Source organism: Chlorocebus sabaeus, unplaced genomic scaffold (assembly GCF_047675955.1).
Source record: "Chlorocebus sabaeus isolate Y175 unplaced genomic scaffold, mChlSab1.0.hap1 unalloc_scaffold_541, whole genome shotgun sequence".
Taxonomy (NCBI): Eukaryota; Metazoa; Chordata; class Mammalia; order Primates; family Cercopithecidae; genus Chlorocebus; species Chlorocebus sabaeus.
The window spans coordinates 1-140,104 of NW_027327861.1; the positions used below are offsets into that span (position 1 = coordinate 1).

At 53.8% G+C, this 140,104-nt stretch overlaps 1 protein-coding gene across 1 annotated transcript; it reads right to left on the minus strand.

The window, feature by feature from the left end:
* Positions 1-51,371: 51,371 nt before the first annotated feature.
* On the minus strand, positions 51,372-105,888 carry LOC140711303 (uncharacterized; the record flags this gene model as incomplete). The annotated part of the gene is made up of 7 exons (XM_073014263.1): positions 51,372-51,605; positions 63,248-63,445; positions 63,649-63,731; positions 64,164-64,253; positions 64,380-64,482; positions 104,958-105,435; positions 105,720-105,888. Coding segments are annotated over 7 exons (1,195 nt in total), but the record flags the coding sequence as incomplete, so codon positions are not given.
* Between the last annotated feature and the right edge of the window lie 34,216 nt (positions 105,889-140,104).

Below are 140,104 nucleotides of genomic sequence, written 5' to 3' on the forward strand. Positions count from 1 at the left end.
GAACAGCACTCAGAATTACTGGTAACTGTGGTCCATTTTCAGGCTGATGATAGAAGTCACTTGAACGGTCAGGGCTGCTGTGTGAGGTGGATGATGGGGTTTTTGAACCCTGACCCTCCTGACACGCCAGCTCTGGCCCTGGCCTTCTCTCCTCTCCACTGGGAGGAGAGAAGGTGCCAGCATCCACCTCACAGGCCATCGTGAGAACCCGGGACTAAGGGTTTGTGTTCCTCTTGCAGGTGGCGCCGCAGATGTGGGGGCCTGACGATATATACACACTGCAGGCTGCCAGTGTCGGGGTAATCCAGTTTTCGTCAAAAGGTGGGATTTGCTTTGCTACCCTGCGGACCAGGTGCAGTGCTGCTGTTGCAGCAGGTGTGTGGATCCTCTTGGGTGGTCCTCAGGTGGACAAGGAGTCACCGATTCCGATTCCCAGGGTTAGATGTGAGCGGGGACCATGGACCTCATGTGTTCAGAGGGGAGAAGTGAAAAAGCTTCCCTTGTAATTCCAGGACCGTCTATCCCAGGAATGCCAAGCCCCACTGGCTTTCACCCGACGCTGTCGTAGGTGACGCCGCATGGAAATGAGGACCCGTGTGCCGCATACCTGAGCCAGTACCCGTCTCCCTCCAGGGCCGTGGCCGAGCCCTCCTGATTTCGCTGGGTTGCCAGCCTGGGGATCTGTAAGCCCAGCGACGCCTGCGGTCTCGGCCCCCCCTCCCCGTGGGGACAGGAGAGGTGGCTTCCGGGGGCTGGTGATGAATGCCTGAATGAAGCCGACTTGTGACTGCAGTTCTGTCTAAGGGCCTCCCCGGGTGTTAGATGTCAGTAAATGACACGTGTGTGTGTGTGGATCTCATGTGATGAGAGAAACAGTGGGGGAAACCAAAGCTTGTGGAGTCTGCAGGTGCTGGACTTGGGGATGTGTGCACCTGTGTACTTGGTGAGGGGCGTGAGGTCTGGAATGAGTGTGCACGTGTGTCACGTTTGTGCGTGTGTGGTGAGTGTATTTAGCAGGTGTGTGTGGAGTGAGCGTGTTCATGCGTGTGTCGTGTATGTTGGAGGGTGTGTGGAGTGTGTACACGCATCACATTTGGTGAGTGTATTTGAGGGTGTGTATGGAGTGCATAGAGGCGTTTGCGTGTATAGTATCGGGTGAAGGGGTGGCATGTGTGGAGTAAGCATGCACACGTGTGTGCTGTGTGTGGGGTTTCTACCTGCTCCTCCCCTGAGCCTGCTCCTGGGCCCTGCTGTCCTGGCAGCTTTACAGTTGGGTGTGTCTTTGATTCCGGAAGATTCTGGAACCCGATTCTGAAGCTGTGATCGCAAACTTGCAGCCCTGGGGGACGCTGGCCCGTGGAGCCGGCACGAGGATCTCTGTGCTGGCCTCTCCCTGGGCTGGGCTCCTCTGTCCACAGCAGAGCGTGTCCGATGATTGAGCTGTGCGGGTCTGTGGCTCCCCAGCCTCGAGTCAGCCCTCGGTTCTGGTCCCGCCTCTGTTTTTCTTGCTGAGGGGCTCCGGGAAGTGGTGCCTGGGATGACGTTTTCACCCTGGGGTTGCTTCGCCTGCTGCCCAGGTGCTGGCTGCCTGAGCCCTGCTGCCGTCCTGGGTGGACGGGGCTGGCGCGGGGACATCCCTGAGCACCTGCGGGAAGGCAGGTTTAGGAAGTGCCAGAGGTGAGGGGCTTCCTCCCAGGCTTGATTTTCTGGAAAGTTCTGGGCCTCCTATTTTTCCCTAAGGGAAGTTAGAAACTGAGTTTCTCTTTAGGGGAACGTCTTTGCAGCGTCTGTTGTTAGAATGTTCTCCAGGTGTGGAATACCCGGGGCCGTGTGTGTTTGGGAACCTCCGTGTCCTGAGCGAATTCAGTAGGGGATGGAGAGAGGCCTCCCTCCTGTCAGCTTGGCCTCTGTTTCCAGCTTGTGAGTTGTGAGGGTTGGCGGCTGCTGGCATCCCAGGGAGAGTCAAACACTGGGTGGCGTGGGATGGGAACGTTCGCTCTGACAAGGTCAGTGGGAAAGCGTCTAAGCAAACGTCGCTGTTCTCCGGGCTCCTCGGGGTCGAGCTTGTTTGGTGGTGGTCAGGGAAAGCTACCCTTGTTCCTGTTCCTCACCATCTGAATGGTGTCCAGGGCTTGTTCCGCCGGAGAGGTGATGCGCGTAGAATGGGGGTCAGGTCGCAGGCTCCGAGGTTGTTTGGAATCTGTCAACGGACTTCCTAAACACACAGGTGCTTGGTAAAGAGATGTTCCTGATTGGCTAAAACATCTCAACAGGACGTGATAGCTGGTGGTGGTTTCAAGACTACCACAATTTTCCTGTTCCTTTTTCAATGCCTGTTGGATAGGGGAGGATTGGCATACTTTTCTTTTCCTGTCTGCGTACTTGACACTTTGTTTATTTGTGTGCTTATGTGGGTGTGCAGTTGACAGGATTTCGAAGCGGTCTCAGCCCTGGGGAGGCTTCAGGGCAGCCTCCGTCAGCGCTGAAGGGAGGCAGGGATTTGGGGGCTACCTCCTCCACAGGACGGACACCAAGGGCCAGAGGTCAGCAATCTCAGTGAGGTCACACAGACGGGCACACCCAGCACCCTGGCCCCTGTGCCTCTCCTTCACGTTTGTCTCTGCTCCAAGCTGCTCTCCTGGGTCATCACGGGCGATCTCTAGGCGCGTGCTTGGTTCTTGCAGAAGTGGTGTCTGGCTGTGGTCAGTGTGGGCTCTCAGGACTTCCATGTTTTTGGCTCCCATCAATATTGGGCAGTGTGGTGTATGTTTGTTTTGGAGTGGTAGATCCGGGTGGATTTTGGCTTTGCCAACTCATTTAATACCTGTTTCTCCTGTTTCTGTATCGGGTGTTCTCTGGTTAGAAGGGGGATGACGGTGTGGTGGAACGGCTTCTGGCTGTTGAGCCCCTGCTGAGAGCTGTTTGGCGTGCACAGCTCCGTTTCGGCACAATCTCATGAGCAGCCCTGGGCAGTGCAGAAAGCGAGGCCCAGGTGAGGCTGTCGGACACAGGAGGGCCCTGACCTGTGTGCTTTCAGCCTCTGAGCCGCCCCTCTCCTGACTGCTTACCAAGCTGTATCGATACTGAAATCTGAGCATTGAAAAGTCACCAGGGGAATGCCGTTTCCGGGGATCTTCCTGTGAACCTTCTGTTAAAGGTTGGATGTCGAATAATGAATTGCCTTTGAATGCAGGTACCAAACGGGCTCCCTGGGATAACTCATATCCATAGAAACGTTTTAAAATAATGTTCCCAACTAGCTATCCTTTACATGCTTTCTACTCAGAGGTGCTCTGCTCTCCTGTGCGCTTTAGTGATATGCCGTGTTTGCTTTGCATGCACTTGGGTTTTCAGAAGAAAACCGTGTTTGCAGGTACACTTGGAGCACGACATTCTTCTTCCTATTAGTGTAGATGCTCCATGAGAGGAGATAATGCTCATGCATTTCTGTGTGTTTTGTGGGGAATAAAAGTAGCCGCCGGCTCTAGCAAACCTAGAAGATGCCCAAAAGGTGATACACGTGAAAATATGCGGCCACTGCCATAAACCGCCTTGTATTATGTGTGGCAAAGTGCTGTGTGTGCGCTGTCTATGGAGAAAATGAGTCTTCCCTATTTTCCCAAGAGGTAACACTTGAATAGACTTCAGAAGTTGTCTTATCTGCAAACGGTACCCTCCTTCCATTGTTTTGAGACGTTGTCATAGGAACTCACACATGTCATTGTTTTCTCAGTTAGAACCTCCAGGGTTTGTCATAGTCCCTGTGTGTCATCACAGTGTCTGGTTCCACTTGATTTAAAGCAGGAAGAGGCCAGCCACGTGGCCTCGCTGGTGCTTCCCAAGCACAGGGTCTCATGAGGGCGTGAGCACTTGGTTGGGAGACGTGCTGTTCTTCCTGATAGAAACCCTGTGGTGCCGTTCGCTAGTCTCCTGCGGCGTTTCTTCCACCCTACATGCACCCAGTTTCTGTTGGTTTTTAGTTTATTTATATTTTCCGAGACAGGGTCTTGCTCTGTCACCCAGGCTGGCATGCGGTGGCGTGATCCCTGGCTCAGGCGATCCTCCCCCCTCAGTCACCCGAGCAGCTGGGACCTGGGGCGCGCACCAGCATGCCTGGCTAATTTTTCTTTTCTTTGTTGCAGGGATGGGGGGGTCTTGTTGTGTTGCCCAGGTGTGGCTCTGTTTTCTGGTGAGTGTACAGTGGGTTTTTATGGGGAACCTCTGTATTTGGGTCGGGGGTGTGGCATCCTGGTCAGGAAATGGCCCTCAGGCTTCCTTCCTGCCCAGCCAGGGTCACGAGTAGTGTCTCCACCTGGGCTGGTGTGTGTGTGCTGGCCAGTAGGGCTTAGTCCTGGACTGCAGACTGGTGCTGGTCCATGGTCTGTTAGGGACCGGGGTCATAGCCGGAGGTGAGTGGCGGGCGAAGTGAGCATGACCGCCTGAGCTCTGCCTCCTCTTGGATCAGCGGCAGCATTTAGATTCTCCTAGGCGCTGGGACCCTATTGTAAACGGCATGTGAAGGGATCTCGGAGGTGCTCCTTATGAGGATCCAATGCCTGACCTGAGGTGGAACAGTTGCATTTCAAAACCACCCCTCAGAAAAATTGTCTTCCGCGATACCCATCCCTGGTGCCGAGAAGGCTGGGGTCCTTAACCATCTGGAGGGATGTACCGTGTCAGACTCACTGTGGTCGACGGGCTGTAGGCCAGGTTTCGTGAGGTCACGTGTCGGCTTGTAGGACTTTCTCTGGCAGAGGTGCGAGTGACTTCTGTTCACTGTGAGAGGCTCATCTCAGGGGCTTCATGGCCTGGGGGATGGCAGCCTGTTTGAACTGATCGAGCAATCTCACGCTACCCTTATTTTCTGAAACACCCGTGAGTGACTTTTTCACACGTTCTTTGAAGCGGCGTCATGCCCGTGCTCCTTGGTAATGAGCGAATGCTTTTGTTGACCCCTCATCCCCTTTCCTTGGGGTGTGTTCCGGACTCGGTTCTCACGCGTTCTGCTTCTACGGGAATCTCTGAAGCTGCTGAGTGTAGAAAGCACTGAGGAGGCTGTGCTCCCACCCCCGTGAGCCTTCCAGGCATCGTCCTCTCCCCTCAGCGAGGCGACGTCCATGGCACACCGAGGAGGCTGTGCTCCTGTCCCCCGTAAGCCTTCCAGGCGTCCTCCTCTCCCCTCCAGGGGGACAGGAGGAACCTTTCAAACCCTTCTTAAACTTGTTTCCATGTCTTTGTTTTAACAGATTTCTTTGCATCTTCTCCCTTATCCAGAAGTGAGGGTGTGAACGCTGAGTTATTCCCAGGAGTCAAGAAACCACACACGGCCCAAAGTGACATTTGTTTCCCCGAAATGATTTGTGTGTGTTCACCTTAAAATGCAGCTCAGTAAAACAGGTGTGTGTTTTGAGGAATGACTTGAAATTACCCTGGTAAAGATGTGACAGTTCCATTTCATCCAGTCTGTGCAGGTGTCCACAACCCCCTTCAGTGGTTGCGTGTGAGTTTATGTGACTTGGGGTTTTTTATTTATTTATTCATTTTTTATTTTTTTTGAAGAAAGAAAATCTTGTTGCTGGGGACTTCAGAGGGTGTGCTGGGATTGTGTGGGGCGGACATCGGGGGCTTCAGTGTGTGGCCTCCTTGAAAAGACGTTCAAATTCAGGCTGAGCGTCCCTACTCCAAAATGCTCTGAAACCTGAAACATTCCGAGCTCTCCCTCATATGACACTCGCAGGAAATGCTCTTCGGGGCACTTTGGATTTCAGGCTGGGGATGCTCAACCAGAAAGCGAAATACTGCAAGAGCCTTCTTGCCCCAGGAGCTTGGATGAGGACATGTGGCCTGTGCCGGGCATCCGTGGCGTGCGAGGCAGCCTGGACTCGCTGGACTGGTTTTTGTAGGAGTCACAGAAGGGAAGGAGAGGGTCAAAGTGGCCACGCCTGGCTCCTGAGATAGGGCGGAGCAGAGGGAGGTGGGCGCGGAGGGCAGCAGCGGAGTCCCCAGCGTCCGGGGCTCCTGTCCCTGGTGGAGTTGAGAGCCTCCTCTAGTTGTGGCCTCTGCCCTGTCAGCAGCCACTGAGGCCTGGAGGGAGCTGGGGGCTGAGGGGGAGGAGGAAGGGACAGGCCTGCTTCTGGAGAGGGCTGGCGTCAACCTGTGCTAGCCTCGTGTGCTACTCCTGCGTCCGGGGTGCACGGCCGTGCCTCGTGCCTCGTGCCTCGTGCCTCGTGGCGCAGCGGTTCCCGGGGTGCGCAGCACTCTTGTCTTGCAGTAACGGCTTTGTCTCCAACCCTTGGAGGCAAGTTACCTTTTCCCCCTCCCCCCTCCCCCACCCCCCCCCAGTGAAAAGAGGTAGAGAATCTTACAGAAATGCATTTGCTGGAATGTCTCTTTTCCGATAAATCTGAAAGTATCTCCTAGTGAGTCTCGTGTGTAGAGTAAGGACAGTTCATGCATATCTTAAAGCAGGTACATCTAGCAACGCAGAGCATCCCGGTGCTAGGATGGAGTTTCCCACTAACTCTGGGAGTGGAATCTGTAGAGCCTCGGGTGCTTGCACCATGAGGTTAGCGAGGGTGCAGGTGCACCCACAGCCCTGCCTGTGCCGCGTCCCTTCTGCTATAGAGCGTCTGCCGGGGCCTGCGTGGGTCGCCTGAGCGTTGCTGTTCCCTTTTTCACATGAGCCTTTTTATCGAATACTAGGATAAACTTGACCTCACATACTTGGTGGGGAGAGAGAGAAGTATATCTGGGACCTCTTTAATTCTATGTTGGAAAATAGATTTGGGCAAAATATTTCTGCATATGCGTGCTTGGTGGGCGTGGGGTTCCCTGCCGCACCCTGGGGCACGTTCGCACGCACATTGTGATTTAATCTTGGGTCTATGGCAACAAAACTGTAGAAGTTGGCTATGACTGACTTTCTCAGATCTAGAAACAAACATACAATTGGAATCATCATCTATTGGACTTCTTTGTAAAACCTGATTTGAGCTATCATTTTTGCTTGGTATGTTAACAGTTTCAAACTCAAATGTCACAAGGAGGAATTGTTACCATTTTGTTTTCGTATCAACATATTGCTTCGCCAAGTCTCTTCTCACTAATAGTTATCCTTCCTCTGAATGCGGCGTAATTGTTATAGAATTAAGAAAAAGGTTGGTTGGGCACGCTGGCTTATGCCTGTAATGTAATCGCAGCACTTTGTGAGGCCAAGGAGTTCAAGAGCAGCCTGGACAACAGAGCAAGACACCCCATCTCTCTCACAACAGAAAAATTAGCTGAGTATGGTGGTGCGTGCCTGTGGTCCCTGCTACTCTGGAGTCCGAGGTGGGAAGAACACTTAAGGCTACGGTGAGCTGTGATTGCTCCACTGTACTCCAGTCTTGGTGACAGAGCCAAGACCCTGTCTCAGAAAGGAAAATGTAAAAAAAAGACAAGAAAAAGAAAAATCCAGAAATGTCGTTTTCTTCTTTAATCATCCCAAAAGAGAAATCGGTTTTTTCTAAGCGTGTTAAAGGGTAACTGATAAGATTCTTTCCTTGCATTGTTTCTCCTTTTCAAATATTTCCAGTATTCTGTCCACATCGTCTCTCATCATCTCCGTTACAAAGGTGTCTTCGAGGTTAGTGGTGTTTCTGTGTTGCACCTTGGAGAACAGCCGGCATGAAACCTCTTACCACCACCGTGCGCATTGTAGTCCCAATTAAAATCCTCTCCAGAGACGCCTGTGCTGCTTATGAAAGCAGAACTTTGGTTGTGCTAACATGTGCATTCAGCTCATGGTTTTAAGTTTATATCTGAGAGGATGCTGTAGAATTCATTAATCATATGGGATCAGTAATGATGGCAGGTAATTCTGGCTGATGTCTTTTAGAGGGTATTTTTCACTTCAAGTTACAACTTCCTTCGGGATAGTCATTTTGGGATTCATTGAAATGTGTGCTTTATTTCACAGCTCAGATTTTCGTTAGACATTTCATAGCATAGGATTTTGAAAGCAGATCTGGCAAAATCTTTCTAGCGAAATGTCTGACGTCAGAAGGAACAGCACTCAGAATTACTGGTAACTGTGGTCCATTTTCAGGCTGATGATAGAAGTCACTTGAACGGTCAGGGCTGCTGTGTGAGGTGGATGATGGGGTTTTTGAACCCTGACCCTCCTGACACGCCAGCTCTGGCCCTGGCCTTCTCTCCTCTCCACTGGGAGGAGAGAAGGTGCCAGCATCCACCTCACAGGCCATCGTGAGAACCCGGGACTAAGGGTTTGTGTTCCTCTTGCAGGTGGCGCCGCAGATGTGGGGGCCTGACGATATATACACACTGCAGGCTGCCAGTGTCGGGGTAATCCAGTTTTCGTCAAAAGGTGGGATTTGCTTTGCTACCCTGCGGACCAGGTGCAGTGCTGCTGTTGCAGCAGGTGTGTGGATCCTCTTGGGTGGTCCTCAGGTGGACAAGGAGTCACCGATTCCGATTCCCAGGGTTAGATGTGAGCGGGGACCATGGACCTCATGTGTTCAGAGGGGAGAAGTGAAAAAGCTTCCCTTGTAATTCCAGGACCGTCTATCCCAGGAATGCCAAGCCCCACTGGCTTTCACCCGACGCTGTCGTAGGTGACGCCGCATGGAAATGAGGACCCGTGTGCCGCATACCTGAGCCAGTACCCGTCTCCCTCCAGGGCCGTGGCCGAGCCCTCCTGATTTCGCTGGGTTGCCAGCCTGGGGATCTGTAAGCCCAGCGACGCCTGCGGTCTCGGCCCCCCCTCCCCGTGGGGACAGGAGAGGTGGCTTCCGGGGGCTGGTGATGAATGCCTGAATGAAGCCGACTTGTGACTGCAGTTCTGTCTAAGGGCCTCCCCGGGTGTTAGATGTCAGTAAATGACACGTGTGTGTGTGTGGATCTCATGTGATGAGAGAAACAGTGGGGGAAACCAAAGCTTGTGGAGTCTGCAGGTGCTGGACTTGGGGATGTGTGCACCTGTGTACTTGGTGAGGGGCGTGAGGTCTGGAATGAGTGTGCACGTGTGTCACGTTTGTGCGTGTGTGGTGAGTGTATTTAGCAGGTGTGTGTGGAGTGAGCGTGTTCATGCGTGTGTCGTGCATGTTGGAGGGTGTGTGGAGTGTGTACACGCATCACATTTGGTGAGTGTATTTGAGGGTGTGTATGGAGTGCATAGAGGCGTTTGCGTGTATAGTATCGGGTGAAGGGGTGGCATGTGTGGAGTAAGCATGCACACGTGTGTGCTGTGTGTGGGGTTTCTACCTGCTCCTCCCCTGAGCCTGCTCCTGGGCCCTGCTGTCCTGGCAGCTTTACAGTTGGGTGTGTCTTTGATTCCGGAAGATTCTGGAACCCGATTCTGAAGCTGTGATCGCAAACTTGCAGCCCTGGGGGACGCTGGCCCGTGGAGCCGGCACGAGGATCTCTGTGCTGGCCTCTCCCTGGGCTGGGCTCCTCTGTCCACAGCAGAGCGTGTCCGATGATTGAGCTGTGCGGGTCTGTGGCTCCCCAGCCTCGAGTCAGCCCTCGGTTCTGGTCCCGCCTCTGTTTTTCTTGCTGAGGGGCTCCGGGAAGTGGTGCCTGGGATGACGTTTTCACCCTGGGGTTGCTTCGCCTGCTGCCCAGGTGCTGGCTGCCTGAGCCCTGCTGCCGTCCTGGGTGGACGGGGCTGGCGCGGGGACATCCCTGAGCACCTGCGGGAAGGCAGGTTTAGGAAGTGCCAGAGGTGAGGGGCTTCCTCCCAGGCTTGATTTTCTGGAAAGTTCTGGGCCTCCTATTTTTCCCTAAGGGAAGTTAGAAACTGAGTTTCTCTTTAGGGGAACGTCTTTGCAGCGTCTGTTGTTAGAATGTTCTCCAGGTGTGGAATACCCGGGGCCGTGTGTGTTTGGGAACCTCCGTGTCCTGAGCGAATTCAGTAGGGGATGGAGAGAGGCCTCCCTCCTGTCAGCTTGGCCTCTGTTTCCAGCTTGTGAGTTGTGAGGGTTGGCGGCTGCTGGCATCCCAGGGAGAGTCAAACACTGGGTGGCGTGGGATGGGAACGTTCGCTCTGACAAGGTCAGTGGGAAAGCGTCTAAGCAAACGTCGCTGTTCTCCGGGCTCCTCGGGGTCGAGCTTGTTTGGTGGTGGTCAGGGAAAGCTACCCTTGTTCCTGTTCCTCACCATCTGAATGGTGTCCAGGGCTTGTTCCGCCGGAGAGGTGATGCGCGTAGAATGGGGGTCAGGTCGCAGGCTCCGAGGTTGTTTGGAATCTGTCAACGGACTTCCTAAACACACAGGTGCTTGGTAAAGAGATGTTCCTGATTGGCTAAAACATCTCAACAGGACGTGATAGCTGGTGGTGGTTTCAAGACTACCACAATTTTCCTGTTCCTTTTTCAATGCCTGTTGGATAGGGGAGGATTGGCATACTTTTCTTTTCCTGTCTGCGTACTTGACACTTTGTTTATTTGTGTGCTTATGTGGGTGTGCAGTTGACAGGATTTCGAAGCGGTCTCAGCCCTGGGGAGGCTTCAGGGCAGCCTCCGTCAGCGCTGAAGGGAGGCAGGGATTTGGGGGCTACCTCCTCCACAGGACGGACACCAAGGGCCAGAGGTCAGCAATCTCAGTGAGGTCACACAGACGGGCACACCCAGCACCCTGGCCCCTGTGCCTCTCCTTCACGTTTGTCTCTGCTCCAAGCTGCTCTCCTGGGTCATCACGGGCGATCTCTAGGCGCGTGCTTGGTTCTTGCAGAAGTGGTGTCTGGCTGTGGTCAGTGTGGGCTCTCAGGACTTCCATGTTTTTGGCTCCCATCAATATTGGGCAGTGTGGTGTATGTTTGTTTTGGAGTGGTAGATCCGGGTGGATTTTGGCTTTGCCAACTCATTTAATACCTGTTTCTCCTGTTTCTGTATCGGGTGTTCTCTGGTTAGAAGGGGGATGACGGTGTGGTGGAACGGCTTCTGGCTGTTGAGCCCCTGCTGAGAGCTGTTTGGCGTGCACAGCTCCGTTTCGGCACAATCTCATGAGCAGCCCTGGGCAGTGCAGAAAGCGAGGCCCAGGTGAGGCTGTCGGACACAGGAGGGCCCTGACCTGTGTGCTTTCAGCCTCTGAGCCGCCCCTCTCCTGACTGCTTACCAAGCTGTATCGATACTGAAATCTGAGCATTGAAAAGTCACCAGGGGAATGCCGTTTCCGGGGATCTTACTGTGAACCTTCTGTTAAAGGTTGGATGTCGAATAATGAATTGCCTTTGAATGCAGGTACCAAACGGGCTCCCTGGGATAACTCATATCCATAGAAACGTTTTAAAATAATGTTCCCAACTAGCTATCCTTTACATGCTTTCTACTCAGAGGTGCTCTGCTCTCCTGTGCGCTTTAGTGATATGCCGTGTTTGCTTTGCATGCACTTGGGTTTTCAGAAGAAAACCGTGTTTGCAGGTACACTTGGAGCACGACATTCTTCTTCCTATTAGTGTAGATGCTCCATGAGAGGAGATAATGCTCATGCATTTCTGTGTGTTTTGTGGGGAATAAAAGTAGCCGCCGGCTCTAGCAAACCTAGAAGATGCCCAAAAGGTGATACACGTGAAAATATGCGGCCACTGCCATAAACCGCCTTGTATTATGTGTGGCAAAGTGCTGTGTGTGCGCTGTCTATGGAGAAAATGAGTCTTCCCTATTTTCCCAAGAGGTAACACTTGAATAGACTTCAGAAGTTGTCTTATCTGCAAACGGTACCCTCCTTCCATTGTTTTGAGACGTTGTCATAGGAACTCACACATGTCATTGTTTTCTCAGTTAGAACCTCCAGGGTTTGTCATAGTCCCTGTGTGTCATCACAGCGTCTGGTTCCACTTGATTTAAAGCAGGAAGAGGCCAGCCACGTGGCCTCGCTGGTGCTTCCCAAGCACAGGGTCTCATGAGGGCGTGAGCACTTGGTTGGGAGACGTGCTGTTCTTCCTGATAGAAACCCTGTGGTGCCGTTCGCTAGTCTCCTGCGGCGTTTCTTCCACCCTACATGCACCCAGTTTCTGTTGGTTTTTAGTTTATTTATATTTTCCGAGACAGGGTCTTGCTCTGTCACCCAGGCTGGCATGCGGTGGCGTGATCCCTGGCTCAGGCGATCCTCCCCCCTCAGTCACCCGAGCAGCTGGGACCTGGGGCGCGCACCAGCATGCCTGGCTAATTTTTCTTTTCTTTGTTGCAGGGATGGGGGGGTCTTGTTGTGTTGCCCAGGTGTGGCTCTGTTTTCTGGTGAGTGTACAGTGGGTTTTTATGGGGAACCTCTGTATTTGGGTCGGGGGTGTGGCATCCTGGTCAGGAAATGGCCCTCAGGCTTCCTTCCTGCCCAGCCAGGGTCACGAGTAGTGTCTCCACCTGGGCTGGTGTGTGTGTGCTGGCCAGTAGGGCTTAGTCCTGGACTGCAGACTGGTGCTGGTCCATGGTCTGTTAGGGACCGGGGTCATAGCCGGAGGTGAGTGGCGGGCGAAGTGAGCATGACCGCCTGAGCTCTGCCTCCTCTTGGATCAGCGGCAGCATTTAGATTCTCCTAGGCGCTGGGACCCTATTGTAAACGGCATGTGAAGGGATCTCGGAGGTGCTCCTTATGAGGATCCAATGCCTGACCTGAGGTGGAACAGTTGCATTTCAAAACCACCCCTCAGAAAAATTGTCTTCCGCGATACCCATCCCTGGTGCCGAGAAGGCTGGGGTCCTTAACCATCTGGAGGGATGTACCGTGTCAGACTCACTGTGGTCGACGGGCTGTAGGCCAGGTTTCGTGAGGTCACGTGTCGGCTTGTAGGACTTTCTCTGGCAGAGGTGCGAGTGACTTCTGTTCACTGTGAGAGGCTCATCTCAGGGGCTTCATGGCCTGGGGGATGGCAGCCTGTTTGAACTGATCGAGCAATCTCACGCTACCCTTATTTTCTGAAACACCCGTGAGTGACTTTTTCACACGTTCTTTGAAGCGGCGTCATGCCCGTGCTCCTTGGTAATGAGCGAATGCTTTTGTTGACCCCTCATCCCCTTTCCTTGGGGTGTGTTCCGGACTCGGTTCTCACGCGTTCTGCTTCTACGGGAATCTCTGAAGCTGCTGAGTGTAGAAAGCACTGAGGAGGCTGTGCTCCCACCCCCGTGAGCCTTCCAGGCATCGTCCTCTCCCCTCAGCGAGGCGACGTCCATGGCACACCGAGGAGGCTGTGCTCCTGTCCCCCGTAAGCCTTCCAGGCGTCCTCCTCTCCCCTCCAGGGGGACAGGAGGAACCTTTCAAACCCTTCTTAAACTTGTTTCCATGTCTTTGTTTTAACAGATTTCTTTGCATCTTCTCCCTTATCCAGAAGTGAGGGTGTGAACGCTGAGTTATTCCCAGGAGTCAAGAAACCACACACGGCCCAAAGTGACATTTGTTTCCCCGAAATGATTTGTGTGTGTTCACCTTAAAATGCAGCTCAGTAAAACAGGTGTGTGTTTCGAGGAATGACTTGAAATTACCCTGGTAAAGATGTGACAGTTCCATTTCATCCAGTCTGTGCAGGTGTCCACAACCCCCTTCAGTGGTTGCGTGTGAGTTTATGTGACTTGGGGTTTTTTATTTATTTATTCATTTTTTATTTTTTTTGAAGAAAGAAAATCTTGTTGCTGGGGACTTCAGAGGGTGTGCTGGGATTGTGTGGGGCGGACATCGGGGGCTTCAGTGTGTGGCCTCCTTGAAAAGACGTTCAAATTCAGGCTGAGCGTCCCTACTCCAAAATGCTCTGAAACCTGAAACATTCCGAGCTCTCCCTCATATGACACTCGCAGGAAATGCTCTTCGGGGCACTTTGGATTTCAGGCTGGGGATGCTCAACCAGAAAGCGAAATACTGCAAGAGCCTTCTTGCCCCAGGAGCTTGGATGAGGACATGTGGCCTGTGCCGGGCATCCGTGGCGTGCGAGGCAGCCTGGACTCGCTGGACTGGTTTTTGTAGGAGTCACAGAAGGGAAGGAGAGGGTCAAAGTGGCCACGCCTGGCTCCTGAGATAGGGCGGAGCAGAGGGAGGTGGGCGCGGAGGGCAGCAGCGGAGTCCCCAGCGTCCGGGGCTCCTGTCCCTGGTGGAGTTGAGAGCCTCCTCTAGTTGTGGCCTCTGCCCTGTCAGCAGCCACTGAGGCCTGGAGGGAGCTGGGGGCTGAGGGGGAGGAGGAAGGGACAGGCCTGCTTCTGGAGAGGGCTGGCGTCAACCTGTGCTAGCCTCGTGTGCTACTCCTGCGTCCGGGGTGCACGGCCGTGCCTCGTGCCTCGTGCCTCGTGGCGCAGCGGTTCCCGGGGTGCGCAGCACTCTTGTCTTGCAGTAACGGCTTTGTCTCCAACCCTTGGAGGCAAGTTACCTTTTCCCCCTCCCCCCTCCCCCACCCCCCCCAGTGAAAAGAGGTAGAGAATCTTACAGAAATGCATTTGCTGGAATGTCTCTTTTCCGATAAATCTGAAAGTATCTCCTAGTGAGTCTCGTGTGTAGAGTAAGGACAGTTCATGCATATCTTAAAGCAGGTACATCTAGCAACGCAGAGCATCCCGGTGCTAGGATGGAGTTTCCCACTAACTCTGGGAATGGAATCTGTAGAGCCTCGGGTGCTTGCACCATGAGGTTAGCGAGGGTGCAGGTGCACCCACAGCCCTGCCTGTGCCGCGTCCCTTCTGCTATAGAGCGTCTGCCGGGGCCTGCGTGGGTCGCCTGAGCGTTGCTGTTCCCTTTTTCACATGAGCCTTTTTATCGAATACTAGGATAAACTTGACCTCACATACTTGGTGGGGAGAGAGAGAAGTATATCTGGGACCTCTTTAATTCTATGTTGGAAAATAGATTTGGGCAAAATATTTCTGCATATGCGTGCTTGGTGGGCGTGGGGTTCCCTGCCGCACCCTGGGGCACGTTCGCACGCACATTGTGATTTAATCTTGGGTCTATGGCAACAAAACTGTAGAAGTTGGCTATGACTGACTTTCTCAGATCTAGAAACAAACATACAATTGGAATCATCATCTATTGGACTTCTTTGTAAAACCTGATTTGAGCTATCATTTTTGCTTGGTATGTTAACAGTTTCAAACTCAAATGTCACAAGGAGGAATTGTTACCATTTTGTTTTCGTATCAACATATTGCTTCGCCAAGTCTCTTCTCACTAATAGTTATCCTTCCTCTGAATGCGGCGTAATTGTTATAGAATTAAGAAAAAGGTTGGTTGGGCACGCTGGCTTATGCCTGTAATGTAATCGCAGCACTTTGTGAGGCCAAGGAGTTCAAGAGCAGCCTGGACAACAGAGCAAGACACCCCATCTCTCTCACAACAGAAAAATTAGCTGAGTATGGTGGTGCGTGCCTGTGGTCCCTGCTACTCTGGAGTCCGAGGTGGGAAGAACACTTAAGGCTACGGTGAGCTGTGATTGCTCCACTGTACTCCAGTCTTGGTGACAGAGCCAAGACCCTGTCTCAGAAAGGAAAATGTAAAAAAAAGACAAGAAAAAGAAAAATCCAGAAATGTCGTTTTCTTCTTTAATCATCCCAAAAGAGAAATCGGTTTTTTCTAAGCGTGTTAAAGGGTAACTGATAAGATTCTTTCCTTGCATTGTTTCTCCTTTTCAAATATTTCCAGTATTCTGTCCACATCGTCTCTCATCATCTCCGTTACAAAGGTGTCTTCGAGGTTAGTGGTGTTTCTGTGTTGCACCTTGGAGAACAGCCGGCATGAAACCTCTTACCACCACCGTGCGCATTGTAGTCCCAATTAAAATCCTCTCCAGAGACGCCTGTGCTGCTTATGAAAGCAGAACTTTGGTTGTGCTAACATGTGCATTCAGCTCATGGTTTTAAGTTTATATCTGAGAGGATGCTGTAGAATTCATTAATCATATGGGATCAGTAATGATGGCAGGTAATTCTGGCTGATGTCTTTTAGAGGGTATTTTTCACTTCAAGTTACAACTTCCTTCGGGATAGTCATTTTGGGATTCATTGAAATGTGTGCTTTATTTCACAGCTCAGATTTTCGTTAGACATTTCATAGCATAGGATTTTGAAAGCAGATCTGGCAAAATCTTTCTAGCGAAATGTCTGACGTCAGAAGGAACAGCACTCAGAATTACTGGTAACTGTGGTCCATTTTCAGGCTGATGATAGAAGTCACTTGAACGGTCAGGGCTGCTGTGTGAGGTGGATGATGGGGTTTTTGAACCCTGACCCTCCTGACACGCCAGCTCTGGCCCTGGCCTTCTCTCCTCTCCACTGGGAGGAGAGAAGGTGCCAGCATCCACCTCACAGGCCATCGTGAGAACCCGGGACTAAGGGTTTGTGTTCCTCTTGCAGGTGGCGCCGCAGATGTGGGGGCCTGACGATATATACACACTGCAGGCTGCCAGTGTCGGGGTAATCCAGTTTTCGTCAAAAGGTGGGATTTGCTTTGCTACCCTGCGGACCAGGTGCAGTGCTGCTGTTGCAGCAGGTGTGTGGATCCTCTTGGGTGGTCCTCAGGTGGACAAGGAGTCACCGATTCCGATTCCCAGGGTTAGATGTGAGCGGGGACCATGGACCTCATGTGTTCAGAGGGGAGAAGTGAAAAAGCTTCCCTTGTAATTCCAGGACCGTCTATCCCAGGAATGCCAAGCCCCACTGGCTTTCACCCGACGCTGTCGTAGGTGACGCCGCATGGAAATGAGGACCCGTGTGCCGCATACCTGAGCCAGTACCCGTCTCCCTCCAGGGCCGTGGCCGAGCCCTCCTGATTTCGCTGGGTTGCCAGCCTGGGGATCTGTAAGCCCAGCGACGCCTGCGGTCTCGGCCCCCCCTCCCCGTGGGGACAGGAGAGGTGGCTTCCGGGGGCTGGTGATGAATGCCTGAATGAAGCCGACTTGTGACTGCAGTTCTGTCTAAGGGCCTCCCCGGGTGTTAGATGTCAGTAAATGACACGTGTGTGTGTGTGTGGATCTCATGTGATGAGAGAAACAGTGGGGGAAACCAAAGCTTGTGGAGTCTGCAGGTGCTGGACTTGGGGATGTGTGCACCTGTGTACTTGGTGAGGGGCGTGAGGTCTGGAATGAGTGTGCACGTGTGTCACGTTTGTGCGTGTGTGGTGAGTGTATTTAGCAGGTGTGTGTGGAGTGAGCGTGTTCATGCGTGTGTCGTGTATGTTGGAGGGTGTGTGGAGTGTGTACACGCATCACATTTGGTGAGTGTATTTGAGGGTGTGTATGGAGTGCATAGAGGCGTTTGCGTGTATAGTATCGGGTGAAGGGGTGGCATGTGTGGAGTAAGCATGCACACGTGTGTGCTGTGTGTGGGGTTTCTACCTGCTCCTCCCCTGAGCCTGCTCCTGGGCCCTGCTGTCCTGGCAGCTTTACAGTTGGGTGTGTCTTTGATTCCGGAAGATTCTGGAACCCGATTCTGAAGCTGTGATCGCAAACTTGCAGCCCTGGGGGACGCTGGCCCGTGGAGCCGGCACGAGGATCTCTGTGCTGGCCTCTCCCTGGGCTGGGCTCCTCTGTCCACAGCAGAGCGTGTCCGATGATTGAGCTGTGCGGGTCTGTGGCTCCCCAGCCTCGAGTCAGCCCTCGGTTCTGGTCCCGCCTCTGTTTTTCTTGCTGAGGGGCTCCGGGAAGTGGTGCCTGGGATGACGTTTTCACCCTGGGGTTGCTTCGCCTGCTGCCCAGGTGCTGGCTGCCTGAGCCCTGCTGCCGTCCTGGGTGGACGGGGCTGGCGCGGGGACATCCCTGAGCACCTGCGGGAAGGCAGGTTTAGGAAGTGCCAGAGGTGAGGGGCTTCCTCCCAGGCTTGATTTTCTGGAAAGTTCTGGGCCTCCTATTTTTCCCTAAGGGAAGTTAGAAACTGAGTTTCTCTTTAGGGGAACGTCTTTGCAGCGTCTGTTGTTAGAATGTTCTCCAGGTGTGGAATACCCGGGGCCGTGTGTGTTTGGGAACCTCCGTGTCCTGAGCGAATTCAGTAGGGGATGGAGAGAGGCCTCCCTCCTGTCAGCTTGGCCTCTGTTTCCAGCTTGTGAGTTGTGAGGGTTGGCGGCTGCTGGCATCCCAGGGAGAGTCAAACACTGGGTGGCGTGGGATGGGAACGTTCGCTCTGACAAGGTCAGTGGGAAAGCGTCTAAGCAAACGTCGCTGTTCTCCGGGCTCCTCGGGGTCGAGCTTGTTTGGTGGTGGTCAGGGAAAGCTACCCTTGTTCCTGTTCCTCACCATCTGAATGGTGTCCAGGGCTTGTTCCGCCGGAGAGGTGATGCGCGTAGAATGGGGGTCAGGTCGCAGGCTCCGAGGTTGTTTGGAATCTGTCAACGGACTTCCTAAACACACAGGTGCTTGGTAAAGAGATGTTCCTGATTGGCTAAAACATCTCAACAGGACGTGATAGCTGGTGGTGGTTTCAAGACTACCACAATTTTCCTGTTCCTTTTTCAATGCCTGTTGGATAGGGGAGGATTGGCATACTTTTCTTTTCCTGTCTGCGTACTTGACACTTTGTTTATTTGTGTGCTTATGTGGGTGTGCAGTTGACAGGATTTCGAAGCGGTCTCAGCCCTGGGGAGGCTTCAGGGCAGCCTCCGTCAGCGCTGAAGGGAGGCAGGGATTTGGGGGCTACCTCCTCCACAGGACGGACACCAAGGGCCAGAGGTCAGCAATCTCAGTGAGGTCACACAGACGGGCACACCCAGCACCCTGGCCCCTGTGCCTCTCCTTCACGTTTGTCTCTGCTCCAAGCTGCTCTCCTGGGTCATCACGGGCGATCTCTAGGCGCGTGCTTGGTTCTTGCAGAAGTGGTGTCTGGCTGTGGTCAGTGTGGGCTCTCAGGACTTCCATGTTTTTGGCTCCCATCAATATTGGGCAGTGTGGTGTATGTTTGTTTTGGAGTGGTAGATCCGGGTGGATTTTGGCTTTGCCAACTCATTTAATACCTGTTTCTCCTGTTTCTGTATCGGGTGTTCTCTGGTTAGAAGGGGGATGACGGTGTGGTGGAACGGCTTCTGGCTGTTGAGCCCCTGCTGAGAGCTGTTTGGCGTGCACAGCTCCGTTTCGGCACAATCTCATGAGCAGCCCTGGGCAGTGCAGAAAGCGAGGCCCAGGTGAGGCTGTCGGACACAGGAGGGCCCTGACCTGTGTGCTTTCAGCCTCTGAGCCGCCCCTCTCCTGACTGCTTACCAAGCTGTATCGATACTGAAATCTGAGCATTGAAAAGTCACCAGGGGAATGCCGTTTCCGGGGATCTTACTGTGAACCTTCTGTTAAAGGTTGGATGTCGAATAATGAATTGCCTTTGAATGCAGGTACCAAACGGGCTCCCTGGGATAACTCATATCCATAGAAACGTTTTAAAATAATGTTCCCAACTAGCTATCCTTTACATGCTTTCTACTCAGAGGTGCTCTGCTCTCCTGTGCGCTTTAGTGATATGCCGTGTTTGCTTTGCATGCACTTGGGTTTTCAGAAGAAAACCGTGTTTGCAGGTACACTTGGAGCACGACATTCTTCTTCCTATTAGTGTAGATGCTCCATGAGAGGAGATAATGCTCATGCATTTCTGTGTGTTTTGTGGGGAATAAAAGTAGCCGCCGGCTCTAGCAAACCTAGAAGATGCCCAAAAGGTGATACACGTGAAAATATGCGGCCACTGCCATAAACCGCCTTGTATTATGTGTGGCAAAGTGCTGTGTGTGCGCTGTCTATGGAGAAAATGAGTCTTCCCTATTTTCCCAAGAGGTAACACTTGAATAGACTTCAGAAGTTGTCTTATCTGCAAACGGTACCCTCCTTCCATTGTTTTGAGACGTTGTCATAGGAACTCACACATGTCATTGTTTTCTCAGTTAGAACCTCCAGGGTTTGTCATAGTCCCTGTGTGTCATCACAGCGTCTGGTTCCACTTGATTTAAAGCAGGAAGAGGCCAGCCACGTGGCCTCGCTGGTGCTTCCCAAGCACAGGGTCTCATGAGGGCGTGAGCACTTGGTTGGGAGACGTGCTGTTCTTCCTGATAGAAACCCTGTGGTGCCGTTCGCTAGTCTCCTGCGGCGTTTCTTCCACCCTACATGCACCCAGTTTCTGTTGGTTTTTAGTTTATTTATATTTTCCGAGACAGGGTCTTGCTCTGTCACCCAGGCTGGCATGCGGTGGCGTGATCCCTGGCTCAGGCGATCCTCCCCCCTCAGTCACCCGAGCAGCTGGGACCTGGGGCGCGCACCAGCATGCCTGGCTAATTTTTCTTTTCTTTGTTGCAGGGATGGGGGGGTCTTGTTGTGTTGCCCAGGTGTGGCTCTGTTTTCTGGTGAGTGTACAGTGGGTTTTTATGGGGAACCTCTGTATTTGGGTCGGGGGTGTGGCATCCTGGTCAGGAAATGGCCCTCAGGCTTCCTTCCTGCCCAGCCAGGGTCACGAGTAGTGTCTCCACCTGGGCTGGTGTGTGTGTGCTGGCCAGTAGGGCTTAGTCCTGGACTGCAGACTGGTGCTGGTCCATGGTCTGTTAGGGACCGGGGTCATAGCCGGAGGTGAGTGGCGGGCGAAGTGAGCATGACCGCCTGAGCTCTGCCTCCTCTTGGATCAGCGGCAGCATTTAGATTCTCCTAGGCGCTGGGACCCTATTGTAAACGGCATGTGAAGGGATCTCGGAGGTGCTCCTTATGAGGATCCAATGCCTGACCTGAGGTGGAACAGTTGCATTTCAAAACCACCCCTCAGAAAAATTGTCTTCCGCGATACCCATCCCTGGTGCCGAGAAGGCTGGGGTCCTTAACCATCTGGAGGGATGTACCGTGTCAGACTCACTGTGGTCGACGGGCTGTAGGCCAGGTTTCGTGAGGTCACGTGTCGGCTTGTAGGACTTTCTCTGGCAGAGGTGCGAGTGACTTCTGTTCACTGTGAGAGGCTCATCTCAGGGGCTTCATGGCCTGGGGGATGGCAGCCTGTTTGAACTGATCGAGCAATCTCACGCTACCCTTATTTTCTGAAACACCCGTGAGTGACTTTTTCACACGTTCTTTGAAGCGGCGTCATGCCCGTGCTCCTTGGTAATGAGCGAATGCTTTTGTTGACCCCTCATCCCCTTTCCTTGGGGTGTGTTCCGGACTCGGTTCTCACGCGTTCTGCTTCTACGGGAATCTCTGAAGCTGCTGAGTGTAGAAAGCACTGAGGAGGCTGTGCTCCCACCCCCGTGAGCCTTCCAGGCATCGTCCTCTCCCCTCAGCGAGGCGACGTCCATGGCACACCGAGGAGGCTGTGCTCCTGTCCCCCGTAAGCCTTCCAGGCGTCCTCCTCTCCCCTCCAGGGGGACAGGAGGAACCTTTCAAACCCTTCTTAAACTTGTTTCCATGTCTTTGTTTTAACAGATTTCTTTGCATCTTCTCCCTTATCCAGAAGTGAGGGTGTGAACGCTGAGTTATTCCCAGGAGTCAAGAAACCACACACGGCCCAAAGTGACATTTGTTTCCCCGAAATGATTTGTGTGTGTTCACCTTAAAATGCAGCTCAGTAAAACAGGTGTGTGTTTTGAGGAATGACTTGAAATTACCCTGGTAAAGATGTGACAGTTCCATTTCATCCAGTCTGTGCAGGTGTCCACAACCCCCTTCAGTGGTTGCGTGTGAGTTTATGTGACTTGGGGTTTTTTATTTATTTATTTATTTTTTATTTTTTTTGAAGAAAGAAAATCTTGTTGCTGGGGACTTCAGAGGGTGTGCTGGGATTGTGTGGGGCGGACATCGGGGGCTTCAGTGTGTGGCCTCCTTGAAAAGACGTTCAAATTCAGGCTGAGCGTCCCTACTCCAAAATGCTCTGAAACCTGAAACATTCCGAGCTCTCCCTCATATGACACTCGCAGGAAATGCTCTTCGGGGCACTTTGGATTTCAGGCTGGGGATGCTCAACCAGAAAGCGAAATACTGCAAGAGCCTTCTTGCCCCAGGAGCTTGGATGAGGACATGTGGCCTGTGCCGGGCATCCGTGGCGTGCGAGGCAGCCTGGACTCGCTGGACTGGTTTTTGTAGGAGTCACAGAAGGGAAGGAGAGGGTCAAAGTGGCCACGCCTGGCTCCTGAGATAGGGCGGAGCAGAGGGAGGTGGGCGCGGAGGGCAGCAGCGGAGTCCCCAGCGTCCGGGGCTCCTGTCCCTGGTGGAGTTGAGAGCCTCCTCTAGTTGTGGCCTCTGCCCTGTCAGCAGCCACTGAGGCCTGGAGGGAGCTGGGGGCTGAGGGGGAGGAGGAAGGGACAGGCCTGCTTCTGGAGAGGGCTGGCGTCAACCTGTGCTAGCCTCGTGTGCTACTCCTGCGTCCGGGGTGCACGGCCGTGCCTCGTGCCTCGTGCCTCGTGGCGCAGCGGTTCCCGGGGTGCGCAGCACTCTTGTCTTGCAGTAACGGCTTTGTCTCCAACCCTTGGAGGCAAGTTACCTTTTCCCCCTCCCCCCTCCCCCACCCCCCCCAGTGAAAAGAGGTAGAGAATCTTACAGAAATGCATTTGCTGGAATGTCTCTTTTCCGATAAATCTGAAAGTATCTCCTAGTGAGTCTCGTGTGTAGAGTAAGGACAGTTCATGCATATCTTAAAGCAGGTACATCTAGCAACGCAGAGCATCCCGGTGCTAGGATGGAGTTTCCCACTAACTCTGGGAGTGGAATCTGTAGAGCCTCGGGTGCTTGCACCATGAGGTTAGCGAGGGTGCAGGTGCACCCACAGCCCTGCCTGTGCCGCGTCCCTTCTGCTATAGAGCGTCTGCCGGGGCCTGCGTGGGTCGCCTGAGCGTTGCTGTTCCCTTTTTCACATGAGCCTTTTTATCGAATACTAGGATAAACTTGACCTCACATACTTGGTGGGGAGAGAGAGAAGTATATCTGGGACCTCTTTAATTCTATGTTGGAAAATAGATTTGGGCAAAATATTTCTGCATATGCGTGCTTGGTGGGCGTGGGGTTCCCTGCCGCACCCTGGGGCACGTTCGCACGCACATTGTGATTTAATCTTGGGTCTATGGCAACAAAACTGTAGAAGTTGGCTATGACTGACTTTCTCAGATCTAGAAACAAACATACAATTGGAATCATCATCTATTGGACTTCTTTGTAAAACCTGATTTGAGCTATCATTTTTGCTTGGTATGTTAACAGTTTCAAACTCAAATGTCACAAGGAGGAATTGTTACCATTTTGTTTTCGTATCAACATATTGCTTCGCCAAGTCTCTTCTCACTAATAGTTATCCTTCCTCTGAATGCGGCGTAATTGTTATAGAATTAAGAAAAAGGTTGGTTGGGCACGCTGGCTTATGCCTGTAATGTAATCGCAGCACTTTGTGAGGCCAAGGAGTTCAAGAGCAGCCTGGACAACAGAGCAAGACACCCCATCTCTCTCACAACAGAAAAATTAGCTGAGTATGGTGGTGCGTGCCTGTGGTCCCTGCTACTCTGGAGTCCGAGGTGGGAAGAACACTTAAGGCTACGGTGAGCTGTGATTGCTCCACTGTACTCCAGTCTTGGTGACAGAGCCAAGACCCTGTCTCAGAAAGGAAAATGTAAAAAAAAGACAAGAAAAAGAAAAATCCAGAAATGTCGTTTTCTTCTTTAATCATCCCAAAAGAGAAATCGGTTTTTTCTAAGCGTGTTAAAGGGTAACTGATAAGATTCTTTCCTTGCATTGTTTCTCCTTTTCAAATATTTCCAGTATTCTGTCCACATCGTCTCTCATCATCTCCGTTACAAAGGTGTCTTCGAGGTTAGTGGTGTTTCTGTGTTGCACCTTGGAGAACAGCCGGCATGAAACCTCTTACCACCACCGTGCGCATTGTAGTCCCAATTAAAATCCTCTCCAGAGACGCCTGTGCTGCTTATGAAAGCAGAACTTTGGTTGTGCTAACATGTGCATTCAGCTCATGGTTTTAAGTTTATATCTGAGAGGATGCTGTAGAATTCATTAATCATATGGGATCAGTAATGATGGCAGGTAATTCTGGCTGATGTCTTTTAGAGGGTATTTTTCACTTCAAGTTACAACTTCCTTCGGGATAGTCATTTTGGGATTCATTGAAATGTGTGCTTTATTTCACAGCTCAGATTTTCGTTAGACATTTCATAGCATAGGATTTTGAAAGCAGATCTGGCAAAATCTTTCTAGCGAAATGTCTGACGTCAGAAGGAACAGCACTCAGAATTACTGGTAACTGTGGTCCATTTTCAGGCTGATGATAGAAGTCACTTGAACGGTCAGGGCTGCTGTGTGAGGTGGATGATGGGGTTTTTGAACCCTGACCCTCCTGACACGCCAGCTCTGGCCCTGGCCTTCTCTCCTCTCCACTGGGAGGAGAGAAGGTGCCAGCATCCACCTCACAGGCCATCGTGAGAACCCGGGACTAAGGGTTTGTGTTCCTCTTGCAGGTGGCGCCGCAGATGTGGGGGCCTGACGATATATACACACTGCAGGCTGCCAGTGTCGGGGTAATCCAGTTTTCGTCAAAAGGTGGGATTTGCTTTGCTACCCTGCGGACCAGGTGCAGTGCTGCTGTTGCAGCAGGTGTGTGGATCCTCTTGGGTGGTCCTCAGGTGGACAAGGAGTCACCGATTCCGATTCCCAGGGTTAGATGTGAGCGGGGACCATGGACCTCATGTGTTCAGAGGGGAGAAGTGAAAAAGCTTCCCTTGTAATTCCAGGACCGTCTATCCCAGGAATGCCAAGCCCCACTGGCTTTCACCCGACGCTGTCGTAGGTGACGCCGCATGGAAATGAGGACCCGTGTGCCGCATACCTGAGCCAGTACCCGTCTCCCTCCAGGGCCGTGGCCGAGCCCTCCTGATTTCGCTGGGTTGCCAGCCTGGGGATCTGTAAGCCCAGCGACGCCTGCGGTCTCGGCCCCCCCTCCCCGTGGGGACAGGAGAGGTGGCTTCCGGGGGCTGGTGATGAATGCCTGAATGAAGCCGACTTGTGACTGCAGTTCTGTCTAAGGGCCTCCCCGGGTGTTAGATGTCAGTAAATGACACGTGTGTGTGTGTGTGGATCTCATGTGATGAGAGAAACAGTGGGGGAAACCAAAGCTTGTGGAGTCTGCAGGTGCTGGACTTGGGGATGTGTGCACCTGTGTACTTGGTGAGGGGCGTGAGGTCTGGAATGAGTGTGCACGTGTGTCACGTTTGTGCGTGTGTGGTGAGTGTATTTAGCAGGTGTGTGTGGAGTGAGCGTGTTCATGCGTGTGTCGTGTATGTTGGAGGGTGTGTGGAGTGTGTACACGCATCACATTTGGTGAGTGTATTTGAGGGTGTGTATGGAGTGCATAGAGGCGTTTGCGTGTATAGTATCGGGTGAAGGGGTGGCATGTGTGGAGTAAGCATGCACACGTGTGTGCTGTGTGTGGGGTTTCTACCTGCTCCTCCCCTGAGCCTGCTCCTGGGCCCTGCTGTCCTGGCAGCTTTACAGTTGGGTGTGTCTTTGATTCCGGAAGATTCTGGAACCCGATTCTGAAGCTGTGATCGCAAACTTGCAGCCCTGGGGGACGCTGGCCCGTGGAGCCGGCACGAGGATCTCTGTGCTGGCCTCTCCCTGGGCTGGGCTCCTCTGTCCACAGCAGAGCGTGTCCGATGATTGAGCTGTGCGGGTCTGTGGCTCCCCAGCCTCGAGTCAGCCCTCGGTTCTGGTCCCGCCTCTGTTTTTCTTGCTGAGGGGCTCCGGGAAGTGGTGCCTGGGATGACGTTTTCACCCTGGGGTTGCTTCGCCTGCTGCCCAGGTGCTGGCTGCCTGAGCCCTGCTGCCGTCCTGGGTGGACGGGGCTGGCGCGGGGACATCCCTGAGCACCTGCGGGAAGGCAGGTTTAGGAAGTGCCAGAGGTGAGGGGCTTCCTCCCAGGCTTGATTTTCTGGAAAGTTCTGGGCCTCCTATTTTTCCCTAAGGGAAGTTAGAAACTGAGTTTCTCTTTAGGGGAACGTCTTTGCAGCGTCTGTTGTTAGAATGTTCTCCAGGTGTGGAATACCCGGGGCCGTGTGTGTTTGGGAACCTCCGTGTCCTGAGCGAATTCAGTAGGGGATGGAGAGAGGCCTCCCTCCTGTCAGCTTGGCCTCTGTTTCCAGCTTGTGAGTTGTGAGGGTTGGCGGCTGCTGGCATCCCAGGGAGAGTCAAACACTGGGTGGCGTGGGATGGGAACGTTCGCTCTGACAAGGTCAGTGGGAAAGCGTCTAAGCAAACGTCGCTGTTCTCCGGGCTCCTCGGGGTCGAGCTTGTTTGGTGGTGGTCAGGGAAAGCTACCCTTGTTCCTGTTCCTCACCATCTGAATGGTGTCCAGGGCTTGTTCCGCCGGAGAGGTGATGCGCGTAGAATGGGGGTCAGGTCGCAGGCTCCGAGGTTGTTTGGAATCTGTCAACGGACTTCCTAAACACACAGGTGCTTGGTAAAGAGATGTTCCTGATTGGCTAAAACATCTCAACAGGACGTGATAGCTGGTGGTGGTTTCAAGACTACCACAATTTTCCTGTTCCTTTTTCAATGCCTGTTGGATAGGGGAGGATTGGCATACTTTTCTTTTCCTGTCTGCGTACTTGACACTTTGTTTATTTGTGTGCTTATGTGGGTGTGCAGTTGACAGGATTTCGAAGCGGTCTCAGCCCTGGGGAGGCTTCAGGGCAGCCTCCGTCAGCGCTGAAGGGAGGCAGGGATTTGGGGGCTACCTCCTCCACAGGACGGACACCAAGGGCCAGAGGTCAGCAATCTCAGTGAGGTCACACAGACGGGCACACCCAGCACCCTGGCCCCTGTGCCTCTCCTTCACGTTTGTCTCTGCTCCAAGCTGCTCTCCTGGGTCATCACGGGCGATCTCTAGGCGCGTGCTTGGTTCTTGCAGAAGTGGTGTCTGGCTGTGGTCAGTGTGGGCTCTCAGGACTTCCATGTTTTTGGCTCCCATCAATATTGGGCAGTGTGGTGTATGTTTGTTTTGGAGTGGTAGATCCGGGTGGATTTTGGCTTTGCCAACTCATTTAATACCTGTTTCTCCTGTTTCTGTATCGGGTGTTCTCTGGTTAGAAGGGGGATGACGGTGTGGTGGAACGGCTTCTGGCTGTTGAGCCCCTGCTGAGAGCTGTTTGGCGTGCACAGCTCCGTTTCGGCACAATCTCATGAGCAGCCCTGGGCAGTGCAGAAAGCGAGGCCCAGGTGAGGCTGTCGGACACAGGAGGGCCCTGACCTGTGTGCTTTCAGCCTCTGAGCCGCCCCTCTCCTGACTGCTTACCAAGCTGTATCGATACTGAAATCTGAGCATTGAAAAGTCACCAGGGGAATGCCGTTTCCGGGGATCTTACTGTGAACCTTCTGTTAAAGGTTGGATGTCGAATAATGAATTGCCTTTGAATGCAGGTACCAAACGGGCTCCCTGGGATAACTCATATCCATAGAAACGTTTTAAAATAATGTTCCCAACTAGCTATCCTTTACATGCTTTCTACTCAGAGGTGCTCTGCTCTCCTGTGCGCTTTAGTGATATGCCGTGTTTGCTTTGCATGCACTTGGGTTTTCAGAAGAAAACCGTGTTTGCAGGTACACTTGGAGCACGACATTCTTCTTCCTATTAGTGTAGATGCTCCATGAGAGGAGATAATGCTCATGCATTTCTGTGTGTTTTGTGGGGAATAAAAGTAGCCGCCGGCTCTAGCAAACCTAGAAGATGCCCAAAAGGTGATACACGTGAAAATATGCGGCCACTGCCATAAACCGCCTTGTATTATGTGTGGCAAAGTGCTGTGTGTGCGCTGTCTATGGAGAAAATGAGTCTTCCCTATTTTCCCAAGAGGTAACACTTGAATAGACTTCAGAAGTTGTCTTATCTGCAAACGGTACCCTCCTTCCATTGTTTTGAGACGTTGTCATAGGAACTCACACATGTCATTGTTTTCTCAGTTAGAACCTCCAGGGTTTGTCATAGTCCCTGTGTGTCATCACAGCGTCTGGTTCCACTTGATTTAAAGCAGGAAGAGGCCAGCCACGTGGCCTCGCTGGTGCTTCCCAAGCACAGGGTCTCATGAGGGCGTGAGCACTTGGTTGGGAGACGTGCTGTTCTTCCTGATAGAAACCCTGTGGTGCCGTTCGCTAGTCTCCTGCGGCGTTTCTTCCACCCTACATGCACCCAGTTTCTGTTGGTTTTTAGTTTATTTATATTTTCCGAGACAGGGTCTTGCTCTGTCACCCAGGCTGGCATGCGGTGGCGTGATCCCTGGCTCAGGCGATCCTCCCCCCTCAGTCACCCGAGCAGCTGGGACCTGGGGCGCGCACCAGCATGCCTGGCTAATTTTTCTTTTCTTTGTTGCAGGGATGGGGGGGTCTTGTTGTGTTGCCCAGGTGTGGCTCTGTTTTCTGGTGAGTGTACAGTGGGTTTTTATGGGGAACCTCTGTATTTGGGTCGGGGGTGTGGCATCCTGGTCAGGAAATGGCCCTCAGGCTTCCTTCCTGCCCAGCCAGGGTCACGAGTAGTGTCTCCACCTGGGCTGGTGTGTGTGTGCTGGCCAGTAGGGCTTAGTCCTGGACTGCAGACTGGTGCTGGTCCATGGTCTGTTAGGGACCGGGGTCATAGCCGGAGGTGAGTGGCGGGCGAAGTGAGCATGACCGCCTGAGCTCTGCCTCCTCTTGGATCAGCGGCAGCATTTAGATTCTCCTAGGCGCTGGGACCCTATTGTAAACGGCATGTGAAGGGATCTCGGAGGTGCTCCTTATGAGGATCCAATGCCTGACCTGAGGTGGAACAGTTGCATTTCAAAACCACCCCTCAGAAAAATTGTCTTCCGCGATACCCATCCCTGGTGCCGAGAAGGCTGGGGTCCTTAACCATCTGGAGGGATGTACCGTGTCAGACTCACTGTGGTCGACGGGCTGTAGGCCAGGTTTCGTGAGGTCACGTGTCGGCTTGTAGGACTTTCTCTGGCAGAGGTGCGAGTGACTTCTGTTCACTGTGAGAGGCTCATCTCAGGGGCTTCATGGCCTGGGGGATGGCAGCCTGTTTGAACTGATCGAGCAATCTCACGCTACCCTTATTTTCTGAAACACCCGTGAGTGACTTTTTCACACGTTCTTTGAAGCGGCGTCATGCCCGTGCTCCTTGGTAATGAGCGAATGCTTTTGTTGACCCCTCATCCCCTTTCCTTGGGGTGTGTTCCGGACTCGGTTCTCACGCGTTCTGCTTCTACGGGAATCTCTGAAGCTGCTGAGTGTAGAAAGCACTGAGGAGGCTGTGCTCCCACCCCCGTGAGCCTTCCAGGCATCGTCCTCTCCCCTCAGCGAGGCGACGTCCATGGCACACCGAGGAGGCTGTGCTCCTGTCCCCCGTAAGCCTTCCAGGCGTCCTCCTCTCCCCTCCAGGGGGACAGGAGGAACCTTTCAAACCCTTCTTAAACTTGTTTCCATGTCTTTGTTTTAACAGATTTCTTTGCATCTTCTCCCTTATCCAGAAGTGAGGGTGTGAACGCTGAGTTATTCCCAGGAGTCAAGAAACCACACACGGCCCAAAGTGACATTTGTTTCCCCGAAATGATTTGTGTGTGTTCACCTTAAAATGCAGCTCAGTAAAACAGGTGTGTGTTTTGAGGAATGACTTGAAATTACCCTGGTAAAGATGTGACAGTTCCATTTCATCCAGTCTGTGCAGGTGTCCACAACCCCCTTCAGTGGTTGCGTGTGAGTTTATGTGACTTGGGGTTTTTTATTTATTTATTTATTTTTTATTTTTTTTGAAGAAAGAAAATCTTGTTGCTGGGGACTTCAGAGGGTGTGCTGGGATTGTGTGGGGCGGACATCGGGGGCTTCAGTGTGTGGCCTCCTTGAAAAGACGTTCAAATTCAGGCTGAGCGTCCCTACTCCAAAATGCTCTGAAACCTGAAACATTCCGAGCTCTCCCTCATATGACACTCGCAGGAAATGCTCTTCGGGGCACTTTGGATTTCAGGCTGGGGATGCTCAACCAGAAAGCGAAATACTGCAAGAGCCTTCTTGCCCCAGGAGCTTGGATGAGGACATGTGGCCTGTGCCGGGCATCCGTGGCGTGCGAGGCAGCCTGGACTCGCTGGACTGGTTTTTGTAGGAGTCACAGAAGGGAAGGAGAGGGTCAAAGTGGCCACGCCTGGCTCCTGAGATAGGGCGGAGCAGAGGGAGGTGGGCGCGGAGGGCAGCAGCGGAGTCCCCAGCGTCCGGGGCTCCTGTCCCTGGTGGAGTTGAGAGCCTCCTCTAGTTGTGGCCTCTGCCCTGTCAGCAGCCACTGAGGCCTGGAGGGAGCTGGGGGCTGAGGGGGAGGAGGAAGGGACAGGCCTGCTTCTGGAGAGGGCTGGCGTCAACCTGTGCTAGCCTCGTGTGCTACTCCTGCGTCCGGGGTGCACGGCCGTGCCTCGTGCCTCGTGCCTCGTGGCGCAGCGGTTCCCGGGGTGCGCAGCACTCTTGTCTTGCAGTAACGGCTTTGTCTCCAACCCTTGGAGGCAAGTTACCTTTTCCCCCTCCCCCCCTCCCCCACCCCCCCCCAGTGAAAAGAGGTAGAGAATCTTACAGAAATGCATTTGCTGGAATGTCTCTTTTCCGATAAATCTGAAAGTATCTCCTAGTGAGTCTCGTGTGTAGAGTAAGGACAGTTCATGCATATCTTAAAGCAGGTACATCTAGCAACGCAGAGCATCCCGGTGCTAGGATGGAGTTTCCCACTAACTCTGGGAGTGGAATCTGTAGAGCCTCGGGTGCTTGCACCATGAGGTTAGCGAGGGTGCAGGTGCACCCACAGCCCTGCCTGTGCCGCGTCCCTTCTGCTATAGAGCGTCTGCCGGGGCCTGCGTGGGTCGCCTGAGCGTTGCTGTTCCCTTTTTCACATGAGCCTTTTTATCGAATACTAGGATAAACTTGACCTCACATACTTGGTGGGGAGAGAGAGAAGTATATCTGGGACCTCTTTAATTCTATGTTGGAAAATAGATTTGGGCAAAATATTTCTGCATATGCGTGCTTGGTGGGCGTGGGGTTCCCTGCCGCACCCTGGGGCACGTTCGCACGCACATTGTGATTTAATCTTGGGTCTATGGCAACAAAACTGTAGAAGTTGGCTATGACTGACTTTCTCAGATCTAGAAACAAACATACAATTGGAATCATCATCTATTGGACTTCTTTGTAAAACCTGATTTGAGCTATCATTTTTGCTTGGTATGTTAACAGTTTCAAACTCAAATGTCACAAGGAGGAATTGTTACCATTTTGTTTTCGTATCAACATATTGCTTCGCCAAGTCTCTTCTCACTAATAGTTATCCTTCCTCTGAATGCGGCGTAATTGTTATAGAATTAAGAAAAAGGTTGGTTGGGCACGCTGGCTTATGCCTGTAATGTAATCGCAGCACTTTGTGAGGCCAAGGAGTTCAAGAGCAGCCTGGACAACAGAGCAAGACACCCCATCTCTCTCACAACAGAAAAATTAGCTGAGTATGGTGGTGCGTGCCTGTGGTCCCTGCTACTCTGGAGTCCGAGGTGGGAAGAACACTTAAGGCTACGGTGAGCTGTGATTGCTCCACTGTACTCCAGTCTTGGTGACAGAGCCAAGACCCTGTCTCAGAAAGGAAAATGTAAAAAAAAGACAAGAAAAAGAAAAATCCAGAAATGTCGTTTTCTTCTTTAATCATCCCAAAAGAGAAATCGGTTTTTTCTAAGCGTGTTAAAGGGTAACTGATAAGATTCTTTCCTTGCATTGTTTCTCCTTTTCAAATATTTCCAGTATTCTGTCCACATCGTCTCTCATCATCTCCGTTACAAAGGTGTCTTCGAGGTTAGTGGTGTTTCTGTGTTGCACCTTGGAGAACAGCCGGCATGAAACCTCTTACCACCACCGTGCGCATTGTAGTCCCAATTAAAATCCTCTCCAGAGACGCCTGTGCTGCTTATGAAAGCAGAACTTTGGTTGTGCTAACATGTGCATTCAGCTCATGGTTTTAAGTTTATATCTGAGAGGATGCTGTAGAATTCATTAATCATATGGGATCAGTAATGATGGCAGGTAATTCTGGCTGATGTCTTTTAGAGGGTATTTTTCACTTCAAGTTACAACTTCCTTCGGGATAGTCATTTTGGGATTCATTGAAATGTGTGCTTTATTTCACAGCTCAGATTTTCGTTAGACATTTCATAGCATAGGATTTTGAAAGCAGATCTGGCAAAATCTTTCTAGCGAAATGTCTGACGTCAGAAGGAACAGCACTCAGAATTACTGGTAACTGTGGTCCATTTTCAGGCTGATGATAGAAGTCACTTGAACGGTCAGGGCTGCTGTGTGAGGTGGATGATGGGGTTTTTGAACCCTGACCCTCCTGACACGCCAGCTCTGGCCCTGGCCTTCTCTCCTCTCCACTGGGAGGAGAGAAGGTGCCAGCATCCACCTCACAGGCCATCGTGAGAACCCGGGACTAAGGGTTTGTGTTCCTCTTGCAGGTGGCGCCGCAGATGTGGGGGCCTGACGATATATACACACTGCAGGCTGCCAGTGTCGGGGTAATCCAGTTTTCGTCAAAAGGTGGGATTTGCTTTGCTACCCTGCGGACCAGGTGCAGTGCTGCTGTTGCAGCAGGTGTGTGGATCCTCTTGGGTGGTCCTCAGGTGGACAAGGAGTCACCGATTCCGATTCCCAGGGTTAGATGTGAGCGGGGACCATGGACCTCATGTGTTCAGAGGGGAGAAGTGAAAAAGCTTCCCTTGTAATTCCAGGACCGTCTATCCCAGGAATGCCAAGCCCCACTGGCTTTCACCCGACGCTGTCGTAGGTGACGCCGCATGGAAATGAGGACCCGTGTGCCGCATACCTGAGCCAGTACCCGTCTCCCTCCAGGGCCGTGGCCGAGCCCTCCTGATTTCGCTGGGTTGCCAGCCTGGGGATCTGTAAGCCCAGCGACGCCTGCGGTCTCGGCCCCCCCTCCCCGTGGGGACAGGAGAGGTGGCTTCCGGGGGCTGGTGATGAATGCCTGAATGAAGCCGACTTGTGACTGCAGTTCTGTCTAAGGGCCTCCCCGGGTGTTAGATGTCAGTAAATGACACGTGTGTGTGTGTGGATCTCATGTGATGAGAGAAACAGTGGGGGAAACCAAAGCTTGTGGAGTCTGCAGGTGCTGGACTTGGGGATGTGTGCACCTGTGTACTTGGTGAGGGGCGTGAGGTCTGGAATGAGTGTGCACGTGTGTCACGTTTGTGCGTGTGTGGTGAGTGTATTTAGCAGGTGTGTGTGGAGTGAGCGTGTTCATGCGTGTGTCGTGCATGTTGGAGGGTGTGTGGAGTGTGTACACGCATCACATTTGGTGAGTGTATTTGAGGGTGTGTATGGAGTGCATAGAGGCGTTTGCGTGTATAGTATCGGGTGAAGGGGTGGCATGTGTGGAGTAAGCATGCACACGTGTGTGCTGTGTGTGGGGTTTCTACCTGCTCCTCCCCTGAGCCTGCTCCTGGGCCCTGCTGTCCTGGCAGCTTTACAGTTGGGTGTGTCTTTGATTCCGGAAGATTCTGGAACCCGATTCTGAAGCTGTGATCGCAAACTTGCAGCCCTGGGGGACGCTGGCCCGTGGAGCCGGCACGAGGATCTCTGTGCTGGCCTCTCCCTGGGCTGGGCTCCTCTGTCCACAGCAGAGCGTGTCCGATGATTGAGCTGTGCGGGTCTGTGGCTCCCCAGCCTCGAGTCAGCCCTCGGTTCTGGTCCCGCCTCTGTTTTTCTTGCTGAGGGGCTCCGGGAAGTGGTGCCTGGGATGACGTTTTCACCCTGGGGTTGCTTCGCCTGCTGCCCAGGTGCTGGCTGCCTGAGCCCTGCTGCCGTCCTGGGTGGACGGGGCTGGCGCGGGGACATCCCTGAGCACCTGCGGGAAGGCAGGTTTAGGAAGTGCCAGAGGTGAGGGGCTTCCTCCCAGGCTTGATTTTCTGGAAAGTTCTGGGCCTCCTATTTTTCCCTAAGGGAAGTTAGAAACTGAGTTTCTCTTTAGGGGAACGTCTTTGCAGCGTCTGTTGTTAGAATGTTCTCCAGGTGTGGAATACCCGGGGCCGTGTGTGTTTGGGAACCTCCGTGTCCTGAGCGAATTCAGTAGGGGATGGAGAGAGGCCTCCCTCCTGTCAGCTTGGCCTCTGTTTCCAGCTTGTGAGTTGTGAGGGTTGGCGGCTGCTGGCATCCCAGGGAGAGTCAAACACTGGGTGGCGTGGGATGGGAACGTTCGCTCTGACAAGGTCAGTGGGAAAGCGTCTAAGCAAACGTCGCTGTTCTCCGGGCTCCTCGGGGTCGAGCTTGTTTGGTGGTGGTCAGGGAAAGCTACCCTTGTTCCTGTTCCTCACCATCTGAATGGTGTCCAGGGCTTGTTCCGCCGGAGAGGTGATGCGCGTAGAATGGGGGTCAGGTCGCAGGCTCCGAGGTTGTTTGGAATCTGTCAACGGACTTCCTAAACACACAGGTGCTTGGTAAAGAGATGTTCCTGATTGGCTAAAACATCTCAACAGGACGTGATAGCTGGTGGTGGTTTCAAGACTACCACAATTTTCCTGTTCCTTTTTCAATGCCTGTTGGATAGGGGAGGATTGGCATACTTTTCTTTTCCTGTCTGCGTACTTGACACTTTGTTTATTTGTGTGCTTATGTGGGTGTGCAGTTGACAGGATTTCGAAGCGGTCTCAGCCCTGGGGAGGCTTCAGGGCAGCCTCCGTCAGCGCTGAAGGGAGGCAGGGATTTGGGGGCTACCTCCTCCACAGGACGGACACCAAGGGCCAGAGGTCAGCAATCTCAGTGAGGTCACACAGACGGGCACACCCAGCACCCTGGCCCCTGTGCCTCTCCTTCACGTTTGTCTCTGCTCCAAGCTGCTCTCCTGGGTCATCACGGGCGATCTCTAGGCGCGTGCTTGGTTCTTGCAGAAGTGGTGTCTGGCTGTGGTCAGTGTGGGCTCTCAGGACTTCCATGTTTTTGGCTCCCATCAATATTGGGCAGTGTGGTGTATGTTTGTTTTGGAGTGGTAGATCCGGGTGGATTTTGGCTTTGCCAACTCATTTAATACCTGTTTCTCCTGTTTCTGTATCGGGTGTTCTCTGGTTAGAAGGGGGATGACGGTGTGGTGGAACGGCTTCTGGCTGTTGAGCCCCTGCTGAGAGCTGTTTGGCGTGCACAGCTCCGTTTCGGCACAATCTCATGAGCAGCCCTGGGCAGTGCAGAAAGCGAGGCCCAGGTGAGGCTGTCGGACACAGGAGGGCCCTGACCTGTGTGCTTTCAGCCTCTGAGCCGCCCCTCTCCTGACTGCTTACCAAGCTGTATCGATACTGAAATCTGAGCATTGAAAAGTCACCAGGGGAATGCCGTTTCCGGGGATCTTACTGTGAACCTTCTGTTAAAGGTTGGATGTCGAATAATGAATTGCCTTTGAATGCAGGTACCAAACGGGCTCCCTGGGATAACTCATATCCATAGAAACGTTTTAAAATAATGTTCCCAACTAGCTATCCTTTACATGCTTTCTACTCAGAGGTGCTCTGCTCTCCTGTGCGCTTTAGTGATATGCCGTGTTTGCTTTGCATGCACTTGGGTTTTCAGAAGAAAACCGTGTTTGCAGGTACACTTGGAGCACGACATTCTTCTTCCTATTAGTGTAGATGCTCCATGAGAGGAGATAATGCTCATGCATTTCTGTGTGTTTTGTGGGGAATAAAAGTAGCCGCCGGCTCTAGCAAACCTAGAAGATGCCCAAAAGGTGATACACGTGAAAATATGCGGCCACTGCCATAAACCGCCTTGTATTATGTGTGGCAAAGTGCTGTGTGTGCGCTGTCTATGGAGAAAATGAGTCTTCCCTATTTTCCCAAGAGGTAACACTTGAATAGACTTCAGAAGTTGTCTTATCTGCAAACGGTACCCTCCTTCCATTGTTTTGAGACGTTGTCATAGGAACTCACACATGTCATTGTTTTCTCAGTTAGAACCTCCAGGGTTTGTCATAGTCCCTGTGTGTCATCACAGCGTCTGGTTCCACTTGATTTAAAGCAGGAAGAGGCCAGCCACGTGGCCTCGCTGGTGCTTCCCAAGCACAGGGTCTCATGAGGGCGTGAGCACTTGGTTGGGAGACGTGCTGTTCTTCCTGATAGAAACCCTGTGGTGCCGTTCGCTAGTCTCCTGCGGCGTTTCTTCCACCCTACATGCACCCAGTTTCTGTTGGTTTTTAGTTTATTTATATTTTCCGAGACAGGGTCTTGCTCTGTCACCCAGGCTGGCATGCGGTGGCGTGATCCCTGGCTCAGGCGATCCTCCCCCCTCAGTCACCCGAGCAGCTGGGACCTGGGGCGCGCACCAGCATGCCTGGCTAATTTTTCTTTTCTTTGTTGCAGGGATGGGGGGGTCTTGTTGTGTTGCCCAGGTGTGGCTCTGTTTTCTGGTGAGTGTACAGTGGGTTTTTATGGGGAACCTCTGTATTTGGGTCGGGGGTGTGGCATCCTGGTCAGGAAATGGCCCTCAGGCTTCCTTCCTGCCCAGCCAGGGTCACGAGTAGTGTCTCCACCTGGGCTGGTGTGTGTGTGCTGGCCAGTAGGGCTTAGTCCTGGACTGCAGACTGGTGCTGGTCCATGGTCTGTTAGGGACCGGGGTCATAGCCGGAGGTGAGTGGCGGGCGAAGTGAGCATGACCGCCTGAGCTCTGCCTCCTCTTGGATCAGCGGCAGCATTTAGATTCTCCTAGGCGCTGGGACCTTCTCGTAAGCCGAGTGTTCTCCTAGGCTCTTGGGACCCTCTCTTTAGTCTCGTGTTCTTCTTGCCGCTGGGACCCGTCATAAGCCGCGTGTGTTCTCCTAGTCTCTGGGATTCTCTCATTAGCGGCGTGTTCTCTTAGGCCCTGAGATCCTATTGTAAACTGCCTGTGAGGGATCCTGGAAGTGCTCTTCATGAGAATCCAATGCCTGACCTGAGGTCGAACAGTTTTATTTCAAAACCACCTCTCTGAAAAATTGTCTTCCAGGATATCCATCGTTGATGCCAAATAGCATCTGGGACAGCTGGCGTAATGCATGCTATGATGTCAGTGGATTTTTGGACTCAGGCCTCAGTTGGAGAGGTTTAGATTTTGAAATTTGGGGGATTGAAGGCTTCTAAAGGGCAGGTTTTCATCTCCACTGGGACCAGGGAAGAACTGGGTAGAACTGACCCAGAACCTGACAACTAGTCAGGCTGGCTCACTCCCTGCGTCCTATGTGTGCAGCCTTGCTGTTTATTCAATTGTCTCGTGGTGTGATGGATTTCATTCACAGCCTCATAGTAGTGGAACCCATTACTTCAAGGCTGACCTTATTTAACTTTATCAAAAAGACATTAAAATCATTTAGTATAAATCTTCCAGATACCTCTCTCCTTTCTTTTTCCAGAAGCTTTTAAGTATTGCAACTTAGAAATCTTGAAAAATAACTTTAAAAGAAAACCTCTAAGTACATTTTGTGGCGCTCAGGATGCATGGTTCATCTCTATGTAAAGGCAGAGTGTGAAACGCCGTGGAGGCTGAGAGAAGAGATGTGGTTAGCAAGTATGAGTGAGACGTTTGGGGCTTGTTAGCACCTGGCATGTGTGTAGCAAGCTTCGCTATCTGCACATGTGTGATCCTTAGAACACTGGCATGTAGAGCCGTGAGGCTGTTGAGGGCCCCAGATCCTGGCAGGCTGAGGATTTCCCTGTTACCACCAGGATAACCGTGATTGAAGGCTGTCACTCAATCCCAAGTCCCAGATGGGGCTCCTTTCAGAGAGGAAAACACCCCTAGAGTCCCAGAAGGGGCTTCTTTCAGAGAGGAAAACACCCTAGAGCCTCGGGCAGAATTCAGTGATTTTTATTATAATGTTGCTTAGATTTTGCAAACATGAAACAAAGAACATATTTCAGAATGCTTATGGTTCTTTTGTAACCATGGAAACAAAGTAATTTGCAGTTGATGAACAGTTTGTGGAAGCTGAACTGCCTAAATCATGAGCACGGCGCTCTCCCTACCACCCTGGGCCTTGCTCCGGTTTGCTGGGGAGGCTTTGCAGGGCCTCTTGGCTGGGATACCTCTCCCATGTCCCATGTTGCTACCCCTGGTCACAGCCATACTGCTGGGCACCTGCGCCGTGAGGACACTGAGTGGGCATGGAGCCGCGGGGCAGCAGTTGATCATGAGGTGGCATCCACATGGTCCAAAACAGGTTTCTGTTCATTAAGAAAGATCATTACAATAAAAACAGAGTGGAAAAAAACCCTCTACTGACCTGAGAATGTGTCAGCTGAATTGGATGGGGAGGTGCAGTGAAGAAAGGTGATGGCTGAAAGGAAATGAGGGAGGGGGAGGAAAGGCGAGAAGGGAAGTGAAAGGGGAGATGGAGGGAGGAGGAAGAGAGAGGGCGGTGGGCAGGAGCCTGGGAAATGAGCCCCAGAGCCAGTTCCTGACCCTCGTGGGTGTGTCAAAGCTGATCTTCCAGGAAAGGCGGCCTGGGAGGGCTAACCCTTAGGAAGTGAGGGCCGGGGGGGAGCTGATTTTTTGGCCCTTAGCAGAGCTGTTGCTGACCTGAGATACAGTCGACGGTTATCCCGAAGAGGTCGTCTGCACAGCCACCGTTTGCTGTCAGGTTGGAGAGAGAAGTGCTCCTCCCCATGGGTTCTTTCTATTTTGTGGCTTTTTCCCAGTTTAGCTGAGCAGCCTTTCAATGCAGATGTCAAGGATTACTAACATGTCTCCATTCTACAGAGCAGTCGGCCAGCTTCTGATTCTGTATTTGTTGGGGGACTACTCCTGTCGTGTGGCTGTCATGTTGTTAGGCCAGTGTCAGCCCAGCGTGGAAGCCGCAGCCCAAGGCACTGGGAAGCCTGTGGGGCTCTTGCTGCCAGGGCTCTGATGGGAGTCCGTGCGCTGTGAGAATGATGTCCGTTGAGCAGAGCCTGGCAAGGAGGGGGTGTTGCTGTTGCAGCAGTACATGGAATTTTAATGACGAATGAAACACGTTTTTAATTATGACCAGAGTTCTATGCTCTACATTTCTTCAAATGGAAATGTGTTGAAATGAATTTGCTGTTAATCGGTTGTCTCATGCAACACTGTGTGCTTGAGAGCAAAGTAGGATGTGGACTTATCTACAGAGCTTACCCCTCTCAACAGACTATGATCATTTGGATGGTGCTACACAGGAATACGTGAGAATTCGTGTGAGAAAGGTGATAGGTGCAGACCTGTGTGACCAGCAGGTGTTGGGGGAAGTTTAAGAAAAGCTTTTGGCTGAAGTGGTGTCAGGTGCGGGTGCTGAAGTGTGACGTCTGACTGGCTGGATGGAAGAGTACATGTCTCTGGGGCTGTGGGAAACAGATAAAGGAGGAGGTGGACAGATGTGGGTTGCATCATAGGAATGGCAGCAATTCAGGCAGACCCAGGATCAGGCTCCCATGGGGGAGGAGTAGACTTCAGGAGCCAGGGAGCGTGGGGCGGGGGTCATGCCCAGGCCTCTGCGGGGCTTGCTTCTGTGTCAGAAGGGCCCTGTGCTTGGCCTCTTTAAAACTGTTTCCTGATCCATAAAATGGGCACAACAAAATCTACCTTGTGACACTGAAGCTTAAATAAGATGATCTACATGGTGACTTCCTTCCCTTCCTGACACATCGTAGACTCACAGCTATGGTGCAGTGGCAGGCTGGATGGAATGCTGGAGCTGCTTTGTGCCTGGTGAAGCCACATAGATTTGTGCAGTGCTTGTGACTGCCTCTGAAAACCTTTGGTCATGGCAGTGGCAGCCTCGAGTAGCTCTTGGCATACATCTGTCTGTGGAGTGCAAGGTTGGCTGGAGCTCTGAGGCCATTGATACTATCCAGGGTTGAGCTGATGGGACCCTAAAACATTGGGGAAGGCAGAGAGGAGTTGGCTGCCAGAAGCATTGTAGCTTTCTGGCTTCGAGAACTTGCTGATTTATGGACATAGGAAGATAAACCCAGATGGCTCTAAAATTTTAAGTCCAGAAGAAAGGCGGGAGGTTAAAATTGCTGAGTAGGCCAAGGTTGCCCTGTCCCTTTCTTTCTGGCTATCGTTTCTCCTCATCCCCCTGCCTTTGTGGGCAGGAGGGCCTGAGCTGGCACAGTGGTCTATGTCATCGTGACAATGGCCGGTTATTACCCTGCAGTAAGAAGTCTTTCCACTTTATTTTGCAGCAGTAGTTAAATAAATTTAAGGAGTGATGGTGTAGTGGTATTTATTTCATTTTTGCTTTTTTTTTTTTTTTTGAAGTATCATTTTAACTGAATGTTATTCCCAATTTCACTGATCACTTTGAGAGGCCAAAATACGCTTTGGTTTGTTACTTTGTGTTTGACTTTGAGCTAGTTTATTGTCTCACAGGAATGCCAATTATTCTGTTGTCATACATCATTATGTATCTCAAATTGTGTTACTATAATACTTAGCTGAATTACCTCCCTTATTTTGGCTTTTACAAAACTAAAATCTGAAACACAGGATGGTGCATCTCCATTGAGGGTTGTTCACAAGTGTGACTTTTCCTGGCACGCTTGAGCTTCAGTGACATTATTTTATAGAAACACTTTGTAACTGACAACACAGCTTAGAAGCTCCTGTAAAGGGCAGGGTAGGCAACGTGTTATGCTTTGTGGGCCACAGAAGTCTCTGCATATTTTTCTTTTGTTAAAACTTCAAAGTGTAAAAATCACTTCTGGTTCTCTGGCCAAGGCTGGTTCGGGGATCACGGTTTGCAGACCCTTGGCAGCACCTTACCTGAAAACTGTTCTCCCATGCGGTGAGAGGAGCCCACCTCATTGCTACAGCTAGGAAGATGGTGCCCTCATGCTGGAATTTACTTCAAACAAACTTGAAAGCTCTGGCACCGCTGTTCATTTCCGTACTGTTGCAGGCCATCTAAAATATGGAGCGTGCCTTGGTGTTTTGATTTTATTACTCCTCTTGAACGGCTCTGAGATGGCACATCGCGGGTTAGACATTTTCAGAAATGATCAGGCAGAGCCACAACCATCTTGCAGATCAAGTGAAGTTTCTTTCTGAAAGCTTGTTACAGGCTTAAATTTCTGATCCCTTTCCATCCACTGATCTTGTATGATTGGTTTCTTTTTGCTCCCATTTGTGTCTATGAAACTTGTTGAACAGCATCTCCCCACCACAGTAGAACTTTAGCTCTGATTTCATGCATGAGTCGGTATCCTCACTCCTCATTTGCGAGGAAAAAGCGCTGCAGGTGCTGCGTGGCTTCCGTTCCCTCCCTGCGCGGGGATGGATCTGGGAGGTATTTGAGGTGTGTGAACTTGCTACCCCTAGAGCCCCCTTGTTCACTCCCCTGGACCACAGTCCTCCCTCACTGGTTCACTCTCCTGGGCCTCACTCCTCCCTCCTCCCTCCTCCCCTGGACTGCACTCCTCCCTCCTTTTTCATCCCCCGGACCACATTCCTCCCTCCTGGTTCACTCCCTGGACCGCACTGCTCCCTCCTCCCTCCGGTTCACTCCCCTGGACCGCACTCCTCCCTCCTCACCCCTGGTTCACTCCCCTGGGCCCCCACTCCTCCCTCCTGGTTCACCCCCCTGGCCCCCACTCCTCCCTCTTAGGGGCTCGGTAGTTTCTGCTGTGCTTGTGCCAACACCATAAGGCTGAGTGGCAGCTCCAGGGCTGTGGCAGCTCAAGCAGCTGTGGCGTTAGTGCAGAGAACTGCAGGGATGCAGCTGCCCCCTTACTGTGAAGCTTCGAGTATCGTAGTTGGTGTGGGAAGCTGGGTGGGACGTGGAAGTCACAGGATGAGACAGGAGCCTCCCCTCAGTCTCTGTCAAAACTTCTCAGCCAGGCATGGTGGCTCATGCCTGTAACCCCAGCGCTTTGGGAGGCCGGGGTGGACGGATCACCTGAGGTCAGGAGTTGGGGACCAGTTGGCCAATGTGGTAAGACCCTGTCTCAACTAAAAATTAGCGGGGTGAACTGGTGCCCACCTGTAGTCCCAGCTACTCTGAAGGCTGAGGCAGGAGGAATCCCTTGAACCTGAGAGGTGGAGGTTGCAGTGAGGAGAGATCATACCACTGCATTCCAGCCTGGATGACAGCAAGACTGTCACAGAAAAACAAAACAAAACTTCTCTATATCATGCTCACGGCTTGTAAGCAGAGGAGAGAATGTATGTTTGGCAGAAGTATTCAGATTTAGGAAGTCTTTTCTGATTAAGAGAATCAACAGCTCAGTTAATTATCTGCCGACTTTCAGTCGTGTTGTGGCTGGGAGCAGGAGTGACTGTTAAAACAGGTGCCTGTCTTTGGGAGGCCGAGTAGGGTAGATCACAAGACCCAGGAGTTCCAGACCAGCCTAACCAACATGGTGAAACCCCATCTCTACTAAAAACATAAAAATTAGCTGGGTATGGTGGTGTGCACCTGTAATCCTAGCTATTCAGGAGGCTGAGGCAGGAGAACTGCTTGAATCTGGGAGGTGGAGGTTGCAGTGAGCTCAAATCGTGCCACTGTACTCCAATCTGGGCAACAGAGTGATACGCTGTCTCAAAAAACAGAACAAAACAACCCCCCCCCCCAAATGGTGCCTGTCCTCCTTCCACGAGAGTTGGGTTTGATTTGGCGGCTCTGAGATGGGGCCCTGGATACATGGAATTCCAGATTCTCAGATGATGCTGATTTGGGCTCTGTGCAACCAAGTGAGTCTTAACATTTAGCTTCTTTCCAATTACAAAGAATTGTTATCCCTTTCTGAATAAGTCAGTGCATCTCAAAAGATTTGAGCCACTGGAACATCAGTTCTGAGATGGCTTCCTCAGCCATTGATGGTTTATGGAATGGGATTTCTGTTGTCCAAGCCTTGGTTAGGAGGCAGTACGTGCTGTGGATGAAATGTCTCTGGCATCACAGCAGCCACAGACGCTGCTCTGTGTGGTGCCCATGGCCACAGCTGCACCCCACTGGGACCCTCTGAGGTGCTGCCGTTGTCTTTGAAAACACAGCCTCCATGCCAGAGACTCAAGAAATCTCGGCCAGGGGTTGCTATGAAGAAAGCCTGGGCGTCTGTGTGCCAGGGTCTATGGGCCCTCGCCTCAGGAGAGGGCAGGAGAAGGTGCTGACACCTGTCTCCTCAGCACCGGCATGTTTTGCTATCTGAATGTGTAAGCGTCAAAGTCTAAGTGAACTGTCAAACTATCAGTGTGCGGCGTGTCGGTGCTGTTTGTTTGTGACGTGCTACGTGAGCAGAAAGGCAACTGTAATGCTTCAGGGTTTGGTGGAGCCTCTGGTGGGTCAGTGGCACATGCACCAGGTGAGCCAGTAATAGCAACACTGCTTCTGAGGAAGCCTGGCACTGTTACCCTGCGAGGGTCATGTGAAAAAGCGTGTTGGTCAGATTGCTGGCCAGGCTTTTAATAAATAGTAACTATAATTAGTTTAAAAATGGGCTAAAAAAATGTTTCTTCAGACACTCTAAAATGTAAGCTACTACTTTTTTTGGACTGAAGATCTTAGAAAGCCCTAAAATAAGGCATTGGTTTTAGAGGTTTCATTTTTATTCTTTTTTTTATTGGTGGGTTTGGAATCCGCCCCTCTCCATCAGGGTCCGACAGCATCTGAACGCCGGCCTTTGCAGGAGTCCAAGGTGCTGCCTCCAGCAGGAGAGCGGGTGATGCGGATCTGAAACAGCAAATCAAAGCTGGGTGCCCACACGGCCCTGCCTGCTTCCCAGCATGTGAAGTGCTGGTCAGTGGTTTCCTTCCACCCTTGGACTCAGTTATTAGACTGTTACATACCTCTGAGCAGGGCGCCAGCCTGGGAGGGTAACTCCTGCTTTAGTTTCCTTGCTGTGCTTGACTCCGTTTCGTGACCATAAGCACGCATTTTTACGCTTGGGTTTTGGGCAACTGCAGGAGTTTGAAATTTAAGTGCATTTGATGATATGCCTTTTAAAACTTACATTGTAGCATATCCGAAAAGCACGATTTTATATCCTTATTCCTTTAGCACATGTGAATTCCGTGGTTTTAAATTCTAGGTGAAGTTGGATTAGTCTGGAAAATGCCATCTCTTACTATTGGAAAAGCTGATTGCCCCTCATATGCCTTGTTTAAAAAGAGCTAAATGGAAAAGGGATCTTCTGGCCTTACTATAGTTGCCAACAGTTTCACTGCATGTGAATGTGTGGTTTTGAAAGTTTGACTCTGCATTACAGGGGTGTGCGTGTTTGTCTAGGCCTTTTTTTTTTTTTTTTTTTTTTTTTTTTTTTTTTAAGAACTCAGATACTGTTTCCTATTTTTAGGAGTCTCATGTGGTTTCCTCAGCTGAATTTAAACTTGTGGAAGGGTTAGGGTTAGAGCTGTATTTCAGTTGCTGTTGGCTCTGATGTGACTTTGTGGTGTCTGAGGTTCTGCCCAGAGCGTGGCGCTCTCTGCTGAGTGTTGCCTGTTGAAGGCCCGTGTGGAAACTTTCCCTGTAAGCTCGTCGACCCCAGCAGTCTTGGTTCAGAAACCTTTGGACTCGCTGAGACTTCACACAGCCTTCTAAATTTTCTTTTCATTTTAGTGTTCCCCATTCATTCAGATGTTTTCCAGAATGTAAGTAAGCTGCTGAATGCAGGGTGGGGGGTGCCCTCCGTTGGCCCTGGGGAGAAGCATCGCTGTTTCTCCGGACGGAGCTTCCCGCCCGCCATGACGTGCTCCAAGATGGAGCGGGTTCTTTGGCAGAAGTAACCATCAAAGGCCCACCTCTCAGCGGCAGGGTGGCTGTGGGTATGCGACCTCACGGCCATGCCGGCCCCTTCCCGTCAATGGCACCAAGGAGAGGAGCAGGGGGAGGCCTGGGATATGTGCTTCCGAGACTGTGTCATCCGTTTGTAACTAGACATGCAGAGATAGTGTTGGAGATAAGCAGGACACAGTGTCTCTCCCTAATGAGCGCAGGCGTGCCCTTGAGAGGGTCAGGTTTCTGTGCGGTTGATCCAGACTCAGCCTGGCTGTGGCAGTGCAGGTGACTGCTGGGCTGTGGCAAGGCTGCACCCATTGTCCATCTGAAATGGCCCCATTCCCAGGCTCGCTGTGCCAGCTGGGTGCCCAGGCCTGACTTCCTGCCAGGACGGAGGCCCCATGTATGTGGGGGACGGGGGGAGGTGGGGGTCCTGCTTTATTGCCGTATCCAATGCCACACAGGGTCAGCACTCAGGAAACGTGTGCTATGTGGGTCAGCGATTGAGTTCAGAAACCTGGAAAATTCAGCAGTGCAGGCTTCGGGCATGACCCGTCCAGCCTTCGGGCTCTTTCTCTGAATTTCTTTCCATGACATCCTCCTCATCCCAAGGACCCCTGTCCCCGCGTGACTATTGGCAACTTCAGAGCTTCCTCTGCCTCCCCTCCCAGGCCCTGGTGTGGCTGGGGCAGCTAGTGGCTGTGCAGACCCCACAACCAGTAGATCGTAGGTGCCAACGGCTTGGGCCTGGGTTACCTGAGCCAAGGACTCCAGTGCACGGCTGGATCAAAAGGCCTTGGGTTGCAGAGAGGGTGGTTGGATATTGAAGGACAATCTGCAAAGGAGAAGGGGAAATGGGTGTGCTGGATGGGCAACTGGAGAAGTCTGTGCAGAGCCTGGGACCCGGTGCAGTTGCAGAGCTGGCATGGGGAACCTGGTGACACGGCCAGCGTGCAAGTGGGCAAAGTCAAAGGCTTCAGACCGACATGGAGGGGCTGGTCTAAAACGATCCTCCTTTTCCTTTAATCCTAGCGACTGCTGGCTTACTGGGTGGGGGAATGAGATCTGTGGTGGCGGCGAGGAGAGACAGGGATTTTAATTAAACCCCTCTTTCTGGGAGAGGGGAGTAGCCGTCTCCGTAGAACGGTGAAGCATTGTCATCTCAGGCAGCTCAGGCTGCTGTAACGAAACACCATTGACTGAGTGGCTTATGAACAACAGGAATTTCTCACAGTTCTAGAGGCTGGAAGGCGGGATCAGGGTGCCACACAGGTGGGTTCTGGTGCGGGCCACTTCCTGGTTCATGCACACCTTCTCTCTGACCCAGACACAGTGGGAGGGTGACGGATTTGCTGGGCTCCTTTCTGAGGCACAAACCCCATTCATGGGGCTCCAGCCTTGGGAACTCATCACCTCCCAAAGACCACCTGACAGCATCGCATTGAGGGTGAGGATTTCAACCTGTGTTTTGGGGGACAGGCAGGCAGTTCCTAACCATCACTCTCTTTGTGTATTTCTGACTCAACATTGAGTCTGCATTCGGCTCTCTGCGAGACAGAGCCTGTAAGCATGTCCACATCGGGGACAAGGGAGCTGCCAGGGGTGCGAGAACGGGGTTTCAATGTCAGTCGGAGCTGCTTTCCTGGCACATGTACTCATAAGCTATCCTGGCAACATTTGCTCTTCACGAAGAGTCGATCAGGCAGTGGGGGCAGCGGGCGTTGTTGCCAGAAGCTTGGAACTGATGGGCAGCAGAGAAGGGGCAGAGGCCACGACCTTGGGGGTTCAGCAGTGCCAGGTGTCTGCCCTGTGTAGGCCTCACACCTGTGACTGTGCAGGGACTGAGCCGACCGGGGCTTGCTGGCCAGTGTGGCTCTCATGCAGATGATTATCGGGGTGTGCTTTCTATATAATGTTCCCTCAACCCCATGCCCACCCCACCAGTTTCTGTGCCTAGCAGAAATCATGCTGCATCTCCTTAATAGGAAGCTCTGAGTTGCCTATCGAGGTGTAGGAATAGCACGATTTGGCTCAAGTCAAAATACTTTGCAGTGAAGATGCATGGAAGAGGATTCTAGGCTTCCATTTGACGTTTTAGACTGCCTGAGTGTTACAGGACTGTCTTGCTTGTTAAAAAGCACCAGATGGGAAAGGGTACTGGTTAATAAAGGAGACTTTTTACATTAGCACAGAGAGGGTGGCTTTTGAGACAAATTCAGTGTAACGTAGGTGTGTTTGTGAGCCGTCAAAGGGACCATCTCTCTGCTGGCGACACATGTTTTCTGGTATTGGTTTTGTTCTGAAAAAGGATGAGTGGCATTCGGTAGAGTCATTCCAAAATTCACCTGGAAGGCGTCCACATGGTGCCTTGTTTTCTCCTGACATTCGGGCACCACGAGGAATTATTCTTGTCTTCAGCACTAGCAGGAGACTTTTCCTGAACATTCCTCTTTGGCATTGTGGGTGTGAAGGGGTCAGAGTGACCCTGTCTTCATGGAGCTTTCAGACACCACGGGGACAGTGTGGCACGAGTGTCAGGCTCGGGTGGGACAGAGGCCTTCCCCAGAAAACAGCTGTGGATTCCAGAACGGCCCTCGACCCCTCCTCCCTCTGTTCCTCCACGTCATATCTGAATTAAGGCTGTTCTATCATAGCGGGGGTGTCATGTTAACTGGAAGTGTGCTTTTCTTCTGGGCAGCAAATAAATTAATGGTATGTTTGCCAAGGACAGCGAGATTTGATTTGATGAATCCAGTGGGGAAAAGGAGAAGGGGCTTGGCTGGGTGGGGACTGGTTTGAGCACACACCATTCTTGGTGCCATCACTTTCTGCAGCTGAACCCTGCGTATGTGTCCCATTAATCTTGCTAGTCCAGTGTTACTGGGTCCTGGGAGTTTCTGTGGGCTGATGGCAACTGTTTACCATTGTGTTTAGAGAGGATAATAGAACTTTGTGTCAAAATCAGATGATAACCATTACCATGTGATTGCTTGGGTTGGCTGGGGCCAGGGATGCTCACAGCCTTTTCTGAGGACTAAGATCTTGTTTGAGACAGTCTCACTTTGTCGCCCAGGCTGCAGTGCAGTGGTGCCATCTTGGCTCACTGCAACCTCCGCTTCCTGGGTTCAAGCAGTTCTCTCTGCCTCAGCCTCCTGAGTAGCTGGGATTATAGGTGTGTGCCACCACGCTTGGTTAATTACAAAAATGTTTAATATAGGCAGGATTTTGCCATATTGGCCAGGCTGGTCTCGAACTCCTTACCTCAAGTGATCGGCCCACCTTGGCCTCCTAAAATTCTGGGATTGCAGGCTTGAGCCACTGCGCCCGGCCCGATCCTGACATCTTCTAAAGCTGCCTTCATGAACCAAAAGCCAGTCTATGTTTGAAAATCAGGCTTGAAGAGCCTAGGAGGAGAGGGATATACTTCAGCTAAGGAAGTAACTATGCATATGTTAAAAATATGGGCCAAAACCTACCCCAAATGTTAACTCTTCTGCTTTGTGTTTTGTATCCATTTATGGTTATTCTTTCAGTATTAAGATTTTTAAAGATTCTTTTGATAATTATGGATGAATTACTATTAAAACTGAGCTGCATTTGTAACACTTTAAAGAACTAATTGGATGACATTATTTTTCTCGGACGCATTTTGGATAGTTACATAATTAATGTTTATCTCTTTGCCAGAAATCTTTTTTTTTCCCCAGAACAGAAACCTGAAAAGAAACATTCCTTTGCAGTAAGTGCTAGTTCACTGTGTGACAATCAGTTTTTGAATGTGAGAACACGATCGTGTATTTTTGGGATAATTCTTGCTTAATAGTGATAATGCTAAGTGTTGAAATTATGGAACAATTTGTTTCTTTGAAAATTACTATTCGCCTGCTCACCAGGTGGGAGCTGATGAGAACGTGGATGTAAAAATTAAATTATATTTAGCTTGTATAAAATAAGTTAAAAAAAAAAACTTTTTTGTTTTGTGCTACTACTGAAGTTGCTTAGCTGTGGAAATGAGGTTATTGCAGGCACCTAGAATTGTATCTCCTTCACTTCCATGATGGGAAGAAATTCTCCAACAAGCACAGGAATCTGACTTTCTGATACTGAGACTCCTAGGCATGAAGTCCCATGGAAGGGGTGGTGATTACATGAGTGTTGGCGTTGATGTGGGCGTCCTCCAAGCCGGACGCGGGAGTAGGGATAGGTGAGCGTTGGCGTTGATGTGGGCGTCCTCCAAGCCGGACGCGGGAGTAGGGATAGGTGAGCGTTGGCGTTGATGTGGGCGTCCTCCAAGCCAAGAGCAGGGAAGGGCAGAAAGAACAGGCCCCTCAGGAGCCATGAGAAAATAAAGTGTTGGCAGCAGTGGTAAGGGTTGGTGTCAGGGGCCAGGAAGAGGTGGCGAAGGGGGCATGTGCCTCAAGGCAGCCCTGGAACCCACGGTCCCTGCGGTCCCTGCAGTGAGGTCTGGTCTGCAGGGGATGTGAACGGCCACACGGGGAGGCCCACAGACAGCCTGGACTTGGCTGCCTCAGAACTCTGGTGGACGTTGCAAATGGCCCCACAGGGTTGCAGTGCACATTCCTCGGACAGAAAGAAGATGCTTGGAACTGTTCCAGGCACGAAGCCAGTGCCCTGTGAATAGTGGCCGCTGCTGTCGTGACTGAGTGCCATCCAACTGGGGCCATTTGCTCTGCTCAGTTCACTTAATTGGGCCAGGAATGGGGTTGCCCTGCCTTCAACAAGCTTGATGCATTGAACGAGGACTCAGTTGATAATATACTCTGTAAATACGCTCTCTCGGCTAGAGTGAGCAAAGCCCAGGGAGCGGGTGGTTCTTCAGTATTAGACAGGTGTTTGTGGCAGGGCCAGCTGTGCGGCTGCCAGAGCCAATGTGACCAGGAAGCCTCTCCCCCCGGAGGTGGCCAGCATTCCTGTTAAACGTGGCGTAGGCAGAAGGCGGGCGCTGCTGGGGAACTTGCTCATGTTCCTGTTTTCTGATTGGAAATTCAAGGTTTCTGCACATCCTACATCGAAGTTGTACATTGCTAAGACTCTACACATTTCAACACTTGTGTTTTTTTTTCTGCTTTTTGGATCTATACAACCTGGCATTTGGCCGTGGCTTCCAGGACAGGCTGGATGCAGAGTGAAGTCCTCTCTGCACTGTCGATGTTTGCAGATGTCTTTTTGTATAAACTTTTTCTTGAGACTTTCAATTGCCATGCACATAACTCTACCAGTTACAATCGTGAGCTAACAGGGGTTTTTGGTTTTACTTGGATGAATGTTTAACATTTGTATGCTAGATTTGGGGGTGGAGGTCATTTATCTGCTTTTCATTTCCTCCTTGGTTATACTTAGTGACTTTCAGCTAAAGTGTGGAAGGCGTGGTACAGTGTGAATTGCAGGTCGCACTGTGGTGCAGTGGACGAGAGACGCGGGCTGCAGTGGTGTGCACAGTGCATGAGAGAAAAGAGACTTCCATCCTCAAGGGAAACACACAACAATTTAAAAAACTGATGATCTAGCTTACATGAGGTCCAACAAATTCAGTTTGCAAAGTTTAACTTCTAAGTTAATTTAGTAATTTTTCCCCTAAGTCATTAAGTTAGTAGCTTATGTTCAAATATATTTCTTTTGTCTAAAGCAAGTCATAAATTCTAAAATGAATGACTAAAGATGTAATAATTTAGGCATACAGCACCTGAAGAGAAAATTGACAGTATGCTAAAATATTGGATACAGATGCTTAAAAAATATAATGTAGCATTCTTCCAATGCATGTGCTTTTAGCATGTAACTTGGTGAGTGGTTTTGAGCTATGTTTGTAGGAATGTGTATCTTTGAATACTTCAGGGCACCACTGCAGATGTGTGCGTGAGATGTGTAAATACTGAATGTTCTTCTCCCTTCCCTTAAATGAAAAGCATTAGCTCTCTTTTTTGTATTTTTATTTTATTTTTATTTTATTTTTATTTTTGGAAGTAGACTCTTGCTCTTGTTGCCCAGGCTGGCATGCAGTGGTGCAATCTCGGCCCACTGCAACTTCTGCTTCCAGGGTTGAAGTGATTCTCCTGTCTCAGCCTCCTGAGTAGCTAAGATTACAGGCACCCACTACCATGCCCGGCTAATTTTTGTGTTTTTATTAGAGATGGGGTTTTGCCATATTGGCCAGGTTGGTCTCAAACTCCTGACCTCAGCTGTGATCTGCCCACCTCGACCTCCCAAAATGCTGAGATTACAGGCGTGCACCACCGTGCCCAGCCAGTTCCCTTCTGTACTGATTTATACAGTTTTTGCTTTTTTTTGAGAAGTGGTCTCACTCTGTCGCCCAAACTGGAGTGCAGTGACGCAAACCTTGGCTGACTACAGCCTTTACCTCCTGGGCTCAGGTGATCCTCCCATCTCAGCTTCCTGAGTAGCTGGGAATAGACACATGTCACCACGCCCAGCTAATCCTTTTTTTTTTTTTTTTGTAATTTTAGTAGAGACAGGGTTTTGCCATGTTTTCCAGGCTGGTCTCAAACTCCTGGGCTCAAGCGATCTGCCTGCCTCGGCCTCCCAAACTGCTGACATTACAGGCGTGAGCACCACATCTGGCAGTTTTTTTTTTTTTTTGGTCCTTCCAGGATTAGAAGTCGATTTTCAGAAAACCCTTCACACTTGCAAACTTAATTTTCCATAATAATATGCCTCTAGGATAAAAACAAGACAGAAACAAAGAAGTATGTGTGGACTGCAGTTAAAAATTTTCAACACAACATAGCTTACGAGAGGTGACATTTACAAAGAGCAGGAGGGCCCGTTCAGTGCCTTCCAGGCATTGGCAATGGCGGTCTGTGGGCGACCCTAAAGTGTGCAGCGTCCTGAGATGTGATCGTGGTGCTCACGCTTTTACCGAGGGCCTCGCAGGAGTACCGGAGGCGGCTCTTCTGCAGGCGGCCAGCCAGGCGGCAGCTGCTGGAGAAGGAACAAACGGTAGAAGACAGACATACACGATGTTATTGTGGCAGAGAGGTTAAAAGCAGGCTCACTTTGTTCTTCAAGTTTTAAATAACTAATAATGAAGTCCTTAAATATGTATTGCATTTCTGGATTTTACAGCAGTTGTGGGTGTGTCTTTCTCTCTAGCTCCCGTTTGGGTGCTCCCTGTGAAGAGAGCTCAGAGATGCCACCTTTCTTTGTTGAGGTGACAGTGTCTGGAGAGCTGTGAACCCCGCGGTGAGGGGCGGGTGACTGACCTGGGGGGAGGCTGGGTCAGCGTGGGGATCCACCCCCACTCCACCTTCCTGTAGGGAATCCAGTTGTAAGTCTTTATGATATGGGTAAAAGGAACCTGGAAGAGGTGTTATTTTTTAAGAAGTAAGTGCCATGCTCTTTTTTCCTCATTCTTCTCCGTGTTTAAGCAGCATTGAAGGATAAGGCACTACTAGCATGTTTGTTTGGAAACGATCTTGTTGGTTATTTTACATTGAATATGATACTAAGGTTGCCTGGTAACAGAAGTTTCCCTTAACAACATGGAACTCTGTTGAATCTATTGTCCCATTGGCTAAGCCTTCTGAAGTCAGTGCGGTGGCAGCTGAAGAGGCCGCTTCCCCTTGGAGGAAGCCCCTGGATTGGCAAGAGGCAAGGCCCTTGACTGAGGGAGTGAGGCCAGTTTGCAGGGACCCCACATGGCACCTGCGGCTCTCTCCTGCCCCCTGCTGGCTGGCCAAGCAGCCTCGCGACAGTGTGCTCAGTGTGAATGTTCACTGGGCAGGCCAAGGCTTTTGTTCCAGAAACACTGACTTCAGAAACGGCCGGCCGTGTGTGTGGAGCATGGCTTACGTGTGTCTTAAACCTCTTGAACAAAGCAAGTTGATGTTTCAAATGCAAGAAACATCATTTCCTCCCATTGCTTTCTTTCATTTATTTTAGCAGTGTGTTTCTTCTGTGTTAAGAATGAGCCAGATTTCCCCCTCACCCTTTTCTAGCTTGGCTTTATGTCAGTCACACTGGCCAGAAGAGGGTAAATTTTTTAGCTTCTCTGCCTTAGGAAGAACCTGTCTTTATTGATTAAAAGTGAGAGGATATATCCAGTCCTTGGGGTCGTGTTTCTATCCCTGCTAGACTAGGGGAGTGGTGAGCACCATTTCTCTGGAGACTGCCTCTCCCGCCTGCGTTGAGTAGCGAGGCCGCAGGGTCAGCTGTGGGAGCCTGCAGGAAGGGGTTTGAGTGCCTGGTACGTACGAGCTCTGGGACAGAGGCGTGCCCACTGGGGGCCACTGCCTGGAACCACAGCCTTCCTGGTGAGACGAGAGGTTCTGAAGAGAGCCGAGATCATGCCCTCCTGGGCAGGCAGTTTCACCAATATGTGCTTTGGAAGGAGTGGATTCTGCCAGTCATGGGCGTGGTGCTGACACCCTCATGGTGGCCCCCTCCGGTCCCTGATAAGCTGACCCAGAGAGGGTCCTCATCTGCAAATGGGACAGTGGCCCCCTTGGCACATGGGGTTACATCAGTGACTTGGCCGCCTGGTGCCTCCTGGAGAGCAGCCGCTGGCCTTTACCTTAGATGTTCACGTCCAAACCAGCTCCAGAGTTTGCATGAAAACTCCCAGCCCTGTTGGAGACTCCTTAGTTCAGCTTGGCACAGAACCTCGGAAAACAGCAGTTCTGTTCCGGGTTCTTCCTTCAGAACTGAGTTCCAGTGCAGGGAAGGGAGCGGAGGGGCCGTGAGGTCAGCTGCAGCCTCCTGTGCCTCCCACTCGAGCTGAGGGCCATCTCTCTCCTGGGCTTCTCCCTGTCGTGTTCCCTGGTGCTCTACTGGCTTTGCAGAGGTTGGCAACGGCTCGTTCCATGGACTTCCTTGGGCCCCGCGCTTGACTCCTGTTCACTGAATGTCGTTAGGGTCCGGCCATCGCTGGCTTTGCTCTCCTTTAGCAGTTTCTAGATGTCCAGGCTTGAAACACTGCAGGCAGGCAGGGCCATGCTTGGGATCAGCCTTCTTCTTGTCAGTACTACTTTGACTAATTGCCTGAGGCACCGCCGGAGGGACTTGCTATTTTTAGAAGCTAATTCAGGTTTAAGACACCATCTAGGTAATGAGAGAGTTCAGGAAAGCTGTATCTGAGCTCCAGTAAAGGCGGACTCTTCCGTCCCAGCTGTCACTGTGTTTACACTCAGAGGAGCACACGATCGGGGGCGTGGCTCAGGTGTCAGCGCTGCGCTGTTCCACGCACCCACAGCAGCAGCCTGGTGGGACTAGAACTCAGACACGCTCGGGCACAAATCAGCCTCTTGGGAGAGCTGCTTACCTGCAGAATTCTTTTGTCATTAAGTGGTTGATGTCATTCTTTGAATGAGTGACAGTAATTCCCCACCTCAGGGTGGGCTGTGGGGGAGATTCAGTTGGAAAAATAACCCATAAGGCTTTGTGGCTCTGGGGGTCCTGATGCCCCACCCACATTTTCCTTCCCATGCCCGGGATTCTCTAAGACAAAGGGCAAGTCTTAAAGCCTTACGACATCCTAAGTCTTAGATCGCAATTAGAGAGAGAACCCAGTACAGGTGGAACAGTGACACCCTCAGAATTCTGCACTGGCCCTTCAAGAAGGCAGTTGTGGGCTCTTTGGACCCTTGACGGGCTTCTGTCCTCTGTCCTTCCTAAGCACAAAGATGGGAATTCTTCCCATTGCCTGTTTCTCTCCCCATCTCGGCTTCTACACAATGCAAAGTGGCCCGCTAACTAGAGCCCGTGTTCACTTTTGAACACATCAACCAATTATTTTGGGAGGAAAAGAATCTGCCAAAGAAACGAAGTATAGGTTGGAATGGTTTAATGAAGCCTGTGTTTATTCAACAAAGTGTGTTTTAAAATTTCATCCGAAGATCTCAAGTGAAAATTTCCCAGTGGGTGTTAAACTTTGGTGCACAGACTCTCATGTGGCCCCCAGTCTCAAGTCCACACCCCCACTTCATGCTTTTACTCTTGGCTGAGTCCCATGGAGGCCGGTTAGGGAATCCTCCAGGATCAGCCCTTGACCAGGATGGCTGGCTGGCTGGAGAATACTGTGCTTATGTCATTCAGAGACAAGCATTTCTTGAGCGCCTGCTGTGGGTGCTTGGCCGGGTCCTGCTGATGGTGCAGTGGTGGAAGTCCAGCCCACAGTTCCTGCCCTCATGGAATTTGTAGCCTAGTGAGGACTGCAAGTCAAATAACCACGAGCTAACTGCAGGGAGAGACTCCAGGGTGATTTCTATGAAGAGAGGACATGGGGTGCCCCGAGAACCCCTGACAGACGAACTTTGCCATTAGAAACCAGGCGGCATTTTCGTGAGAAAATGACATTTCCCTCCTGGTCAGAGCTGAGGAAGGTGCCTGTGTGTGTTCCGTGGCTGCTGTGACCCTGACCACACACCTGGGGCTGGAAAATAATACTCACTGTCACACAGTTCTGGAAGGCAGGAGCCATGGACTGAGGCCAGTGTTTGCTCCAGGAGAGTCCCTCGTGGCCCATTCAGGTGCCCAGAGCTGCGGGCCTTGCCCGCCTTGTTCCCTGGTGCCGCCTCCTCCCATGTAGGTGTGCAGCATCCTGCTCCAGGGCCTCTACACCCCTCATCTGCTGATGCAAGTGGTGGCACTTAGGGCGCACCTGGATAGTCCTCAGGATTCCTTTATCACCGCATGAGGGAACGTTCTCAGGTTCCAGGCATTAGGACCGGGATTCCTTTGGGGGCTGCTCTCCCGCCCACCACTGTACCTGAATGCACACAGCAGCCAGCATATCCAGAGGCCCCAGGAGGACCTGAGGTTGCTGGATCTAGAGCGGGACCTGGTATCAGAAGCAGGCGGGGCCAGGGATTCCCGAGAAAGTCTTGACGTGTACTTGAAGTGAGCCAAAGGGTTTTGAATGACTGGATCAGATTTATGTTTTTTATAGATGGGTCTCCAGTCTGTGTGAACAGATTGGAGGGTGCCGGGATGGGAGCTGAGGCCCAGGCAGAGGTTTTGCAGAGTCCCAGGAGAGGGCGCTGCAGCCCGGACTCGTGTGTGGGTGGGAAGGTGGCCGATGCATTTCTCTGCTGCTTTTCTCCCCACTGAGCTTGGGTCCTCGTGGAGGGCGGATGGCAGACATTTCACTTGGGGACCTGATGCCTATGCATCCGAAAGACTCCCCAGGCACCTGGGTCTAAGAACCACCGTCTGCCTTTGAGTAGAGTTTCTATAAACGTAACATTCACCTGATGAACGGAAGATGGCCACAGATCTAAAATCACAGGGAGCTTTAATGGAAGAAAATAGAAGATCACAGCTGTTCCCATGGACTAAGCTGGTAGGTGAGAGCCCCCTAACTTCTCAGCTCACACCTAACGGTGTCCGTGTCTGGTGAAAGCTGCTTCAGCAGGGACAGAGAGCAGCGTGGAGTGAGCTGGCTTGTGGGGTCGTCTTTTCAGTCTCCTCTTATGGGTCCTGGGAGAAGGGAGCGGCAGATGGCCAGGCCCCCACCACAGGTCATTGAGGTCATCTCCAGGTGGCTGCCACGGTGGGGTGGGGGGGTTGGGGGCATGTTCACACCCACTCCAAGGGCACATCCCGGCTGCTGTACACCCTTCACCTCTGCGATGCTGGGACCGCATGCTCAGGCGCGGTGGGGGCCCTTGCTGCACTTACTCGTCGGGGAGCTCTGGGATGGTGGGTGCACCCTGGCCCTGGGCTGGAGTGACTGATCTCTGTGACCAGACCTGCGACCACATCAAGCAGTCTGCCAGCGGAACCAAGCGGTGCGTGTTCATCAAGTCCATGGGCGGCTACCGTGGCTACCTGGCCAACATGGGGGGCTCACGGCCGGAGCCGATGCCGCATACATTTTCGAAGAGCCCTTCGACAGCAGGGATCTGCAGGTATGTGACGGGGGCTGGCCTAGGGGGACCGTCCCCTTTGGATCCACTCGGTGCTGTGGAGTGAAACATCGTATCTAGGGTGGTTTGCTTTTCGAGGGGGCATGGAGACAGGTACTACAGAACACGCCATGCTTGATGCCCTTCGCATTGCCCAGATGCCTCTCCCATGTGTCAGGTGAAGGCGGACGTGCCTGGTTGAGGACACCTTCTAGTCTCTTGTGTGAAACACGAGCTTGTTTTTTTGATGTAGTCTGTTGTGTAGTTAATGTTTTCTCACTTCTGTCACAAACGATTTGAGCGCCTCCGCTAACAATCACCACCCACGTCTGCAACTGGCTCTGAAGCTTGCTGCAGCTTCTTTTAAATCTTGAGGCCTCTGATGCTGCGTCTGCCTCTAAACTGACACACACACGGCCGTGGTTTTTTGGCATCTGTGGCTCTTTTAGGGAAGAGTGTCACCGAGCCCGGGGTCTGCCCCTGCTTGGATGGCACAGCAGAATCCAGGCCTGGACCCTGCAGTGTTCAGTTACTAAACTCCATGCAGGATGACAGGCCTTGGCAGATAAAATGCAACTTGAACAATTGTCTTTAGTTAGTTATATAAATAAATATATAATGTTATATATTGCTCTGCAACCCAGGTTGGAATGCAGTGGCATGATCCCGGCTCGCTACAACCTCCGATTCCCAGGTTCCAACAATCCTCCTGCCTCAGACTCCCGAGTAGTTGGGATTACAGGCACGTGCCACCATGCCCAGATAATTTTTGTATTTTTAATAGAGATGGGGTTTCACCTTGTTGGTCAGGCTGGTCTCGAACTCCTGACCTCGTGATCTGCCCATCTTGGCCTTCCAAAGTGCTGGGATTACAGGCGTGAGCCACTGTACCCGGCACCATTGTCTTTTAAAAGGTTAGGATGTTACTTGTTTCTGGGCCAAGTAGATCAAGTAAAAAGGGCCTTGGCGTTGTCACTAATTATGTGACATGTGAATCACGAATTTCTTCACTATGTCATATTAAATACTTGTGGAGTCATTCACTTCATCATGATGTTTCTGTCAGCGGTGGGTCCCATAAGATGATATTGGAGCTGCCCCAAACAGGTGCACTGTTATTTATCTTTTATAGAAAGATTATATATATTAAAAAACATATGTTATATACATATATATATATTTTTAACTGTGCTTTTCTACATCTAGACATGTTTAGATACACAATTGCCTGCAGTATTCAACAGTCTCAGACATTTAGGTTTGTAGTCAGGAACAACAGATATGTGGCAGGCCCTGCCTCCTGGGTTTGTGAGAGTTCACTGTAGGATGTTTGCACAAGGCTCAAGTCACCTAGCAATGCATTTCTCAGAACATATCCCCCTGTTATGTGACTCATGACCGTATTTCAGAAATCTGTCCAAAGATCCTGCCTCACCAGCATTCAACCTGGCAAGAGCTTCAGAAGAGAAATTATGATTTTTTGTTGTTGTTGTTGAGATGGACGCTTGCTCTGTCACCCAGGCTGGAGTGCAGTGGCACAATCTCAGCTCACTGCAACTTCAGCCTCCTGGCTTCAAGTGATTCTCCTGCCTCAGCCTCCCAAGTAGGTGGGACTACAGCACCTGCCACCATGCCCGGCTAATTTTTGTATTTTTAGTAGAGACGGGGTTTCACCATGTTGGCCAGGCTGGTCTCAAACTCTTGACCTCAGGCAATCTACCCGCCTTGGCCTCCTAAAGAGCTGGGATTACAGGCATGAGCGACTGTGCCCAGGCTCCTACTTTGTGAAATTCTGCCACCGTGCCCAGTGACAGATTGATTAGATGTAAAAATCTCCATTTTCTTAGGATGAGTCATTAGAGAATTACCTCCCTCTTGTAATCCTCCCAAGATGATCTGATATAGGATGTTACCCTTTTCTAAGACAATCTGTTCCTTAAGAAATCTGTGTGTCGATGAGAGTTTACAAAATTCTCTGATCAGACACGGTTCATCAGGCCGTCATAGGAGATTCCATTGAAAGGCCACAGGTCGCTCTTTTCCTCTGAGAGCGCCGAGAGAACATCGTCATGAAAATAAGGAGCAATAGAGCCATGAATGAGCACTAGGCCAGTCACGGAATTATCATCTTCAGAGGGACCCTGTTGATTCCGGAAGGCGTTTCTAGTGGCCGCTGTGAGGGCTGCTCACATCAGTGCCCTGTGCTCAGCATTCATTGCTGCAGACGTGCTCTCGCCACCTGGGGAGGCTCCCCGAGACCCAAGCTGTGAGAGCTTGCAGCCTCCTTGGCCACGCTCACCACCACGTGTGGTTGGCACTTCCTGCCCTGCAGGACCTGGCACACAGTAGGTGCTTAGCAGAAGTTTATTGTCTGATTAACAAAATGCTCTTTTCCAGTCCAATGTGGAGCGCCTGACGCAGAAAATGAAGACTACTATCCAGAGGGGCCTTGTGCTCAGGTGAGTGAGAGACCAGGGCTGATCTTATGGTCACCGTAACACTGCGGTTCTTAGATTCTGCTCTGTGACTTTGGGCTGGATGAGTGGTAATTTCTTTGTCCCTGGAGTGCACTATACGCTGAGCAGTTGCAGAACAGAGTCGTGGTGTGTTGCTCTACAGACTTCCCCGCATTTAGACAACTAAAATTTTTGCTTTATAGTCTTACTCTTTTAGATATCTTAAAATCATTTCTCTAATTAGCACCTGATGTTTATGAAGGAAGAAGGAAATAGTCATCCCTCTTAGCCTCAGGGAATGTGTCCCAAGTCTCCAGTGGGTGCCTGAACCTGGGGATAGTACCCGCCCCCTGTATACATGAGGGGGTGGGTACTGATAACCATCTGATAACCAAGGCGGCTACTGAGTGACTCAGGGACAGGAGGCACAGACAGCATGGAGACTTAGGGCACAGGGATGATTTGCGTTCTGGGTGGGAAAGAGCAACACAGCACGAGATTTCATCACTCCCTGTTAGCTGGGCTTAGGTGAAATCGACATCCTGTGTCAGTTTGTTGTGTCACATTATGTGTCGCGTGTGTTGTCACTATACAACAAAACGATCTGCAGTGTATGCATACACCCAGTTAGCTGGGAGACTTTTTTTTTTTTTTTTGAGACAGAGTCTTGCTCTGTTACCCAGGCTGGAGTGCAGTGGCGCAATCTTGGCTCACTGCAACCTCCACCTCTTCCAGGTTCAAGAGATTGTCCTGCCTCAGCCTTCTGAGTAGATGGGAGTACAGGTGTCCACCACCATGCACAACTAATTTTTGTATTTTCAGTAGAGATGGAGTTTCACTGCGTTGGCCAGGCTGGTCTCAAACTCCTGACCTCAGGTGATTCGCCCACCTCAGCCTCCCAAAGTGGTGGGATTACAGGCGTGATCCCCACCATGCCCAGCCAAATCATCTAAACTTTTAAGTCATGCCAAACATCACCAGCTTTAGGATTCTTTTGTTGGTGAGGTTTGAGTAATGGGGATTTTAAGGGAACTGTCAGCTTTCATGAAAACAGTGACAACCCCACTACTTGGAAATGCTTATTCAAATTAAACACTTCATCGAGTTAAAAACTGGAGCTTCCTAAGATTTAAAATGGATTATCAGACATGTAATACCTAACTCACACACACTCCTTCCTCACAACCTCCTATTCTTTATACTTTTAAACCAGAGCCCGTGAATTTATTCCAGAGAGCTGATGAATCCCCTGAAATGATGATGAAATAGGAGGCGTATGTGTGATTTTGTTAAAGAATCCACAACGTTTATCAGATTCTTAAAGCTGCGACCCATCCCCACCCCAGATGAGTTTATGAAATCCTGATTGAAGATTTTAAAATATTGGAGATTGTTAGTTGACTCATTCCATTTATTAAAATCCTCCTCTTACTGGGCAGGGGGAACACTTGACACTTTTGCTTAACAGGCTGAGTTCAGGCTACAGGAAACAGAGATTGTGTTTTTTTCTGTTCCAGCTATCCGTAAAGACCTAGAAATAAAAACGTGAATTCTGTGAAATAGAAATCGTCATTTCTATTTAACAACAAAGTGTTACTGTATAACTGATATTTCATATGACTCTAACCACCAACAGGGTGGGGCACCCTCTCCATTTGATAGAAACTTTGGAACCAAAATCTCTGCCAGAGCTATGGAGTGGATCACTGCGAAACTCAAGGAGGCCTGGGGCAGAGGTAAGGGGTCCGCGGAGGGAGGCCGTCTGCCTTGGTGAAAATGCTGTCCTATCGGGGAGAAGTAGGGTATACTGGTTCCTTCTTCAGTCCAGTACTGAGCTGTGTGTGATGTTCTAACTCCTGCTGGTCTCTGAGCGTTGCTATTTAACCAACCTTGGATTCCTGGGATAAGGTCAGCTTGGGCGTGGGTAACATGTTCTCTTTTATCACTGCTAGATTCAACCTGAAGTTCTTTTGTGCAGGCTTTTTGCTCTGGAGATCTTGAGCATCAGCCCGCAGTTTCCCTCACAGTTTAAGTGGGGCCTTCTATTTTTTGGATGTATGTTAGGACAACCTCCTTGCAACTCCATCTGTCAGAACTTCCAGTTTTGAGGAAGATTTGGCTGCTGAATGAATTGTTCATGTTTGTAGAACTATGCATGTTTTTCCTTAAATCAGTTTTGTAAGTTACATATTCTAACAAATCTTTAGATAAACTGAAAATTTTTAAAAAACATGACATTTTGTATAATACAATTGTTAATTGTTCCAATGTGGCTGGTCCCCACTCATTCCTGAGTGGCTGTTTGTGCCAGCATCTTTCTTGCCCCCACCCCCCTCAGCTTTCTTCAGTCATACCAGGTGTGTGCTTTTTTAGGGCAAACCATTATCACTGCCAATGTGCAACGTAGAAGAATGACAGTCTACAAAAAACAGTGATGTGAACAGTTTCAATTGGTTTGTCTTTTTGAAGAACTGACTGATTCTTTCTACATCGATTTTCTTTTGCTAATTTAGCTATGGATGTTTCTCACTCCTCTGTGTGTGTATTCGTGGGCATCAATTTCTTAAGGTAATTTCCCTATTCCACTATTTAGTGAAAAATTCTCTCCACTGAGAGGAAAAACAAAAGCTGCTTTCCAGGAAGCCATCAGGGCGATCCCACAAGAGCAGAGCTGCCCAGGCCAGGCGCTGGCCACACTGTGCAGTTGTTCTCAGCTGTTCTCGGCCGTTCTTGGCCATTCTCAGCCTCCCCCAGGCTTCCAGGCCAGGTTCAGGATGGTTGCCAGGAATCTCACTTCTCATCTCGCCCCATGATTCTGCTCTCCCACCTGCCCATGTGACAGGGTGTTGTTAATCTTTTTTAAAATCTTTTATAGGAAAAAAATTTACCACCGATGATTCCGTTTGTGTGCTGGGAATAAGCAAAAGAAACCTTATTTTTCAACCTGTGGCAGAGCTGAAGAAGCAAACGGATTTTGAGTAAGTTGGGGTCTTATTGCCTTAGCAAACCCAGCCAACGTGAGTACAGGACAGGAGAATGGCCATTGCTGTTGCTTTCGGCAACTCATTCAGGGGTTTGAGGAACTAGATTTTCTGAAGCTCAGTTAAAAAATACTAGGTCTTGGCCAGGCATGGCGGCTCACACCTATAATCCCAGCACTTTGGGAGGCCTAGGTGGGTGGATCACAAGGTCAAGAGATCAAGACCAGCCTGGCCCACATGGTGAAACCCCATCTCTACTAAAAATACAAAAATTAGCCAGGTGTGGTGGTGTACACCTGTAGTCCCAGCTACTCAGGAGGCTGAGACAGGAGAAATCGCCTGAACCTGGGAGGCAGAGGTTGCAGTGAGCTGAGACTGCACCTCTGCTCTCCAGCCTGGGGACAGAGCGAGACTCTGTCTCAAAAGAACAACAATAAGAAACCACCACTAGGTCTTTGGGAAGAATTTTTAGAAATATAAAAGCAATGGTTTCATTTGACCCTGAAATTGGCTTTATTATCTAGTTGATTCAGCCGACCCTACAAACCCCGTGTTTCTGGCAAGACGGCTCACTGTGCTGGCCGTGGCATCTCCCAGCCTCACTGCTGTCCCCCCATCCCTCCACAGGCACAGGATTCCCAAAGAACAGTGGTGGCTCAAGCTGCGGCCCCTCATGAAGATCCTGGCCAAGTACATGGACAACTATGATGTGTCGGACTCAGGCCAGCTAGAGCACGTGCAGCCCAGCCCTGGAGCGTCTGACCCAGTCCTGCCTGCATGTACCTGCAACCTGGACTCACCGTGGACCATCTGTTTTTGTAACACTTAAGTTATTTATCAGCACTTTCTGAAAGTATTTATTGACATTAATACCTAACAAGCAAGCACCTGTCACCGACCGTGTGCCCCACCAGCTCCAGTGCGTGCTGTCTGGACTGTGTCTCATGCTTTCAGATGTGTGTATTAAACGTTTGCCTACAACTCCAACAGTCCTCCGTTTTAGTTTTTTAAGTAGGAGATTAAAACCTCAATCTATGGGTGGCTACTAATGGTTTTCTCAGCACTTTTGTGGGCAAAGATTATAAAAATATTTTTAGTAGGGATCACTGAACTATGCACAAGTCATAAAAGGAGAACAAAGCCAGTAGTTTACACAGGCCAAGGGGAATGCCGTGTTTATTGCCATGTGTCAGTTTCCAACCACAGCAGCAGGCCAGGGCCCTGGGCCTTGACCCCAGGCTCCTGCTCTCCTTAGAAAGTAAAAGAGAACACATGAATCTTACCTACTCGGCCTCTTGATTGCAATCCTAGCTGCATGTTAAAACCACCAAGGTGGGGGTTTGAAAAATCTGATAGCCAGTTTCTCGTCCAGTCCAAGCCACGGTCCTTGCTGGGACCTAATTTGGAATTCTCTGATGACTCTTGCCAGAGTAGACATGGGTGCTGGCGTGACGGCCCTGCTGCCCTCGTGGGCCCACCTCCTGTAGGGACAGCGTTTCTGCCTCTTAGCTCTAGGTTGCAGGAGACCACAGCTGTGCCTCAGAAACGGCGGTGGAGAGCTGTGTGGAGGGAGAGGAGACCCCAAAAACAAGCTGTTTGGGAAATCAGAGTCCAACGGCCAAGAAGAGCTGGCGTGGCGGCTCTCCTTTCTGGCTCTGTGAAGACGAAGCGAGCGCTTACTCACCCCAGCCCACCTGCTTCTCAGGACTGCTTCCATCCGGCCGCCCCGTTGAACTTCCGTCTGTTAGGAGGACGCTCCCACAGGGCCTCGGTGTAATCGAGTTTCATGAATCAGCACAGGCAGACACGGGACACCTTTGTGTACCTTTTCATTTTACTTCTGTTTTTTAGTAAAAGCCCTAAATGCTACTTAAGATAATGACTCAAGCAGAGGTTAAATCAGAGTTGCCCTTTATTTTTAAATTCTTAAATATTCTAGAACTAATGAGGTAAAACAAGCCTTTCAGTCAGTAGAAAGTGAAAATTCTACGTGGTGCATCTTTGGCATTTCGTGTATGACTATTTCAATGGACATCTTCCTGGTCGCTCTTAAGATTGACTTGCCAGTCAGTTGGCAACACTTTAAGAATGGCATAATATTCTTGGAAAAGCAGTAGCATTTCTGACTTTTCATATTCAGCTCTAGAGGCCTATTGTCTCAGGGGCTCCTGCACAGTTGGGGGCACCAGGGCCGCTCACCTGATGATCCAGGATGGGTCCTTGGCGATTTTGGGATTCTCGGGTCTGAGTATGGCCAGGCCATGCGTGCTCTTCCCAGTGCCGAGGTACCTGAGAGGAAGGCAGGCGAGGTCAGTGAGGACTGGCTTCTACTTCAGTGCCGTTAAGGTCTCCAATCCCGGACGCTGTCTCCCCCACTCCCCGCTCCCCACTCCCCACTCCCCACTCCCCACTCACCTATCGCTCATGGCCAGGAGCTTCTTGTGGCTGATGGTGAAGAGCTGCTCCCTGTGGGCCTGCTTCATCTCATCCGAGAGGCCGTACAAGAAGTGGTCCATTCCTAGAAGACAAACCACAGGCACAGGGGGGCTGCCACCCAGGAGCTCGCACAGTGGGCTATGCCCTCGTGTCCCAGAGGGGACAGGTGCATCTCACTGTTACTTCACATACGTGTTTCAACCACAGGGTCATGTCTAACAGCCCAGAGATCACACCCTGACCTCTAGCTCCCACGAGCCACGCTGACTCTTACCAAGGCCTGCTTCTGCAGCGTGGATGCATTCAGGACCGCGTGAGGCTGATAATGCTGTGAGCAAAAGTGGCTCTACAGTGTAATGTGGCCAGGCCTGGGCCGTGGTCACGTCATCCTTCCACACGAATGAGCCCAGTCACTGCCGTGGGTTGGCCCCACTGGGCCTCAGGTCAGTAAAACTGAAATGACAGGATGCACTCTTCTCGCCCAGATGTCGGGAAGCGTGTTTCCAAGGCCAATATTTAGGGTGTCAGACGTGGAAATCGTATCACAGGCAAGGACAGAGGCGCCAGAAGCTGGTGCTCCTGCCTGTGCATGAGGGAACTCGGAAAACAGCAATGTCATCTGCGAGGCTGTGGACTGAGATTCTCACTGTTACACTCACAATACCTTTGTATGAAGGAGCGACAGGAGCATCTACGGTTGAGAAGACAAAGTTTGCCTTCGTCAATGTCTTGCTGCGTGAATTTTCCAGATTTTGCCCAGTAAACCTTCCCAAAAGATTGGAGTGTCTCTATTGTTTTTGGGTCCCTAGGAAACCCAGAGAAATAAATAGGCAAGCATTTTACCAAAGGACAAGTTTATGACAAACCTGTGACTTAACAGTTCAACATCTTCTATGGGTTAACAGCTCTATTTTACATCTGATCTAGTCCAAACAGCCCCCTGACAAATTGCTCAATTACTCTCAGTGGAAGTTTAAATCCGATCACATAAGACTTTCAACACGTTCTCCCTCTTAGACAGGGTCTGTCTGCATAAAGTCCTCCCCAGATGATTTAAATCCACCTCTCTGTGACATCAGGAGAGGAAAGATGTGGAGGGTGGGGGCAGGTCAAGATTATGAGGAAATTACAGAAGACTCACATGGAAAAATCAAGCAAACAAAGGTTTTCCTTTAATCTCCCTTAAGGACACACCCAGGGCAGTACAGGAATCAGTCTGAGGGGGCTGATCCAGACTTCCCTTTGTGTAAATGGAAAGAGCCCAGCCCTCCCTCCACCCTGACTCAGAGCTGCAGAGGGGTTGTGAGCTGCTTCCCCATCCTTGTCTAGAAGAGTGGCTTCCAGCACAGCAAATGGGAGAACTCAGCAGGGTGGCAACGGCTACCGACTTCTCTACCTACGTGCCTGCTTACCTACCTACCTACCTACCTACCTACCTAATCTATCTCTGCATCCACGAGCCAGGCTCTCATTCGCCCAGGCTGGCGTGTGGTGGCACAATCTGCTGACTGCAGCTTCAACCTCCCTAGGCTCAAGGGATCCTCCCGCCTTAGCCTCCTGTAGCTAGGACCACAGGCACTTGCCGCCATGCCTGGCCAACTCCTTCTTAAAAAGTGTCAGAATACAGGTTCTCTTGGGCAGCAAAGCCATACACAATCAAGAATTTATTATTTTAGAATAACGGTGTTATGTTTATGAAAGCTAACAGTTGCATCCACATCAGGCACCTCCAAATGAAATGAGCTAAGAATGTTCTCAGGCTATATCGCGCCCCTCACCTGGGGCCTGTGTCCCAGGTCCCCCAGAGCAGGGTTGCAACCTCAGACAGCCACTATGGATACTGTGTTTTTCTCCTATGCCTATGAAAAAGTCTATAGATTAGGTGCAGCAAGATATTAACAAAATACAACAATTATACTGTAATAAAAGTTATGCTAAGTAAAACAAGCGTTCTGTGAACAGAAGCTCTTGGACACCCACAGCGTATCTGATGACCTAGATGGCTACTGAGTGACCAACAGGCAGGTACCGTAGACAGTGTCAGCTTTCATCCCACTGCTTAGAAGAATGGTGTACAATTTAAAACTTTGGAAGTGTTTATATCTGGAATTCTCCATTTAATATTTTCAGACCAAGGGTGACTGGGTAATAAACCGTGGAAGGCAAAACCATGGATGGAGGCACTACCGTGTTTTGCCAAAATATGCTGGCTTAAGCCAGGGTTTACTAAAGACAGAATGCTTCCCGTTTACGCTGCTGGCCCCAATCCTTGCACCAGAAAGGACATTGCTGGGTGTGGCTAAGTGCTCGAGAAGTGAAAAGCAGCACATAGAACAACTTTTGTCTAAAGTTCACTGCAGTAGAAGAAAATGACACTGATAATCATGAGTAGGAGACTAAAACACAGTGTGTGTCCCAATGTGTGAACTAGAGCAAAGCTCACCTGTAAGAGTAAAGGGTGAAAACCCCACTGTGGCTGAGTTTTGCGCCTCCACTGTAAGCGCCACCTTTTTCTCGAATTTCTGTATGTAGGAATTTAGCAGTCATCAAACATGCAAGGATTTTAAGACTGAAATTAATGATTAAAAAATGCAAGTTTAAAACACCATGGCTGATAAAAAAACATAGACAATGAAGTAATTATTGGATTCAGTGAAAATGAAAATAAAATCAAGTTGTACAATAATGCCACATAAATTATGGTCCCATTTTTTTGGTCTTGTTTTTTAAGAGACGGGATCTTGCTCTGTCGCCAGGCTGGAGTGCATAAGGGCAATCACAGCTCACTGCAGCCTTGAACTCCTGTGCTCAAGGGATCCTCCCACCAGTCTCCTGAGTAGCTGGGCCTACAGATGCGTGCCACCACGCCTATTTTTACAATTTCTGTAGAGGCAGGGTCTAGTTCCGTTGCCCAGGCTGGTCTTAAACACCTGGCTTCAAGTGATCCTCCTGCCTTCAAAGTGCTGGGCTTACAGGCATGAGATTTTCTTTTTAATTAACAAAAACTAAAAAGCACAAGGAAGCACAATTTTCAAGCAGTTGTCTTGGATTACATGGTTGAAAGCAGTGGTGGTGGGGAGGGAATCTAACACTTCCAGCACCACACTGCTTAACTTGTTCCAATGCATATGTGGCATTTTTTAAATCTGGTGAAGTAGAAAGATGTTATTTCTATTGTAAAGGCAAATGTGCAAATGAATATTTAAATGTCTCACATTAGGATACCAAAAAAAAAAAAGGAAACTGAAGTCAAACTCTTTGAGTTTTATAGGAATCCCTTAAGTAAACACACACTCTCCGATACATCACATTTCCAGGAACGGGGCTGATTTCATCTGCCTTCCACTGCGAATGGTGACATCACATTCTAGATGATTCCAGAACACATCCTCCTCCGACAGAAGGCAGGGCAGACAATGATGGTAGCGTCTGCAGCAAAGACACAGGCTCCTTAAAGGCGCCCGTGGCGAGATCAGCCCCGGGTCACCACTTCCACAGATGGGCCATTTCCCAAAGCAGATGAAGGGAGTCAAATAGGCCAGGTGGGAAATCAAGGAAGGAGTGGGCATGTTCCCAGGGGCTGTGCTGGGAGAAATCATGACCATCTCGTGTGGGCCCTCCAGGAGAAACCCAGTGCCACTCGGGTGGCTGGGGCGTCATCAGTTGGGACCAGCGAGGTTGGAGCCAGACCCTGGGGGACGGAGCCTCTACAAGCACCAGCAGGGATGGCCTTCAATCCATCCATGCATCCTCCTCCTTGAGAAATTTCTATTACTTGTATATTAAAAACACATGCTCACTGTTGAAAGATTATAAAATACAAAAAACAAGGAAAAAAAGATCTAGACTCCCCCTGGCCCAGGGGGAACCTCCACATTTTTAGCGTTTTCTGTCTGCATTTTCCTATTGGATGGTGGAAACAGACCACTCTTCTGCTGGCACAGCAGACAGATCTGTTTATCTCCTACAAATATGGAAATTAATGAACAAAACAGCTGACCACACACCTCTTTTCTACAGAAGAGCTCTTTCTGGGCCCCCACTGCAGCCCCACATTTCCTCCCACCTGGCTACACACCTCCCCATCTGTGGTCCCACTGTGACACACGTACACCCTGGAGGCCCGGCACCTTCTCCTATCAGGATAGACTGCCCAGGCCTAAGCCTGCCTTCCCCTCTCTACCACTCGGGTGGCTGGGGCACCATCAGTTGGGACCAGTGAGGTTGGAGCCAGACCCTGGGGGTCTCCTCCTTGGTTTAGTCCCTCATGGGGGTAGCTGCCTGGGACAAGGATACAGGAAGTGAATTTCCGGGATATAACATTTTTGCACAGATCTGTGTCATCCACACCCAACTGACAGGTCCCCAAAAGTGTATGTCTGTGAGTCTGTCCTCCTGGTCTGGCCAGTTTCCACAGATGGGATGAACACAGCCGAGGGGCAGCCACACTTTGGAAGAAAGGGCTGGAGGGCCAGTTCGTAGGCTGCAAACTCCCTCGCCCCACGCCACTTTGGGAACAGGCCTGACCCTCACTCTCGGCCGTGGCTTCGGCCGCTCAACCCCGGGCCTCCTTCCCTGAGCTTCTGACTTGGTGGGGAGACAGGGGAGGCAAACTCCTCAGAGGGACTGTGAGGCAGCCTCCAGCCCTGCCATCTGCAGGGCTCTGCAGGACCACCTGGTTTCTCCCCACTGCCCTGTCCCTCTGTGGCCCCGGGTCAGGCACCCCCCACCCACCCACCCACAGTCTGGCTCATGAGGTTCTCCTGCAGCCCCCATGGCTGCCTGGGTCACCTCCCACTCTCCCTTGTGGCTTTGTGTCTTGATCTACCTTTGCTGTCGTTCCATGCATCTGTCCTCACGAAGGATTAATCTACCATGTTTATCAGAGGTCTCAACATAAATTCATTCAATTTCCACCTAGAGATGAGGGGAGTACATGGGGCATTTTGAAAGGAGTTTGTGGTTAGGGCCTTTGTTCATAAAGACTCTGCTGTTTAAAGAGGGCTGCTCGTAGACTCACAAAGCCCCAGGTCCAACACTCAGAGTCAGTGCAGACTCTTCCTGTGCTAAAACATGCCCTGTGAACTCGAACAGGCTTGACAAGCTGCTTCTGTAAGGCTCAGGCCTGAGAGATCCCGACCTCCACCCTCCTACCTGGCAAGATCTGGGTCCGTGTAGGGGACAGTTCGGATGCATTCGCCCACATAATTCACCGGGAAGTGCATCAGGAAGTGAGTCTTCATCTGCCAGGGCTTGAAGGTGGGTTCCTGAGGGATAAGGTGCGGTCAAAGGTGGCTGTCCTATTTTTATTTTGGCCTTTTCTTAGTGTGTGTTTTCTGTAACTACTGCTGTGTAGAACTTCTATATGAGTTTTAGGTTGTGAATCTTGCCCACCCAGAGTTCCCCCACCCCAGAGAGCCTCCACTTCGGCCCCCCTGGGCTGGTCCTGCCTGTGCTCCGCTTGGTGTGAATGTTGAGTGTGATCGGTCCACAGGGCTGCTTGACCCTGCGTCTCCTTCCTTCTTGTTGCTGAGGCCAGTTCTGTTCTCTCTTTCTCCACCTGAACTGCATTTGAAGCCAAGATGAAGGATGAGAAGTGGTTGCTAAGAAGGACCCTCCTGCAGCGAATTCGCTGTGAGGAGGCTGCGCTGGCCCAGCCTGTCATTTCCTTCTCTAAGCTCATTCCAGAGGTCGGCAAGGGGCAGCCTGTCCCTGCCTGCTCTCGTGGCCTGCGAATCAAGAATGGATTTTACATTTCCAAATGATTGAACAAATAAAAAACTAACACTTCTGTGGGGAAAAGAAAGAGAGATCAGCTTGTTACTGTGTCTATATAGAAAGAAGTAGACATAAGAGACTCCATTTTGTTCTGTATTTGAGATGCTGTTAATCTGTGACCCTACCCCCAACTTTGTCCGTGCAAGAGACACGTGCTGCGGTGACTCAAGGTTTAATGGATTTTGGGCTGTGCAGGATGTGTCTTTGTTAAATAAGTGCCTGAAGACAGCTTGCTGGTTAAAAGTCATCACTATTCTCTTAATTTCAACTGCCCAGGGACACGTACATGGCCAAAGTCGCAGAGACCTCTGCCTAGAAAAGCTAGGTATTGTCCAAGGTTTCTCCCCATGTGATAGGCTGAAACAATGCTGCTAAAAGGTTTATGGAGATGTTTGCATATGCATCTCAAGGCACAGCATTTTCCTTTAAACTTATTCATGTCACAGAGATTTTTGTTCATATGTCTTACTGCTGATTTCCTCCCTACAATGATCCTATTGTCCTGCCACTCCCTTATCTTTAAGATGGTAAAGATAATTATCAATAAATACTAAGGGAACTCAGAGACCGGTGCCAGTGTGGGTCCTCTCTAAGCTGAGCGCCAGTCCCCTGGGCCCACTTTTTCTTTCTCTATACTTTGTCTCTGTGTCTCATTTCTTTTCTCAAGTCTCTTGTTCCACCTAACGAGAAACACCCACAGGTGTGGAGGGGCAGGCCACCCCTTCATCTGGTGACCAACGTGGAAGCTTTTCTCTAAGGTGAAGGTACACCAGAGCGTGGTCATTGAGGACAAGTCAATGAGAGACTCCCGAGTACGTCTACAGTCAGCCTTGCGATAAGCTTGTGCACTCGGAAGAACCTAGGGTAACAATGGGGCAAACTGAAAGTAAATATGCCTCTTATCACAGCTTTATTAAAATTCTCTTAAAAAGAGGGGGAGTTAAAGTCTCTACCAAAAATCTAATTATGCTATTTCAAACAATAGAACAGTTTTGTCCATGGTTTCCAGAACAGGGAACTTTAGATCTAAAAGACTGGGAAAAAATTGGCAAAGAATTAAAACAAGCAAGTAGGGAAGGTAAAATCATCCTACTTACAGTATGGAATGATTGAGTCATTATTAAAGTAGCTTTAGAACCATTGCAAACAGAAGAAGATAGCGTTCCAATTTCTGATGTCCCTAAAAGCTGTGCAGTAGATTGTGAAAAAGAGGCAGGGATAGAATCCTGGAAAGGAAAGGAAAGTTCACACTGTAAATGTGTAGCAGAGCTGGTAATGGCTCAGTCAATGCAAAATGTTTATGATAATCAATTACAGGAGGTAGTATATCCTGAAACGTTAAAATTAGAAGAAAAGAGTCCAGAATTAGCAGAGCCATCAGAATCTAAACCACGATGGCCAACTCCTCTTACAGCACCTCAGATGCCTGTAACTTTACAACCTCAAATGCAGGTTAAACAAGTACAAACTCCAAAAGAAGATCAAATAGAAAAAGAGTCTCTGGCATGGCAATGCCAATCCAAATACAGTGTCCACAATATCAGCCGGTAGAAAATAAATCCCAGCCGCCAGTAGTCTATCAATACTGGTTGCCAGCCGAGCTGCAGTATCGGCAGCCCCCAGAAAATCCGTATGGACAACCAGGAACATTTCCACTGCCACAGGGCAGGGTGCCATATCCTCAGCCGCCCACCATGAGACTTAATCCTACAGCACTGCCTAGTACACAGGGTAGTGCAGTACATAAAATTATTGATGAGGCAAGAAAACAAGGAGATATTGAGGCATGGCAATTCCCAGTAATATTAGAAGCAAGACCACCTGGAGAAGGGGTCCAAGAGGGAGAGCCTCCCATAGCTGAAGCCAGATATCAGTCTTTTTCTATAAAAATGCTAAAAGAAATGAAAGAAGGAGTAAAACAGTATGGACCCAACTCTCCTTACATGAGAACATTATTTGATTCCATTGCTCATGGACATAGACTCATTCCTTATGATTGGGAGATTCTGGCAAAATCATCACTCTCACCCTTTCAGTTTTTACAATTTAAGACTTGGTGGATTGATGAGGCACAAGTACAGGTCCAAAGAAATAGGACTGCCAATCCTCCAATTAACATAGATGCAGATCAACTATTAGGAATAGGTCAAAATTGGAGCACTGTTGACCAACAAGTAATAATGCCAAATGAGGCCATTGAGCAAATCAGGGCTATCTGCCTTAGGGCCTGGGAGAAAATCCAAGACACAGGAACCACCTGCCCCTCCTTTAATACAATAAGACAAGGCTCTAAAGAGCCCTACCCTGATTTTGTAGCAAGACTTCAAGATGCTACTCAAAAGTCAATTACCAATGAAAATGTCCGTAAGGTCATAGTGGAGTTGATGGCATATGAAAACACCAATCTTGATTGTCAATCAGCCATTAAGCCATTAAAAGGAAGGGTTCCCGCAGGATCAGATGTAATCTCAGAGTACGTTAAAGCCTGCAATGGAATTGGAGGAGCTATGCATAAAGCTATGCTTATGGCTCAAGCAATCACAGGAGTTGCTTTAGGAGGACAAGTTAGAACATTTGGGGAAAAATGTTATAATTGTGGTCAAATTGGTCATCTAAAAAAGAATTGCCTAGTCTCAAGTAAGCAAAATGTAACTACTGAAGCTACTACAACAACAGATAAAGAGCCACCTGGCCTATGTCCAAGATGTAAAAAGGGAAAACATTGGGGTAATCAATGTCGTTCTAAATTTGATAAAAATGGGCAACCAGTGTCAGGAAATGAGAGGAGGGGCCAGCCTCAGGCCCCGCAACAAACTGGGGCATTCCAAATTCAGCCCTTTGTTCCTCAGGGTTTTCAGGAACAACAACCCCCACTGTCACAAGTGTCTCAGGGAATAAGCCAGTTATCACAATACAGCAATTATCCCCCGCCACAAGAGGCAGTGCAGCAGTAGATGTATGCACCATACAAGCAGTCTTTGCTTCCAGGGGAGCCTCCACAAAAAATCCCCACAGGGGTATATGGCCCATTGCCTGAGGGCGCTGTAGGACTAATCTTAGGAAGATCAAGTTTAAATCTAAAGGGAGTTCAAATTCATACTGGTGTGGTTGATTCAGACTATAAAGGCGAAATTCAATTGGTTATTTGTTCCTCAATTCCTTGGAGTGCCAGGCCAGGAGACAAGATTGCTCAATTATTACTCCTACCTTATATTAAAGTTGGAAAGAGTGAGATAAAAAGAACAGGAGGGTTCGGAAGCACTGATCCGGCAGGAAAGGCTGCATATTGGGTAAGTCTGGTCTCTGAGAGCATACCCGTGTGTAAGGCCATTATTCAAGGAAAACAGTTTGAAGGGTTGGTAGACACTGGAGCAGATATCTCTGGCATTGCTTTAAATTAGTGGCCAAAAATTGGCCTAAACAAAAGGCTGTTAGAAGACTTGTCGGCGTAGGCACAGCTTCAGAAGTGTATGAAAGTACATGATTTTACATTGTTTAGGACCAGATAATCAAGAAAGTACTGTTCAGCCAATGATTACTTCAATTCCTATTCATCTATGGGGTCGAGATTTATTACAACAATGGGATGCAGAAATCATTATGCCTGCTCCATTATACAGCTCCACAAGTCAAAAACTCATGATTAAGATGGGATATATACCAGGAAAGGGATTAGGAAAAAATGAAAATGGCATTAAAGTCCCAATTGAGACTGAGAAAAATTAAGAAAGAAAAGGAATAGGGTATCATTTTTAAGGGCGGCCACTGTAGAGCCTCCTGAACCCATTCCATTAACTTGGAAAACAGAAAAACCGGTATGAGTAAATCAGTGGCCGCCAGCTAAGCAAAAACTGGAGGCTTTACATTTATTAGCAAAGGAACAATTAGAAAAGGGACACATTGAGCCTTCATTCTCACCCTGGAATTCTCCTGTATTTGTAATTCAGAAAAAATCAGGCAAATGGCATATGTTAATGGACTTAAGAGCAGTAAATGCTGTAATTAAACCCATGGAGCCTCTTCAACCCGGATTGCCCTCTCCAGCCATGATCCCGAAAGACTGGCCTTTAATTATAATTGATCTTAAGGATTGTTTTTTTACCATTCCTCTGGCAGAGCAAGATTGTGAAAAATTTGCCTTTACTATACCAGCCATAAATAATAAAGGATCAGCCACCAGGTTTCAGTGGAAAGTATTACCTCAGGGATTGCTTAATATTCCAACTATTTGTCAAACTTTTGTAGGTCAAGTCCTTCAACCAGTTAGAGGTAAATTTTCAGATTGTTATATTATTCACTATATTGATGATATTTTATGTGCTGCAGAAACAAGAGACAAATTAATTGACTGTTACACATTTCTGCAAGCAGAGGTTTCCAGTGAAGGACTAACAATAGCTTCTGATAAGATCCAAACCTCTACTCCTTTTCATTATTTAGGGATGCAGAGAGAAAATAGAAAAATGAAGCCACAAAAAATAGAAATAAGAAAAGATACACTAAAAACATTAAATGACTTTCAAAAATTGTTATGTGATATTAATTGGATTCGGCCAAGCCTAGGCATTCCTACTTATGCCATGTCAAATTTGTTCTCTATCCTAAGAGGAGAGCCAGACTTAAATAGTAAAAGAATATTAACCCCAGAGGCAACAAAAGAAATTAAATTAGTGGAAGAAAAAATTCAGTCAGCGCAAATAAGTAGAATAGATCCCTTAGCCCCACTCAACTTTTAATTTTTGCTAGTACACATTCTCTAACAGGCATCATCATTCAAAATACTGATCTTGTAGAGTGGTCATTCCTTCCTCACAGTACAATTGAGACTTTTACATTGTACTTGGATCAAATAGCTACATTAATTGGTCAGGCAAGATTACAAATAATAAAATTGTGTGGTAATGACCCAGACAAAATAGTTGTTCCTTTAACCAAGGAACAAGTTAGACAAGCCTTTATCAATTCTGGTGCATGGCAGATTGGCCTTGCCAATTTTGTGGGAATCATTGATAATCATTACCCAAAAACAAAAATATTCCAGTTTTTAAAATTGACTACTTGGATTTTACCTAAAATTACCAGACATGAACCTTTAGAAAATGCTCTGACAGTATTTACTGATGGTTCCAGCAATGGAAAAGCAGCTTACACAGGGTCAAAAGAGCGAGTAATCAAAACTCAATATCAATCAGCTCAAAGGGCAGAGTCGGTTGCAGTCATTACAGTGTTACAAGATTTTAATCAACCTGTTAATATTATATCAGATTCTGCATATGTAGTACAGGCTACAAGGGATATTGAGACAGCTCTAATTAAATATAGCATGGATGATCAGTTAAACCAGTTGTTCAATTTGTTATAACAAACTAAGAAAAAGGAATTTCCCATTTTATATTATTCATATTCGAGCACACACTAATTTACCAGGACCTTTAACTAAAGCAAATGAACAAGCTGACTTACTGGTATCCTCTGCATTCATAAAAGCACAAGAACTTCATGTTTTGACTCATGTAATTTCAGCAGGATTAAAAAACAAATTTGATGTCACATGGAAACAGGCAAAAGATATTGTACAACATTCCACCCAGTGTCAAGTACTACACCTGCCCACTCAAGAGGCAGGAGTTAATCCCAGAGGTCTGTGTCCTAATGCATTATGGCAAATGGATGTTACACATATACCTTCATTCGGAAAATTATCATATGTTCATGTAACAGTTGATACTTATTCACATTTCATATGGGCAACCTGCCAGACAGGAGAAAGTACTTCCCATGTTAAAAAATATTTATTATCTTGTTTTGCTGTAATGGGAGTTCCAAAAATAATTAAAACTGACAATGGACCAGGTTATTATATTAAAGCTTTCCAAAAATTCTTAAATCAGTGGAATATTACACATACAACAGGAATTCCTTGTAATTCCCAAGGACAGGCCATAGTTGAAAGACCTAATAGAACACTCAAAACTCAGTTAAACAAAAAGAAGGGGGAGACAGTAAGGAGTGTACCACTCCTCAGATGCAGCTTAATCTAGCACTCTATATTTTAAGTTTTTTAAACATTTGTAGAAATCAGACTACTACTTCCGCAGAACAACATCTTACTGGTAAAAAGAACAATCCACATGAAGGAAAACTGATTTGGTGGAAAGACAACAAAAATAAGACATGGGAAATAGGGAAGGTGATAACTGGGGAAGAGGTTTTGCTTGTGTTTCACCAGGAGAAAATCAGTTTCCTGTTTGGATACCCACTAGACATTTAAAGTTCTACAATGAACCCATCGGAGATGCAAAGAAAAGCACCTCCACGGAGACGGAAACACCCAATCGAGCGCCATTGACTCGCATGATGAACCAAGTGGTGATATCAGAAGAACAGATGAAGTCACCACGCACCAAGAAGGCGGAGCTGCCGACCTGGGCACAGTTAAAGAAGCTGACACCGTTAGCTGGAAAAAGCCTAGCTAGCACAAAGGTGACACAAACCCCAGAAAAAAATGCTGCTTGCAGCTCTAATGATTGTATCAACGGTGGTAAGTCTCCCCATGCCTGCAGGAGCAGCTGCAGCTAATTATACCTACTGGGCCTATGTGCCTTTCCCACCCTTAATTGGGGCAGTCACATGGATGGATAATCCTATTGAAGCATACGTTAATAATAGTGTGTGGGTACCTGGTCCCACAGATGATCGTTGCCCTGCCAAACTGGAGGAAGAAGGAATGATGATAAATATTTCCACTGGGTAACGTTATCCTCCTATTTGCCTAGGGAGAGCACCAGGATGTTTAATGCCTGCTATTCAAAATTGGTTGGTAGAAGTACCTACTGTCAGTCCCACCAGCAGATTACTTATCACATGGTAAGAAGAGAAGATAATCTCACTTTAGACATTTCTAAATTAAAAGAACAAATTTTTGAAGCCTCTCAAAGTCACTTAAATATTGTGCCTGGAGCTGAGGCGTTAGATCAAGTGGCAAAAAATCTTTATGGATTAAACCCAACGACTTGGATTAAGTCTATTGGGAACTCTACTGCAGTAAATTTTGGAATTATGTGTCTCTGTTTAATCGGCTTGTTTTTAGTGTGCCGGACCAGTCGAAGAATCCTGCGTCAAATCGAGACAATGAACAATCCTTCATCGCCATGGCACATTTATATAGAGGAAAAGGGAGAGAGAATGTTGCGGGAAGTCAGGGACCTTGAATGCAGGGAATGGCTGAAGCCACGGCAGAAAAACATAAAATATGAAGATTTCATGGACATTTATTAGTTCTCCCAAGTTAATACTTTTATAATTTCTTATGTCTGTCTTTACTTTAATCTCTTAATTCCATCATCTTCTTTGTAAGCTGAGGAGGATATATGTCACCTCAGAACCCTGTGATGATTGCCTTAACTGCACAAATTGTTTGTGGAGCATGTGTGTTTGAACAATATGAAATCTGGGCATCTTGAAAAAAGAACAGGATAACAGCGATGTTCAGGGAACAAGGGAGATAACCTTGAACTGGCCACCGGTGAGCTGGACGGAACAGAGCCATATTTCTTCTCTTTTCTTATGCAAATAGGAGAAATATCGCTGAATTCTTTTTCTCAGCAAGGAACATCCCTGAGAAAGAGAATGCGCTCTGAGGGTAGGCCTATAAACAACCCCCTTGGAAGCGTTCTGCCTTTTACGGTTGAAGCCGAAGGGATGAAATAAGCCCCGGCCTCCTGTAGCGCTCCCAGGCTTATTAGGATGAAGAAATTCCCACCTAATAAATTTTGGTCAGACAGGTTGTCTGTTCTCAAACCCTGTTTCCTGATAAGATGTTATCAATGACAATGAGTGCCCAAAATTTCATTTTTAATTTTAATTTTAACACCATCCTGTGATCTCATCCTGCCTCCACTTGCTGGGTGTGGCGGCCAGGAGCCCGAACGCGGGGGGTGCCGGCACCCCCGGCGATGGGGCTCCCAGAAGCCAGGAGGGCGGGCCGGGGGTGGCGGCCGGGAGCCCGACCGCGGGGGGTGCCGGCACCCCCGGCGATGGGGCTCCCAGAAGCCAGGGGGGCGGGCCGGGGGTGGCGGCTGGGAGCCCGATCGCGGGGGGTGCCTGCACCCCCGGCAATGGGGCTCCCAGAAGCCAGAGGGGCGGGCCGGGGGTGGCGGCCAACACGGTGAGACCCCTGTCTCTACTAAAAATACAAAAATTAGCTGGGCACGGTAGCAGGCACCTGTAATCCCAGCTACGTGGGAGGCTGAGACACAAGATTCTGTTGAACCCTGGAAGCAGAGGTTACAGTGAGCTGAGATTATGCCACTGCAATCCAGCCTAAGTGACAGAGCAAGACTCTGTCTCAAAAATAAAAATAATAAATAATAACAAAAGAAAAAATACATATGCATTCCTAGTCCCTTGGAGCTGCAGCAACAAAGCTGGTGATATATTTTGGGTGCTTCTAATCAATGTTTTCCATGAGCCACACTGCAAGTCTCAACCTTGCCCCTGCTACAGTAATTATCTATTACAAATTAAAACAAGAGCCATAACTCTGTCTCCTACTAAAATATTCTAATTGAGACATGTTAACAGAATACATTTCTTTGGGTGATAAAGTATCCACCAGGGTGGGGAACAGACGGCCCACCGCTTGTGCTGTGGCCCTAACCACCAAGGACTCATGAATCATCCACAGCAAGGCTGGGGACTCAAAAAGAACACTAAATTGCTCTTTGACATTAATTCTTAAATCTTGAGAAACCAAAGTTCTCTTTGTAACAGACTTGAAAAAGGATGAAGTCAGAAGTAGCTCAGCAGAGATGCACCAACTCTTACCTGAGAGAGACACCCCTTGCTAATCACGTCTGGATTAACGGATGTGCTAAAAGCATCTCTTCCAACAGAGACACAGACTGCAAATAGGAATGCCATGAACACCTTCCCCAGATAACCCAGTCCTGACCCATCCACCCCTCAGGAGGTCCCCAGACAAGTCCAATAAGGAAATGACCCCACAGCAGATTCAGGTGCAGGCAGTGAGGGTAGTGGCGTCAGGGAATTCCGCTGTAAACCTTGGCAGCACGCAGGGAGGTGTACCCAGCTGGACAAGTGAAGTCAAAAGTGCAGGATGATCTGGCCATTCCAAATATGCAGGGCATTCCAATTTTGTTAAAAAGAAACCCAGCCTTTGAAAAGGCCCGGACTTCCCACAATGTGTGGTATTTATAGTGTGGAGGGCACTGTAGAGAAGTTATCAGAGGGTTCATGACGGCAAGATCCACGGAGGCTCTGCCATGTGCCAGGCATGAGACAAAAATTTACACAAAACACCTCATTTCACCCTACACAGAGTCCACAGACTGCTCCACAGTCTCCCAGGTAAGAGTTAGTGCATCTCTGCTGAGCTACTTCTGACTTCATCCTTTCTCAACTGCTTCATGTGTCACCCTACACAGAGTCCACAGACTGCTCTACATTTCACCCTACAGAGTCCACAGACTTCTCCACATTTCACCCTACAGAGTCCACAGACCTCTCCACATTTCACCCTACAGAGTCCACAGACTGCTTCACATTTCACCCTACAGAGTCCACAGACTGCCCCACATTTCACCCTACACAGAGTACAGAGACTGCTTCACAGAATACTACCAAAGGGGACCATCAAATGATCCCCAAGAAGTAATGAGCGCCTTAAAAGTAAGAAAGCCAACCTCCTCCCCCTCTCTTAACTCCCTCTCCTCATTTCCGCAGAACCAAAGAAATATGAAGGGCCAGTGACGCCCCACTGAAGAACGCTCTCATGGTGGTTACACTCTGTACATAGGGAGCACAACACTGCTCCGTGCTGCATGAGGCTACTATTCTATACTACACTAGTACGATCTGTTTGTTCTATTCTATACTATTCCATTCTCTATGATAGAATACTACAGCTTCATTCCATACGATAAAATACTGTACTATCTGTTCTATTCTATTCTATTTTCTTCTATACAGAAAGGAGTTAGCCAGCTTGCTTTAGGCAGACAGTAAGGGAAGGGTCCCAGAGAGCCTCCAGCCCATGTTTTGTGCAGATAGGGGGACTTGCACGGGGGGGCTCGCCTAAACATGCTCACAGCAGACTAAAGGTCCCCATGCACACGAGGGAATGGGGTGGAACCACCAGATATTTGCCCCTTAGACAGCGAGCCCAGCCCCATCAGCTTCTACATAAAAGCCCTTGTAGTCAACTGGGAAGGGAGCGACCAGCAACCTGCTCTCAGGACCCCTCTTTTCGCTGAGAGCTTAACTTTTAGCTTAACAAGTTCCACTGCACTCACTCTTCGATGTCCCCGTGCCTGTTTCTTCCTGGTCATGAGACAAGAACCTGGACCCAGCTGAGCTAAAGAGCAAAACTCCTGCATCAGTGCTACAGAACACTATCCTCTCTGTTCTGTGCCATGCGACTCTACTATTCCACACCACACTACGTAATATTAATACTATGCTGTGTGTTCTAATCTAGATTGTATTATGCTATGCAATACTACGTCATTAGTTCAACTGTATACTCTACAATACTATCCTACTTGTTCTATTCTAGACCATGTAATACTATTTGTCCTATTGTATACTACACTACATAATGTTACACTGTTTCTTCTATTCTATGCTACCCTATATAACATTATGCTATTTGTTCTATTCTGCGCTACTCTATATAATTCTATTCTGTTTGTTCCATTCTATACAATACCTTGCATCATTTTACCATGTTCCACGATACAAGAGTAGAGTCAGTTATACTTTCATAATCTCTTTTCCCAGCTCTTACCCAGTAAGAAATGTGATGTTTTACTATGCCTCACATAAATGCACATTTCATGATAATCAATGCCATTTCCTATGGTTGTAGAATTCTGTCTCTATGATTCTACTGATACGGCTTCTTTGGGCTTTTCTTTAAGTCCCTTGCAGTGTCTGGTTTCCTAGTGAAAAGATGACTAAGGTCCCGATAAGATCCTACAAAACCAGCATTCACACAGGCTCACCTGTGTGCACACTGCTGGACTCCGTGTTGAAGGAGTGACAGGAAGACAGATGGCTGTCGGTGGATGGAAGGCAACAAGCACAGAGTAGATTCCAGAACTGAGACGTGTACCAAGGCTCTGGCACAGCTGAGGGTCGATCCCAATTCTAGCCTCTCACAGAAAGGCAGAGGAGACTTAGCACAAAGAGCACAGAACTTTGCTTTAATAAAGCAAATGCTTACCATCCACTGTGAGGAGCTCAAGGAGAAATGGCAGTAGGCTCTACTAATGATACTGCTTTAAAAAATGGAAGGGAGAGGGTACATTTTCACATGGGCCATGTGGAAAGTTGGATGGACCTGCCGCTGGACCTGCCGCTGGACCTGTTCCTGGACCTGATGCTGGACCTACCGCTGGACCTGATGCTGGACCTGACGCTGGACCTGCCCCTGGACCTGCCACTCGGTCTGCTACTGGACTGCTAACAAATGCTGCAGATTTTTATGGAGAGAAAAGTACAATGCGTCTGAGAGCAGCTGTCCCAGCTCTGGATGAAGCCGGCAGAAAAAGGAAGCAGCAGAGACGCTGGTATCATTCAGTGGGCAGAGTCAATGACCCTCCTCTAAGTCCAGCAAATCTCAACCTGCATGTCTGCAACTAGAAATACCAATCACAAGCCAGACCTCCTGGCAAATACCATTGACCCACTGTAATTCTCTGTGGTGTATTATGTCCCATGTACAGGAAATCATTCACAAAGCCTTTAACCAGGAAGTACTAACATGACTTTTAATGCAATATAACAGCTTTGCACCCATTTAACATATATTTAACCCCAGTGGTATATTTAAATATATATTTTATAGAACATCAGGCATGTTTACCTAATGGCTCGAACTTTCACAATGTCTCTCTCCCTGAGAGGACAGCGGAGGATCCCATGCACTGTCTCCAGGAACATGCCCCTCCCAGAGAGGATTCACAAATCAAATGTGCACATGCATGCATGCACAGACACATATCACACACACACATACACATGGACAAGCACACCTACATGCAATTCATACATTCACACATGCACACACATTCACATAATCACGTAATACCACCACATAACACATGCATACACATACAACACTCAAACACACACGCACATACAACACTCAAACACACATGCACAAGCATACACACAACACTCAAACACACATGCATATACATACACATTCTGACACACATACATATGTAAATGCGTAGACATAACATGCACAAATATACATGTATAACTATATACACACGAGCATCCATGCATGTCTACTTGCACATATGTGCAGTCGTGCCTAAACATGTAACAGATGCACACACATACATGCAACACAAATACACATGCACACATATACACATGCATGAACATGTACATTACACACAAAGGCACACATACATGCACAACACATATACATGCAATACACACTTTCATACACATAAATGCAAACACACATACATATATACATCCCTCAAAGACCCCATTATTCAATTCTAAACAAAGTAGTTTATCCCCCAAATGTACCTTCTCGTAATTAATAAGCTCTACTGCACATTTCTTGTTTCAAATAATGAGGTCTCACACACAGCACACACACATTTATACTCCAATACGTGTGAACATATAAATAGAAATAGGCACACGGGCACGAAGACCCTCTTCTGTAAAGGTATTCTCAAACTTGAACTGAACGAATTCTGCTAATTATAGTCAGAGTCAGCAAAGATATATATTTGACCTCGGAATGAATATACTCGTTCTTTTCGTTACCCCTGGCAACAGCAAGAATGTAAAACAGAGTTGTGCGATACCATGTCACTTATTCAATCCCACTTCCTGGGATCTGACCCACTTGGAATAGCGTTTCTGTCTGAGTGATTTCCTTCTGACTAAAATCATGAGACAATTCCTTCTCTTCCTGCTTTCTCTTTCCCAGGCCTTTTCACTGCCCTTTCATCATCTCGGAAACTAAATCATACTTGTCAAAATGGAATGCAAAGAAACAGCCTTAGGAGAGAATCCCACAATGGAATGGACCCCAGAGAGGAAAAAATATTCTTTTTGAAAATGTACAAAAGGAAAAGTCAAGAGGTCTGGGTTCCCTCTCATGACAGAAACAGACGTTAGCATAGCAGGTCGCTCAGCACAGTTCAGCTCTGTGTATGAAACAGAGATTCTAGTCCTTGTCCCTGTTTCAAGCTCTGTGTTTGAAACAGATTCTAGCCCTTGTCCCTGTTTCATGATGTTGCAGTGAAGGTAACAAAACAGACAAAGGGCACAGGCTGCAGAAAAGGATTTTAAAAGGATGACTTTTAAAATGTGAGCCTGCTTTTCAAGGGCACAATGAGGACATTTTCAAGTATATTAAAGCTGATATATAAGAGATGGGTATAAAGACTCTACAAGGTCATTAGACTTTAGACTTACAAAGAAAACAAATCACATTCTCCTAGCATCACCAGTCAGGTGTTCCACAAATACTAAGAATAGCCACTGCAATGGGGTCCACTATGAGGAGTCAAAACACAACCCATGAAGCATGGCCGAGAGCTCCTATAACCTGATTTCTAGGAATCTAATTTTAAACATCCTCACAGCTAGCACATCACAAAAATGCAGAGCTCCAAATGCTGTAACACAAGTGCTAACAACACCTACCCAAAAATATACGAGGCATTTCAGGCAAAAATCCCAGAATCAGAAGAACACAAGTTTTATAATTTCTTCAAGAGCTGGTGCTGGTTGAGGCTCTTCTGCAGACTTCAACAAAAGACACGCTAGAATTAGCCATTGACGGTAACCCTGAGTCAACACGCACAGTGTTCAGAAAAGCACAAGGCCTGCTCCGACTTGAGACCCCTGGGAACTTTCTCTGGACCACACCGAGTGGACGACTTTGAGAACTCAAAATAACCAACAACCAGTCCATGAACAGAAAAAGAAGACTGCAGCCTCCCTGGGGACCTGGCTCCATGCCTGCCCCCTTTCTTCCGGATACCTTTGCCCTTCCTGGCTCCCTCATCCACCTGGAGATGCTCTGGGTTCAGGCCCCTCTCCAGTTGTGTCTCGGTCCACAGCTGGCTACCTGTGTGAAGCACCAGGCCTTGAAAGGCCATCTCCACCTGCTTCCTGCACTTCCCACCCACTTCCACCATGACGCCCAGGCTCTGGCTGCTCTCAGGGATCAGGGCCGCCAGGCTCCCCTCACAGGCTCCAACTGGAGTCCTGCCCCCTGGTTTTCAGCAACACTTGGAACTCTCCTGGAAACTCTCGGCTCTGGGCTTTCGTGAACTGCACCATCCAGCTCTTCTCTGGACTCTAAGCAGGGCCTTTTCTGGGTCTTCAAACCCTTCCTCCATTTCCAAATGTGGGCTTTCCTTTGGCCTCCTCTCTCCAGACGTGCATGCCTCACACTCTGGCTACTTGACCTGCACTTCTACCTAAGAGGCTCCCAAATGCTCCCTGCTCCAGATTTTCCCCAAGCCTCCTCCTGTATTTCCAAACTTGCAGCTTGCAGTGGTGTCTCTAAGTATCTCTGAGTCAGGTCCACAGTTGCTTCTCCTGATTTCCGGCAAAGCGCAACGGCGACCTCGAGGTGCAGACTCGCAGCTTCATCCGCCTTCCTGTACTCCCTCTTCCCCTCCTGACCCAGGCACCGAATTGCTCAGCTCACTGGCTGCCTTCTCTCCTCCTCCGGCCACGGCGAGTGCCCTGCATGAGCCTGCCCTGTCACCCCCCGGCTCCACGGCATGCTGCACATCAGAGACACGATTCTCTCCGAAATCCACAGTGGTTCCCTAGTATCCCACAGGTAAGGACTTCCACATTCTGGCCCCAATCAAACTTTCTGGCCTCAGATATGCACATGCATATTTTATCTATGCAAAGAGAGTACAGGCCTCACACCTGATATCATTCCTGGGCTCCTAGCTCCTCTTAAAGGTGCTGTATGAGGTACCTATGCACTTTCCAAACACTAACTGAATATGCGCTTGGAGAACACTTACTTGATAATTTTGTGGCCTTGTCGGATAACGTGGACAAAGTGAGAACTATGCAGGTGTGTGGATGCTGCCTTGCCCAGACCTCACTTACCCAGACACTCCCAGATGCTCAAGGTGACCAGCCCTATTGGCGCACAGGCAGGCACAGGCTGCACCCCTACAGCTGGGCCCCGCGAGCTGAACTATAATTACGAAGCAGCTGTTTGCTCCTAAATCTGTTTATGCTGGTGCATTTGTTACACATTACTGAAACCAATAAAGTATGACTCCAAAGAGAGAATAATTGTATGAAAACTAAGTTGGATGCCTTTCAAAGACTTAATATAGGGGATTTTTTTTTCATTTTAATCTTTTTAAAATTGCTATCAAATTAGGTATGGGCAAAAAATATATACAATGTTTGAGGAAATAATTTTTAATGGTTTCATATCTAACATACCTTGCTTCTCTTGTGTTGCCTATTCTCTTCTAGAAGAACAAAAACTGTGGCAGGCCTGCGATGGCTGTGGTTGAGGAAAGGGGCCACAGCCACAGCCAGCAGAACCATGCTCAGCAGCAGCCTAGCCCCGTGTGGAAGAGGCGTGAACACTCTCGGGAGAGGTGGATGTGCACTAACGGTTCCCAGCTCTGACCTCTTTGATTAACTGAATGCGGTGATTGGTTTTATCTGAACGTCAGACAAAAGGGTTTCTACGTCCAGGAAAGACTCTAAACACTCTGGACGCTGCTGGGGCAGATGGTGACCGTGACCCAGTGATACCACTCTCCAGTGGGCAGCCAACCCAGTCTCCTAATCGTAAAGGACATTCATAGCAACACCACGAAAAAGAAACACTACTGTTCTGACCCAGAAAAGTGAAATTTAAAACATAAAATACACAGGTTCTAACTAAGAGGCAGACAGACTGGGCACGGTGGCTCACGCCTGTAATCCCAACCCCTTGGAAGGCCAAGGCGGGTGGATCACTTGAGGTCACGAGTTTGAGACCAGCCTGGTCAACATGGTGAAACCCCATCTCTACTAAAAATGCAAAAATTACCCGGATGTGGTGGCGGGCACCTGTAATCCCAGCTACTTAGGAGGCTGAAGCAGGAGAATTGCTTGAACCTGGGAGGTGGAGGTTGCAGTGAGCCGAGATCACGCCACCGCACTCTAGCCTGGGCAACTCCTTCTCAAAAAAAATAAAATAAAATAAAATAAAATAAAATAAAATAAAATAAAAGGCAGACAAACAAAGGAGATTTCCTCTGATCTTAAAAACAGAAGTATTTAGGCCGGGCACGGTGGCTCAAGCCTGTAATCCCAGCACTTTGGGAGGCCGAGACGGGCGGATCACGAGGTCAGGAGATCGAGACCATCCTGGCTAACACGGTGAAACCCCGTCTCTACTAAAAAGTACAAAAAACTAGCCGGGCGAGGTGGCGGGCGCCTGTAGTCCCAGCTACTCCGGAGGCTGAGGCAGGAGAATGGCGTAAACCCGGGAGGAGGAGCTTGCGGTGAGCAGAGATCTGGCCACTGCACTCCAGCCTGGGTGACAGAGCCAGACTCCGTCTCAAAAAAAAAAAAAAAAAAAAAAAAAGAACAGAAGTATTTGTTTCACAGTGTGGATAATTGAAGATCTGCATAGAAATCACCTAGGGTCCCGCCCTCCCTCACAACAGACTGGGATAGAGGGAAGGAGGGCAGGAGGTGAGCCCCTTGTCCACGAGAGCCTCCTCCCACCCTATCCCCTTCCTCAGGAGGGCGGCCTGCCCAGTGCAGGCTCCCTTCTCCCCAGGTAAGACCCTGGCGTCTCTACAGGAACACCCACCTCCCTTCCCTGCAATCCACTCCAGCTGCTCACGGCCAGTCAAGGGGGGCGCTCTTCAGAGAGGAGCAAACGGTTTCGAGGACAGCCTGAACTCCAACGTCCCAGGTGTGGCCTGCCAGGAAGCACAGAGGAAGGATGCAGGTCCCGAGAAGGAGGAGGCGCAGGAGGACGATGAGAGAGAAGAGAGAGAGACAAGAGAGGCAAACTGCCCAGCGGGGGGTTGAGCACAGGACCTGGCTGAGGCCTCCTGGGGAGGGGCAGAGGCAAACAGCCTGCTGCTTCTAGGCTGCTCGGGAAGATACAAGCTCGAAGGGGCTGCAAGGCAGGACTCACTGAGGAGCAGTCATGTGGATGCCCCGCCTCTCACATGGCACACACTGACAACACGCAACTCACATGCAACACAACACAACACGCATGTATAATGCGGTTATACAACACTGACAACACACACTGCACACAAACACACACAACCTATACAACACATACCCAATATCTGCGACTCACAACACAATATGCATTTATAACACACTCATACGACACATAACCAATACATGCAACTCACAACACAACATGTGCGTACAACACACTCATACACACATACAGCACACGTAACCTACATACAACACAACACACACGTACAATGCACTCATACAGCACACACAACACACAACTCACATACAACATGCACATGCAACACACTCATATGCAGGGGCCCTTGAAAACAGTATGCTAAGAATAGATAGGGCTCAAGGACAGTATCTCCAATTGAACTTTTAATGAACTCCCGTAGGCGCCAAGAAGGTGGACAAATAAGGAAGAGCATAGAGACAAGGAACTAAGCAGAAGGTTACATCTGGGTAAAGAAAGTTTGTTTTGCATTGTGTTCTTTCTGCTGACGTGGGGTTTATGGAGTATAAATAAAGTGAGGCGGAGGCTCTGAGCGTGGAAGCCATGTATTCTTGTCCTGTGTTGTCTTGTGTGTACATTCTTTTGTTTAGGAAACACGCGGACTCCAACACTCATACAACACACAACACTCATACAACACACAACACACATAACTCACAACACAACATGCACACACAACACTCATACAACATACATACAATACACGCAACTCACAACATACACATACAACACACTCAAACAGCTCACGTACAACACATGCAACTCACGTTCAACACAACATGCACGTACAACACACACAACACACGCAACTCAACACAACATTCACGTACAACACATTCATACAACACAACACTCATACAACGTACACACAATACATGCAACTCACAACACAACATATACATACAATACACTCATACAACACATGCAACTCACGCACAACACAGCATGCACGTACAACACACTCATACAACATATAACACATACAACATACACACAACACACGCAACTCAACACAAATACATGTACAATTCACTCACAACACACAACACTCATGCAACACACAACACATGCAACCCATAAACACATGTACAACACACTCATACAACACACAACACTCATACATCACAAACAATACATGCAACTCATATACGACATACACATACACACATACAACACACAACACTCATACAACGTACAAAGCATGCAACTCACAAATACATGCACAACACACTCATACAACACACAACACTCAAACATACAATAAGTGCAACTCAACACAATATGCACATACAACACATACAACCCATGCAACTCACATACAACACAACACACTCATACAACACATTCATACAACACACACTATACATATTCTAAGTATGAAATAGAAAACAGCACACACACAGTTTCTAAATTTGATGAAAACTTTTTTCAAGAAAGTCGTCCAACATCCAAACTGGTACCATGTCCTCATTTTCAGTTGCTGTTCAGATTCAAGCATTTTTATCATCTACTCTATGAATTACAATAATACAGCATAAACCCATTTTTCATTTTACACCCACTTTGGTGTGGGGTGCTCCAAAACAGGGGCCAGGAGCCTCAGAGTCGTCCCTCGGAACAAAACACAACCGACACTCAGAGGCCAGAAAGGGAACTCGGGGGGTGACATACACTCTCTCATCTGCAGAGCTCTGCTTCAAATACTTTACATGTAACCAGGGCTGGAACGGGTTGGTGAGGGTACAGACATGGCAAACTGAGAAGAAACTGGCAGGTGGAGAAAGATCAGTCAAAATCCAAGGAAAAATGCTGAACATTTTCCACAAATAGTTCACACAACAGATGATACTCAGGCTACTGAAAGTTTATTGAGAGAGGTCTTGCTCCAAAGAAAAAGTTCTCTCCCAAAGTTATCAAAGATTCAGAGCAGGCACCTGCACCCAACACACCATCTTCCGAGGGCCTATGAGTCAAAAAGAAGGTAAGACAGTAGTAAGGGTACAGGGGGAGGAGAGCGGGAGGGGACCGAGAACTCGGAACCAAGAGATGGGCGGACACTGAATGCCTGACTCCAAGGTTATCACTTCAGAAAACAAGTCTGTTGAAGTCCGTAGTAACAGTGTTAGTACTTTCCCTGAACCTGCACTCAACACTGGAGAACCTCCCTGTGTTATGAAGACGATCTGAAAAATAACATTAATTCACAATGTAGAGTGATGATTCAGCCACAGAAAATAAAATTGATATAATCCACTACAAGTCACACTATGTCTTTCTTTAAGACTGGTTTATGATGCAGAAAAGAGGCAGTTTGAGATCTAAAATACTTAAACTGGCAAACACCTTGTTTCCCTGAATTCTCACAACCGTGGCACCAGCTAGAGTAAGACAGAGTGGTTTTCAGAGCTTCCAGAACAGCAGAACAGATCAATCATAAATATGCAAAAGTGATCTGAAGACAGAATTAATTAATATTCCACGTTTCAGCTTAAACTAGTCATGTGATTTCCAATAAGTGGGAAACATTCACACCAATTTTTATAAGAAAGTTCAATGTGAACACATAGTACAGAACATTGCCTTTGTTTTGCAATTTATTTATTTAATATGACAATTTCATTTGTATTTAGTTATTCTTGATGTTGAATGCTCATCTTTATTAATGATGAGCTACCCATTTTCTGACTGAGGAAACAGAAAGTTGTCACTGCCTAACAGCAATACTCAAAACAGCCTGTATGAAAGGGGAAGGTATATCTGTGCGCACACAGATGCATACACATGCATACACGTACCTATACATGTACACACACGTTTACATATGTGCATACACATACACACATACACGTGTATGCACGTGCACACGTGCATGCACATGTACACGTGTGTGCATGAGCGCACATGCATGCACACATACGCACATACATGCATACATACGCATATGCACAGACACGTACACTCATATACACACGTACACATGCACACACATACATGCATATGCACGTGCACATGGACACGTGGACACGCACATACACACGCATACACACATGCACACACCTGCATGCGTACATGCATACGTAAGTATCATCTCAGGTACATGGATTCAAAATTCTGATGCAAACAAGAATAATTACAAAACAGGGTAGGGTGTCAACAAGTGAGAATTGAGATGAAAGTTCTGATATGTTCCAGAGACAATACGGGAGGTCGTCACATCACATAAATATCTTACCCATTTTAAACGTGACAATTCCTGCCAACATCGGCCTGGATTAAGATGATTTCATTGACATAAGGAACAGAAAATATAATATTTATTCTAATGAGATTCTGTAATCATTACATTATTTTCACAATTATAAGTAATCACTAAATAACTTCCTCCCAAGGGTCTAAAAATAAAAATAATATAACAAAAGAAAGTCACAGTCCTGACAGCTTTATCATGCAAATCACAACTGTGAAAATCAAGCATGTTTTTGAGACTATGCCCTCCTCAAATATCCTTCATGGAATTTTGTACTAGTAATGGCTGGTAATTAATTGTTATACCAGCTGGAAAGTATATCATTTGGGGTATGTGAAGTAAACATGTAAAGAGAAATGACCACACACACCTGAAACCAGACCTCATTTCACAACCGTTTCCTACTTTCGATTTGCTTAGTTTACTTCATGAGGTACCTCGAGGAGAGAAAGCAGAGCTGGGATCTGCCCCGAGGCTGCTTCGGGAAGAGCTGGGTGGGCACCAAGACCCTCAGACCGAGGGCTGAGCTGCGTGGCTATGACCCCATCACTGCAGCTCCCCAAGCGTGTGTCCCTGTGTGTCACGCAAAACCCTGCCACACAGGTGACACACGCCACATGCCTGACACAGGCTCAGCACACAGGGAGCGATCAGTAAGTGGTGACTAGAGAGAAGCGACGGCCTTCAGCGTGGATGGAGAAAACAGGCCACAGACTCACAGAGGAAACGCCACAGATCCACAGACGGAGAAAACACCACAGACGCACGGACGGAGGAAACACCACAGACGCACGGAGGGAAGAAAAGCCACAGACACACGGAGGGAGGAAAAGTGCCACAGACGCAGGGACGAAAGAAACGCCACTGACGCACGGACAGAAGAAACATCACAGACGCATGGACGGAGGAAACGTGCCACAGAGGCACACACGGAGAAAACAGGCCACAGATGCATGGACGGAGGAAACAGGGCAGAGACGCCCACACACCAGTGTGGAACGTCGGACAGGAACGTCCCGGCCATGCACTGTCCACTCCCCCTAGAGACTTCCCACCCCCAGAGCACTCAGGATGGCTGTGGAGCTCCTGCCATGCACCCCAGAGGCGAAGCTGGGAAGCAAGAGATGAGCAGGTTCACGTCCATCAAATGCAGCTGCAATCCCTGTAATAACTGGAGGTCACTATTAAACAGAAGGGCACTTCACTTGGAATAAAAGCACTCTGCATAAAAGAACTAAAGATTGGCTGGAGACAGCTTAGAAACCGTCACCATTATTCTTGTTAGTGACAGCGAAGCTTCAAGAGTGGTCATTTTTCCTGTAGAAATCCCACAGAGGTGATTCCTGGAACTCATTTAGAATATTTCTTTCCCAGAAACCACACAACCAAGAACTTAATGTGCCGTCTCTTGACCAGAAAGATTCAGATTTCTGATGGAACTAAATCCTGTCCAGCCTCCTGATTCTAGAAGATGCTATACAGAAAAGCTAACTCAAAGGGGTCTCATTTCTTTTGTCGTCCATGACACATATAAAAAAAATTTTAAATATACAAAAAATGTAGGAATTGTACAGTGAATACCCATGTGTCTACCCCCTGGATCACAGATTAGATTTAAATGTAAAGTTCTAAAGTTCCCAGCTAAGGAAATGTGCAGTGTAAGCCTCTACCTGGTTAGAACCAAGGGGAATGGAATGAGCTTTCCCCAGCCTTGCTGCTCAGCTGGGAGGGGCTGCCACAGCTCAGCCACCCCACCCCAGAGCACCCAGGATGGCTGTGGAGTTCCTGCCACCCACCCCAGGTATGAGGCTGGATCCCCAATCACGGTGTTAAGAATGAGCCAGCCTTTAGAGGCCATGTGGTCTATACTTGAATAGAAAATGTTCCAGGAAACTAAAGATTCCAATGTGTGTGCTGAATTCCTAACCATTTGAAACCCAGGCTCCTCATCTATACACGAAAAACAACGCTCTCTCCTGGGAAAGCATTTCAGAAGGACGAAAAAGGATCCACATGAGAGCAGCTGAAAACTACAAGGCATCATGCAATTATAAGCCTTTTTCTATATCTTTGTTTCAAGGAATGTCAGCATTCTAAATATTGCAGTTCATCCCACATCACCTTTCAGGAGCAAATCATAACGATCAAAACTATCAGCAGAATCACTACCAGCTCATTCGCCACGTGCTTCTTCTTCCTGCACGACAATTTCTACAGAACGATGGGACCATCCAAGAATGGCTCCCTGCCATCATGTGCCCATTCTCCTTCCCCAGGGAGCTATTCCTGTACTCATGGGGCATGGGAAACCTGTATAACGCCACCAGAAAGTCCTTGTTTGACTTACACACTTCCCAGAAGGGCTGATTTTATCCAGAATCCTAACAGTGTCAAACACTAAACCTAAGAAATCATCAAGAAACCAAGGAAATGTAAGGCCATGTCCTGCCCCGGGTGCATGGTTACTAGGGGAGAAATAGAAAATGAGACATGAAAGGAAACTTTTAAGATATTCAGACCATCACTGGATGATTCCAGGAACCCATTACAGATCATTGCTCTTCCTAATAACAGGAAAGAAATTCTAAAATCCCAACAGGCATGGTGAGTCCCTCACTTGCATGAAGTCAAAATAATAATCCATCACTCTCTTCAAAAGGACAACAGAAAAACTCTACTTCCTCTTCATATTAATTTGTGTACAAGCACCTTAAGTGAGAAAATCTTAATGTCTGGACTGTGATATCAATAGCAAAATAATCCCAAGATTCCCAATTAAAAGATACAGACGGGTTGAATGAATTTAAAAGAAGAAAAACCGACTATATGCTGCCTACAAAAAACTCAGTTCAGCCGCAAAGACACACATAGACTAAACGTGAAGGGATGGAAAAACACATTCCACATTAATGGAAATTAAAAGTGAGCAAGAGTAGCCATATTTATTTCAGATCAATCACAATTTAAGTCAAAAACTGTAAAAAGGAGACAAAAAGGTAATTATATAATAAAGAGATCAAAATAGCAAAAGGATATAACAATTACGAGTATATGTGCACCCAACAACAAAGCACTCAGATATATAAAGCAAATATTAGTAGATCTAAATAGAGAGAGAGGTCGGGCGTGGCGCCTCACGCCTATAATCCCAGCATTTTGGGAGGGATGTGGGGGCAGGTGGATCACCTGAGGTCAGGAGTTTAAGACCAGCCTGGCCAACATGGTGAAACCCTGTCTCTACTAATACAAAAAATTAGCCCAGCATGGTGGCATATGCCTGTAATCCCAGCTACTTGGGAGGCTGAGGCAGGAGAATCACTTGAACTCAGGAGGTGGAGTTTGCAATGAGTTGAGATTGCACCTCTGCACTCCAGCCTAGGCAACAACAGCAAAACTCTGTCTCAAATAAATTTATATATACATATATATATATACATACACACATATATATATGTGTGTGTGTATATATATATAGAGAGAGAGACAGAGAGAGACAGGGAGATACCAACACAACAATAGTAGGAGCTTCAAAATCCCACTGTCAGCACTGGAGGTCATCTAGACAAAAAATAACAACAAAACATCAAATTTAAAGTCCAGTGTAGACCAAAGGAACCTAACAGACATTTACAGAACATTTCATCCAACAGATACAAAATGCACATTCTTCTCCTCAGCACATGAAACATTCTCTAGAATCCACCACATGCTAGGCTACAAAAGAATTCTCAATACATTTTTTCTAAAATTGAAATAACATCTAGGATATTCTCAGACTCTAACAGAATAAAGCTATAAATCAACAACAAGGAACAGACACTTCTCAAAAGAAGACATTTATGCAAAGAGACATGAAAAAATGCTCATAATATAGAAGGAGACCACCACTTCTCCTGCTGTCTTTCCCAGCTTTTCCCCATCTCCCTTTTTCCCTAGTTTATAAGACAGGAGAAGGGGGAGAAAACAAAAAGTTGGAAGGAAACAGAAGTAAGATAAATAGCTAGATGACCTTGGCACCACCACCTGGCCCTGGTGGTTAAAATAATAATAATAATATTAACCCCTGACCAAAACTACTAGTGTTATCTGTAAATTCCAGACATTGTTTGAGAAAGCACTGTAAAACGTTTTGTTCTGTTAGCTGATGCATGTAGCCTTCCATCATGTTTTGTCTGCGGCTAGTCCTGCTACAATAATCACTCGCCATCAGAGAAATGCAAATCAAAACCACAATGAGATACCATCTCACACCAGTTAGAATGGCGATCATTAAAAAGTCAGGAAACAAGTGCTGGAGAGGATGTGGAGAAATAGGAACACTTTTACACTATTGGTGGGACTGTAAACTAGTTCAACCATTGTGGAAGACAGTGTGGTCATTCCTCAAGGATCTAGTACTAGAAATACCATTTGACTCAGCCATCCCAATACTGGGGATATACCCAAAAGATTATAAATCATGCTGCTATAAAGACACATGCACACGTATGTTTATTGCGGCACTATTCACAACAGCAAAGACTTGGAACTAACCCAAATGTCCATCAATGACAGACTGGATTAAGAAAATGTGGCACATATACACCATGGTATACTATGCAGCCATAAAAAAGGATGAGTTCACGTCCTTTGTAGGGACATGGATGCAGCTGGAAACCATCATTCTCAGCAAACTATCGCAAGGACAGAAAACTAAACACCGCAAGTTCTCACTCATAGGTGGGAAATGAACAGTGAGATCACTTGGACACAGGAAAGGAAACATCACACACCGGGGCCTGTTGTGGGGAGGGAGGAGGCGCGAGGAGGGAGGGATAGCATTAGGAGATATACCTAACGTAAATGATGAGTTAATGGGTGCAGCATACCAACTTGGCACGTGAATACATATGTAATAAACCTGCACATTGTGCACATGTACCCTAGAACACAAAGTTTAATTTTTAAAAAAAATCAACAACAAGGAGAACTTTCAAAACTGTATAAATACATAGAAATTAAACAATATACCCTTGAATAGCCAATGGGTCAATGAAGAAATGAAGAAGGAAATTTAAAAATTTCTTGAAATAAATGAAAACAGAAACACAACATATCAAAGTTTATGGTATACAGCGAAAGCAGTATTAAGAGGAAAGTTTATAACAATGAACTCCTACATTTAAAAAACAGATTTAAAATAAACAACCTAACAAGGAACTGCAATGAGCTAGAAGAGCAAGAACAAATCAAATCCAAAAGTGGTAGAAGAAATAACAAAGATCAAAGAGGAACTAAATAAACTTGAAACTAACAAATATAAAAATGAAGAAAAAAATGTTGGTTTTTTGAAAAGATAAATAAAATAGACAAACCATTAGCTACACTAAGCAAACAAAAAGAAATCCCAAAGAAATAAAATTAGAAACAGAAAAGGAGAATGATAGTTGATACCGCAGAAATACAAGGGATCATTACAGACTATTTTGAACAACTGTATGTCAACAGATTGGAAAATCTAGAAGAAATGGATAAATTCCCGGACACGTACAACCTACCAAGATGGAACCAAGAAGAAACGGAAATCCTGAAGAGACCAATAATGAGTAACATGTATGACTAAGTAATAATAAAAAGTCTCCCAACAAAGAAAACCCCAGAACTAGGTGACTTCACAGCTGAATTCTACACATTTTTATTTCAATTCTTCTCAAACTATTCCAAAAGTAATGAAGAGGAAGGAATTCTGCTAAGTTCATTCTTCAAGACCAGCATTACCCTGATACCAAAATAAGACAAGGACACAATAAAAAGAGAAAACTATAGGTCAATATCCCTGATGAACACAGATGCAAAAATCCTCAACAAAATACTAACAAACTGAATCCAACAGCAAATCAAAAAGATTATACACCATGATCAAGTGGGATTTATCCCAGGATGCAAGGATTGCTCAACAAACACAAATCAATAATCATGCTACATCACATCAACAGAATTAAGGACAAAAACCATAATATCATTTCGATAGATACAGAAAAAGCATTTGATAGAATTCAACGCTGCTTCCTGATAGAAAGTCTCAACAAACGAGGCACTGAAGGAAACATACCTCAACACAATAAAGGCCATATGTGACAAACCCACAGCTAACATAATGGGGAATGGGGAAACACTAAGAGCTTTTTCTCTGAGATCTGTAAAAGACAAGGACGCCCACTTGTGCCACTCCTATTCAACACAGCACTGAATGTCCTAGTCAAGAGCAGTCAGGCAAGAGAAAGAAATCAAGGGCACCCAAAGTGGAAAGGAGGCACTCTAATTGTCTGTTTTCAGACAATGTGCTCTTATATATTTTAAAAAAAAAAGACTCCAGCAAAAATCTCTTTGAACTGATAAACAAATTCAGTAAAGTTACAGAATACAAAATCAACATATAAAAATCAGTAGCATTTCTATAGACCAACAACGAGCCAGTGAAAAAAGAAATCAAGAAAGCAATCCCATTTAACTACAAAAATATAAAATAAAAATAAAAATACCTCAGAAGAAATCTAATCAAGAAGGTTAAAGATCTCTATGAGGAAAACGATATTCTACCCTCTGAAGGTAGAACAGTGGCTTCTAGAGACAGGAAAGGGCGACGGGAAGGCAGAAAGGGAGAGGTTGGCTAATGAATACAAAATTACATCTAGATAGTAAAAATAAGGGTTAGTGTGCTATAGCCTTGTAGGGTGACTATAGTTTACAATTTATTGTATATTTTCAAGCAGCTAGAAGAGAGGATTTTAAAATATTCCCAGCATTAAGAAATTACAAATGTTTGAGATGATGGACATGCTAATTACCCTGAGTTGCTAATTACACACGAAAAATATGTATTGAAATATCACACTGTATCCCACGGATATGTACTACAATGTGTCCATTAAAAATAATAATTGTTAAAAACCCAAGGGTCATTTCTCATTTGTCCTATGTCAGTGTTGTGGCCCATTGATGGAGACCTAGCCATTTGCAAGTAAGACTATAGTCACTTGAGCTGAAAGCAAATGAATCGTCACAAAAATTACCACTGGCACCAAGTCTTCTTTCCAGAATTTCCTGCCCACAGCACTGTCAGAGTCACTGTGGGCAGGAAAGACACACTAGCACTCAAGTTTCAACCCCAGTACAGTTGATGCTTTTATTTCTCTGGTTTGGAATAGGTGTGTGTTCATAATTTACGTTTACTCCAACTGTCCCCTTGCTTAAATAGCTTCTTAAGGATAACTTCCTCTTACTAAATTCCAACAGCTTCTGAGCATCCATTATATTCTCCAAAGTAAATAAAAAGAGAAAATGTGTTGAAAGCCTGATAATGTTCACTTAAGAATCCAGCATGATGTACAGCTTGAAATGGCTACTCCACCTTGTTCCTTTACATGACTTTTAAAGTAGCCCCAGTTATTATACATAACTGAAGTCATAATTTCTGCAATACCATTAGGTCCACAAACGGTGGGGCCAGGGGACTTCAAAGTCTGTCTCCGATTTTTTTTTTTTTTTAGAAAGGAAAGCTCATGAGAGTAGGTAATGAAAATAAATATTCACACAACTCGGAACAGGGGATGGTGAAACATAAAGCTCCAGCCTGGCACAGGTGTCCAGCCAGTGAGGGTGGGGACACAGACTCATACGGTCCCCACAATCCCTCAGAAGTGCCACAGACAGGTGGGTGGCCTGAGACAGAGCCAGGCTCCGAATTCCGGGAGCTGTCTGGCTCATGTGCACCCCATGTGGTCCACAGTGCATGAGGATACCCAACATCACCAGTCCCGGTGCAGAACACAAGAATGCCCCATGGCATGAGCCCCCGCTGCACAGCATAGCCCGAAGGTGCCAGCTCAGACTCCTACACACGCTGGTCACCAAGGCACTGCCCTCCAGGAAGGAGGACCCCAGAGGTCGTGGCAGGGTGAGGTTTTGCTCTTCATCATCCCCGAGCAGAGGGGAAAGTCCAAGCAGACATTTGGGGAGCCTCTACACGTGGTTCTGGGACTCTGAGTGGAGGTTCAAAGATGTCCCCAGGTACGCCAGACTCAAACCTAAAAGAGACCCATTCTTCCAGATATGCCCAGACTGGAACCTATATAGGCCATCCTTCCTAGCTTTTCTCTGGAAAAGCAGGCTTAAAATAGTATCGACTAAAAGGGGCCACCAGGAAGACAGAAGTACTATCTTTAAAAAAAGAATTTTTTTTTTTTTTTTAAAAAGAGGCACTGAGGCTCTGACCCATCTGAGCACAGAGTACATGCTCGGCAGCATCTGTCAGAGCAGAGCAAGTACACATATGCTCTCCATGACCTGTGCTCCCAGCACCCATGCTCCCCACACCCATGCGTCACACGCCCGTGCTCCCCACACCTGTGCACCGGGCATCCGTGCTCCCCACACCCGTTCTCCCCGCACCCGTCCTCTCCATGCCCATGCTCCCTACACCTATCTGTGCTCCCCATGCCTATGCTCCCTGCATCCGTGCTTCACGCACTGTGCTCCCTGCACCCATGTCTGCTCCTCGAGCTCTCTTCCACTGATTTCCTCTGTACATCCCTCTTGATAGTCACTGTCACCTCGAATCACCTGGCTAAATGGAGGTAAAGAAAAAGTCTAGAGTAGCACATTGGAGGACAGAGTGGAAGTGGCTATTTACCAACAGGGCTATGAGATGAGCGCATCTGATCCCCATTAATCCTGACGGTCAGTTGATTAGCCCTGTTCAACAGCTGGCGACACTGAGGTGTGGAAGGGCGGGCTTGCTTACCCCAGATGATGCTGACAGTGTGGGCCCAGCCCAGTCCCACAGCCACCAGGAGGAGGCTCCTCACTGGGCAGGTGCGGAGGTGCAGCCCAGAGAACGCTTGGGACCCTGGCACAGACTCCTCAGGAAGGAAACAGAGAAAGGCCCACAGAGACTCAAGCAGCACAGAAGAAGGTCACCCACAAGTTAAAAATAGATGTTTGTGCTTTACCGTCCCAGAGTGCTAAAAATCCAACCCACTCACACGCACAGCCTGACGTGAGCCTGGCCTCCTGCAGCACTGGGCTAAGCGAGAGACGTACCTGCCCCTCTCCCGACAATAGCAGACTCGGCAGCTATTCTTCAATATACTTGACACCCTTCCGTGAGGATTAAGCAACACTCTGTCGACACTGGCTAAGTTTAATCCCGACACAGCCAACCATCTAGATCTGCAGTGAAAAAACAACTTACTTTGGATGATTCTGCCACTGAAAAAGACCCTGAATCTCCCAGCAAAGTTTAGTGACACGACTTACCTTTCTGTTTTCACTTCAGGTACACTGGCCCACATGATCTAATTTACCTGCTGATAATGCCTTGGAAAGACCACCAGGGGGCCCCACACCATTTTCAGCTTTAGAGGATGTGAATTTCCCTTTGATGAGAAAAGTGATGGGGAAAGAAAACAAGGATCCAAAACAGATGCCTGTGTGTTTCCTGGGAGTGATAAAGTCAGGAACTGCCTCTCTGTGTCAGGCGAGGGAGTAACAGAGACAATGGCACCAACTCCTGAGACAGAGGACCTGATGCATGGTGCAGCCACCGCCTGTGGCCAAGGAAATTCCAGGGAATGTAGACCCCAGTTGCATGGTACAGCCACCATGTGCGACCACAGAAATTCCAGGAATGTAGACCCTCAGTCACATGGTACAGCCACTATCTGCAGCCACAGAAATTCCAGAGAACGCAGACCCTCAGACACATGGTACAGCCACTATCTATGGCCATGGAAATTCCAAGGAATGCAGACCCTCAGTCACATGGTACAGCCACCATATATGGCCACGGAAATTCCGAGGAATGCATACCCCAGTCGCATGGTGCAGCCACAGCCTGCAGCCACAGAAATTCTGGAGAACGCAGACCCCAGTCGCATGGTACAGCCACCACCTATGGCCATGGAAATTCCAGGGAACAGAAACCCTCATTCCCATGGTACAGCCACCACCTATGGCCACGGAAATTCAGGGGAACGCAGACCCTCAGTCACATGGTACAGCTACCACCTGTGATCACAGAAATCCTGGGGAACACAGACTCCAGTCGCATGGCGCAGCTACCATCTGTGGTCACAGAAATCCTGGGGAACACAGACTCCAGTCGCATGGTGCAGCCACCACCGGCAGTCACGGAAATTCCAGGGAATGCAGACCCCAGTCACATGGTACAGCCACCGTCTATGGCCACGGAAATTCCAGGGAACATAGACACCAGTCGCATGGTGTGGCCACCACCTGTGGCCATGAAATTCTGGGGAATGCAGGCCCCAGTCTCTAAAGTATGAACTTCACTGCAGTGAATGTGGAAGAGTTTCTCTCTGGGCAGAGCTCAGTATCCAGAAGGGAAGTCGGCCCTAGGAATGCCTTCCTCCTCTTCAGAGCTCAGGGCCTAGGGCTGACACCCTTGGGAGGGGTCCTTGTTCAGCAATTGTGCCTGTGGAGGGTCCCCCAACACTCACCGTGCACCTCCTAGGAGCGGAGGCTACAACAGGGAGCCAGAGACCAAGCTCTGCTCAGACAACAGTGAGCTGATGGCCTTCCACTCTAAGTTCAACAGGGACCCAGGGACCAAGCTCTGCTCAGACAACAGTGAGTTGATGGCCTTCCACTCAAAGTTCAACAGGGACCCAGGGACCAAGCTCTGCTCAGACAACAGTGAGCAGATGGCCTTCCACTCTAAGTTCAACAGGGACCCAGGGACAAAGTTCTGCTGAGACATCAGTGAACTGATGGCCTTCCGCTCTAAGTTCCAGCTGCATGGAATGTGTATTCCATGAATGCCTGTTAAATGAATGATTCATATAAGGTCATCTGTGCTGACCTTTGCTGGTCTGCTGACTGTAAGCTTCAGAGCATAGGCCTCATTCCTGGAGCAGCCAGCTCTTCCCAGAGCGACGGCCGCTGGAGGGCAAAGCCCAGAGCTTCTGTCCTGCAGCAACGCACTCAGGACCCTGCGCTGGGCACGCTGGGGGCCTCTCCAGCAGAAGATCCCCAGCCCTGACCTTGCAATACCAGTGAACCCCAGGGGAGTCCCAAGTGCTCAAAATCAAGTAAATGTCCATTGTGATTTAACATATCAATTTTAGAAGAAAGGGCATATTGCCACCTTCCTCCTCAAACTAGGGACTATAAATCGATCCATCACCCTAACTGAGACTCTGCCTTAAATTCTGCTAAAACTACCATCCAAACACTGAAATTTACATTAGCGTTAAGGGAAAAAAAAAAATTAAACCAAACACCTGTAAGAAACAGTCAAGTGACCTGTGATACATCAACCCAAAGATTAAACATGAAAATAATGAAGTAGCAAGATATTAAAAGAATATAAACTCTATGTACATCATGGCCCAAGGTTCTAAAATTACACAGAGACAAAGACTGGAATGGAAGGGGGATATGTTTACAGATACATTTTTTAATTTTTAATTTTTAATATTACTTCTCTAATGTATGATTTGACTAACCAGATAATTCAGCAAAAAATAAAAAAATCAATTATGCCTATAGATAAATATGTAAAGAATCCTTCCCTTTGATGCCAATGGAATTAGTTTGGGTCTGACCCACAGTCTTCAATCTTTTAATTAAGACACAAAAACCATCTTTCAAGCTGTTAGAAAAAAAAAAAAGAAAAAGATTGAAAACCAGGAGCCCAGAAGAAAAGGACTCGCTATGTATCACAGCGTCTCTCCACGCCTCTCCACCCTGGACAGTGCTCCCTCTTTCCCCATTTTCATACCTACTGCACAAAACACTTAGCAAAGAACTATCTCAATTCATGAGTCACACAGCACAAAGGGCCAGTGTCGCTGCCAAACATACCCTGCAGCCCCAAAACGAAGAGGCAACTGGTTCCTTCCTTCCTCAGTGAAGGAAGAATGAGAGGCTGCTGGTTGTAATTTTAAATCTCACACCTCAATGTCTTAGCACTTTCCTGCTTTGTTGGTTTCCAGGGCTTATTAAAATTAACCACCCCCCACCCCCCGCGGATACTGAAGAAAGAAAGCAGGACGGTTGTGCAGGCTTCCAAGAGGCAGAGCCTTCCTTCCATGGCCACCTCTGTCTGTCTACCCACAGCAGCAGGGTTTACCAATTAGTCTCCCTTAAAGAGCAGTTTATGCTCATCGCGAACAAATGGATGCAATTGCTTCTTTTGAGATGCAGCAAGTTTTGGGCCCTCAGCAAAAAAAAAAAAAAAAAAGAAAGAAAGAAAGAAAGAGAAAAAACAGGGCAGTGGCACAACAGTCATAACCTCTGCGTGGCACACACACAGAAGGAAAATTAAAGCCCTGGAGGCGGAGGCGTTCAGAAAGGGAAGGTGGAAGCAGGAAGGACGCCCACGGGATAGAGTGGTCAGATACAGACCACCTCACCAAAGGGCGCCTTAGATGTTCCAGAGGACAAAATGCCCCTCTTTCCAGGGTAAACACCCATTTGCCAAACTCAGCCAGTGACGGCAAGCAGGAGTTTGCTTTTTTTTTAAGGCGTCTGAGAAATGATGAGAAGAGCAAGAAAAGAGCTTAATAATGGGACTGACAGGGCCCTGGGCTGGTGACTCAGCTGATGTGCACAGCATCAAAACCCAGTTCAGGACAGCACTACAACTCACCCCAGCAATCACTGCTTTAAAAATCAGTTATAAAAAAAGACGACCCATTTGAAAGCAGCCAGAGGAGGAAGACAGAGAGTGTCTCACAGAATCCAACCGCTTGTAGCCTCGGAACCATAACAAGAATATGAAACTAGCGGGTCCAGTGTGAGGCAGAACAGAGACGCCGTCAGGGCTCTCAGGAGGCTGAGCAGGAAGCGCATGGCTCAGGCCCTGCAACGCCCTAAGGGCGCCTGGAGCAGCCCACAGGCCTGTGTCCTTCGTGTGGGTTCACCTTCCTAGTTTCCTGGGTAAATTCAATGTACAGCATTTATTCGCCAAGAAAAGAACATTCAAATCAAACTACTGTCATAACTCTGAGGGGCTCTTAACACTCCAGTCCACACGTTCAAAAGCCCACAAATATCAGTGCTGCCACTGTGCAGGTAACAATGTTTTGGATGCATCATGCATGTAACCAGTAACGATGTTTTCATGTTTTCCGTAGCCATCTCATTCAGGATACTAAAATGATCTGTGACGACTTGATACTTAGTTATCTGTGATTTTCAGATAGATTTAACAAGGCTACCTGGCCAAGAAGGCCTCACCCTCCTGAACCCGGGCACCGGTGCCCTTACGTGCACCCGGGGCCTGGGGAGCGAGTCTCCACCACCTCCCGCTCTTCAATGTTAAATGTCCTCCCGGCGCGCCCGCGTGGTGGGCCCAGGCTCGGCCCCCACTGGAGAGCCCTTTCCACATTACAGGACAGGGGAAGCCCAGAGCCCGCGCTGCGGCGCCGCTGACGTCCCAGAGTCCCCGCTTCCTGGTCCTTCCCGTCCGCGGAGGCTGGCGGGGAGGGCCTGGGACCCATTTTAGTTTTCGGTTTTGTCACGAACCGGAAGGCGACAGCACATGCGAGCGCAGGAAACCCTTTTTTAAAATCTTCCAGCGGAAACGCGAGGGGCTGCCGGACCGCCTCGGAGACGCTAGGCGGGAACCCAGAGCACCCCGGCCATTTCCTGCTTTGCAGCAGCCGGGACCCTGCCCACGCCGCGCGGGGCCCGAGGCGACAGGAGGCCCGCGGGCATCCGGCCGTTTCTTCCTCGACATGCTGGGGGGTGGCGTGGGGCGGAGTTGGGGGGCGGGGGCAACTTAAGAAGTGATCGCGCTGTACCCAGGATTCGGAGGGGAAGCCCGGCCCCATCCTATAGCTCAGAGGCAGAACGACCCCGGAAGGTGCTCCAGGCGACCCCCTCTACCAGGCTCAATTTAAAACATAAACCGGAGAGGGTGGAAAGCTCACTATTTTCCGGATGGAGGTTCCTACCGCCATGTCCCTTCCTCCTCCGCCCCACCCGGCAAGGACCCCGGGGTTGCCTTGCCGGCTCCCGCCGCCCCGCAGGTACCCCTGCCGCTCCCGGGCACGGGCTTCTCCCCAGTTCTTCCCATCGCTTCGCCGCTGTTCTCCCCAGTTCTTCCCATCGCTTCCCCACCTTTCCCCGGGTCCTCTCATCGCTTCCCCCTCTTCTGCCCCGTTCCCCCATCCCCTTCGCCCTGTTCTCCCCTTCTCCCTCTTCTCTCCTTCTCCGTCCGTCCCTCCCTCGCCGCCCGGAGCGGGGCGCGCACCTTGAGCATGTCCCCCGCTGGTCAGCACGCCGATGGCCTTGCCGGACCCGGAGAGGTGCTCCAGGAACTTCCGCAAGGAGCCCTTGGGGGCCCGGGAGTCGTCCGCGTCCAAGGCGAGGAGGCCGAGGGCAGTAGCTAGTCCGGTTGCGCAGCAGGAAATGGAGACGCTGCGGGCGCGCGCCCGACTCGGAAACGCTGCCCCGCCCGCGCCCCCGCCCGGCCCTAGCGCCAAAGGGCCTTGACGGGCGGGGCCCAAGCGCACAGGAGGGGCTGCGGGGGTGGGGGGGCGGCTAGGGGCAGGGGCAGGGAAAGGGGCAGAGAAAGGGGCAGGGGCTGGCCGGGGGCGGGTGTGGGCAGGAGGACCTACGCGGGGGTCGTCGTAGGTGGCTGCCGCGCCAGCGGTGGGTGAAGTCGCGGAGGCGGGGGTAGCACCACAAGTGGGCGGGGTCCCTGCGGGTGGGGCCGCGTTGCTGGTGCGCTAGCCTCGCGGGTGGGTTGGAAGACTCTGGTTGGGGCCTTTAGAGATGCCCGGAGCGCCACAGGTGGGGGCAGGGGCAGCGACCGGGGGAGGGGAGACCGCAGGGGGGCGGGGTCACATCGTTCGCTGGGCGGGCCAAGGCAGGGCGGAATAGAACGCCGGGAGCATCTCCGGGTGGGGGGGCAAGGGAGACCGTGAGTGGGCGCGAACGCAGGGGCCGGTGGAAACCCCGCACTTGCGGGGAGCGCCGATGGCGGGGCGGGGTGGAATTGGGGCGCGGAGACCCCACCTGGACGCGGAGGCTCGCGGTAGGCCCGGTAGATCCGGCTGTTGTCAGCACCGAGCCCGGCCGTGCGCACAGCTTCTTGCTGGCGGCAGGATTCCTCCTGGGGCTGCGCTAGGAGCCTCTGCGCGAGGCTTCCTCGATCCCCGCCCCCAAGTTTTCTCTGCAGCCTGAGGTCGGGAAGGACGCCCGGAGAGTGGATCCTCCAGGTGGTGGGAAAAGCTGAGCGCGGCGAGCTTAGCTATGACGAAGCTGCGATTTCCCGGGTCCACGGGGTCTGTGGCGCTCCTGGGCCCCCAGCCCGTCCCGTGGGGAGAAGAATCCTTGGGGTGGGGGAGAGTGTCGGGGCGCTACCCTCAGAGACGCCTGGGCGCGCGAAAGTCAGAGTGGGACAGGAGGAGGCGCAACGGGACTGACCTGGCGCGGAGGCGGGACGACCCTTCCTCCCTACGTACACTGTGCTGACCTCGGCTGACTTCACTGACCAACTCCACGTGCTGAAATACGCACATCCAAAGCACTGTGCCAGTTGCCCATCCACAGCTTAACAGCCTGGTGCCAGTTACCTGCGATGGGAGAGGGAGCAGCCCCCACAAAAGCACGGGTTTATGGGATCCCGGTTCCTTCAGTGCTCACCCCACGAAGAAGGGCTCCCAAACGGCCCCACTCGAGGGCTTTCCGGAGGATGGTCCTGCGCAGTGGGTGTTTGTTGAACAGATAGGAAACAACAAAAGAGACTAAGAAGAGGTTTGTTCTATGAACCCGGGAAAGTGAAGCAATCGCAAAGGAGAGTCTCACCAAAGGGCAATCCTGGGGAAAAGATGGAGAGGCATGGATTTTTCTTGGATGTGTGCCTCATCCTGGGCCTCATCCCGCTGAGCATCAAATATTCATTGCAAAAGAGGAAAAAAAAAATATGCTGCGGATAGTGCTGGATAGTCTAATTGCTCCCTTGGCCAGAATTAACGGCGAAATTCCTAACCCCTTGTGGTCCTCTGAATCACCTGTCCTATGCACACCCCCATTAAACCACTGAAGTCCAGTTTCTGGGAACTCAGCCAGGAAATGTGTATTTTTAAACAAACCACCTTGGTTGTCCTGATGAATGCAAAGTCAGAGAGCGCTGCTCTCATGCAGTGAACCTGAGCATTATTCTATTAAATAAAAGGGAGAGGAGAATCCTGGCTGTCTTAAGGTGGCAGTTGAGTGGCCTTTGCCTTCTGGTGGGCAGAAGAGCAGACTGAGGCTCTAAGCACCTGTACCCACAGCTGGGCTCAGGATCTGTGCTGGAGAATAGAAGGGCTAATATAATTATTCATGCCTTTTTAGAACATGTTACATGTGGAGAAGGTGGGCCACACTGAATTTTATTTTAGCCAAATACCCGTTATCTCCTTATGCAATTGATATTTTTATATTGAACATTAGGGGATTGGTCATTTGTCATCAAATTGTCTGTAATACAGAAAATGATAGATATAACCTAACAGTTCAAATATGATGAGTTAAATAAATGATGGTAAAAATATGCGCTGCAATAATATTTAGTTGCTGTTACCACTACAAAGATATGTGTCTACTGACATGGAAATATGTTCAGGACATACAAATAAGTGAAAAGGCAGGCCTAGACACAGTGCGAGCCTGTGCATGCGTGTGTGTGTGTGTGTGTGTGTGAGTCTGCATACATATGTAAATGTTTCTGAGCATTTTATTTCCTTTCTTTTGCTTAGTATAGGCAATGCCATTTTTCTCTGCGATGAACAGGTATTGTTTAGGGAATAGAAATAGTTAATGAAAAACAATAAAATTTAGAGTGTCAAGACCCCCAAGGTTACGGATTATGTTCAAAAGTCTGTCTGTGTATAAGGGCTGGGACTGGGGTCATGGTGGTCACTGACGGTCCTCACACATCTGTTCTTATGAGTTTGGCCCATTGCTCAGTCAGTCAGGGAATTAACATATATTAATATATACCTGTAGCAAAGATGGAAAAGAATAGCTATGGCTTTTTTTTTTGAAAGTCATGTATGTCAATGTTGCTACAACTAGAGGTTTTTTTGTTTTTGTTTTTTTTAACTTTGGCCTTAGCAATGAATCTTCTAATTCAAGAGGAAGATATTACATGCCGTGCTGACCATACAGCTTCCACCCAGTAGGACCTGAGGTGTGTGTATGTTCTTTATTGTCCCTTGACAGATTACTCCAAAGGCCCACACCAGCACACACTTATACCCCAGGAATGATTACTCCTTGGGCCAGGAGTTCAGGCAGGCTTCACTGGGCCCTCTGCCCCAGGGGCTCTCCAGGGCTGCAGCAGCTGTCTGCCTAGGGCTGCTGTGTCTTCTGAAGGCTCAGGCTCATCAGGGGAGGAGCTGCTTCCATGCTCACTTCTGTGTTGCTGGCAGGATTCTGTTGCTTGCAGGCTGTTGGACTGAAGGCCCCAGTCTCTCTGTGGCATCAGCTTCAGGTTGCCCTCTGCCCTGGGTGCGTGACTGGCTTTGCCAGAACTAGCACCTACCAAGAGCCAGGGGGAGAGTTCCAGTGGACAGAACCTCAGCTCCTCCCAATCCAATCTCAGGAGAGACCGCCATCTCTTTTGCCTGGTTCTATTCATCAGAAGTGAGCCACTGAGTCCAGCCCTCTTCTAGGGTCTGGCTGTGAACACTAGGGGCAGCGGACAAGGGGAGCCACTTGGGAGGGGAGGTGCTGCCTGGGACCTGCCTAGGACAAGGTGAAGGAGAACATGCATAGGGACAGCTGCCCTTCCCACTTCCCCTCAGTGTTGAGCGCAGGAGTTGCCGATGTGCCCTAAAGGAGTTCCGGCATCCCAGGAGGGAAGCAGCTCCCAGCCATGAGGACACCATGACCCAGTGCCCCAGCATGTGGAGCTGCACATTCCAGGGCTACCTGAGCTGCAGCCTCTTCCCCTTCTCTGCTGTCTCAGCCTGTGCATGGAGTGGGCATCTCAAATCTGCAGGGGCCAAACTGAGCTCAGGCCTCTGCACCCCCCACACAACCCCCCACCGCTCAGTCTTCCTCACCTCAGCTCCTGGTGACTCCATCCTCCCACGGGCTCAGGCTGAAGCCTTGCAGTGCTCCTCCACCCTGGCATCTAAGTCCCTCAGGAAAGTCCCTATTGGCTCTTCATTGCATCTGGAGCCACTGGGGCCAGGCCACCACCTTTGACCTGGACCGGAACAGGCTCCCTCCTCATCCCCTGCTCTGCCCCAACCTCCACCCCACCTCCATGTCTCGGGTGTCCTCAGCTTCAAAGTCAGGGTGCACCTATCAGGATGTAATTCAGACATCTTCTCTGCTGACTCGGTGTCACAGACACCACACAAGCCACACTGGCCTGTCCTCTGGTCCCTTCAGATCCTGGTGCTGCCCAGAGGCCCATGCAGGCACCCGACAACCTCAGACCCATTCTGCTTTTTCCTCAAACCAGGCCCTCCTCTCCCTACCGACTCTGCCCACTTTCCACAGGTCTGTCCTGCAAGGTCTCCTGCATGGTGAGGCCTCCCCAGATCACCCTCTTAGAAATTTTGGGCTCCATGCACACTCCTGTTCTCTCCCTGCTGCTCTTAAAACATCCTTGTCAGTGTCACACATGGGGCGTTTCACCTATCTGCTGGGCTTCTCGAAAGGTCCCCTGGCTGAACCCTGAATGCCGTGGATTCAGAGATCTTTGACTATTCCCTGCTGCAGTCCCAGGGCAACAGCAGAGCCCAGGACAGAGTGAACCTGTCATGGGTGCTGCTGAATGAATGAATGAAAGAGGGAGTGAGTGAGTGAGTGAAGGAGTAAATGAGTGAGTAAATGAGTGAATGGGTGAGTGAGTGAGTCAGTCAGTGAATGAGTGAGTGAGTGGATGAGGGAAGGAGAAATGAGTGAGTGAGTGGGTAAATGACTGAATGAGTGACCGTGAGTGAGTGAATGAATTGCCAAGGGAGTCAATGAGTGAATGAGTGAGTGAGTGAATGGGTGAGTGAATAAGTGAGTAAGTGAATGAATGAGTGTCTTAGTGAATGAGTGAGTGAATAAGCAAGTGAATAAGTGAGTGAATGAGTGAGTGACCGAGGGAATAAATGAGTGATGAGTGAGTGAGTGAATGAATGAGTGAGTGAGTGAATGAATGAGTGAGTGAGTGAATGAATGAGTGACTTAGTGAATGGGTGAGTGGGTGAATGAGTGAGTGAACAGATGAGTGGGTGAGTGAGTGAATGGGTGAGGGAAAGAGTGAGTGAATGAGTCAGTGAGCGAACAAGTGAATGAGGAAGTGAAGAAGTGAGTGAGTGAATGAACGAGTGAGTGAGTGAATGAGTCAATAAATGAGTGAGTGTGTGAGTAAAGGATGAGTGAATGAATGAGTGAAGAGGTGAATGAGTAAGTGAATGAGTGAATGATTTGAGTGAGTGAATGATTGAGTGAATGAATGAGGAAATGAGTGAGTGAGTGAATAAGTGCGTGAATGAGTGAGTGAATGAGTGAATGGATGAGTGAGTGAAAGGGTGAGTTAGTGAATGACTGAGTGAGTGAATGAGGGAATGAATGAGTGAGTGAATGGGTGAGTGAATGAGTGAGTGAGTGAGTGAATGGGTCAGTGAATGAGTGAGTGCATGAGTAAATGAATGAGCAAGTGAGTAAAAGGGTGAGTGAATGAGTGAGTGAGCGAGTGAAGGAGTGAATGAGTGAATGAGTGAGTGAGTGAATGAGTTAATGAGTGAATGAATGAGTGAGTGAATGAGTGAGTGGGTCGCTCAGAGGAGATGAGGACAGGAGTTGCCCTCTGACTGCTACAGTAGACAGGAGCTGAAGGAGTCTGAAGGGTGGGATGTGCTCACTCGGTACATACACCCTGCTCCACACATCCCCAGAGAAACCTAGTCTCACCAGAGTGGTCGCTTGAGAATTATTAGTAACAACCTTTTTCCCAATATTTCATATATGCAGGATGATTTCTTACTTTCCTTGAAAATGCCAATCGTTTTTTGGACTTGGAATTCTCCACTGCTGGTCCACGCCACTGTATTCTCCCATAGGGGCATCCCTCGAGTTGGAGAAAGAGTCATTCCCAGGAATGGATAAAAGCCAGAAGGGCATCATCAGGTGGGGCACCTTCTCCTAACATCCTCCTCTTCCTGTCTGGGTTACCCTGAGTGACTTGGTTTGGAGGTCTACAAAATGTGGACATATCAAATTTAGATAAAAGCCTAAGCAGTTTAAGAGGTTGCAGTGCTAGCAGGAAGGTCTTTGGCTCCTGGCACCCTCCTCCCCTCCAGTCTCTGCTGGACCCAGGACTCTGACTCCACCTTCGGCCTTGGGGGTTTCCTCCCTTCCTTCCCAGCCACTGAGCTGCCTTGGGCTAATCTGCAACCGCAGAGGCGCAGCACTCCTCCTTTCCTCCTGCCTCTTCCTCTCTTCTCACTTTCCTTCTTCTTCTTTCAGGACTTTGGAAAGTCCAAGAATAAGCAAAACTGTAGACCAGAAAACGCTGCCTTGAGCCCATTCCCCTCCCAGCAGCTTCCCTTCAGACTCCTTGATCTTTAAAACTTATTTTGCTTCGTATCTAGATGCTAAACTTTATATAGAAAACAGGTGGAGTTGGTTTCTTGGCCGGGTACAGTGACTCACACCTATAACCCCAGCACTTTAGAGGCCAAGGCGGAACGATTGCTTGAGGTCACATGTTTGAGACTAGCCTGGGCAACACAGGGAGACCTCGTCTCTACAAAAATTCAAAAAAAAAAATTGCCTGGAGCGATGGCACATCTGTAGTCCCAGGTACTTGGGAGGTCGAGGCAGGAGGATCACTTGAACTCAGGAGTTTGAAATAACAGTGAGCTATGATTATATCACTGCACTCCAGCTTGAGTAAGAGAGTGAGACACTCTCTCCTAAAAAAATAAAAATAAAAAGTGCTGGAGTCCATATCCAAGCCCACAGCCAATTGCGACATGTAGATCTTTTATTTTTATAATCCGCCTCTCTTGTCTAAGTGCCAAATGACACTTTCATTGTGTGCAACTACTTCCACTTTTGACTGGCTTCTCTTTCCTTATGTATTAAGAATCAGGTTGCATAGAGTTCTGAGAAAATAAAATAATAAATCAGCTGCGTGCCATGGCTCATGTCTATAATCTCAGCACTTTACGAGGCTGACACAAGGATTGCTTGAGACCAGGAGTTTGAGACCAGCTTTGGCCACATAACCAGATCCTGTCTCTACAAAAAATAAAAATAAAACGTTAGCAGGACATGGTGGCACACCTGTAGTCCCAGCTACTCAGGTGGTGGAGGCCTGAGGATTGGCTCGAGCCTAGGAGGTTGAGACTGCAGTGAGCCGTGATCATACCACTACACTTTGGCCTGAGTGACACAGTGCGACTCTATTTCTAAATAAATAAATAGTATAATATAATATAATATAATATAATATAATATAATATAGTTTAAAAACAAATGGAAGCTTCCCAAGACTTTGATACAGAAACAGGTTGCCCTGAACCAATTAAAATTAATGTCCAAAAACTGGAAAGAAATGAAAGAAAGAAGTTGGATTATTTCTGTAAAGTATGAGGCCACTACAAGTTTTACTTTCTCTAGGACATTTTCTCAGTGGTGTCAACTGAAGTCCATTTCACAGAATGACTTCATCTCCTGAGCACATTGGAGAATGATGATTAAAGAGACTTCCTGGCACTCCTGATATTTTTAGTGTCACATGGAAGCAGCAAGAGTCATATGTGTGAAATAGGTGGTATTAAAGCGGAAGACATTGGTTTGTTCTTTCATGAACATCATCGGAACATTTCTCTAACGACTAGCGTTATGTCAGAAAATGGGGAGAGAGAGATGGTTGTTTATTGGCAAATAAGTGACATAAATTTCCCAGTTAGAAAAACAATCATGATTTTAGCCTTGTCAGATGAAGTCAGATATGCCCTATGCTTCAGTTATGGAATGCTACCTCTGAATATTGATTGACAAGTATCTTCCACAGACCTGTGACCTGTTGCTGTGTATAAGCTTGAATTCATAACTACCAGTCCTTGAAGCTCCCTTGCTGCCTGCGCTGAACTGAAGTGGCTCCCGACTGAGGCATTCAAGGGAAAACCCACTGAAATATTTGAAACCACCGCCATGAACAAGAATGCTCTTCCTGTATGCTAGGATGTACACCCAGAGCGTTATCTCGTTAATTGTACATGCCAGCATCCCACAGGATCTTTTACCTTTTTTGGGTGTCAACTTCGAGATTCTGATGTAAGCTGCAGACCTCTTCCTCTTCCAGGTGGGCTGGAGGAGAAGGCTGGGCTGGAGGGGAAGGCTGGGCTGGAGGAAAAGAGTGGGCAGGAGGGAAGGGTGGGCTGGAGGGGAAGGGTGGGCTGGAGGAAAATGGTGGGCAGGAGGGGAGAGAGGGAACCTGTGGTCTTCCTCAGGTTGCAAGAGAAAGAGAGCAGATGGGGAAGGATCAGTTACGTCTTCATCTCACATGCAGTAAATCAGTCCTCTACATAAGCCTTTATATAAGATAAGGTGAACGTAGACCAGCTTCCTGTGGAGATGTAGCTATCTGTAGCTATCTGCTTAGGAACAAAAGGAAAGGCAGTTTCTTGCATGATTCAGCTTCCAACTTAATGATATTTTTCCGTTTTGGCTGTGAGTTGGGGTCCCGAGGCTTTGTTTTTCCCTGTACACTATATTGTATGTGAAAATTGTTGTTTGGGACCTAAAGTTGTTTACTTACTCCACCTGTATCCGTTAGCTCAATTTCCATTTGGAGTGGCTTCTGGAAGGCTGGAATTGAAATCCACCAGGGCCCATTTCAAGGTGTTCCCAACATTGCCTGGGAAAAAGGAGCCCGGATACGCTTCCCTGTGGATGCAGGTCAGTCATCATAATGCACAGAAACAGTACTGACCTCAGCCTGGAGCCATCATCCTGAAAGGGGATTCTTCTCAGCTCGGGCCCAAGACTGATCCCCGAGAAGTGGCCGCTCTATCCCTGAACCCTTCCTGCTTATGTCTCCTTACTTCCTAGTGATCACGGCATTCTGGCTCAGAATGCCGCAGGCCTATCCCACTGGAAGCTGCCGAGGTGCCTCCTGTCACTCAGGACGCCCGGCACAGCAGCAGGATCAAGGGACCAGCAGGGAAGAGGCTGCAGTGATTTGGGGCAACAGCCCGAAAGTCACCTGGAGCCTGGTGGGAGGTGATCCCACCTCCTCCCCAATATTAGGTCCCAGAGAAAATGACAATATGAGCAGCTCATGTCATCATTATTAGCAGAGTCTTTTTATTCTTTCCTTAATTTTTTGCCATTAAATGGAGCTCTATAGGCCCATTTTCCTTTTTCTTTTTTTTTTTTTTTAGACAGAGTCTTGTTCTGTTACCCAGGCTGGAGTGCAGTGAAGTGATATCGGCTCACTACAAGCTCTGCCTACCGGGTTCACGCCATTCTCCTGCCTCAGCCTCCCAAGTAGCTGGGACTCCCAGCCGCCACCCCCGGCCCGCCCCCCTGGCTTCTGGGAGCCTTGTGGACTCACAGCCTCTTTCTGATATTGTGAGTAATATCATCTCCCCATCTGAAAATTTTCAACTCCTTCTCAGACGATTGTACACCCCCAGTGTGCACACCCTCAGAGGGAGTAACCCCCTCTGTATTAGGAGTCATATCAGCCTCTTCTCCCTGAATATTCAGAACAGTATCTCAAAGGTGTTTCTACTTCCAGTGATACTGATTGTCATTTCCTCCTCTCCCAAGCAGAAGATCGAAACACTATCACGGGGGGGTGTACACCATCTCTGATATAGAAATTAACATCATTCTCTCCCTGGTGGATATCAGGAACAAGTATATTAATCATTAATATTAATAAATATATTAATAATAATTATTATTATTGATACTAATGATCACAATAAAGAGAGTAAAAATTAATACTGGCTTAAAATGGTAATGATTTGTAATAATTATTATTAGTAATATAACTATTAATAATAATATTATGATATTAGCAATTAATGTGAGTTAAATCAATATCCAGTGACGCTGGGAATCAAATAATAATTAGTATTAGGAACTAATAATATTATTGCATGACATTAATATTAATAATTAATTGAAAACATGCATAATCATGTGTTTAAAATCATTATCCATCATTAATAATGGTATCCTATGAATTTTTAGTATCATTGATAATTATTAAAATCGATCATTGATGATTATAATCATATTATTATTCCTAATACCACAGGAAGTGTAAACCTACTTGTGATGCTGCTCTTCATATCCAGGGACGGAAAGCAGGATTTTAGTTTTAATATCGCACTAGGTGTACACTCACCACGTGACACTGATCCTAATATAAAGGAGGGTAGAGTATCACATGACTCCAAATATAACAACTAATGGATAGCTACTCGGTAATATTACTGGTAATATTCCTGGAAGACGCCTATGCCATGAGTCCGAATAAGGCACTGAGGGTACAGCTCTTCTGAGATATTGTTCCTAGTATACGGAGGGGGAGAGGATGACAATAATTCACAGGCTGTGTGCTCCCGCCCAGTGATATTGTAACTACTATCCTGGGAGGGAGAAGATGATACTGCACTCTGTACAGCAGGAGGCGTACACCCAGTCTGGGATATTGTTTCTAATATCCACGGAGGGGACAGGGTGATATTACTCGCAATGTGGCACAGGGTGGACATTCATTCAGTTATTAATCTCAGTATCACACATACTGTACAATCCCATGTGATACTCTTCCAAATATCCCCGCGATCGGGCTGCCAGCTGCCACCCCCGGCCCGCCCCTTGGACTCTGGGAGCCCCATCGCCGGGGGTGCAGGCACCCCCCACGATCGGGCTCCCACCCGCCACCCCCGGCCCGCCCCCCTGGCTTCTGGGAGCCCCATCGCCGGGGGTGCAGGCACCCCCCGCGATCGGGCTCCCAGCCGCCACCCCCGGCCCGCCCCCCTGGCTTCTGGGAGCCCCATCGCCGGGGGTGCAGGCAGCCCCCGCGATCGGGCTCCCAGCCGCCACCCCCGGCCCGCCCCCCTGGCTTCTGGGAGCCCCATCGCCGGGGGTGCAGGCAGCCCCCGCGATCGGGCTCGCAGCCGCCACCCCCGGCCCGCCCCCCTGGCTTCTGGGAGCCCCATCGCCGGGGGTGCAGGCACCCCCCGCGATCGGGCTCCCAGCCGCCACCCCCCGGCCCGCCCCCCTGGCTTCTGGGAGCCCCATCGCCGGGGGTGCCGGCACCCCCCGCGATCGGGCTCCCAGCCGCCACCCCCGGCCCGCCCCCCTGGCTTCTGGGAGCCCCATCGCCGGGGGTGCCGGCACCCCCCGCGATCGGGCTCCCAGCCGCCACCCCCGGCCCGCCCCCCTGGCTTCTGGGAGCCCCATCGCCGGGGGTGCCGGCACCCCCCGCGATCGGGCTCCCAGCCGCCACCCCCGGCCCGCCCCCCTGGCTTCTGGGAGCCCCATCGCCGGGGGTGCCGGCACCCCCCGCGATCGGGCTCCCAGCCGCCACCCCCGGCCCGCCCCCCTGGCTTCTGGGAGCCCCATCGCCGGGGGTGCCGGCACCCCCCGCGATCGGGCTCCCAGCCGCCACCCCCGGCCCGCCCCCCTGGCTTCTGGGAGCCCCATCGCCGGGGGTGCCGGCACCCCCCGCGATCGGGCTCCCAGCCGCCACCCCCCGGCCCGCCCCCCTGGCTTCTGGGAGCCCCATCGCCGGGGGTGCCGGCACCCCCCGCGATCGGGCTCCCAGCCGCCACCCCCGGCCCGCCCCCCTGGCTTCTGGGAGCCCCATCGCCGGGGGTGCCGGCACCCCCCGCGATCGGGCTCCCAGCCGCCACCCCCCGGCCCGCCCCCCTGGCTTCTGGGAGCCCCATCGCCGGGGATGCCGGCACCCCCCGCGATCGGGCTCCCAGCCGCCACCCCCGGCCCGCCCCCCTGGCTTCTGGGAGCCCCATCGCCGGGGGTGCCGGCACCCCCCGCGATCGGGCTCCCAGCCGCCACCCCCCGGCCCGCCCCCCTGGCTTCTGGGAGCCCCATCGCCGGGGGTGCCGGCACCCCCCGTGATTGGCCTCCCAGCCGCCACCCCCGGCCCGCCCCCCTGGCTTCTGGGACCCTTGTGGACTCACAGCCTCTTTCTGATATTTTGAGTAATATCATCTCCCCATCTGAAAATTTTCAACTCTTCTCAGACAATTGTACACCCCCAGTGTGCACACCCTCAGAGGGAGTAACCCCCTCTGTATTAGTAGTCATACAAGCCTCTTCCTCCCTGAATATTCAGAACAGTATCTCACAGGTGTTGCTACTTCCGGTGATACTGATTGTCATTTCCTCCTCTCCCAAGCAGAAGTTCGAAACACTATCACGGGGGGTGTACACCATCTGTGATATAGAAATTAACATCGTCCTCTCCCCGGTGGATATCAGGAAGAAGTCTATTAATCATTCATATTAATAATTATATTAATAATAATTATTATTATTGATACTAATGATCACAATAAAGAGAGTAAAAATTAATACTGGCTTAAAATGGTATCGATTTGTAATAATAATTATTAGTAATATCACTATTAATAATAATATTATGATATTAGCTATTAATGTGACTTAAATCAATACCCAGAGACGCTGGGAATCAAATAATAGTTAGTATTAGGAACTAATAATATTATTGCATGACATTAATATTAATAATTAATTGAAAACATGCGTAATCATGTGTTTAAAATCATTATCCATCATTAGTAATGGTATCCTATGAATTTTTAGTATCATTGATAATTATTAAAATCGATCATTGATGATTAATAATCATATTATTATTCCTAATACCACAGGAAGTGTAAACCTACTTGTGATGCTGTTCTTCATATCCAGGGACGGAAAGCAGGACTTTAGATTTAATATCGCAGTAGGTGTACACTCACCGCGTGACACTGATCCTAATATAAAGGAGGGGAGAGTATCACATGACTCCAAACATAACAATGAATGGATAGCTACCCGGTAATATTACTCGTAATATTCCCGGAAGACACCTATGCTATTAGTCCGAATATGGCACTGAGGGTACAGCTCTTCTGAGATATTGTTCCTAGTATACGGAGGGGGAGAGGATGATAATAATTCGCAGGCTGCGTGCTCCCGCCCAGTGATATTGTAATTACTATCCTGGGAGGGAGAGGATGATACTGCACTCTGTACAGCAGAAGGCGTACACCCAGTCTGGGATATTGTTTCTAATATTCACGGAGGGGACAGGCTGATATTACTAGCAATGTGGCACAGGGTGGAAGTTCACCCAGTTATTAATCTCAGTATCACACACACTGTACAACGCCATGTGATACTCTTCAAACTGTCCCCGCGACCGGGCCCCGAGCCGCCACCCCCGGCACGGCCCCCTGGCTTCTGGGAGCCCCATCGCCGGGGGTGCAGGCACGCCCCCCGATCGGGCTCCCAGCCGCCACCCCCGGCCCGCCCCCCTGGCTTCTGGGAGCCCCATCGCCGGGGGTGCAGGCACGTCCCCCGATCGGGCTCCCAGCCGCCACCCCCGGCCCGCCCCCCTGGCTTCTGGGAGCCCCATCGCCGGGGGTGCAGGCACGTCCCCCGATCGGGCTCCCAGCCGCCACCCCCGGCCCGCCCCCCTGGCTTCTGGGAGCCCCATCGCCGGGGGTGCAGGCACGTCCCCCGATCGGGCTCCCAGCCGCCACCCCCGGCCCGCCCCCCTGGCTTCTGGGAGCCCCATCGCCGGGGGTGCAGGCACGTCCCCCGATCGGGCTCCCAGCCGCCACCCCCGGCCCGCCCCCCTGGCTTCTGGGAGCCCCATCGCCGGGGGTGCAGGCACCCCCCGCGATCGGGCTCCCAGCCGCCACCCCCGGCCCGCCCCCCTGGCTTCTGGGAGCCCCATCGCCGGGGGTGCAGGCACCCCCGGCGATCGGGCTCCCAGCCGCCACCCCCGGCCCGCCCCCCTGGCTTCTGGGAGCCCCATCGCCGGGGGTGCAGGCACCCCCCGCGATCGGGCTCCCAGCCGCCACCCCCGGCCCGCCCCCCTGGCTTCTGGGAGCCCCATCGCCGGGGGTGCAGGCACCCCCCGCGATCGGGCTCCCAGCCGCCACCCCCGGCCCGCCCCCCTGGCTTCTGGGAGCCCCATCGCCGGGGGTGCAGGCACCCCCCGCGATCGGGCTCCCAGCCGCCACCCCCGGCCCGCCCCCCTGGCTTCTGGGAGCCCCATCGCCGGGGGTGCAGGCACCCCCCGCGATCGGGCTCCCAGCCGCCACCCCCGGCCCGCCCCCCTGGCTTCTGGGAGCCCCATCGCCGGGGGTGCAGGCACCCCCCGCGATCGGGCTCCCAGCCGCCACCCCCGGCCCGCCCCCCTGGCTTCTGGGAGCCCCATCGCCGGGGGTGCAGGCACCCCCCGCGATCGGGCTCCCAGCCGCCACCCCCGGCCCGCCCCCCTGGCTTCTGGGAGCCCCATCGCCGGGGGTGCAGGCACCCCCCGCGATCGGGCTCCCAGCCGCCACCCCCGGCCCGCCCCCCTGGCTTCTGGGAGCCCCATCGCCGGGGGTGCAGGCACCCCCCGCGATCGGGCTCCCAGCCGCCACCCCCGGCCCGCCCCCCTGGCTTCTGGGAGCCCCATCGCCGGGGGTGCAGGCACCCCCCGCGATCGGGCTCCCAGCCGCCACCCCCGGCCCGCCCCCCTGGCTTCTGGGAGCCCCATCGCCGGGGGTGCAGGCACCCCCCGCGATCGGGCTCCCAGCCGCCACCCCCGGCCCGCCCCCCTGGCTTCTGGGAGCCCCATCGCCGGGGGTGCAGGCACCCCCCGCGATCGGGCTCCCAGCCGCCACCCCCGGCCCGCCCCCCTGGCTTCTGGGAGCCCCATCGCCGGGGGTGCAGGCACCCCCCGCGATCGGGCTCCCAGCCGCCACCCCCGGCCCGCCCCCCTGGCTTCTGGGAGCCCCATCGCCGGGGGTGCAGGCACCCCCCGCGATCGGGCTCCCAGCCGCCACCCCCGGCCCGCCCCCCTGGCTTCTGGGAGCCCCATCGCCGGGGGTGCAGGCACCCCCCGCGATCGGGCTCCCAGCCGCCACCCCCGGCCCGCCCCCCTGGCTTCTGGGAGCCCCATCGCCGGGGGTGCAGGCACCCCCCGCGATCGGGCTCCCAGCCGCCACCCCCGGCCCGCCCCCCTGGCTTCTGGGAGCCCCATCGCCGGGGGTGCAGGCACCCCCCGCGATCGGGCTCCCAGCCGCCACCCCCGGCCCGCCCCCCTGGCTTCTGGGAGCCCCATCGCCGGGGGTGCAGGCACCCCCCGCGATCGGGCTCCCAGCCGCCACCCCCGGCCCGCCCCCCTGGCTTCTGGGAGCCCCATCGCCGGGGGTGCAGGCACCCCCCGCGATCGGGCTCCCAGCCGCCACCCCCGGCCCGCCCCCCTGGCTTCTGGGAGCCCCATCGCCGGGGGTGCAGGCACCCCCCGCGATCGGGCTCCCAGCCGCCACCCCCGGCCCGCCCCCCTGGCTTCTGGGAGCCCCATCGCCGGGGGTGCAGGCACCCCCCGCGATCGGGCTCCCAGCCGCCACCCCCGGCCCGCCCCCCTGGCTTCTGGGAGCCCCATCGCCGGGGGTGCAGGCACCCCCCGCGATCGGGCTCCCAGCCGCCACCCCCGGCCCGCCCCCCTGGCTTCTGGGAGCCCCATCGCCGGGGGTGCAGGCACCCCCCGCGATCGGGCTCCCAGCCGCCACCCCCGGCCCGCCCCCCTGGCTTCTGGGAGCCCCATCGCCGGGGGTGCAGGCACCCCCCGCGATCGGGCTCCCAGCCGCCACCCCCGGCCCGCCCCCCTGGCTTCTGGGAGCCCCATCGCCGGGGGTGCAGGCACCCCCCGCGATCGGGCTCCCAGCCGCCACCCCCGGCCCGCCCCCCTGGCTTCTGGGAGCCCCATCGCCGGGGGTGCAGGCACCCCCCGCGATCGGGCTCCCAGCCGCCACCCCCGGCCCGCCCCCCTGGCTTCTGGGAGCCCCATCGCCGGGGGTGCAGGCACCCCCCGCGATCGGGCTCCCAGCCGCCACCCCCGGCCCGCCCCCCTGGCTTCTGGGAGCCCCATCGCCGGGGGTGCAGGCACCCCCCGCGATCGGGCTCCCAGCCGCCACCCCCGGCCCGCCCCCCTGGCTTCTGGGAGCCCCATCGCCGGGGGTGCAGGCACCCCCCGCGATCGGGCTCCCAGCCGCCACCCCCGGCCCGCCCCCCTGGCTTCTGGGAGCCCCATCGCCGGGGGTGCAGGCACCCCCCGCGATCGGGCTCCCAGCCGCCACCCCCGGCCCGCCCCCCTGGCTTCTGGGAGCCCCATCGCCGGGGGTGCAGGCACCCCCCGCGATCGGGCTCCCAGCCGCCACCCCCCGGCCCGCCCCCCTGGCTTCTGGGAGCCCCATCGCCGGGGGTGCAGGCACCCCCCGCGATCGGGCTCCCAGCCGCCACCCCCGGCCCGCCCCCCTGGCTTCTGGGAGCCCCATCGCCGGGGGTGCAGGCACCCCCCGCGATCGGGCTCCCAGCCGCCACCCCCGGCCCGCCCCCCTGGCTTCTGGGAGCCCCATCGCCGGGGGTGCAGGCACCCCCCGCGATCGGGCTCCCAGCCGCCACCCCCGGCCCGCCCCCCTGGCTTCTGGGAGCCCCATCGCCGGGGGTGCAGGCACCCCCCGCGATCGGGCTCCCAGCCGCCACCCCCGGCCCGCCCCCCTGGCTTCTGGGAGCCCCATCGCCGGGGGTGCAGGCACCCCCCGCGATCGGGCTCCCAGCCGCCACCCCCGGCCCGCCCCCCTGGCTTCTGGGAGCCCCATCGCCGGGGGTGCAGGCACCCCCCGCGATCGGGCTCCCAGCCGCCACCCCCGGCCCGCCCCCCTGGCTTCTGGGAGCCCCATCGCCGGGGGTGCAGGCACCCCCCGCGATCGGGCTCCCAGCCGCCACCCCCGGCCCGCCCCCCTGGCTTCTGGGAGCCCCATCGCCGGGGGTGCAGGCACCCCCCGCGATCGGGCTCCCAGCCGCCACCCCCGGCCCGCCCCCCTGGCTTCTGGGAGCCCCATCGCCGGGGGTGCAGGCACCCCCCGCGATCGGGCTCCCAGCCGCCACCCCCGGCCCGCCCCCCTGGCTTCTGGGAGCCCCATCGCCGGGGGTGCAGGCACCCCCCGCGATCGGGCTCCCAGCCGCCACCCCCGGCCCGCCCCCCTGGCTTCTGGGAGCCCCATCGCCGGGGGTGCAGGCACCCCCCGCGATCGGGCTCCCAGCCGCCACCCCCGGCCCGCCCCCCTGGCTTCTGGGAGCCCCATCGCCGGGGGTGCAGGCACCCCCGGCGATCGGGCTCCCAGCCGCCACCCCCGGCCCGCCCCCCTGGCTTCTGGGACCCTTGTGGACTCACAGCCTCTTTCTGATATTTTGAGTAATATCATCTCCCCATCTGAAAATTTTCAACTCTTCTCAGACAATTGTACACCCCCAGTGTGCACACCCTCAGAGGGAGTAACCCCCTCTCTATTAGTAGTCATAGCAGCCTCTTCCTCCCTGAATATTCAGAACAGTATCTCACAGGTGTTGCTACTTCCGGTGATACTGATTGTCATTTCCTCCTCTCCCAAGCTTAAGTTCGAAATACTATCACGGGGGGTGTACACCATCTGTGATATAGAAATTAACATCGTCCTCTCCCCGGTGGATATCAGGAAGAAGTCTATTAATCATTAATATTAATAATTATATTAATAATAATTATTATTATTGATACTAATGATCACAATAAAGAGAGTAAAAATTAATACTGGCTTAAAATGGTATCGATTTGTAATAATAATTATTAGTAATATCACTATTAATAATAATATTATGATATTAGCTATTAATGTGACTTAAATCAATACCCAGAGACGCTGGGAATCAAATAATAGTTAGTATTAGGAACTAATAATATTATTGCATGACATTAATATTAATAATTAATTGAAAACATGCGTAATCATGTGTTTGAAATCATTATCCATCATTAATAATGGTATCCTATGAATTTTTAGTATCATTGATAATTATTAAAATCGATCATTGATGATTAATAATCATATTATTATTCCTAATACCACAGGAAGTGTAAACCTACTTGTGATGCTGTTCTTCATATCCAGGGACGGAAAGCAGGACTTTAGTTTTAATATCGCAGTAGGTGTACACTCACCGCGTGACACTGATCCTAATATAAAGGAGGGTAGAGTATCACATGACTCCAAACATAACAATGAATGGATAGCTACCCGGTAATATTACTCGTAATATTCCCGGAAGACACCTATGCTATTAGTCCGAATATGGCACTGAGGGTACAGCTCTTCTGAGATATTGTTCCTAGTATACCGAGGGGGAGAGGATGATAATAATTCGCAGGCTGCGTGCTCCCGCCCAGTGATATTGTAATTACTATCCTGGGAGGGAGAGGATGATACTGCACTCTGTACGGCAGAAGGCGTACACCCAGTCTGGGATATTGTTTCTAATATTCACGGAGGGGACAGGCTGATATTACTCGCAATGTGGCACAGGGTGGAAGTTCACCCAGTTATTAATCTCAGTATCACACACACTGTACAACGCCATGTGATACTCTTCCAACTGTCCCCGCGACCGGGCCCCGAGCCGCCACCCCCGGCCCGCCCCCCTGGCTTCTGGGAGCCCCATCGCCGGGGGTGCAGGCACCCCCCGCGATCGGGCTCCCAGCCGCCACCCCCGGCCCGCCCCCCTGGCTTCTGGGAGCCCCATCGCCGGGGGTGCAGGCACGCCCCCCGATCGGGCTCCCAGCCGCCACCCCCGGCCCGCCCCCCTGGCTTCTGGGAGCCCCATCGCCGGGGGTGCAGGCACCCCCCGCGATCGGGCTCCCAGCCGCCACCCCCGGCCCGCCCGCCCCCCTGGCTTCTGGGAGCCCCATCGCCGGGGGTGCAGGCACCCCCCGCGATCGGGCTCCCAGCCGCCACCCCCGGCCCGCCCCCCTGGCTTCTGGGAGCCCCATCGCCGGGGGTGCAGGCACCCCCCGCGATCGGGCTCCCAGCCGCCACCCCCGGCCCGCCCCCCTGGCTTCTGGGAGCCCCATCGCCGGGGGTGCAGGCACCCCCCGCGATCGGGCTCCCAGCCGCCACCCCCGGCCCGCCCCCCTGGCTTCTGGGAGCCCCATCGCCGGGGGTGCAGGCACCCCCCGCGATCGGGCTCCCAGCCGCCACCCCCGGCCCGCCCCCCTGGCTTCTGGGAGCCCCATCGCCGGGGGTGCAGGCACCCCCCGCGATCGGGCTCCCAGCCGCCACCCCCGGCCCGCCCCCCTGGCTTCTGGGAGCCCCATCGCCGGGGGTGCAGGCACCCCCCGCGATCGGGCTCCCAGCCGCCACCCCCGGCCCGCCCCCCTGGCTTCTGGGAGCCCCATCGCCGGGGGTGCAGGCACCCCCCGCGATCGGGCTCCCAGCCGCCACCCCCGGCCCGCCCCCCTGGCTTCTGGGAGCCCCATCGCCGGGGGTGCAGGCACCCCCCGCGATCGGGCTCCCAGCCGCCACCCCCGGCCCGCCCCCCTGGCTTCTGGGAGCCCCATCGCCGGGGGTGCAGGCACCCCCCGCGATCGGGCTCCCAGCCGCCACCCCCGGCCCGCCCCCCTGGCTTCTGGGAGCCCCATCGCCGGGGGTGCAGGCACCCCCCGCGATCGGGCTCCCAGCCGCCACCCCCGGCCCGCCCCCCTGGCTTCTGGGAGCCCCATCGCCGGGGGTGCAGGCACCCCCCGCGATCGGGCTCCCAGCCGCCACCCCCGGCCCGCCCCCCTGGCTTCTGGGAGCCCCATCGCCGGGGGTGCAGGCACCCCCCGCGATCGGGCTCCCAGCCGCCACCCCCGGCCCGCCCCCCTGGCTTCTGGGAGCCCCATCGCCGGGGGTGCAGGCACCCCCCGCGATCGGGCTCCCAGCCGCCACCCCCGGCCCGCCCCCCTGGCTTCTGGGAGCCCCATCGCCGGGGGTGCAGGCACCCCCCGCGATCGGGCTCCCAGCCGCCACCCCCGGCCCGCCCCCCTGGCTTCTGGGAGCCCCATCGCCGGGGGTGCAGGCACCCCCCGCGATCGGGCTCCCAGCCGCCACCCCCGGCCCGCCCCCCTGGCTTCTGGGAGCCCCATCGCCGGGGGTGCAGGCACCCCCCGCGATCGGGCTCCCAGCCGCCACCCCCGGCCCGCCCCCCTGGCTTCTGGGAGCCCCATCGCCGGGGGTGCAGGCACCCCCCGCGATCGGGCTCCCAGCCGCCACCCCCGGCCCGCCCCCCTGGCTTCTGGGAGCCCCATCGCCGGGGGTGCAGGCACCCCCCGCGATCGGGCTCCCAGCCGCCACCCCCGGCCCGCCCCCCTGGCTTCTGGGAGCCCCATCGCCGGGGGTGCAGGCACCCCCCGCGATCGGGCTCCCAGCCGCCACCCCCGGCCCGCCCCCCTGGCTTCTGGGAGCCCCATCGCCGGGGGTGCAGGCACCCCCCGCGATCGGGCTCCCAGCCGCCACCCCCGGCCCGCCCCCCTGGCTTCTGGGAGCCCCATCGCCGGGGGTGCAGGCACCCCCCGCGATCGGGCTCCCAGCCGCCACCCCCGGCCCGCCCCCCTGGCTTCTGGGAGCCCCATCGCCGGGGGTGCAGGCACCCCCCGCGATCGGGCTCCCAGCCGCCACCCCCGGCCCGCCCCCCTGGCTTCTGGGAGCCCCATCGCCGGGGGTGCAGGCACCCCCCGCGATCGGGCTCCCAGCCGCCACCCCCGGCCCGCCCCCCTGGCTTCTGGGAGCCCCATCGCCGGGGGTGCAGGCACCCCCCGCGATCGGGCTCCCAGCCGCCACCCCCGGCCCGCCCCCCTGGCTTCTGGGAGCCCCATCGCCGGGGGTGCAGGCACCCCCCGCGATCGGGCTCCCAGCCGCCACCCCCGGCCCGCCCCCCTGGCTTCTGGGAGCCCCATCGCCGGGGGTGCAGGCACCCCCCGCGATCGGGCTCCCAGCCGCCACCCCCGGCCCGCCCCCCTGGCTTCTGGGAGCCCCATCGCCGGGGGTGCAGGCACCCCCCGCGATCGGGCTCCCAGCCGCCACCCCCGGCCCGCCCCCCTGGCTTCTGGGAGCCCCATCGCCGGGGGTGCAGGCACCCCCCGCGATCGGGCTCCCAGCCGCCACCCCCGGCCCGCCCCCCTGGCTTCTGGGAGCCCCATCGCCGGGGGTGCAGGCACCCCCCGCGATCGGGCTCCCAGCCGCCACCCCCGGCCCGCCCCCCTGGCTTCTGGGAGCCCCATCGCCGGGGGTGCAGGCACCCCCCGCGATCGGGCTCCCAGCCGCCACCCCCGGCCCGCCCCCCTGGCTTCTGGGAGCCCCATCGCCGGGGGTGCAGGCACCCCCCGCGATCGGGCTCCCAGCCGCCACCCCCGGCCCGCCCCCCTGGCTTCTGGGAGCCCCATCGCCGGGGGTGCAGGCACCCCCCGCGATCGGGCTCCCAGCCGCCACCCCCGGCCCGCCCCCCTGGCTTCTGGGAGCCCCATCGCCGGGGGTGCAGGCACCCCCCGCGATCGGGCTCCCAGCCGCCACCCCCGGCCCGCCCCCCTGGCTTCTGGGAGCCCCATCGCCGGGGGTGCAGGCACCCCCCGCGATCGGGCTCCCAGCCGCCACCCCCGGCCCGCCCCCCTGGCTTCTGGGAGCCCCATCGCCGGGGGTGCAGGCACCCCCCGCGATCGGGCTCCCAGCCGCCACCCCCGGCCCGCCCCCCTGGCTTCTGGGAGCCCCATCGCCGGGGGTGCAGGCACCCCCCGCGATCGGGCTCCCAGCCGCCACCCCCGGCCCGCCCCCCTGGCTTCTGGGAGCCCCATCGCCGGGGGTGCAGGCACCCCCCGCGATCGGGCTCCCAGCCGCCACCCCCGGCCCGCCCCCCTGGCTTCTGGGAGCCCCATCGCCGGGGGTGCAGGCACCCCCCGCGATCGGGCTCCCAGCCGCCACCCCCGGCCCGCCCCCCTGGCTTCTGGGAGCCCCATCGCCGGGGGTGCAGGCACCCCCCGCGATCGGGCTCCCAGCCGCCACCCCCGGCCCGCCCCCCTGGCTTCTGGGAGCCCCATCGCCGGGGGTGCAGGCACCCCCCGCGATCGGGCTCCCAGCCGCCACCCCCGGCCCGCCCCCCTGGCTTCTGGGAGCCCCATCGCCGGGGGTGCAGGCACCCCCCGCGATCGGGCTCCCAGCCGCCACCCCCGGCCCGCCCCCCTGGCTTCTGGGAGCCCCATCGCCGGGGGTGCAGGCACCCCCCGCGATCGGGCTCCCAGCCGCCACCCCCGGCCCGCCCCCCTGGCTTCTGGGAGCCCCATCGCCGGGGGTGCAGGCACCCCCCGCGATCGGGCTCCCAGCCGCCACCCCCGGCCCGCCCCCCTGGCTTCTGGGAGCCCCATCGCCGGGGGTGCAGGCACCCCCCGCGATCGGGCTCCCAGCCGCCACCCCCGGCCCGCCCCCCTGGCTTCTGGGAGCCCCATCGCCGGGGGTGCAGGCACCCCCCGCGATCGGGCTCCCAGCCGCCACCCCCGGCCCGCCCCCCTGGCTTCTGGGAGCCCCATCGCCGGGGGTGCAGGCACCCCCCGCGATCGGGCTCCCAGCCGCCACCCCCGGCCCGCCCCCCTGGCTTCTGGGAGCCCCATCGCCGGGGGTGCAGGCACCCCCCGCGATCGGGCTCCCAGCCGCCACCCCCGGCCCGCCCCCCTGGCTTCTGGGAGCCCCATCGCCGGGGGTGCAGGCACCCCCCGCGATCGGGCTCCCAGCCGCCACCCCCGGCCCGCCCCCCTGGCTTCTGGGAGCCCCATCGCCGGGGGTGCAGGCACCCCCCGCGATCGGGCTCCCAGCCGCCACCCCCGGCCCGCCCCCCTGGCTTCTGGGAGCCCCATCGCCGGGGGTGCAGGCACCCCCCGCGATCGGGCTCCCAGCCGCCACCCCCGGCCCGCCCCCCTGGCTTCTGGGAGCCCCATCGCCGGGGGTGCAGGCACCCCCCGCGATCGGGCTCCCAGCCGCCACCCCCGGCCCGCCCCCCTGGCTTCTGGGAGCCCCATCGCCGGGGGGTGCAGGCACCCCCCGCGATCGGGCTCCCAGCCGCCACCCCCGGCCCGCCCCCCTGGCTTCTGGGAGCCCCATCGCCGGGGGTGCAGGCACCCCCCGCGATCGGGCTCCCAGCCGCCACCCCCGGCCCGCCCCCCTGGCTTCTGGGAGCCCCATCGCCGGGGGTGCAGGCACCCCCCGCGATCGGGCTCCCAGCCGCCACCCCCGGCCCGCCCCCCTGGCTTCTGGGAGCCCCATCGCCGGGGGTGCAGGCACCCCCCGCGATCGGGCTCCCAGCCGCCACCCCCGGCCCGCCCCCCTGGCTTCTGGGAGCCCCATCGCCGGGGGTGCAGGCACCCCCCGCGATCGGGCTCCCAGCCGCCACCCCCGGCCCGCCCCCCTGGCTTCTGGGAGCCCCATCGCCGGGGGTGCAGGCACCCCCCGCGATCGGGCTCCCAGCCGCCACCCCCGGCCCGCCCCCCTGGCTTCTGGGAGCCCCATCGCCGGGGGTGCAGGCACCCCCCGCGATCGGGCTCCCAGCCGCCACCCCCGGCCCGCCCCCCTGGCTTCTGGGAGCCCCATCGCCGGGGGTGCAGGCACCCCCCGCGATCGGGCTCCCAGCCGCCACCCCCGGCCCGCCCCCCTGGCTTCTGGGAGCCCCATCGCCGGGGGTGCAGGCACCCCCCGCGATCGGGCTCCCAGCCGCCACCCCCGGCCCGCCCCCCTGGCTTCTGGGAGCCCCATCGCCGGGGGTGCAGGCACCCCCCGCGATCGGGCTCCCAGCCGCCACCCCCGGCCCGCCCCCCTGGCTTCTGGGAGCCCCATCGCCGGGGGTGCAGGCACCCCCCGCGATCGGGCTCCCAGCCGCCACCCCCGGCCCGCCCCCCTGGCTTCTGGGAGCCCCATCGCCGGGGGTGCAGGCACCCCCCGCGATCGGGCTCCCAGCCGCCACCCCCGGCCCGCCCCCCTGGCTTCTGGGAGCCCCATCGCCGGGGGTGCAGGCACCCCCCGCGATCGGGCTCCCAGCCGCCACCACCCGGCCCGCCCCCCTGGCTTCTGGGAGCCCCATCGCCGGGGGTGCAGGCACCCCCCGCGATCGGGCTCCCAGCCGCCACCCCCGGCCCGCCCCCCTGGCTTCTGGGAGCCCCATCGCCGGGGGTGCAGGCACCCCCCGCGATCGGGCTCCCAGCCGCCACCCCCGGCCCGCCCCCCTGGCTTCTGGGAGCCCCATCGCCGGGGGTGCAGGCACCCCCCGCGATCGGGCTCCCAGCCGCCACCCCCCGGCCCGCCCCCCTGGCTTCTGGGAGCCCCATCGCCGGGGGTGCAGGCACCCCCCGCGATCGGGCTCCCAGCCGCCACCCCCGGCCCGCCCCCCTGGCTTCTGGGAGCCCCATCGCCGGGGGTGCAGGCACCCCCCGCGATCGGGCTCCCAGCCGCCACCCCCCGGCCCGCCCCCCTGGCTTCTGGGAGCCCCATCGCCGGGGGTGCAGGCACCCCCCGCGATCGGGCTCCCAGCCGCCACCCCCGGCCCGCCCCCCTGGCTTCTGGGAGCCCCATCGCCGGGGGTGCAGGCACCCCCCGCGATCGGGCTCCCAGCCGCCACCCCCGGCCCGCCCCCCTGGCTTCTGGGAGCCCCATCGCCGGGGGTGCAGGCACCCCCCGCGATCGGGCTCCCAGCCGCCACCCCCGGCCCGCCCCCCTGGCTTCTGGGAGCCCCATCGCCGGGGGTGCAGGCACCCCCCGCGATCGGGCTCCCAGCCGCCACCCCCGGCCCGCCCCCCTGGCTTCTGGGAGCCCCATCGCCGGGGGTGCAGGCACCCCCCGCGATCGGGCTCCCAGCCGCCACCCCCGGCCCGCCCCCCTGGCTTCTGGGAGCCCCATCGCCGGGGGTGCAGGCACCCCCCGCGATCGGGCTCCCAGCCGCCACCCCCGGCCCGCCCCCCTGGCTTCTGGGAGCCCCATCGCCGGGGGTGCAGGCACCCCCCGCGATCGGGCTCCCAGCCGCCACCCCCCGGCCCGCCCCCCTGGCTTCTGGGAGCCCCATCGCCGGGGGTGCAGGCACCCCCCGCGATCGGGCTCCCAGCCGCCACCCCCGGCCCGCCCCCCTGGCTTCTGGGAGCCCCATCGCCGGGGGTGCAGGCACCCCCCGCGATCGGGCTCCCAGCCGCCACCCCCCGGCCCGCCCCCCTGGCTTCTGGGAGCCCCATCGCCGGGGGTGCAGGCACCCCCCGCGATCGGGCTCCCAGCCGCCACCCCCGGCCCGCCCCCCTGGCTTCTGGGAGCCCCATCGCCGGGGGTGCAGGCACCCCCCGCGATCGGGCTCCCAGCCGCCACCCCCGGCCCGCCCCCCTGGCTTCTGGGAGCCCCATCGCCGGGGGTGCAGGCACCCCCCGCGATCGGGCTCCCAGCCGCCACCCCCGGCCCGCCCCCCTGGCTTCTGGGAGCCCCATCGCCGGGGGTGCAGGCACCCCCCGCGATCGGGCTCCCAGCCGCCACCCCCGGCCCGCCCCCCTGGCTTCTGGGAGCCCCATCGCCGGGGGTGCAGGCACCCCCCGCGATCGGGCTCCCAGCCGCCACCCCCCGGCCCGCCCCCCTGGCTTCTGGGAGCCCCATCGCCGGGGGTGCAGGCACCCCCCGCGATCGGGCTCCCAGCCGCCACCCCCGGCCCGCCCCCCTGGCTTCTGGGAGCCCCATCGCCGGGGGTGCAGGCACCCCCCGCGATCGGGCTCCCAGCCGCCACCCCCGGCCCGCCCCCCTGGCTTCTGGGAGCCCCATCGCCGGGGGTGCAGGCACCCCCCGCGATCGGGCTCCCAGCCGCCACCCCCCGGCCCGCCCCCCTGGCTTCTGGGAGCCCCATCGCCGGGGGTGCAGGCACCCCCCGCGATCGGGCTCCCAGCCGCCACCCCCGGCCCGCCCCCCTGGCTTCTGGGAGCCCCATCGCCGGGGGTGCAGGCACCCCCCGCGATCGGGCTCCCAGCCGCCACCCCCGGCCCGCCCCCCTGGCTTCTGGGAGCCCCATCGCCGGGGGTGCAGGCACCCCCCGCGATCGGGCTCCCAGCCGCCACCCCCGGCCCGCCCCCCTGGCTTCTGGGAGCCCCATCGCCGGGGGTGCAGGCACCCCCCGCGATCGGGCTCCCAGCCGCCACCCCCGGCCCGCCCCCCTGGCTTCTGGGAGCCCCATCGCCGGGGGTGCAGGCACCCCCCGCGATCGGGCTCCCAGCCGCCACCCCCGGCCCGCCCCCCTGGCTTCTGGGAGCCCCATCGCCGGGGGTGCAGGCACCCCCCGCGATCGGGCTCCCAGCCGCCACCCCCGGCCCGCCCCCCTGGCTTCTGGGAGCCCCATCGCCGGGGGTGCAGGCACCCCCCGCGATCGGGCTCCCAGCCGCCACCCCCGGCCCGCCCCCCTGGCTTCTGGGAGCCCCATCGCCGGGGGTGCAGGCACCCCCCGCGATCGGGCTCCCAGCCGCCACCCCCGGCCCGCCCCCCTGGCTTCTGGGAGCCCCATCGCCGGGGGTGCAGGCACCCCCCGCGATCGGGCTCCCAGCCGCCACCCCCGGCCCGCCCCCCTGGCTTCTGGGAGCCCCATCGCCGGGGGTGCAGGCACCCCCCGCGATCGGGCTCCCAGCCGCCACCCCCGGCCCGCCCCCCTGGCTTCTGGGAGCCCCATCGCCGGGGGTGCAGGCACCCCCCGCGATCGGGCTCCCAGCCGCCACCCCCGGCCCGCCCCCCTGGCTTCTGGGAGCCCCATCGCCGGGGGTGCAGGCACCCCCCGCGATCGGGCTCCCAGCCGCCACCCCCGGCCCGCCCCCCTGGCTTCTGGGAGCCCCATCGCCGGGGGTGCAGGCACCCCCCGCGATCGGGCTCCCAGCCGCCACCCCCGGCCCGCCCCCCTGGCTTCTGGGAGCCCCATCGCCGGGGGTGCAGGCACCCCCCGCGATCGGGCTCCCAGCCGCCACCCCCGGCCCGCCCCCCTGGCTTCTGGGAGCCCCATCGCCGGGGGTGCAGGCACCCCCCGCGATCGGGCTCCCAGCCGCCACCCCCGGCCCGCCCCCCTGGCTTCTGGGAGCCCCATCGCCGGGGGTGCAGGCACCCCCCGCGATCGGGCTCCCAGCCGCCACCCCCGGCCCGCCCCCCTGGCTTCTGGGAGCCCCATCGCCGGGGGTGCAGGCACCCCCCGCGATCGGGCTCCCAGCCGCCACCCCCGGCCCGCCCCCCTGGCTTCTGGGAGCCCCATCGCCGGGGGTGCAGGCACCCCCCGCGATCGGGCTCCCAGCCGCCACCCCCCGGCCCGCCCCCCTGGCTTCTGGGAGCCCCATCGCCGGGGGTGCAGGCACCCCCCGCGATCGGGCTCCCAGCCGCCACCCCCCGGCCCGCCCCCCTGGCTTCTGGGAGCCCCATCGCCGGGGGTGCAGGCACCCCCCGCGATCGGGCTCCCAGCCGCCACCCCCGGCCCGCCCCCCTGGCTTCTGGGAGCCCCATCGCCGGGGGTGCAGGCACCCCCCGCGATCGGGCTCCCAGCCGCCACCCCCGGCCCGCCCCCCTGGCTTCTGGGAGCCCCATCGCCGGGGGTGCAGGCACCCCCCGCGATCGGGCTCCCAGCCGCCACCCCCGGCCCGCCCCCCTGGCTTCTGGGAGCCCCATCGCCGGGGGTGCAGGCACCCCCCGCGATCGGGCTCCCAGCCGCCACCCCCGGCCCGCCCCCCTGGCTTCTGGGAGCCCCATCGCCGGGGGTGCAGGCACCCCCCGCGATCGGGCTCCCAGCCGCCACCCCCGGCCCGCCCCCCTGGCTTCTGGGAGCCCCATCGCCGGGGGTGCAGGCACCCCCCGCGATCGGGCTCCCAGCCGCCACCCCCGGCCCGCCCCCCTGGCTTCTGGGAGCCCCATCGCCGGGGGTGCAGGCACCCCCCGCGATCGGGCTCCCAGCCGCCACCCCCGGCCCGCCCCCCTGGCTTCTGGGAGCCCCATCGCCGGGGGTGCAGGCACCCCCCGCGATCGGGCTCCCAGCCGCCACCCCCGGCCCGCCCCCCTGGCTTCTGGGAGCCCCATCGCCGGGGGTGCAGGCACCCCCCGCGATCGGGCTCCCAGCCGCCACCCCCGGCCCGCCCCCCTGGCTTCTGGGAGCCCCATCGCCGGGGGTGCAGGCACCCCCCGCGATCGGGCTCCCAGCCGCCACCCCCGGCCCGCCCCCCTGGCTTCTGGGAGCCCCATCGCCGGGGGTGCAGGCACCCCCCGCGATCGGGCTCCCAGCCGCCACCCCCGGCCCGCCCCCCTGGCTTCTGGGAGCCCCATCGCCGGGGGTGCAGGCACCCCCCGCGATCGGGCTCCCAGCCGCCACCCCCGGCCCGCCCCCCTGGCTTCTGGGAGCCCCATCGCCGGGGGTGCAGGCACCCCCCGCGATCGGGCTCCCAGCCGCCACCCCCGGCCCGCCCCCCTGGCTTCTGGGAGCCCCATCGCCGGGGGTGCAGGCACCCCCCGCGATCGGGCTCCCAGCCGCCACCCCCGGCCCGCCCCCCTGGCTTCTGGGAGCCCCATCGCCGGGGGTGCAGGCACCCCCCGCGATCGGGCTCCCAGCCGCCACCCCCGGCCCGCCCCCCTGGCTTCTGGGAGCCCCATCGCCGGGGGTGCAGGCACCCCCCGCGATCGGGCTCCCAGCCGCCACCCCCGGCCCGCCCCCCTGGCTTCTGGGAGCCCCATCGCCGGGGGTGCAGGCACCCCCCGCGATCGGGCTCCCAGCCGCCACCCCCGGCCCGCCCCCCTGGCTTCTGGGAGCCCCATCGCCGGGGGTGCAGGCACCCCCCGCGATCGGGCTCCCAGCCGCCACCCCCGGCCCGCCCCCCTGGCTTCTGGGAGCCCCATCGCCGGGGGTGCAGGCACCCCCCGCGATCGGGCTCCCAGCCGCCACCCCCGGCCCGCCCCCCTGGCTTCTGGGAGCCCCATCGCCGGGGGTGCAGGCACCCCCCGCGATCGGGCTCCCAGCCGCCACCCCCGGCCCGCCCCCCTGGCTTCTGGGAGCCCCATCGCCGGGGGTGCAGGCACCCCCCGCGATCGGGCTCCCAGCCGCCACCCCCGGCCCGCCCCCCTGGCTTCTGGGAGCCCCATCGCCGGGGGTGCAGGCACCCCCCGCGATCGGGCTCCCAGCCGCCACCCCCGGCCCGCCCCCCTGGCTTCTGGGAGCCCCATCGCCGGGGGTGCAGGCACCCCCCGCGATCGGGCTCCCAGCCGCCACCCCCGGCCCGCCCCCCTGGCTTCTGGGAGCCCCATCGCCGGGGGTGCAGGCACCCCCCGCGATCGGGCTCCCAGCCGCCACCCCCGGCCCGCCCCCCTGGCTTCTGGGAGCCCCATCGCCGGGGGTGCAGGCACCCCCCGCGATCGGGCTCCCAGCCGCCACCCCCGGCCCGCCCCCCTGGCTTCTGGGAGCCCCATCGCCGGGGGTGCAGGCACCCCCCGCGATCGGGCTCCCAGCCGCCACCCCCGGCCCGCCCCCCTGGCTTCTGGGAGCCCCATCGCCGGGGGTGCAGGCACCCCCCGCGATCGGGCTCCCAGCCGCCACCCCCGGCCCGCCCCCCTGGCTTCTGGGAGCCCCATCGCCGGGGGTGCAGGCACCCCCCGCGATCGGGCTCCCAGCCGCCACCCCCGGCCCGCCCCCCTGGCTTCTGGGAGCCCCATCGCCGGGGGTGCAGGCACCCCCCGCGATCGGGCTCCCAGCCGCCACCCCCGGCCCGCCCCCCTGGCTTCTGGGAGCCCCATCGCCGGGGGTGCAGGCACCCCCCGCGATCGGGCTCCCAGCCGCCACCCCCGGCCCGCCCCCCTGGCTTCTGGGAGCCCCATCGCCGGGGGTGCAGGCACCCCCCGCGATCGGGCTCCCAGCCGCCACCCCCGGCCCGCCCCCCTGGCTTCTGGGAGCCCCATCGCCGGGGGTGCAGGCACCCCCCGCGATCGGGCTCCCAGCCGCCACCCCCGGCCCGCCCCCCTGGCTTCTGGGAGCCCCATCGCCGGGGGTGCAGGCACCCCCCGCGATCGGGCTCCCAGCCGCCACCCCCGGCCCGCCCCCCTGGCTTCTGGGAGCCCCATCGCCGGGGGTGCAGGCACCCCCCGCGATCGGGCTCCCAGCCGCCACCCCCGGCCCGCCCCCCTGGCTTCTGGGAGCCCCATCGCCGGGGGTGCAGGCACCCCCCGCGATCGGGCTCCCAGCCGCCACCCCCGGCCCGCCCCCCTGGCTTCTGGGAGCCCCATCGCCGGGGGTGCAGGCACCCCCCGCGATCGGGCTCCCAGCCGCCACCCCCGGCCCGCCCCCCTGGCTTCTGGGAGCCCCATCGCCGGGGGTGCAGGCACCCCCCGCGATCGGGCTCCCAGCCGCCACCCCCGGCCCGCCCCCCTGGCTTCTGGGAGCCCCATCGCCGGGGGTGCAGGCACCCCCCGCGATCGGGCTCCCAGCCGCCACCCCCGGCCCGCCCCCCTGGCTTCTGGGAGCCCCATCGCCGGGGGTGCAGGCACCCCCCGCGATCGGGCTCCCAGCCGCCACCCCCGGCCCGCCCCCCTGGCTTCTGGGAGCCCCATCGCCGGGGGTGCAGGCACCCCCCGCGATCGGGCTCCCAGCCGCCACCCCCGGCCCGCCCCCCTGGCTTCTGGGAGCCCCATCGCCGGGGGTGCAGGCACCCCCCGCGATCGGGCTCCCAGCCGCCACCCCCGGCCCGCCCCCCTGGCTTCTGGGAGCCCCATCGCCGGGGGTGCAGGCACCCCCCGCGATCGGGCTCCCAGCCGCCACCCCCCGGCCCGCCCCCCTGGCTTCTGGGAGCCCCATCGCCGGGGGTGCAGGCACCCCCCGCGATCGGGCTCCCAGCCGCCACCCCCGGCCCGCCCCCCTGGCTTCTGGGAGCCCCATCGCCGGGGGTGCAGGCACCCCCCGCGATCGGGCTCCCAGCCGCCACCCCCGGCCCGCCCCCCTGGCTTCTGGGAGCCCCATCGCCGGGGGTGCAGGCACCCCCCGCGATCGGGCTCCCAGCCGCCACCCCCCGGCCCGCCCCCCTGGCTTCTGGGAGCCCCATCGCCGGGGGTGCAGGCACCCCCCGCGATCGGGCTCCCAGCCGCCACCCCCGGCCCGCCCCCCTGGCTTCTGGGAGCCCCATCGCCGGGGGTGCAGGCACCCCCCGCGATCGGGCTCCCAGCCGCCACCCCCCGGCCCGCCCCCCTGGCTTCTGGGAGCCCCATCGCCGGGGGTGCAGGCACCCCCCGCGATCGGGCTCCCAGCCGCCACCCCCGGCCCGCCCCCCTGGCTTCTGGGAGCCCCATCGCCGGGGGTGCAGGCACCCCCCGCGATCGGGCTCCCAGCCGCCACCCCCGGCCCGCCCCCCTGGCTTCTGGGAGCCCCATCGCCGGGGGTGCAGGCACCCCCCGCGATCGGGCTCCCAGCCGCCACCCCCCGGCCCGCCCCCCTGGCTTCTGGGAGCCCCATCGCCGGGGGTGCAGGCACCCCCCGCGATCGGGCTCCCAGCCGCCACCCCCGGCCCGCCCCCCTGGCTTCTGGGAGCCCCATCGCCGGGGGTGCAGGCACCCCCCGCGATCGGGCTCCCAGCCGCCACCCCCGGCCCGCCCCCCTGGCTTCTGGGAGCCCCATCGCCGGGGGTGCAGGCACCCCCCGCGATCGGGCTCCCAGCCGCCACCCCCGGCCCGCCCCCCTGGCTTCTGGGAGCCCCATCGCCGGGGGTGCAGGCACCCCCCGCGATCGGGCTCCCAGCCGCCACCCCCGGCCCGCCCCCCTGGCTTCTGGGAGCCCCATCGCCGGGGGTGCAGGCACCCCCCGCGATCGGGCTCCCAGCCGCCACCCCCGGCCCGCCCCCCTGGCTTCTGGGAGCCCCATCGCCGGGGGTGCAGGCACCCCCCGCGATCGGGCTCCCAGCCGCCACCCCCGGCCCGCCCCCCTGGCTTCTGGGAGCCCCATCGCCGGGGGTGCAGGCACCCCCCGCGATCGGGCTCCCAGCCGCCACCCCCGGCCCGCCCCCCTGGCTTCTGGGAGCCCCATCGCCGGGGGTGCAGGCACCCCCCGCGATCGGGCTCCCAGCCGCCACCCCCGGCCCGCCCCCCTGGCTTCTGGGAGCCCCATCGCCGGGGGTGCAGGCACCCCCCGCGATCGGGCTCCCAGCCGCCACCCCCGGCCCGCCCCCCTGGCTTCTGGGAGCCCCATCGCCGGGGGTGCAGGCACCCCCCGCGATCGGGCTCCCAGCCGCCACCCCCGGCCCGCCCCCCTGGCTTCTGGGAGCCCCATCGCCGGGGGTGCAGGCACCCCCCGCGATCGGGCTCCCAGCCGCCACCCCCGGCCCGCCCCCCTGGCTTCTGGGAGCCCCATCGCCGGGGGTGCAGGCACCCCCCGCGATCGGGCTCCCAGCCGCCACCCCCGGCCCGCCCCCCTGGCTTCTGGGAGCCCCATCGCCGGGGGTGCAGGCACCCCCCGCGATCGGGCTCCCAGCCGCCACCCCCGGCCCGCCCCCCTGGCTTCTGGGAGCCCCATCGCCGGGGGTGCAGGCACCCCCCGCGATCGGGCTCCCAGCCGCCACCCCCGGCCCGCCCCCCTGGCTTCTGGGAGCCCCATCGCCGGGGGTGCAGGCACCCCCCGCGATCGGGCTCCCAGCCGCCACCCCCGGCCCGCCCCCCTGGCTTCTGGGAGCCCCATCGCCGGGGGTGCAGGCACCCCCCGCGATCGGGCTCCCAGCCGCCACCCCCGGCCCGCCCCCCTGGCTTCTGGGAGCCCCATCGCCGGGGGTGCAGGCACCCCCCGCGATCGGGCTCCCAGCCGCCACCCCCGGCCCGCCCCCCTGGCTTCTGGGAGCCCCATCGCCGGGGGTGCAGGCACCCCCCGCGATCGGGCTCCCAGCCGCCACCCCCGGCCCGCCCCCCTGGCTTCTGGGAGCCCCATCGCCGGGGGTGCAGGCACCCCCCGCGATCGGGCTCCCAGCCGCCACCCCCGGCCCGCCCCCCTGGCTTCTGGGAGCCCCATCGCCGGGGGTGCAGGCACCCCCCGCGATCGGGCTCCCAGCCGCCACCCCCGGCCCGCCCCCCTGGCTTCTGGGAGCCCCATCGCCGGGGGTGCAGGCACCCCCCGCGATCGGGCTCCCAGCCGCCACCCCCGGCCCGCCCCCCTGGCTTCTGGGAGCCCCATCGCCGGGGGTGCAGGCACCCCCCGCGATCGGGCTCCCAGCCGCCACCCCCGGCCCGCCCCCCTGGCTTCTGGGAGCCCCATCGCCGGGGGTGCAGGCACCCCCCGCGATCGGGCTCCCAGCCGCCACCCCCGGCCCGCCCCCCTGGCTTCTGGGAGCCCCATCGCCGGGGGTGCAGGCACCCCCCGCGATCGGGCTCCCAGCCGCCACCCCCGGCCCGCCCCCCTGGCTTCTGGGAGCCCCATCGCCGGGGGTGCAGGCACCCCCCGCGATCGGGCTCCCAGCCGCCACCCCCGGCCCGCCCCCCTGGCTTCTGGGAGCCCCATCGCCGGGGGTGCAGGCACCCCCCGCGATCGGGCTCCCAGCCGCCACCCCCCGGCCCGCCCCCCTGGCTTCTGGGAGCCCCATCGCCGGGGGTGCAGGCACCCCCCGCGATCGGGCTCCCAGCCGCCACCCCCGGCCCGCCCCCCTGGCTTCTGGGAGCCCCATCGCCGGGGGTGCAGGCACCCCCCGCGATCGGGCTCCCAGCCGCCACCCCCGGCCCGCCCCCCTGGCTTCTGGGAGCCCCATCGCCGGGGGTGCAGGCACCCCCCGCGATCGGGCTCCCAGCCGCCACCCCCGGCCCGCCCCCCTGGCTTCTGGGAGCCCCATCGCCGGGGGTGCAGGCACCCCCCGCGATCGGGCTCCCAGCCGCCACCCCCGGCCCGCCCCCCTGGCTTCTGGGAGCCCCATCGCCGGGGGTGCAGGCACCCCCCGCGATCGGGCTCCCAGCCGCCACCCCCGGCCCGCCCCCCTGGCTTCTGGGAGCCCCATCGCCGGGGGTGCAGGCACCCCCCGCGATCGGGCTCCCAGCCGCCACCCCCCGGCCCGCCCCCCTGGCTTCTGGGAGCCCCATCGCCGGGGGTGCAGGCACCCCCCGCGATCGGGCTCCCAGCCGCCACCCCCGGCCCGCCCCCCTGGCTTCTGGGAGCCCCATCGCCGGGGGTGCAGGCACCCCCCGCGATCGGGCTCCCAGCCGCCACCCCCGGCCCGCCCCCCTGGCTTCTGGGAGCCCCATCGCCGGGGGTGCAGGCACCCCCCGCGATCGGGCTCCCAGCCGCCACCCCCGGCCCGCCCCCCTGGCTTCTGGGAGCCCCATCGCCGGGGGTGCAGGCACCCCCCGCGATCGGGCTCCCAGCCGCCACCCCCGGCCCGCCCCCCTGGCTTCTGGGAGCCCCATCGCCGGGGGTGCAGGCACCCCCCGCGATCGGGCTCCCAGCCGCCACCCCCGGCCCGCCCCCCTGGCTTCTGGGAGCCCCATCGCCGGGGGTGCAGGCACCCCCCGCGATCGGGCTCCCAGCCGCCACCCCCGGCCCGCCCCCCTGGCTTCTGGGAGCCCCATCGCCGGGGGTGCAGGCACCCCCCGCGATCGGGCTCCCAGCCGCCACCCCCGGCCCGCCCCCCTGGCTTCTGGGAGCCCCATCGCCGGGGGTGCAGGCACCCCCCGCGATCGGGCTCCCAGCCGCCACCCCCGGCCCGCCCCCCTGGCTTCTGGGAGCCCCATCGCCGGGGGTGCAGGCACCCCCCGCGATCGGGCTCCCAGCCGCCACCCCCGGCCCGCCCCCCTGGCTTCTGGGAGCCCCATCGCCGGGGGTGCAGGCACCCCCCGCGATCGGGCTCCCAGCCGCCACCCCCGGCCCGCCCCCCTGGCTTCTGGGAGCCCCATCGCCGGGGGTGCAGGCACCCCCCGCGATCGGGCTCCCAGCCGCCACCCCCGGCCCGCCCCCCTGGCTTCTGGGAGCCCCATCGCCGGGGGTGCAGGCACCCCCCGCGATCGGGCTCCCAGCCGCCACCCCCGGCCCGCCCCCCTGGCTTCTGGGAGCCCCATCGCCGGGGGTGCAGGCACCCCCCGCGATCGGGCTCCCAGCCGCCACCCCCCGGCCCGCCCCCCTGGCTTCTGGGAGCCCCATCGCCGGGGGTGCAGGCACCCCCCGCGATCGGGCTCCCAGCCGCCACCCCCGGCCCGCCCCCCTGGCTTCTGGGAGCCCCATCGCCGGGGGTGCAGGCACCCCCCGCGATCGGGCTCCCAGCCGCCACCTCCCGGCCCGCCCCCCTGGCTTCTGGGAGCCCCATCGCCGGGGGTGCAGGCACCC